Source organism: Anticarsia gemmatalis, chromosome 23 (assembly GCF_050436995.1).
Source record: "Anticarsia gemmatalis isolate Benzon Research Colony breed Stoneville strain chromosome 23, ilAntGemm2 primary, whole genome shotgun sequence".
NCBI classification, from domain to species: domain Eukaryota; kingdom Metazoa; phylum Arthropoda; class Insecta; order Lepidoptera; family Erebidae; genus Anticarsia; species Anticarsia gemmatalis.
Genome location: NC_134767.1, coordinates 3,799,368 through 3,921,358, shown reverse-complemented (window position 1 = coordinate 3,921,358; position 121,991 = coordinate 3,799,368). Strand labels below are relative to the sequence as shown.

General features: G+C 34.6%; 6 protein-coding genes across 16 annotated transcripts; 4 read left to right on the top strand and 2 right to left on the bottom strand.

Moving 5' to 3' along the window:
* Positions 1–18,032: 18,032 nt before the first annotated feature.
* On the top strand, positions 18,033–32,438 carry LOC142983145 (uncharacterized). 4 transcript variants are annotated; one of them, XM_076130012.1, is made up of 5 exons: positions 18,033–18,834; positions 19,796–19,906; positions 22,873–22,960; positions 31,583–31,685; positions 32,168–32,438. In XM_076130012.1, exons 1-5 carry the CDS (start codon positions 18,119–18,121, stop codon positions 32,374–32,376), a joined length of 1,227 nt encoding a protein of 408 aa, XP_075986127.1. In that variant the 5' UTR covers positions 18,033–18,118; the 3' UTR covers positions 32,377–32,438. The 4 variants fall into 4 exon arrangements, with proteins under 4 accessions (XP_075986127.1, XP_075986126.1, XP_075986125.1 ...); XM_076130011.1 differs by having other exon boundaries at positions 32,153–32,438; XM_076130010.1 differs by having other exon boundaries at positions 31,583–31,718.
* Positions 32,439–33,408: 970 nt separating this feature from the next.
* On the top strand, positions 33,409–40,718 carry LOC142983118 (uncharacterized). 3 transcript variants are annotated; one of them, XM_076129957.1, is made up of 13 exons: positions 33,409–33,629; positions 34,443–34,529; positions 34,804–34,931; positions 35,270–35,348; positions 35,600–35,736; positions 36,137–36,299; positions 36,620–36,826; positions 37,089–37,652; positions 38,129–38,207; positions 38,620–38,791; positions 39,197–39,372; positions 39,685–39,796; positions 40,066–40,718. In XM_076129957.1, the coding sequence occupies exons 1-13, from the start codon at positions 33,566–33,568 to the stop codon at positions 40,222–40,224; spliced, it is 2,127 nt and encodes a 708-aa protein (XP_075986072.1). In that variant the 5' UTR covers positions 33,409–33,565; the 3' UTR covers positions 40,225–40,718. The 3 variants fall into 3 exon arrangements, with proteins under 3 accessions (XP_075986072.1, XP_075986071.1, XP_075986073.1); XM_076129956.1 differs by having other exon boundaries at positions 37,086–37,652; XM_076129958.1 differs by lacking the exon at positions 34,443–34,529 and adding an exon at positions 33,927–33,980 and having other exon boundaries at positions 37,086–37,652.
* An 83-nt stretch (positions 40,719–40,801) lies between these two features.
* On the bottom strand, positions 40,802–43,512 carry Hus1-like (Hus1-like checkpoint clamp component). The gene is made up of 6 exons (XM_076129959.1): positions 43,362–43,512; positions 43,069–43,275; positions 42,755–42,855; positions 42,370–42,480; positions 41,899–42,076; positions 40,802–41,417 (listed from the first exon to the last, which is right to left on the bottom strand). Exons 1-6 carry the CDS (start codon positions 43,411–43,413, stop codon positions 41,188–41,190), a joined length of 879 nt encoding a protein of 292 aa, XP_075986074.1. The 5' UTR covers positions 43,414–43,512; the 3' UTR covers positions 40,802–41,187.
* Positions 43,513–44,899: 1,387 nt separating this feature from the next.
* LOC142983051 (myb protein-like) lies at positions 44,900–100,570 on the top strand. 6 transcript variants are annotated; one of them, XM_076129865.1, is made up of 17 exons: positions 44,901–45,113; positions 49,942–50,061; positions 80,715–80,844; positions 81,166–81,315; positions 88,093–88,190; positions 89,137–89,271; positions 89,724–89,898; positions 91,014–91,216; positions 91,671–91,762; positions 92,312–92,463; positions 92,950–93,102; positions 93,547–93,638; positions 93,935–94,127; positions 94,610–94,816; positions 95,208–95,381; positions 98,171–98,287; positions 98,748–100,570. In XM_076129865.1, exons 1-17 carry the CDS (start codon positions 45,091–45,093, stop codon positions 98,868–98,870), a joined length of 2,337 nt encoding a protein of 778 aa, XP_075985980.1. In that variant the 5' UTR covers positions 44,901–45,090; the 3' UTR covers positions 98,871–100,570. The 6 variants fall into 6 exon arrangements, with proteins under 6 accessions (XP_075985978.1, XP_075985974.1, XP_075985980.1 ...); XM_076129863.1 differs by lacking the exons at positions 98,171–98,287; positions 98,748–100,570 and having other exon boundaries at positions 44,900–45,113; positions 89,724–89,832; positions 91,017–91,216; positions 95,208–97,674; XM_076129859.1 differs by lacking the exons at positions 98,171–98,287; positions 98,748–100,570 and having other exon boundaries at positions 44,900–45,113; positions 95,208–97,674.
* Positions 100,571–105,851: 5,281 nt separating this feature from the next.
* LOC142983085 (attacin-A-like) lies at positions 105,852–107,039 on the bottom strand. Its single transcript, XM_076129908.1, has 3 exons — positions 106,641–107,039; positions 106,329–106,529; positions 105,852–106,216 (listed from the first exon to the last, which is right to left on the bottom strand). Exons 1-3 carry the CDS (start codon positions 106,985–106,987, stop codon positions 106,015–106,017), a joined length of 750 nt encoding a protein of 249 aa, XP_075986023.1. The 5' UTR covers positions 106,988–107,039; the 3' UTR covers positions 105,852–106,014.
* Positions 107,040–115,596: 8,557 nt separating this feature from the next.
* On the top strand, positions 115,597–117,478 carry LOC142983237 (attacin-A-like). The gene is made up of 3 exons (XM_076130147.1): positions 115,597–115,986; positions 116,390–116,590; positions 116,951–117,478. The coding sequence occupies exons 1-3, from the start codon at positions 115,634–115,636 to the stop codon at positions 117,159–117,161; spliced, it is 765 nt and encodes a 254-aa protein (XP_075986262.1). The 5' UTR covers positions 115,597–115,633; the 3' UTR covers positions 117,162–117,478.
* The last annotated feature ends 4,513 nt before the right edge of the window (positions 117,479–121,991 follow it).

The window sequence follows — 121,991 nt, the reverse complement described above, 5'->3', positions numbered from 1 at the left end:
AGAGTGCACCTGAATTTCATTCCAAAATATACTATAATATCTTTCGAAAAGTATTTGAATTTTAATCTTGAATAATTCAAGTTTTACAAGAAAACAGAGTAAAGATAACAAAAATTATCGAAATTCGATTACGACATTATTTATGGCTCAAGTTTGCCGTTGAAAAAAAACTTCACTTTTTTATTCGAACTTTTGACAGCTACAAGTTTTAAAATTAGAGGCAAAGGCATTCGTTGTTATGCCTCATGTAGAATTTTTTTCACGTGCCTTCAGTAATTCTGTTAAAAGACTAATTACAGAGCTCTACAATTCTTTTTGTTAGGTCTTGTATAAAAACTAAGTAAAAATTAAGTAAATTTTGCGTTCTTTCTTACATAATTGTCAAAGCTTCATGCGAACACAGATTATGCTGATTGATTGTGAACTGGCTAGACTTCAAAAATCAGTCAGTAAATTGCCGACAAAACACTCTTACAAGTTGTTACAACCAAAATAGACGATAATAGCAGTTCATTCATTTTATCGTATTGTTAGTGATCAAGCTAGTGTCAAAGTAGTTTAAGCCAGGCTTTTGATAAGACTTAACGACTGTTTCTAAATTGACAATAACCGGGATCGACTTTTTACGTGCCCTTCGATGCTCGGAGACGCTAAGGTCAAATACTACTATGCGGTAACCCATCCGTCGAACATACCAATAGTACCGCGCTAAGGTTGCTTAACCCACTAGATCGTTTACCGACCAGTAAGCTTTGAGCGCCACAACTAACTACCAGCACTTATGAACGCCACTGTATCTGATTATTGTCTTCTAGAACACGCATTACACTTATTCCTATCACCTTTCTCTTTCTCTCCAAGCAAAAACAAAAGTGACATAAGTAAAATCACAACAAAGTCAAAGTCAGGGCCATAAGGTTCGTAACAGCGGGTGATAAATCTAGCGTTGTGACGTCATCGCTACAAATCAAACATCGTGACGTAACGGCTCTCGCCATTCAATTTATGATGTTTCCGTAACAATATGGTTGGTATTTGAATATAAATAGCGATTTGTGGGATGGTTTTTATTGGGCGGTTGGGATATCGTAATGCGATGTTATTTTTGGTTTCACACTGATGGTGCTGTAGGTATTCCACGGACTTTAGTCGCAGTTTCCTTTTGAATTTTTCTACCAGGGCCCTCAAACAAATAAAAAAGTGCATGCGTCGTAAACTCCTGTCGTACTATAATTAGTAGGTACAAACAAAACGAACGTTTTTTTTTTATTCTTATGGTTATTCAAGCATTGCATGAAAAAAACCGAGAAATCGACCCCGAGTCTTCTTGATTAGTAGATTCAGTGTAGACTGTAGACCTATTAGAAAAGGTAGATGATTATATGTACGTATGACATTAATGTATGTATTACAAGACTTGATTAAAAGATATATTAAATTAATATTTATTAGACGACGTTTGTATTATATTAGACGTTGTAAGTCTTAATAACTTGTTTTTACTAATCCAGCTCAAAGCCTACTCAATAAAATAACGTATGTGCGAAGAATATATACCTCTCATTCACTTCCACTGATCTCTTACACTTACTGTATTAACATCTAACAAACTTTTCGACTCACTAATCTTCATTACTTCGATTTATAGGGGTCAAGGCGCACGCACACTACCCAACTCACGGTGTAACTCGTGTTCGGGTAACTTCGGCAAAACTCGGCGTATCCGCGACGGGAATTCGGGATTAGTTGCGAATTGATTTGGTGGGAACAAAGTTTTATATTATGATGTGAGCGATTTTCAATCCGTTTGTTGGATTTTTGAGGCTTCATTGTCGAGATCATTTGTCAAGAATTGAATGTTCTATAAGTTTGAGTTTTCTTTATTTTGAAAGCTCTTAGCGGGATAGCATGTTGTTCATATTACGGTACTTCAGTACTTTAACAAATGTTTTATTTGCAACTGATATGAAGAGTTTTGAGGCCTCAAGGCAATAGTGTATGATACTAGTCAACACGGAGTCAAGATTCGAATTCCATGTAGAATTATTTAAACTGGCATAATATGTTTGAAATTCTGTAATAGTTGCTCTAATGAAAAAGCCTTCCTAGTACATTGCAGTACATCATATTTTATTTAATGGGTCCAAAAATACACTAGGCAATTCTTACAAAGATATCTCTAGTATCGTCTTCAAAATAAACAATCGTAATAACGGACTCATACACATAATATTCAAGAGATTCGTCATCTCAAAACAAACAGAAAGCTCCAGGTACACCAATGATCTATTCATAAATAACGTTCATATTACATAAGGAATCGCTACGTCCATCGCGAATGTCCCTACATTTGAATACGTCCCGTGTAATGGGCGATCAGAACCATTTCTCAAATAAATCCTTCATAACATCTACGTGGGTAGTGCTCGGTGAAATGGGTCCAGTAGGGCCACCATATGGCGCTGTGATGGATTTTGGATATGTGTATTTTAAATCAGCATAGGAATCTACATATACCGAGAAGCAGTTCATCATACAGTTAAAGAGTACTATGTATAAGTCACAATATCACAAATTGTTATAAACCCTCACCTAGTCAATACTACTCTTATTATTTAAACACAAGTCGTTTGTTTAATCTCTTTTGAGTTTGATGCTAATTAGAACAGTTGAGGTCGTAGCAAACAACTGCGACGTAGCAAACAAGACTATAGTCTACGCGCTACGCCGTAGTCTATATGGCACGATGAGCGTAGCTTCAAAATGTAGCCCTACTAAAACAGTATCGACAATTTTCTTTGGGAAAAAAGGCTAAATGTTTGTCGAAATCTCCTTCCAATAAATCAAATGTGAGTTTGTAGATCACTTACTATAATAGGAATAATTTTAATAATTATAGCGACATATCTATATTGGTTTTAAAATAATGTAATTATATTTAAAGACACAAAAAAGAGCATCTTTAGAAGAACATTTTTACGGTAATAATATTGAGCCTTATGTGTGCTATCAATTGTCACAGCCTTTAACCACAACTTTTGTAAATAGCCACTAAAATTCCAAAACCTAATTTCACTCCTATTTCCATTCAAACAAGCCTTACCAAATCCATACAAGATCAATATAACAGTGAAAGCACATCAAACACATTCTGATTAAAATTCAGTGTAATTGATGGGCGTCCTACAGCCGTCCGTTGTAAAACGACGTCTGAAACGATTACATTTCGTAACAGCTACTGATGCGAACGTGCTTCGAAATTTTATGCTCTATGCATGTGTTGTTGGGTTATTGAGATGTTAGGATTAAGGGGAATTAACTAGGTTTTATTAATTTATTGCTTTACGATGAGTAGTTTAACCCCGGTCACTTTTATGTCGGCTGCTAAAATATCACCAGCTATTATGAGATGCAACCAACCCAACCCGCACTTGGCCAGCGTGGTGGACTCAAGGCCTAACCCCTCCCTCATTACGGGAGGAGACCCTTGCCCAGCAGTGGGACATTAATGGGTTAAATTTATTATTATATTATTATTATGAGATGAGCCTGTTACGGTTTAAAACAAAATAAAAATATTAGTTTGTAGGTTAAAACAGGATTTCCCAAATAGCAAAACAGGTTAAGGTAAGGCGCGTTCTCTCCAGTCCGGAAGAAAAGTTCTGTTTAGTAGAATTTATTAACATTAATAATAATATTTTGCGTATGCCACATAACGTATGTTTGTGCGACTACTTCGAGACCAATTGATGTGATAGTAATATAGTGATATGATAGTATTGAAAGAAAAAAGAAGAAGAAAAATACCGATAGCATCGCGATGAAAAGCTAATATTATACGGCCATCCGAAAACCTTCATATTAAATTATAATCACGTTAATTGAACCACAATTACATCCTGAAACCGGTAACATAACATATTAAATTCTGTTTGAACAATTCACGTCAATATTTATTACCTTAATCCTACAATGAGTTCAAAATATTATAATTGTTGTTCAAAGCCTCTGTTAAATTCACAAAGGCATATTCGTAACGTGTTTGATAAACGCTAACCACATAATGTGACCACTAATCGGACAAAACTGTGCTAATTCTAGGTATTTGAACAAAATACTAATTTATTTAACGCCTGCTACATGTAATGTTTAAATTGATGGAGTTCATACGACGAATGGATTGAAAAATTCGAATGTTCTTTGCAATTTTTGCTTAGTCGATTTCCCTTTTTAATTTTGACGAATTTTGTGTTATTTATCAACGATTTCTTTAGTTTTTTTATTGGTACATATCTGGTACATGACTTAGCAACAGCCACGCAATAATATGAGTTAAAAGTAAAGTCAAAAATAGTGATAATATTTTTGACTTTAATTTTTTGTTTTCTCTTTAGCTCCACTGCCTGAGATCTCGTAAATAAATTGTGATGAGCAGTTAGCAGACACATACCTATGGGTGCTATTGATGACAGTCATGACCTAAATTATTTCACATTAAAAAAAACGTACTAAACGGTGTACAATCTTATAACAATAATTGTATGCTTATCAATTTGATTTTGATTATGATCTTAGACTTGCAATTCTCAAGTTTATGAAAATACCAATTTACTGAGATGACATCACGACTTCCACTATTTTTTGGTGGAATTTTTTATGTTTGTAAAGTTTTGGTGGCGATCAAAATTATATTTAAAACAATTTAACTACGAAATTTATCTTTCAATTCCAGTTTAAACTATACAAATACTCAGGTAACTTAACAACGTATCACGCGAAGATATATGGAAGCGATAACAGTGGCAATTGTGTAGATGGGCTTGTTAATAGCGTCACTACTTCGTGGTCGTTTCATACGATGGATTGTACAAACTTACTGCTATTGTCGTTTTAGTAAACGCTTCCAACAATTCTGGTCCCCTTTCGTATGACAGATCAAAGTGATGATCGCTGTTGATGTTGTTGAAACTGTTGTACAGTTGTCTTACTACAGTAGTGTAATTTTCTACATTCAGAAGGGCAATTTCGTACTACTATAAATTATCGACAGCCGTTTAGCTAAGGACTGATTATTTAAGAAAAATTTAATAGCTCGAGCGCCTCTTGCGGGCACTAATACGTTGTACATTTTATTGAATCGCACTACTTTATTATCATCAGCCAGCTAGCTTTCAAAAAATTTTACATTAAAAACTGATGAGCGCCCCTGGCATATGTTGCAAGAACTACTTTTCTAAAGCAATTTAAAATTTCAAACGCTCGCTAGTCAAGAATATTACCTACCGACTTTAGAAAATAGCACTACTGATGGACTACAAAATGTAAATAGATTCATTTTTATTCACATCGTGGATTGACACTCGGAACCAAGTAACCTAGGCAAAACGTCATAAAATCAAAGTAATTACTGTATAATACCTATGTATAATACCTATGTATTATACAGTAATTACTTTGATTTTATGACGTACGATAATTAGTACTTAGCTATCTAAGTACTAATTATTCTACTTAACAAATCTCGACACTTCTCACTAATACGCTGATGTATAAAGCTTTCATCTAAAAAGTCTGTGAGTGCATCACCACGTGAATATATTACGCTAATAACACATCACTTCAGAAGTTAGTGTCAAACATAAATATTAATGGCAATATGTTTTGCATTCTGAAATACGTGTCTCGTAGGTGGATTATCTTTTATATATTTAGTTGATTCCAACGTGGTATTTTTGCCTGTATTATGTATAGAGAAGAGTAGAAGAGATTGTCTCAGCAAAGTATTTTTTTTTAACTTCTTGTTACTTCAATCTATTACTAGTTTATTTTAGATCACAACAGCAGTCTTATGTATTCAATTTGAAAAGAGCAATTACATGGCAGTTATATAATAAATAAATATTCATACTTTTTTATTAGAACCCAATAACTTTGACCTAAGTATATAAGAACAGAACTCGACACACAGCAATTAGAAGTCGTAAGCTTTATTGAACACCCGACGCGAAAAGACTACAAAACCAATTGTTTGTGTTATTTATTTTTCTGATTAGAGCCCAATAACTTAGCCCAACCTAGGCGTCAAACCCGAGACTCATTTAGTTCTAGGCCATATTGGTCACCTGAGCCTAAAGTAAGATTAATCCCAAATTATTTTTATATCTCTCCAAATTCAGCATCAAGAAACCACCCATGTGGTAATAAAAATAACATAAAAAGTATCAAAAACATTCCAAATATAGTAAGGTGTAAAGTAGCTATACATACATAGTTCACATTTGATACCTATACGATATTATCTCAATTTCTTGGCTCACAGCCCACGTTATAGGCTTGCTATAGGGTTTAGACTTTACGCCTTTAAAGACTGTCGACTAGACGAAAATACTCTGAAGTAGATTTTTTACAAACTTACTGTTTATAAAACAACACACCTGTTATAATAATACCATAAGTGTAAAAAGAAGTGTATCTATGAAATACACCAACATTTTGTCGTTGTTAATGTTAGTCTCATGTCATAAAGCTTCAGGGGTCGCTTGGTGCCATATACCAACGTTGCCAAACCCTGGACAACTATTGTTCATAGTTTAATATAAATTAAGAAAGAGAATAATGAATCGGACCCCAGACCTGAAGATCAGCAGTCAGGTATACATATACTATCTACCAACCACAGGGATATTTATGACTAATTACATATAATTATTATAGTTGCAAAGTCTACATTCTTCGGGCAGCCTAAACATGTCCAAATTGCGGTCAGGGCATATAACAGGAATGTTCAGACATACTTTATACTACCTACATCTTTAATACTTTTAGCCGACCCTAGTTACAAGGTTATGACCTAAGAATATATTACCTATATTTTTTCATTCACTCTCGCCTTATTATGGCCGTGATATAAAGCTGTGTTTATTTTTATATCCTTCCAAAATTATGTTGAGAATGAAGATGCTCTTACTCAGGTATAAATGGGTATAAATCTTCTGAAAAGTATAGTAGAGGAGATATATTACGTGTTGGTTTTACTACTTATGGTTAGGCTATCCGATGGATAAAATGGCAGTAGGCTTTAATAATGTCACTTCTGAATAAGTATCAATTAGCTAATAAGGTGGAATTTTAACAAGGTTTCCAGGATCAATGGGTTGGGATAGGTTCATAATGTAGTACATGTTGCATGACATGATTTTGCATTGTTAAAGCTAAGCTTTGCTCAATGAGGGGAAACATGTTGAAATGTCGTTGGTAAAATCATACGATTATTAAATCTGTTGTCTAAACAAAAAGTGGAAACCTTAATATCTAATATACTTGTTAATATAGTAATGATTGCAGACTCTGGCACAGACTTTGAATCCTGAAAAAGTAAAATAATCCTTTAAAGCCGTTAAATGTAGCGTAATTTCAACTCGCAAGGAAGCACAGTACCAAAAATTTAAAACCCGTAGTCACGAGTACAGCATACGTCAATTTTAAGTACGTACATTGAACAAAGGAATATTGGTAGCAAGTATGTGATCTGAAAACTACCGTATTATACGCATAGGCAATTGGGGCGATTCTCTTTTATGCGCCCCGAGCGAATATAGGCGAATATTCGGTTGCGCATGACTTCAAATGCGATGGGACAATTCCGAGTTTGAATGCCGATTCTAACGGTCTAACGGTTTGAACGTGGCGTTTGTGGTATAGGAGGCTGGTTTCATTCCGTAAGTGTAGTTCTGTATTTGGGAGTTAAATGGCCTTTTGCAGTTACGATTTAGATACGTGCGTAATGTTCAATAAGTTACATTTTTGATGAACCTGTTTGTGGATGATTTGTTAAAGTGACTCATTCTTTTTAATTAAACCAGAGCTGTCGAACTCATCTTCAAGACACGTGCAAACACGCTCTAGCAGGTTTGTCGCGTATCTCAGTTGACAACTAATGTACTATCGAACAAACTGAATCATGACCCACCATGTGCTCATTTTCTAAAACACGTCTATATACACGTAGGTCGAAATTGGCTTGATCCTACGTTTCCTTGGTAATGAATTTGTTATCTGTCATTATTGCGACAAATCTTTGTGCACCAATACAATAATGCTTTGTTACCGTTTTCAACAGGCTCCGTGGCGTAGTGGATTGATGTTACGACTGCAACGCGTCAGGAGTGGGTTCGATACCCACTCAGGACATGGTTTATTCGGCCATTAAAGGAAATAATGTAACTATAAAAATTAAAATAATATAGGGTAACCAGCATAGTTATTACCCGGTTAAGGAATTGATACACAATTTTGGTCAATAGTATCTTTATTTAGTAAAACATTGACTTAAACTCTATTATAAACGCAATTTAAATATTCATTCTAAAATAACATCAGTCGTTTGTTTCAAGAACTTTATACTAATTCAATGTAAAACACTTAAAAACAATAAATACTAGCGAATACTGTTAAATCAAAAGTGTTATCCTTAACAAATATTGCAACAAACTTACTTTTTTTTTCCAACTACACACCTGTCGCACAAACGTCGGACATGAGTTCTATAAATTAAAAATGTTACCAATATTCTAAAAGTGACATATATCGCAATACACTTGAACTGGTTACTTTAGAAATTAAAATAAACGTATTATTCCTTAACATTGGCAATCACTGTATGATGGGCAATGACTATAGTGGTTACCCTAATCGTTTCACAGATTTCTAAATGACGAGCTATTTGATATTTGACACAAATAGGTTTTTTCGTAGTGAAAAGAGTTTAGACTATTTACATTCTAGATTCAAATTAAGAGTGATTTATCGAAAACGAATCTACGTACTGTAATAACAAAGGTCAAAGTTGTCTGTAGTCGTAATACGTCATAACACAGTCGTATGCATGTTTAAAATGTCCTAAGTGCAACTTTGACGTTAGAGATGAAATTCTTACTGTTTTGACGGTGTCAAGCGAATTATCGGCAAAATGGGTCATGATTCAGTTGGTTCGATAGTACGTCAAATTGATGGTCACTATTCAGTACACTGCTGTTTTGATGTAACGTTTTAATCACTGTCATCTTAGGGACAAAAAAATGTATAGCATAGTGATTTTCAAATAGTTGTCAACTGAAATACGTGATACCCCCCGGGTCGTACTTAATTAGGAACAGAGTTCTACCTACACTTAGTTAAGTCTAACTCCAATAATGTAAAGAAAATTATTTATAAGATTTTTATTATACCAAAATTTCCTATGTAATAATTAATTAAATTAGACAACATTAAGTAACTTAAAGAACTATATTTACTTTGTAAAACACTATAGCCTTTTAAATATTCAAGAAAAATCTCTTTTATACAAAATGTATACTCTCCCTACACCAGTCGGTGTTGCCGTCCAGTCATGTCGAAGGACTTCAATAAATATTTATGTAACGTTCCACGACGGCGTCTAATACATATGTCTATGTCTATAGTGTTTTGCATACGCTACACTTTTGATACAGCTCTTTTGAGAGACAATTAATACACGCATTTGTTCTTACTAGCAGAAAACTGCAGATTCAGCTGCGAAAAATATGGCTCTATGCCTTTTGTGGATGATATAAAACAAAGTCCCTGTCGTCCCCTCGCCGTGTCTGTCTGTCTGCTCGCTATGTGCCAAACGGATTTACCGATAGATGAGTGATTCCTAAGGACTTAATGTATAATCTGTTAGAATACAAAACAGGCCAAGTCAGAGTACGCTGCTAGTTCAAGCATCATTTCAAAACGCGACAGGTATAACAGTAAATTGAAGTAGTGTTTCAAAAAGATTTTATAAATACGACATTAATACAAAATTAGACGGAGACTTTCGTTTATTAGCTTTGATAAAATTAAATGTTCTAATTTATATTAGCTTCTTGTTTCTGAGGAATCATATTGTTTTAAACAGGTACAATTTTAATGTCAAATCTGTATTTAAGGACTTCTTTAATTTGAAACACGTGTAACGTTACTTAATTTTAAATAATTAGATTAAGAAAAACTTTACACTGATCATAATACAAAGTGTTACGACTGACGCTCTTTGTATTATAAAATCAGAGTCTATTTGTGAAAGACTCAGAAACTATTAAAAAAGACATGCGGCGTTGTAATGATTCAAATCTATACTAATATTATAAAGCTGAAGAGTTTGTTTCTTATGTGCGGCAGCGAAGTTGCGCGGGTCAGCTAGTGGATTATAAGTCATTACATTATTTCGCGTTTCGCATAAAGAGCTTATTCTTAAATTTATATATTTCATTATTATCATTACTACTATAACCTTAACTTTAAATTCACAATAGTACCTACAATAAAATCAATCACAATTTAAACCTCCAATTACGTTCAGATTTTATATTTTTACCGTGTAACAAGCCCATCAAGGCATTACGTTGCCTCCAAGACAATTGGACGTATTAGCCCTGGACTCAAGTCCTTGTTAGCTTGGCTACCTTCCAATTTGCCAAGTTAAATTGCCAGTCTCGGAGTACGGGACTAGTTGAACATTTTGTAATAGTAAACTTGAAAGAAATTAGATATTTTGCGGTGGGTAATGATGTTGGCAAAAATATATTAGAAGAATAAGTATTGCAAAAATGATTGCTTTAGTCCAACAATTTAGTAGAGAGACTTGGCATCAAGATATATCTAGATTTTAATTTTAAAGTTTTGTGTTTTTCTAAAATAAAGTGGCATTACTTAACAGGCCACCGCCAATTGCATAAGCCTACGGGTCACTGATGTTCAACATTTTTAATTTAGTATACTTCTAACGGACTTGAACTTTGCATACCTGGCTGTCCACTAAGTTGTTGGACTATATCCCTACTGGATTATAAGTGTGAAGTTAGGTAGTCGTCCATTAAATGCGAATTGTGAGCGATACTAAGTGCTTGTTCACGTTGGAACTCGCGGGCGCGGTGGCGGTCGCGAGCGCGGGGACGTGGCGATTTGTGTTCACCTTGGCCGCCAGGCGGGCGTTTGGCTCAAACTGGCTCAAACTGGTTGATCTTACTTGACATCGCGAGTGGATCGCGCCCGCCACCGCTAGTTCGACGTGAACACACACGAACATCTTCACTTGTTTGATATTGGCGCGAGCGCGCCAGGCGGGCCGCGCACGACGCCGCTAGCTCGCCCGCGACTAAGACCGCGCGAACGGTTTGTACGTGTACACTTCGGTAGTACATCGCCATATGTTTGATATTTCGCGACCACGCCCGCCACCGCGCCCGCGAGTCAACGTGAATGAGCACTTACACCCGATAGCTTTCGGTACTCATATTATACATAATAATCACCTGTATACATCAATGTGTTGCGTGAATATAGGTATTTGACAAAAATATGGATTTTGGTTAAATGTAATTTAATAAAAACGAACGTTGCTCATTAGAGTAGTCGGTAAGATTATAAAAACAAAATAATTTTAAGTACAAACAAATATTTACCGCTTTTCAAAACCCAACCTTCAGCAACACAAGCTTCCCACAAACAAAAACACCGAATGCAGTTTCCAGAACCTTCAATTTTCCGTGGAATATCCAGTAAAAGAATCCAATTGTACGAAGCGTCGGTGCCGGACTAGTTTTTATTTATCAAACGTTGGTTATGGATGTTTTTCCACGGTCTGTAGCTGAAGTGTGGATTTAGCGGTGACAAAACACGTTGTGTTGAATACTTTACTAGTTTGTCACTCTTTTAGATACTTTTGGAGTCTTTTTTGTTCTGTATCAATTGATAATAAATATGTGTATGGTCAGATTTACTGGAAATACTAACATCTGAATAGGCGAAAGTGAAGGGCCTTGAATCAACGCTCAAGAATACAGGTTAAGGATTTTGCTTTAATTTAGAAACTGATTAAAAAATTACAGCAAACGTCTTCGAGGATGTAAAAAAACAAAAGGTTAAGAAGAGAAGAGTAAACTCTGATATCACTTTTCAATTTTCAACGAGAGTCAGTTAAGATTTTGGAAAAATATACACTTAACTCGTTTATGCACACAGATTATCTGCACGTGTAAATGCATAACACATTTGAGTTAATACCGTAATAAAGCCGTACCAATTCAAATATTAGCACCTAACAAATATTTATTGAGTATTAATTAATTAAACTACACAACAATATAGGAAGCTAATCAAAGTCAATTATGCGGTAACGGATACGAACGTTTTGAAAACGCATTTATATTATTATTGAACAATAGAATTTAGATGTAATGTTGATTATTAATTGGTGAGAAATTAATTTTGCTCTTTTGTATGCATTGTCAACATATAAACAGACAAAATATTACAAAAAATATTTCTAAATTAATTTGTATCTTCCTTTGAATAGTTTAATGATAAAGTAATTTTTACTTAAAATTTCAGCGTTGTTTTGGAATATTTTTTAAAACTTTATAAACTTACTAGCAACTTTCCGAAGTACAAAGTGTAGTAAAAAACATTACTATTACGTCTGCTTAGTACGGGGCTCCTCTCGCAACCTTGAGTCAAATCAATGTTCAAAACATATTAAAAATACAATCAAAAAAATAACCCATTAATGTCCCACTGCTGGACAAGGGTCTCCTCCCGTAATGAGGAAGCGACCACTTGTGTGGTAGGTACCAAGTTATACCACTCAGCTATCACAGTCGGACCAAAACATATTAGTTAAAGACTATTACAATATGTACGATTACCCAAATATTTTAAGCTTATCTGAATAAAACTTCTAAACAATCTGATACAATTACACCGAACGTTAATAAATTCGAAACAATACAACAAACAGAAGTAAGAACTATAAAACTTTGATACCAAAACTATCTCATTTTCTCCCATGAAGTTTAACGTTTGAAAATCATTAAGAAACTGTAAGTTCCACTACAAAGTTGGTAGTGGTTTTCACAGAAATCTGAAACTGAGATAGCGAAGTTATAATCCTTTAGAAATGTGGATAATCTACGTTTTAAATGGATTTTGTGAATGCAAGTGAATTGGAGTGCGGTTTGTTTGTCTTGGTCATTTAATAATAATCAGACTCACCTACTTTTGGAAAGAAAAAGAAGAATCAAAATCTCTTCACATATTTTATATACATATGTATATGAATTCACGTCTAGTTCCCATGAAAGCGTGCAAAAACTAATCGATGGCTCTCGATTAGTTTTTCTCGATCTCTGAAATTTATATCAAAACTCCAGTCAATATATAATCGCGCCTAAACATATACACATACATACAAGTCAAACTTGTAGGAGGTTCTCACTCCTTTTTTGGCGTCTGTTAAATCTTTACAGTCTTATAACATAAAAGCTGAAGATAGAGCTAAAAAGCTTCAGAAATAATTTACTGATCTCAAGATCCTAATAATACCAAACCATGTAATTTTTAAACCACCACTTGCTTACTAAACTATCACACTCACTTTATGATAGTTACCAATACGTGCACTAGTAACCACGTATATAATTACAATGCCTAATACAAAATTCTAAACAAACAAATACTCTAACATTTAATAAATCGCACCTTTGCAAACTAAATGAAGTAAATTATATATGAAAAGGAAATTAGGCCGCCACAAACTCGAGATTAGTCGTAAAAAAGTTGTAAAGAATTCAGCCGTCGCCTATTGGCTTTATATATCCATTTTATATGCTAATTTATATTTAGGTGCGTACGTATTTACAAGTTTAGTAGGCACGTTATTTCATGAGTATGTTAGATATTTGCATATGTTTAAAACATACATATCATTGCGCCTCATTCTAATGGAAGGTTATAGAGTCTTTAAAACGTCTAAGGTACAGAACAAAGTAGTTTTTCATTTTAAAAATTTGATGATATGAAACAATTTTCATGTACAACAGTGGTTTTTAGCTACATATTGATGTACACAGAGAGATTTGCGTGTCTCATAGCTATTTTTTTTTTATATTTACTCCAACGCAGTAGCAGTTATACCGAGCCAATGAAACCTGGCACAAATATAGAGAAAAGGTAAGAAAATAAAGATTTACTTACCTCCACATCGACACTAAAATCTGGAAATGCTTATACGCACTTAAGAAGATTACATCAAAAGTATAAAAACCACTTTAAATATTGTTTTGACAATGTTTCAAGTTCAAAATGACCAACACTCGTAAGCAGAATCACCAGCAAAGCTAATTTCATAATTGCCAAACTCCATTTTCCCTTCACAAATCAAGTCTAATATAATGAATGTAATTAATCTCCATTGTCCGGTTAGCCTAAACATCGTTTGTGTCGCGTACTCGCAAGTGTACAGTAATTACAAATTAGTGCACGCCGCTACGTGGCCTATCAAAAGTGCAGCCGACTGTGACGGGGACTGCTTTATGTGTTAAAGAAGCAAGAAGGTATGATTAGAAGGTCTTGATTTTCTGTATACCAGTAGCGCGATATTCCACACTCTTTATCGAGACTTTGATATTTCAAAATCGACTTGAATTGTTCCTTTAAAGACTGCGTATTGGGTGATTTGTCTTTCATGTAAAACTACTCAAACACCACACGGTAGTCACTTGCGGTAGAAAATCGTTTGTCCGCTTCTAATTGTGGGTTTGTTTTGTGAAAGAAAAGCTTAGTTAATGTTGTTCCTCGAGAATTGAGATGTCTCGTACAATATAAACTACGAAAAAAAATTACATACAATAACTAACTAAGTTTTATCCAAATCGATTCTATTCTTTAGGCTAAGCTAATGAACGTGCCAAACATGCTCTATAATGCAGGTAGTAATTTCGTTATAAGTTTTCTATCTTGATATTTTGCAACCACAGCCAACTGCAATTAAAAATATTGTCGATTTTCGAAACAAGTCAAATAAACAACATTGTGCAAATAACATTTCTCTTTAAAGAATAAATAATAATTCTTGATTGGTGTTTACCACATAACCACAGCCAGACGTCCATACATCGGTGCGCCGCGGCAGTCGTTTCGGACAACCTAATTAAAATATTTCGCTTACTTCATAGAAGAAAACCGAAGTGGGCCTTAATTATTGCCCGAAAATTTTCATATGAAATATACGTAAAATAATAATTTTTCGGTATTAAATAATTTACGAAAATTCCAACGGCCGATGTCATACAAAACCCGTTGGCTGGAAGAAAATAATTAATGGGTTTTATAATTGAAATAATTAATACCCCGATTCTTGGTGAACAGAATCAACGTGATTTCAAGTTGGCCAGTGTTTGAAACGTTTAATTATAAAGTTTTTGGTTTAATGCTTTCTATTTTTGATTATGACTCAATCGTCGCTAATTATAAATGTTATGGAATTAAAGCTGGGCTTTCAGGCGTTTCATATTGCTTAAAGCAGTTGATTTAAACTTTTGAACTCAAGCCTTGACATTGCCTTCAGTGACTTTGCAATAATAATATTGAAAACTTAAATATTTATTAACGTTGAGTTAGTAGTTTATTATATTTTTTTATACTTATGAAAAAATAGTAGGTATGTAAAACATTTAAAAACAAATACGTTCTTAGTCGAATCAGGTAAGATCTTCACGCTACACAAAACAGATTACAGATACAAAGAACAGATTTTCTTGAATTTTCCAGTTTATTATATACATTTTAGTCAGTCGATTTTGGAGAATATCCACATTATCCCTAAAACATCGCAATTAAGATGAACAACCCTATTCCTTAAAAAACCTTAAATGACTGAAATATTTAACTAATTAGTAATACTTACTATTTTATTCGATAAAAAAATAATTTCTCAGCATTTGTCTTCACATGATAAAACCAAATTAGAATTTTCTTTTACTACTTTAAGACTATTTATATTAACACTCCTTGACTCACTTACCAATATTAATATCAAATATTGATTACATTTATAATTCGTACCCAGAAACCTCGTTCATATTAAATTACTAGCACCGTTCATTCCTCGTTTAGTTATCAATTAAGCCTACACTCACGTTATCCTATTATATGTCATTTTCTATGTTATAAATTATAAATCTATGAATATAAATTGGTGTTATAATTAAACGTTGGTGACGAGGGGATGTGGCCTAGTTTCTTAGTAATCAAATTTTAATGTAAGGTGATATTTTGGTTTTTGGGTCGTGTTATCAATTTTCGTGTTAAGATTATTTTGTCTCTGTAGAACACAATTAAATACGTAGAATAAAACGTCTATTGTAAACTGATAGCCACACAAGATATCTCTTATTGTAGAATTACCCATATACACAATATGGTATAGGAAAATACTGAAATTTTTTGTTGCACTGTGAAAATTTGCTCTATCAAGATGTTTTGTATCCATTGTACCTACATATCTAGTTAGTAATTGTTTTGTGAACCTGCAATAGGCTTGCGCTAACAGAAAGTCACAATTTGATTGCCATAAAAACAGACAGTATTGTGCTTGTCTATCATTCGCATTTCGATCAATTTTGCAACATCAACTGCGACCAAAGTATTAAAAAAATAATCAACTTTCAATTTAATCTCCAAAACGTGGTAAAAATAAAACTCTATAAAATTAATCTCCATAATGCAGCAATTTGCTTCGCTGTTTTATAAATGAATTTTTAAGTTTCAAAACTTTACTTATTACTAGACTAGACGACAAATAAGTATTTTATAGCACTTTTGGAATTTCAATGTCCAAATAAGTACATCAGAAAAGCACTTAAAATTCGTTACAGAGTAAATTACGACAAGCTATAAAACCTTTTTCAACTTTTATGCCTTAATTTTTATTAAAGCAACAATTTTACGATTGCAACACAATGAAAATATAAGTTAGCAATTTTTCAAATGCAGTTATGGAAACCAACTATTACTAAACAAAAATGAAACTACACCCTATGTTTAAAGAAATAAGGTTGAGAATCCAATGATGGTGATTTAAGAACGGTAAATTTAAATTGGTCTAAAATAGATTTTATCAAAGCAACACTGTTTGGAGAAGTAACGCTGAATAGTAAGCAATTAATTAGAGTCGATTTGATTACGGGCTAGTTTTACAAGTGCCTCGTCGATTCAATTATGAAGGACTAATACAGAGTGTGAACTCAACTTTATACAAAGTTAAATGGAGAAATTGGTGAAACCTCTTGCTGTTTGTATTTAGTTGGGGTATTGGTAGTTTTTGGTCGATTGGCTATACATTTGCCTTCATAAAAATAATCAAGCTAGCCTAGTAATAAAACTTACATATGGTATTGTAATAAGAATCAAACGGTTTATTTTTATCAAAGATTTTCGACTTTATCTGTCCCCGAAAATCATTATCAAATCTTTACAAAAAATTATATCGGGATTATTTTGGGAATTAAAAAACATTTCGCAAACACTATAACTTGTTCTATATATCATGATTTATATCCAAATATACATAAAAAAATTAAATAATGCTACCGTAAACTTAATCAGTAAATGCTTAAGAACTTGCTTGATATCTCAATGATAGCGAAACTACTTCTGAATATTTTGTTATTTTACATTGAGTATATAAACCTCTTCACAAAATACACTAATAATAACTAACGCGATTACACGCAGCGACGAGCAAAGCAAAACATTTTGCATTTCATTCCCGTTTACGTACAAATTCTACCAAATACAAGTCGCAATAAACGTGCAATGTATATTAGAAATATACTAGAATGTTCCGGATAAACCAATGCACTAGGATTAGGCTGACCACAAACTGTGGGGACCGGTGTCTCGACCGTAACCTCTGCGAAACTACTGCCTTCTGAATTGTTTAAGGATTTTATTTAGATCCTAGTTCTGGTTTAGTGCGGTTTCTGAATTAAAATAAAGTTGCAGAAATTTCTCAACAACGTTATATGGAACTACAGTAATTAAATCTCAATGTATGGTATTTTCTAACACTTGCTGTAAATGCAACGATATCGTATGATTAAATTAATAAGAAAATTAGAGCTATGAAACTTTTTCAAATAAATTTCAAATACTTTGACAGTAAAATAAAAACAAACTAATACAAAACGTCAAACTGTCAAACACTGCATCATTCGTACAGGATTTATTTTAAATATATTTTGTTTTAAATATTACAAATGGTACGCAAGTATTAATGGAAGACAAGGAAAAAAATAGCAGTACAGATGAAGATAAAACTACGTCCGATGATAATACTGAAGCGAGTGAAGTAAGAGGTCATGGAAATGAAGATGCAGGTCCTTCGGGTTCACTAGCTTTGCCAGGGGCTGTACTAACAAAGAACACATACATAGCAAAACCTGGCATATCCAAATCAGAACATAGCATAAGACACATCATAACAAGCAAAGATGTAACCAACGCACTAAAATCCTTAAGTTTCGGTCCACCCTCGCAAGCAGTCAAAAATTTAAACCTAAAAGAACTCAAAATACCAATCCTCGATGATGAAAATTGCAGCAAAGATGATTCCACTACTCTTATTGACTTGAAAAAGTTTATGGCGTCGTGTTTCAAATTGAACAAGGAGCCGACGAATGCGCTTGTAATGAGCGAATTGCCGAGGCAGAACTTGCAAGCAGTGATAAGTTCTATGACAACTGAAGCCTCTGAGCCTCCGACTGTTAGTTGCATGAATAACACTATTCAGACGGAGATTATTCCAGTCAAACCAAATGAAGTAATAGTAACAAATTCTGTTGAGCCAAAAGTATCAAAAGTTGGTACTGAGAAAAAGAAGACTTCGGGAACGTTGTCTGAAAGGTCCGACTTGGGTGTAGCCCAGAGAGATTCACTCTCAAGCATCGGATCAAATGTTTGTCGTATATGTATGACGCGAGGAAGGGAAAGGTTGGTTCAAGCAAAGATATAGTACCCAAATGTTTATTTACTCCCGAAATGTTCGTTGTAGTGTTACATAAGATGTTTTTCTTTGGCAAACGTGTAGAATTGAGTTCGTTTTTTATTATACTTGGGAGATTGGACATTGAATATTATCAAGATGTATAAATCATTCTTGTACATACATTATTACGTAGACCGTAACTCTTAGAAACAATTTTATGTGTCGGCTGAATTATAGACAGAAATATGTTTTTATTATTTACAGATAATTTCCTACTTGACATAGAAACCCGAAAGGTCTTTATTTTATTTTTTGCTGCTCTTAAAACTATCTTAAAAACTACTGATTAGAGACTTCGAAAAATAAAACAATTGCTAGGTCGTTACATCAATATTTTCCAAGAATTCTAAAGCAGAACGAAAACTAAGTTATAGCTTGGATTTCCACAAACCCTCTGGGTGTAATTAGATTTATCGTGAGGCTGCAATCAATCTTGTATGGCCGGGTCGAGTGTGTTCTCTGACGGAGACTCCTAATTACTTATCATTATCCAATTATATGAACCATTTGTATGACGTAAACGGGTCACAACAATATGTGTTGTACTTTTTATTTGAAACATTTATTTCATTAAGCAATTTGTAGAATTTCTTACTTAGTCTTCCAATAAAGTTTTTTAATCGCTCTGAACCGGTTTAAGTTGATTTATCAAAGTTTTATGGAGTGTAATTTTAGGTTTATGGAAAAAAATAGGTTTTTGTTATCACATAATACCTTAAATTTTGAATACAAATCGATTCTTCACTTCTCACTGCCCTCACACAATCTGCCCAATGGAAGCTCATCAAAATATTTCAATAAACTTTTCATTTCATTTCAATCTTTCCAGACAGAGTTCTTAAAGTTTACTCAGTTTTCAACTATCGTCAAACATCTTTCTAGTGTTTCAAATAGTTTTTCTTACAGATTGATATCGCCGTGCAACTGCAAGGGGTCGTTAGCAAACGTGCACCTGAGCTGTCTCGAGAGATGGCTCAACCAAGTCGGGAGGAACCACTGTGAGCTGTGTGGATTCAGGTATGTGTTACTCACATTTATATTACATACTTTTATAATTAAAAAATATCAAGTGGCCACATTTAATTACTTCCTATATCCTAATTTTTCTTAGGTCATATTCCTTCAAATTTTTAAACACTTGGCATATCATGTGGCATATGAAGTGTATTGTGACTGATAATGGTTCGAAAATAGGTCAATGTCAATAGTTCTCGTCATGTGTATTATAGTTGATAGACAGTTATTTGCTGACAAAACGTAATGCAAGCAAATGGTAGTAAATTTTGATTTTGATCATATTTTCTGTAAATTGTAGAAAGAAGAAAAACGTTTTAAATCGTTGCAGAAGTTCATGATAAAAATCAATAGGCAATAAAATTACCCACTTCTTAAACTTTTATTTACATAACGGCAAATATCTTTAGAAAATCGTATAGCGACAAAAACGTCGGACGCGAAGTTGTCGATATTCGATTGTTAAAACTTTATGAACGGTTTCAAATCGAGTGGAACAGTTGGGCAACTCGCCCCGGGCTCATTCCCTCCACAGACAGGTAGGGCTGTTTGTTTCATACTTATCTTTGGACTAGGAATTGCCCCCGGTATTGTTCAATTCAGTCTCAAAGCAAGTGAGGTTTTCAAATATTATTGAAGTTTCATTATCGCCATGCATCACTCAGTCTATAGAAATCCGTTTTAGTAGTGGTAACAACAATGTTTTGAGAAGATTTCGTTACCTTATCGAAACACTAACCACCGGTTTCTGAGGTACATTTAGCAGTAGTTTATCTATTCAATAGCGTCTAAACTCATATAAAAAAACACTATTGAATAAATAAACTACCGCTAAATGTACTTAGAAACCGGGCATAAAACATTGTAATGATTGGGACCGTTCTTTCAATTTCTTCAGTGATTATCTTTTGTATTTTTAACGTAATCTTGGAACAAAAATGTCACTTGGACTTATCTCAAGCATACATTCGAAAAGTAACATATTCATATTCCAAGGGACATTTCTGAAATGTTAAACATTATTTTTATTTATTGTCCTACCAGCCCTGCCCAGGTGGACTAGTTACAGTTTAAATTTAATTCCATCAGCCGCAATATTGTGAACTAAATTACGCCTTCGGTTTCATTCTGTTATTAAACTGGACCGATCAAATGGTGTAATAGATGACGATTTTTTTTTATTATTTTATTAATAGATGACGAAATATAAAAAAAATGCATGGATCTATTCGTGAATATTGTGCGTGACTTTCGTTTGTTATTGAAACTTTTCTTGTATCCTTTCTGCAGGATATTTCTTCGTAAACTAAGGAAATGAATACGTAAGGCCACCACATACATTTTGCTAAGCATACAAGTCTTGAACAAATATAAAGCAATCTACGTTTGTTTATTGCAAAACAAATAATCTGTACCGAATACAAGCCATTACAAATGTATACAATTCACATTTGCTAGCTTTGGATTTTTACCCGAATCTTCATAAGAAGCTAATGGTTCCAGCCAAATATCCTCAAATCAAATAACTAATCGAATTAATATTAATCCCAATTATTCATCCTTCATAATTCCATCGGTTTTTAAAAAAGTTGATTTCAATAATGACAGAGATTATGTCTGTCCAAGATAAAGATTTCATTCATCCCGGCACGGATTCGACGAATTTGTCAAAGAATTTAATACCGTGCCCGATTTCATTGGGATCTTCTAATTAAATGCAGCTGAGTTTCAGAGAGGGGTTGCCATCTATTATTACGTTTTTGATCGAACAATTTTTCAAATACTGCGGTTTATCACTACGCGATCGCTTTATTGAAATGTTTAGATCTTTCGAAGTATTTATATAGTATTTTTTTATAAACTGCATTTTGCATTTTGTACCTCTGTGATGCGGGCGGTAGTGTATCCGTCTGCTGATCATGAGGTATTGGGTTCGATTTTGGACAAAGCGCTATTGGTATTTTCAAATTGTTGTTAAAATATTTCGCAATAGTTGAGTTTGGTAACGTGCGCGGCATATAGCAATAAGCTCACCCCCTTTTATTTAGTACTTACATTGTGAATGGCGAAACGTAAATGTATTTAATGCACCTCTGCCTACACCATCGGGCATAAAAGGCATGATATTATGTATGTAGGTTATACACTAAATATTTGTGTGCTTTCATGCTAGAGACTTTGATAAGTCTTATTGTGATTTCAAAACAGTTATAGTGAATTGTATTTATCGCTGCTAATTTTATGATGTCTGACAAATAATAAGTCACGAATAAATGAACTGTTGAAGCGCAAAACGACTTGACCTATCACGGAGTCTTGTCATAACAAAGCCAGGACAGTTGGCAATTGGCACGTGTTGTCCCAAGACATTTTAATACTTGATGAAATGCTAAATTCTATTCTTGAATCATAATACGGTTAGATAATAACTCTAATAATCGTTTTTAAGAGTTCTACTCTAAGTTGTCAAGAATCGGCAATACGGTTGATTGCAATGTCTCTCAGTTTTTGGAAAAAACTAGAATTGATGTTTCAATTCTTCTGTTCAAACAGTTTTTCAACTGTATGTTATGAATTTAGCATGTTTCTAGTGACGTTATCTAATTCAGAAAAGAAATTCAAAAAATGTATTCTTGATTTTTACTGTAAACCAGTTTACATGATCTCCCATACCACGAATCCCATACAATAAAATTTTATTTCGACTCCAATACAACGATCAACTTAATAAAATTTAATAAATGTGGCTGCATTTTCATCAACTTTTCTCTAAACCTGTTGCTGTCTAATAAACATTACAACATTAATATACTGATCAACTACAACGAAATACAACACGTCACGCAGATCATCCGTCAATTCCAAAGACCCATTCACCTAACCGATTCATTGGCCACGTCAGAGGCAGACCAATCAATTCCATCTCCATTCTCGATACTGTCCACTGAAATGCCTTTATTTTTTTCCAGTTATCCGGCTATTCGCACACCCCGTTACACAGTACTGCAAGCGCTTAGGCTGTGGTTCGGCAATCCGCGGAACAGGAGCCATTTACAGGTGAAACGATAGTTTTATGTACTAGTCAATCGAATTTGAATAGTTCGTGGATTGGATTCTTTATGGCCAACTGTTTTATTAAGTTCCAATGGGGTGTAGAAACTGTTGGGTTGTGTTTGTTTACGCAACTAAAAAGTTACATACAAAAGCTGAAAAGGATTTTTGGGAAGTATGTCAGTTCCAAAATTGATGGATTTTCGTTTCTTTCGGATTAAAATGAAAAAAAAGTCTTGATCTTTCACATATTTAAGGTTAACTTATTAGTACTTTTGCTTTGGCTGCCATTCATTTCTATTAGAAAATTGGACTTAATTAATAAGACGTTTCTATTTAAACTAGAAACTATTATTACAGTATCAATAGATACTATTTATGAACCCGTCTTACTTAAAACATAGTTTACGAAAGTTCTATTGATAACTACTCACCGACAGACCATCTAAAGTCTAAACTTAGAAGACATAGACATTTATCGACGTTTGTAAAGTGAGATCGGTAACACCTCTACCCGGCTATCTGTACCTGCCCGGATATAACGTCCGTCCGGACATTGCTAAGCCGGTCATACGTCCGGATTTCACCGGCCGTTCGATTTTAAGACACCGTTCCGGCTTCTGTCCGGATTAGAAAAATTGCACGGCTTATGGTATATTGAAAGCAGTTTGGTTCTTCTTTAACCTATTTTCCTATCTAATATTGTATAAAAATGAATCGCCAAACGTTAGCAACTTATAAACGCAATTTAGCGCTAAACTCAAGAACGGCTGAACCGATTTTGCTAATTCTTTTTGTATAATATTCCTTAAAGTAAGGCTTACAGAGAGAAAATTGAAAAATACAAAGTCCGCTGGGTCGACTAAAAGTTAGATAATTTCATTCAAAGATTATCCCTCGAAATTAATTTTGACTACTGAATCTCATACCTATGTCACACAATCGATAAAAATACAACATTATTCCTAATAAAAAAATATACCTAAAAAACCGAAAAAATCGGTTATTTACAGAGTATTGAAAACAGTTTCGTTCTCTTTTTTTATATCAACAAAAATACGCCATGATATTGTTTTTCCTTATGCCTATTTTATACTCCCATAGCGTGTGTTCGAGTGATAAAAAGTTTAATGTTTGCTTTTATTCTACAAGTCAAATTCAAGTTTTTTGTTATTTTTTACTAGGGCAACTACAAAGATTTGTGATGTTTCGTCACGCGACAATAGTTTTTTAAGTTTATTTTTTCATAAATACACCTATCGGAAGTATGAACCTTATCTTATAAATCCAGTCTTTATTCAGCGAAAAAAATTGATTTCTATTTATAGTCATTATTTCGTAGACAAAATAAAGTTTGAACAATTAAAGACAAATATGGCGGTCAAAATGTTTCCTTGCATCAATGCCGTTACACAAACTGTCATAGACTCAACCTAACCATTAATTACTGAAGTAAATCTACTCGTACATAGTACACACGTAATAAAACCCCTACATATTACACCAGTCTGAATATTACTGAGTATGTAGAAACTACAAACACAATTAGTGTTAGCACCAGACCAGATGCTCTTTACTACAAAGCTTGAAATATGCTCCGTAAACGAATTTCGTTGGAATGGAGACCGAATTCGCTGTTAGCATTTTATTTTAGCGTTCATCATACAAAATGCTGGTCGATTTTTAAAACGTTTGTAATTCAGGTGTGTGATTACTCCATGATTTATAAATTGCCAGTATTATTTTTAAAGGTCATAAAATAAATTAAAAAAAAATGCGGGTGCTGTTGAAGTCTATTTTTTGTAATTTATGATGTTGGCTGTACATATTGCAATTGTTTTTTTTTTATTCTGTTTCTATGCGCCAAAAGTTTACTGCATCGTTAAAATTTGTCAAGAGAAGTACCTCTTATTTGTAAGAATAAATATGTTTAGGAATGTCACAGGTTCAAATAAAAACCAGCTATGGGTTTTTTTTATTTTATAATGGTTTAAAACGCATAACAAAACTTTTGATATTTTCGATAGTCTCTCAGAACTTTCCCAAATAAAATCACTATTAATTTTTACCTACCCAACCATCAAGATTTCTATTTAATTTCTAATTAGGCAATCAAATTGCTTGACATACAGATATTTCAGTTAACAAACACGCCTAATAATTTGGTAGGAAACGTACAATTTGTGCAAAACAAGCGCGCCTATTTCCTTTCGCTTTCATCAGCAGTTCTGCTTGGCAATGAAACGTTGGTGCTGACAACAGAATTACAGCTACTACTTAGAGAGAATTAATGACGACGCAGTACCAGACGTTTGATACCACTTGCTCTTGCTGTTTTGATAGCGAAGTCATTGATTTTGTTTTATAAGGTTGACTTAGAAATGAGTTTGTGGGTTATCTTTATGGAAGCCGGTACCAATATGCTATCGACTGTAGTCACATTCTAGGGTTTGAGATGGAAAAGTAATTAAAATCAGAATGGACTAGTAAGTAATAAAAAAATCATTATCAATTCACAGTGGTTCAAACGTATGCCACAGCCGATAACAAAGTCTGGGTTTGATTCCTGTGTCAGAAACAATGCTACTGGGCTTTTTCTAATTTCTTTTAATATTATATTTAATTAACGTGCGAGAGAAGTCAGAGTTAGCCGTGCCATATTTATAGTAGAAGGCTCATAATTTATCATATCAGAACTATTCAGTTAATTAACGGCAAAACGTGGTTCAATTTCATACTTCTATGCCTACTTCTTCGGGGATAACAGGCTTAAACGGACAATTAAACGCAAAGTTTTATGTATCATTAAACCTAGATAGGCCGGTTACAATACATTACACGTCGTAAAACGACATCCCAAACATAAAATCGATACACTCTGTGACCACGAAACATCGTGAACACCAATGTACCCTGATTGGTGTAATCGTGTAATTTCAATGTAAATCTCAATAGGCCTGTCACTAGGCATGTTTGCAGAGATCAGTTACGATTAACACTAAGTTATTTGATTGGTAAGGGTTTTCCTCGAGCGATTTCGAACTGTGGTCATTGTAAAGGTCGCTTAGTTTTGTTTGGGATAGAAGAAGCTGTTACTATCCGCCGGTTTCTGAATGGGTTCATTTAACGGTAGTTTATCTATTCAATAGCGTTTTTTATATGAGCTTTAACGCTATTGAATAGGTAAACTACCGCTAAATGTACCTAAGAAACCTAAAAGGGTAAGATAATTAGTATATGTTTCTTTTTACGTTTTATTGTGTTATAGATACTTTATGTACTGCTAAGTTTACAAGCATTCCATTTAATAGATACATATAGCAGGCGTTAGATTGTCAGCATTTATGTTAACAGGCACATCGATGTTTAAACGGTTAAGTATCTAAATGTGGAGTGATTCTCTCTTCTTTGTTCCTATAAAAATAGTCAGTGAAATCACCACTTAAGACCGCTCTTGCTGTTTTTTTATACAAGTGCTTTTTTGAATATTCGTTGAGTAAAAGGAAATCATGGAATTTTAATAGTCAATTTATTTAGACTAAAACAAAAAATCTTTAGACCATATACCAAGGGCACCGAAAGTTGCAAAACTTCACTTACGACTAACATTATGTTATCACTGGCACTTCAGTTCCTTTCATTCCCACCTAATTGTTGTTCTTTTTTCCCTTCAACTCCCTCTAACCTAAAGAATAGGTGAATCCCAATCTCGAGTACGATTGACAAACGAGGCAAATGCGACTCAAGTCTCAATATGTCCTTGTGACGTCAATCCACGTCATAACCAGATCGTAATCGTTTGTTGGAGGCGTTGAAAAATATTGATGTGGAATTCTGGGTGGCAAATATTGAGCAGTTTCAAGAAGACTAATATATTTCTATTCTATTCTATTAGAAAAAGACAACTCCCGCTCATAGAATTACTCTTTTATCGCGGGGACTTTTGCAAACATATACAAGTACAGCGAGACCCGAAACGACTAATTGTGGATCGTGGCCGTCAATTTAATGTTTGGTCGTTTTAAAATATTTAGGGTCAGTTGCACAGTTTAGAAATAAGTGTCAGATTAATCATCTGCTAAATAAAATGACAGCAAATGTATGCAAGGAGCTGTCAAAGTTCCATCTGATAAGCTATCTAATAGATATTTAGAAGTGGTGGTAATGTATCAATAGTATACAAAGTAAACATTCGATTCAAGGAAACGGTAAGTAAGTAAGTAAGTGTTCGTAAACGCGTCTTAATTACGAATGTTTGAGCTCGTGTAATTAAGCTAGCTATTGATTAATGACGTCATAGTTTGATGACGTATGTGTTTTACTATCGTCGTAACGTCAGCATTGACAGCCAGTACTAAGAACAGTACAGTACCGAGAACACCAATGATAGTTAATATGCGAGTTTTCTACTCGTAGCAAACCTCGTAGCTTGTAGCCGGTGATAGAAACTAAAATATACTCGGTCAAAATATACCCAAATGTTGCTACGGTTGTAGCAACTTGCGTAGCACCTGGCTACGACAAACGACTTGCATCGTTCAAAAGCAGAGGTACGGGAAGAAAGGAATGAGAATTTACACATTTGAACAACCTTTACTACTTACTTACATAAAAGGTTTGGTTTGTGTCTTACAATTGCTTTATTTTTAAACAATTTGTCACCAAATATACTAAAGACCTTGGTTTCATTATGGTTCCACAAGATCCAAATTCTCTACACCTATTGATTAATAACCTTACCGTTTCGAAAACCATGACGTCACTATATTAAATTCTGTCGTGTGACGTAATTTGAAAATTAACCGTCGCTTCGTCCCAATGTTTCTCAAACGTGACAATATTTCATACGCAACCGTTGACCGCAAGATGGCGTTGTCTTGTTAATGTCTTTACCCACTAAAGTGGACTAAGACGCGCGGTTTTTGCTATCTTAGAGCAGAAATATTAAAGTTTATTATGTGGCGAATGAATAGAATAAAAACTTAGGTAACTGATAATACTATTGGTAGTATTTGGTAGCCTTGATACGAAGCCGTTAAACAAAACACAACCTTATATTGTCTTGCGTCAATATGTTGTCATAAAGTAACTTTGAATGCAATATTAGATACAAAACTAAGTTATCAAGGCGTAATCTACAAGTCAAACTACTTCTTTCGTTTCTGACGGTTGTTGCATTTAGTTGCCGGGCTTCATTTCCTTTGTATTCGCGTTTTAAGCCGTTAGAAAAGTCGTCGCGTTTAAAAACTCGCGTCAACTAGCGTCCGATACAGTGTGGTGTTGTCCTAAACACGCTTGAAGCGACTTGACGTGACAAGACACGCACATATTGGATTTCTGTCGACTCTCTGTCACTTATTGAATTACGTTAGCGTCGCTTCGGTTTTACTTTGTTGTGTTCGTTCTGAAATATATTTATGAATGTGTCGATTTAAATTTCATATTCTGTTTCCGCGTGTGGAAAATGAGGTTGTATATTCTTGACATCTAATATACGGCGACAGTATTCTAAACAGGCGATGGGAGTTTTGTTTTCGATGTATTTTGCTAATGTAATCCACAAATTTTGTTTGGGATTCTCTGAACTATAAGCCAGGAAACAAATTTATTCATCCCCTTATATACCCGTAAGGCCTATTATAAGTCTAAATGGATAAAATGCAAGGTGACAGTTTTGAGAATCATTGGTATAGTTTGAACTTAGATTTTGAGCTTTCTTATTTAAATGACGTCTGACCTTCTTGAGGTTATCTAAACTTCAAAATCATTGGATATAGGTTTTTCTAAAACTAATGTTACCATCTAAAATTAATTATTCTAGCATAGGTACTTACCTATTGTTGTAAATAGTAATCAATTGATCGCTTAAGTACACCAATTTTGTAAGGACTAATAACAGAAAAATACAATGGCGCTGATTTGATTTTCATTTTTATTTTTAATTTATTCAATGAACACTACATTATTTATTCAAAATTTTAAGACTAAAGCAGTAAACCTATAACAAATTCACACTTTGGCACTGTTTGGCAGTATCGTGATTGTCTGTGCCGATGCGAAAAGCGCAACCGTTTTACTGAACACAATGCACGCACGTCATTTGATGGTACTACTATATTGTAAACTGTACAAAGACAAAGCTTCTTTGTTTAATAGTTTAGGGCCAGCTTTCAGCTTCTGGATAAATGTTGAATAAGCTACCTGAAAGAAAAAGTGTACACATTTCATACATTGCCATGCATGAAAGAAAGAAAATTTCAAAAATATCATACTGATTCAAAATTAGGGATACCGCTATAAAATCTCTTTCAGTCTTTTTTTAAACTAACTTCGCGTTAAGAACAGCGAATCTTATGTTTATGAGTCTTTTAATAGACAGGCAATGTACACGAAATACAATGGCTGGTACTAAACTATTATCAATTTGCAAGCCTCATAAATGTTAAATTGGTTTCTTTTGCGAATCGAACCTACTACACTTGGCAAGAATTTTGGCATTTGCTAATCCCTAGTTACTTATCAAAACAATTGCTTGGGCGGTTCAGTAAGTAAAGGTTACAAGCTTGGTCTTGGTCTACTTATTATGATGCTTATTCGTGTCGTTTCGTACTGCGTGTTACTAACCTGCTTAGTTGATTGACTGTTCAATATGAACGCTCATACAGTCATGGAAAGTAAACAGCACTTATCGTATTATTTCATGAATCAATAAGTTCTATGTATGAACTGATTAAACACTTCTTTTTTTAGGTTTTCAAAAGTTACTACCAAAAAAATACTATGAAAAATACTAATACAATTACTATAAAAGACATACTACTTGGTTTAGTTTTGTTTCAGATACCTGAAAATTGTCTATGTAAGCATCTTAAAACAAACTTGTCATTTACAAACAATAGCAAATGTCCGTCTCTTTACGTGCCTTCCAAAACACGGAGAAGAACAATTCTAATACTATTAAGCGGTCACAAAAATTATAAAACAAATAAGTTTAGGAATACTGTAGTTAGTCGAGCTAGTGTAATAGTCAAGAAATTAGACCACAATTTTCAAAACAAACTTTAAAATCGATTCACAGAACCAAGTCTTTAGGAAATCTCGCTGTGACGGCGATGATGATGAAATATTCGAGCGATATAACAATGTCACGACAAATCTACGGGTTCGCCCAGTGTTCCGGCATTATGTACCACTTTTGACAAATACCCTTTAGACGGGGAACCCCCCTTGTTAGTTACAGCCATATTTCATCTAGCAAAAACGTCTTCAAGGACGGAGTTCTGGTTTATTTTTAGAATTAGTTTTAGTTAACGATTGATAGATATAGGCGAAGAAGTTGCCGAGAGTTTCTTGATAGGTCGCGTAGGCTTTACCCTGCGGCAGTAAAATACTTTGATAATCATAATATTTAGGGACTATTACAAACATACAATCAATGGACACAAAGTACTACCAGGCCTGAAACCACTATTTGAGGATCGCACAAATAATTGTCGCGTAAGTATAGGAATTGAACCCATGACCTCTCCACGATTGGTAGTGGCGTGGCTGCCACTTCAACCACTGCGCAACGGAGGCGGTCGATATGAAAAAGTGATCCTCTGAAATCGCTGAAAAATATTTGTCTATAAATATTATTTGAGTTTAGGTTGCATTTCTTTAGTTTATATGAAGCTTGTCCTTTACTCAAATCGTTTGTGTGTATCATAATGCGTTACTCTATATCATTTTAATAAACGATTCCCTTGAGCAGATGTTGCAATCTCTACACTTGGTACTTAAAATCAAATTATTGTTAAAGAAAATTGCTTTTTATATAACTGGCCTATTATTATTTGGTTTAATATCATCAAAATTGAAATTAAAATACGTTATTACAGTAGAATATTGCTTACAGTAATATTTTGATATATTATACCATCTTATTCTGTTCTATATCTAAGTCTGTTCAGATTTTTCGGTTAACAATTCCATAGAAAGCCCAGAGTTAGGAAATGAAGTGGTAGAATGTATCTACAAAACACATTGCAATGACAAAACAACAGTAATACGTTAAAAATATTACGTTAAATACTAGATAGATTCCGTATTGATATTATTCGAATCCGTACTAGACCACATCCAAAATTATGTAACTTTAGCCCAATATCCCTTAGAGCTCTGCCTCACTAGGACGCCATAGACCACAGCCAAAATTATGTAACTTTAGCCCAATATCCCTTAGAGCTCTGCCTCACTAGGACGCCATAGACCACAGCCAAAATTATGTAACTTTAGCCCAATATCCCTTAGAGCTCTGCCTCACTAGGACGCCATAGACCACAGCCAAAATTATGTAACTTTAGCCCAATATCCATTAGAGCTCTGCCTCACTAGGACGCCATAGCGGCGTCGCTGACTCGCTGGCTACGTATCCAATAGGTTAATATTGGAATATCACGTTGCCACACCGTCGCCACGTGAGTTAGGTGACATACATTTCAATATTAACTGCTTGGATACGTAGCAGCGACGCCGCCATGGCGTCCTAGTGAGGCAAGGCTTTTAGAAAAGAAAACCCAGCATCCCTTCAAAAAAAGGGCAGAATTTTCCCGTACCAACTAATACATAAATGGTTTTATTTCACAGTCTGACTGCCTGATATTCTGGCTCCTATCGACCGTGACGGCAGGGCTGCTGGCAGTATGCATCGTTGGCACACAATACTTTGTGATTGAGGGCAGTAATTTTGGTAAGCTTGATGCAGGCGTTAGAAAAGAGGAAGGTGTGTTTTGTTCTTTTTTTGTTTTATTGTTTTTGAATTCAATGTTTTTTTTTAATATATAATTACGAATTAAAATAGCTTAATCTAGAGCTGTGGTAACGTCTAAGATACTTTTTTTCTCGTTACTTTTGCAAGTTGGATTCAACAAAGTCGAGGGGTTCGATTCCTAAGTTGAATTAAAAATATACTTAGAATTATTTTACTTGATGAATGGAAATAAAAATATGGCACCATTAAATTGTTCGGCCTGCTAGTTTTCCAAAAATTGAAGAATCATTGTAGTGAAAATCGCTAAATAATGTCATCAGATATTTAGTTACATGCTGTTCCCTACTTAGAATATTTCTATTAAAAAAAACAATTTTCAAACACATTTCTGAAATACTCCAGGAGATTCTATTCGGTAAATAACAGACTTAAAAAATATACTGCAGTTAATGTAATTTCAGGTATATCCCATCGTATCACAGAGACTGCTATGGACTTCTTCATGGCTATAGTTCTTTGTGGGTACTCTGTGACGGTATACCTTCTTTGGAAAGACCATTACGTGATGTGGAACCGATGGAGAAGGGCTAATGTGAATGTAAGACTGCTACTTAGCCCAGACGCCAACCCAGTACCTTTCGTACCAAGGACGAGGTACAATGTCGTGTAATATTTTTATTTTGTTCTGTTCAAATCAGTTTAATAAATGGAATGATTTTTAGTTTGATTTCGCATTTTTGTTTTTTCTTGTAATTTAATTAATGGCCGACGTTCTATCGGCGGATAATTCTTTTTGACGAATCACTTTACTGGTTTGATGATTATAATCTGAAACGCCAAAGTTATTCCTCGAATAAAGTTATTTGATAATTGAAAAACTTTATCTAAAAGCAGCTAGATGCATGGCAAACTATTTTGAAGGTAGCAAATTCTGCTACTCACATCCACCTGATTAAAATCTACTGGTAAACAAATAAATTACCCATCCAAACATCCTGTGTCATGAATTTTCCGATACACCTAAACAAAAACTAGATTTTTGACAAAGGAGGTTGTTTACAAGTAGTTCACAACGGCAGTAAGCGCCTATGATTTGCAGGCGCCGAGGTTTGGCACAACGCCAGACCTAGATACCCTTTAAAAGGTAGGTGTTGAGTGGCTTTGTAAATTCGTCGAATGAAAAGATTAGATAGAGGAATTTATGCAAAATCAGGTGTTCGCGAATTGGCGGGCTGCCATGGAAAATTAGCACAGGAAATACTGCTTGCAGGCCTATCTAAGCGGTAAAAAAAGTGTTTTAATTTTAATTTGAAGTTTAAGATTTTTTTTGTAAAGTTCTCTTATTTTTAACTTCTTTTAACAAAAAGAGCTTTTTTATTGTTATCGTTACAAGTAATATTTTTTGTAAAATGGTCCTCTTTTTTATTATATTTTTACCGTACCATTAAACTATTGTTTTATCAAGATATGTCGTCAATTTTATTTTTTACGACGAATAAAACTATTACTTCATTAATTACTATGTAACGCGAGAATAGAAAGTATTATAGGTATTCAAACACATAGAAAAAATGACAGTTTTAGGAATTTGAATATATTTTATTGTGAGAAGCATTTATATTATATAATTGACGATTCAATTATTTTCAAAATTCTAAACTTTGAACGCATGAAAACTGACATTTGTTTAGATTTCCGAACGCAGCTAAATAATATAAATGGCGGGCAGCGTTTATTGACTTTTGTTTGTTATTATAACGGAAAACACGATTTTTAATTGAAAATAGACTACACAGCTAGAAAGTAATTACACTACATTGTTTCTGTATAGTTTTTACGAAGTTTAACACGGCAGAAAGATGAGTTTCAACTTCAACACTGCAACTACGACGGCTGGAGGGATGTTCAAAAGTCCGACTACAGGTGAATATACAGCTATTTAACATAAATAATATAAATACCATATATTTCCCAGTTATATTAAATAGTTATTACAATTCAGAAACATATTAGTGCAAAATTATGAAGTTATTTTACAAACTCATGACATAACCTCTTCAACCGTTATGACTGCCAAAAATTACAGAGATCTCAGTATTTATAAATAAACAAATGTATGTAACGGCAATTATATACTCAACTTTATCTATTAGTCAGTTTAATATCAAAATTATGCGCTTGAATTATAAACAACCTTGAAAAATATACTTTCGCCTTTAGGATTTGTTCCTTTTGGTGATTCGCAACTTGGAGTCAATCCAGCCAGCAATATAGGTAACTGTGTATTGTGTGCAATTTAAGAGATGTTGATGGCGTGATAATAATAAACTAATAGTTGTATACAAAACTACATATCTATAGAAAGTAACACAACATTGTGAACTATTATTATTTTGCTATGATTCATGTCAATAACCTTTCATCTACAACTTGACTTTGTATTTAGTAAATACATAATAATATTATTATATTGACACCTCAGTTTATATGAATATAATATTCCATCATGTTTAAGAATCTAATTTGAACGATATACCTTAATAAGATATTCAAAATAATTTATTCTCTTCTCAACAACGAAAAGAGAACAATACTTTTTTAAATAGGCATGGTTTTAAGCTTTATATCATTAAAAAAATAATCTGTTTTTCCCTTACTATGTGGCCAGTAGGACAATAGAACTTAACCATCATACCATATCATTTGTTTTTAATAACACTAACATTTCATTTGTAGATACCAAGCCTGCCTTTAACTTCCAAAGTCCGGGAAGTACATTTTCATTTGGCGGTGCAAAAACTACAGCTCCTACATCTTCACTGTGTAAGTAGTCTAGTTGTAATTTTTTGTCTGTTAGTTTCTGCAGCTCTGGTTCAGTAATTTAGTAAGATTCAAAGTTATAGTTAAGTATTCAAAGTTCACATATGCAGGTAATATACAAAATATGTAAAGGTAATATGAAACCTTCCAATGGGCACATGTAATACACCAACCTGCAATTAACTAATTACTAGGCCACAATTTGAAAATATGTCCTTACATAAACAGCAAGTAAAATATATCGTCATCACATTTGAATATTTAATATTCTTTTCAGTTTCAACACCGGCCACAACAAACACAGCAGGTTCAGCGTTTGGTGCAGCCAAGCCTGCCTTTGGTGGTTTCACCTCCCCACCTAATCAAACTGTTGGTAGCCCAGGGTTTGGGCAGCCGGCAACACAGGTAAATAAGTCCTTTCCATTGTTAAAATCTTCTTCAAAAGGGGCGGATTCTCATTTTAGAACTCTTGAAAGAATATTATCACGTTGAGATATCCCATCAGGCTTTTCTTTGTCAAAGTAGAAAATAAATCAAATTGTTTTATGTAAAACATATTGTGTTGTCTTCAACATATTACACATGTGTAACAACTCTTAACTCTAATCGAGTTTATTAAGTTTAGAAGAGACCTGGATATCACAACTTAACTATTTATAAAAGATGTATTTGTAGAACGCAATATGAGTGGCGCTTCTAAAATGGCTATAGTACTAATTAATTAACTTTTTTGTTTCTTTCAGAATGCAGCTAACCTGTCATTCGGTGGTGCGCAACAACAGCAACAGCCAGCCCCAGCATTTGGCACTCCTGCCACACAAGGTGAATCATGAATAAATAATAGTCTGACTATATGTGTGTCTCCTTCTATAGTAAGAGTATAGGATTAGGATTTGAGGCTACCATACAAGCTAACTGCGGATCGAGCACGTTGTATCCCATTAATCTAACATGAAAATTTGTTATGCTCTTACTGCTAGTTGACAGTGTTTCTTACTAAAAAGGACACATATCAAAAGATGTCCGAAGTACTTGTTACCCATTCTAATAGATCTTTGTTTTTATATTTCTAGCTGCCGGTACAACAGCTTTCGGCGCGTCGCCCAGCGGTGGTGGGTTCTCGTTCGGCAAGCCGGCGGGCGAAGCTACACCCACCGGCTTTGGTTTCGCCACGCCGGCTTCCGGCTTCGGTGCACCGCAACCTACTGCTGTAAGTTAATTTAATAATTTTGGTTAAATTAAATAATTTTGGTCACATGTTTACACTTATGATTGTCAATATAATATATTATTATGATTGACAATCTGTTTCGCTGGGTTATTAGGGCTTTTTGCATGGAAAAGAACACCTTAAGAAATATTTTCTAAAAAGCGTGCTGTCTTTGCTGTAATAGAAAAAAATTGTTCAGTGTCGCTACCCAACTAGCCTGGGGGTCGTTTGATTCCCAAATAGAATCAAATAAATATGTGGTTTGGAAATACTTTGAATTTTAGGCTGTCATGTCGTGAGCGATTAGTTTTGCCGTTAGGGAAAAATAAATAATAATATAAAACGAATGTGGTAGATGTCTTTTCAAAATAAAATTACAACATCTCTCTTTATATTTCAGGCGACAACTACAGCGACCCCACAAACAACACAAGCCGGTTTCCTCGGTTCTACCACGGGCGCTGGCTTTGGACAGAGCGCGTTCGGCGCTAAGCCCGGATCTGCCTTCAGTTTTAGCTCCGGTACCGCTCAAACCCCGGCTTTCGGTGCCACTAGTACTGCAGGTATAATAATAAAACTTTATTTTGTTTAGAAACTACCATTTACATGTTCTGCGCTCCGATTAAAGAATTAAACGTCGGGTAAACAAATAAGGTATCCTAACCTTTAATATTCAGTCTCGTTTAAGACCCGTTACTTTTTAATGTAATTATTTGTAAAAGTCGCGAAAGTTTAAAATCAAGAATTAAAGATATTTGTGTAATCAAACAAGTATTAGTACTTCACACTATTCGTCTAACAATACCCGCGATATTAAATTAGCTTTTAGTGCTAAAATGAACAAAAAGTATTTACAAAAAATGTCTCTTATCTTATCTTCCAGCGCCAACATCATCAACGGGCTTCGCTCTACAACAGCCACAACAGCAACAACAACAACAGCCAACAACAACACAAACTGGGCTTAATTTCGGCGGCGGTACCACTGGCCTCGGCTTCGCTCAACCGACTGCGTCTACCCCGGCGTTAGGATCCGGCTTTCAAATGCCTACTGCGACTAACTTTTCTAGTCCTACAGGCGCTGCTGCACGTGAGTTAATTATTCAGTGTTTTTGATTTAATACGATTAAAGATATACAAAACAGTCTTATAAATAAATATAGTAAAAACCATCGTAAAATCATTCCATAATGGGAAGGGTAAGAAATTGAAGTGTTTTTGGGAAGTAAGGGTATCAAAACCGTAGAATTTTATAATGAACTAATGGTAGCGTATTTGATATAATTATTTTAAAAATGTAGCTGATGTGAGGCGAATAATGATGCTGACAAGTACAATTTTATCATTAGCAGCAGGAGGAATCGGTGGTTTCGGCAAACCGACCACAACCGCCCAGCCAGCAACCGGACTACCTAATTTCGGCGCAACCCCAGCATCATCAGCTCAACCAACAACTGGGCTTAGTTTTGGCACTACCCCTGCTTCAAGTGCCACACTTAATTTTGGCACTACCAGTACCGCTCCAACATTAGGCGGTGCTACCACATCGCAACCATCTACCGGGCTTAATTTCGGCACAACAACAGCCCCGACTGCGCTTAGTTTTGCAAAAACATCGGCGAGTATACAACCACCAAGTTTCGGAGCAGCAACTTCGGCTCCAACAACCGGGCTTAGTTTTGGAACAACGACTACAGCTCAAGCCACAACTGGGCTTAGTTTTGGCACTACTGCGCCAACAACTGGGCTTAGTTTCGGCACTTCGACGACTGCGCCTACAACTGGGCTTAATTTTGGCACGACAGCGACTTCTGCCGCTACGACAAGCTCTGGGTTCGGCTTTACAGGGACCAGTACAGCTACTGGGCTTGGTTTTGGCATCAAACCTACTACAACTTTGGCTACTTCATCTGCAGGTAAATAAAAAGTATTGATTTTGCTTTAATTTGTATAAACTTTTTAAAGCAGTCTAGTATTAAATAGAATTATTTGAAATTAGAATATAACTATGTCGTTTATTCTTTTTAACTTGAATCATGTTTGGAATTTAATTTAAATATTTATTGTGACCAAAATTTTTTCGTATAACTTTTTAACTATTTTACTTAACAGTAAATGCTATTATATAATGCTATATTGTAAAAAAATGCGATTTTAATACGTTAACTTAAACGCCTATTTAGTTTTTTTCTTTACCTTAATCTTAAAATCGTTTGTATTCAAAAAAATTCAATTTGATCAGAACGAGATTGACTTTATTTGCACGGACCTTTTCTTCAAACTTAAGTTCATACTAGACAAGTCCAAGTATGGGACTTTGCACCAAAAACAATTCTACCGTGTCCCGTATACAAATATAATATAACTTAACAATTATTTCTTTTTATTACAGCATCGACAGCAGCGCCGTCTGGTATTACAGCTTTGGGTAAAACTACGACCACAATGGCATCACTCACCACCGCTACCACGTAAGTTAAATTATTCTCAACTTTGTAATTTTTTTTAAACATTCATGATTCATTATTGGGCACGTGGTTTTTTTAAAAGGTCAATATTTTTGGTTCTTCTCTAGGTTTTAATTTTATCGCATTTCTAAATCCTATTTTAATTATTGCAGTAGTTAAACTCAAAAAAAGTTACTGTTCTATTCTAATACTACGCGAGCGGTGATATAGCCAAAAGATACCTATTGGCTATAGCCCTGTCCGCTTAATATACACTACTATAAAAATACAAAAGAGTTTACGGTTTCCTGGAAACGAATCCTGATCGAATTAAATATGAATTCATAAAGATCAAAAAGCGTAACGTAGTTCTATATTTTTTTAACACTAAATGAGAAATAGATGATTCTATACATCATGTGTTTTTTTTTTGTAGTACAACAACAGCGGCGGCGCCTCCACAGATAATAAGCAACATATCGTTTGCACAACTGGAAGAGAGTATCAACAAATGGACGCTAGAACTGGAAGAACAAGAGAAGACGTTCATCAATCAAGCCACGCAGATTAATGCGTGGGATAGACTGCTTATTAGTAATGGAGAGAAGGTATGTTAAGCTATACATAGGTTTAAAATGTTGTTTAATGTTTCGTTTGGTCAGTGGCGTGTCGAAAAATATAAAATTGTGTTAAAACAAGCATATACAGTAAATAGATAGAGATGCTAAGGGAGAAAAAGGAGCTTGAACACTGAACTATCCTGAGTAGCAGCTCTGAACTGTTTGTTTTACACAATTGTAGCAGTCTTAATAAGCTCTCTAGTTGCACTTGTATGCTTGAATAGTACGCGCCAATCAACTTTGTGTGCCTGAATATAGCACCCAGCCGCTGTGAGAAAGTTATGAAATAAAAATAGGAGATTAGTAAACGGCTGTAGATGATGGAGGAAAAAGGGTCGACAAGCCATCTATAATATTGTACCAGCTATGTTATAGTCATTTCAATTATTTCAGATCGTAGAACTAAACGACGCGGTTCAAACAGTGAAGAACGAGCAACAAAGTTTAGAACACGAGTTGGACTTCGTACTCGCACAACAGAAAGAGTTGGAAGATTTGCTTACACCCATGGAGAAGCAAATGTTAGATGAAACTACGGACCGACTCAAGGATCCTGAGAGAGAACACTTGTAAGTATAGAAACATTTCTCTAAATACGAATTTTTATTTATTCTCAGTAGCCCAGGGTTAAGAAGGAAGTTAAAGTTCAGACCTCAGTGCCTTGGAGAGAATGTAAAACTGTCGGTCCTATGCCTGCCCTCTCGTCAGTCGTGTCGTGAATGAAATAGATTGATGTATTGATGGTAATAGAATGGAAAACTTGAACACTAAACAAACTCCTACACAAGATAGCTAGTTTTAATTAAACTGGCCGCAGTAGCCACTAGGAATTATACCCTATTTTATAACTATGTACATTGCAACTATCTATCCATTTACAGGTACACCTTAGCAGAAAATTTGGACACGCAACTGCGTCAAATGTCTGAAGATTTGAAAGAAGTCATTGAACACCTCAACGAGACCAATAGAAGTCAAGATAGTAATGATCCAGTAAGTTTTATATTCACAATTTTACTTCAGATGATATAGATCAAGGTTTTTTAATTAATATACAATCAGATTATTATAGCAATGCAATGAATGATATGTCAAAAGTTTGAGGCTTTAGTAATGAAGTCTCACCGTCATATAGTTTTATTGGTTTTGTTATATGGGTTGAAGCAGTAAAAGTATACATTGGTGTAAAACCTACCCTAATGTGTTTTTATATTTCAAACCACATAACCATAATCTAACTGTATGAATATTCTCTCTTACAGATCGTACAAATAGGCCGCATTCTCAACGCGCATATGTCATCAATGCAATGGATAGACAACTCCATAGCGCAAATATCTACGAAACTAGACCAACTCAAGGCGACCCACGATACACTGAGACGAGACAACGAAAGATCATTCCAGCTTACGTACAATTGAATAGTGATAGGCTTTTTGTAAGAAATAAACTAGGTATTTTCATATTTTCCAATAGAATTAACGCATGTTATTCCGAAATCTCATCCTCTGATAAAATAAGTATTGGTTTTTGAAAACAATTTCAACCCACAGTAGATTTTTAGCTTGTCGGGAAAAGTTTTTGACAGAAATTGGCAGTCATTTCATAAATTAAGCTATGATTATCCAAAAGTTGTGATACTGTGTCTTTTGTATTCATAAAGATAATGCCGCTTTAACTAAAGGACAGGCACTGACACACATTTTTTTTTTGACAGTCCTATTCAGTTTCTATTCAGTCCAATGTGATCAAACCTGTCTCAATATTCTGTTGCATTCCTTAGTATTTTTCTATTAAAGAATGAAAACTAGAATTTGTAATTTGTATACCTAAAATATTTCTAATAATATAATTTGTTAATTCATGTAAAAAGTCGGAAGTAAAACTGATTATTGAATAAAAGATATTGTTTTATTATATTTGGTTTAACTTACTAAAACTTATAACATTATAATTAATAACAAAATTAACGTTACTATTAAAATTTATAAATACATAGTTTAGTCTTTACTTGTACATACATAAAATCACACCTTTTTATAGGGGTAGACAGAGACCAGAGAACACCACTTGGTATGATCCTTACAAACTTCCTTTGCTTCATTCACATTCATACACCATAGAATAGTGAGCAAGCAAGAGAGTTCAATAAAATGACATAAATTGTTCACAAATTCACAGGTTTGTAATGGCCCAATCAGTCATTATTTTTTGTATGGGCTAATATGGCTAAGGCCCCTTGCAGACACTTGAATAAAGATACAGTTCATAACTGTATCATAAATACATAAAATCGCGCCTTCTCCCTTAGGGATAGGCAGAGACCAGGGAATGGTTGCTTTGCTTCATTTAGACCCAACAACATTCAAATTATATTTCAGTCTTTAATACACAATACCACTTATAAAACACTGTAACTTCACATTCTCATCAGTCTGTAGACACAGTACTACTAGTTTCTTATTCACGATACTACACACTGTCCTATTGTTTGATATTTGATCTGCACTTAGGAACATTGATAACTTCTTAGCGTCCACTCGGCAATAGCAGATACGGGACATATCTTCGTTCACTTGTGTTTCAGTTTCAGAGTCAGAATGGTCTACTGGCCCTGAAAATAATAATAAAAATACTTAGCAAATCACTTAAGGTATTTTAAAGTAGTAAAAAGCCTGGATTATTATGGAATTAAATTCCAAGGTTTGCTATACTCATATTCGGTTCGGCATCAATCGGCCTAGCCGGGCGGTAATACCGAATACGTGTAGATGAACCCAATCGGCACAAGCCGAACAAGTGAGTCAAGTCGTTTTTGTTGTTCATTTTCAATAAATATAATAAATATTTCGGGACCGAATTCGTGTGTAGAAGAATGTGAAGTGTAGAAGAATTTCTGTCTGGGCACCATTTTGACATGTTTTTTAACTCTCTATTAGTCTATCTCATGTTTCTTTAGGAACATCAGAATAAGAAAAAAAGTTTTACTGTTTCAATCATATTAATTAAATTTCTTTCATTCCTGGAACAAAATCTTGTTTGGCAATAATTCAATAATAAGTTAGAATGAAAAGTGAGCTTTAATTTACACTTACCCCCAAAAGCCTCCACCCTCAAGTCTTTAAACCGAGTGGACACTTTAGCCATGTCAGTCTTGATCTGCAGCGTCAGGCGGCCCTCTGCCGACGCCCTGATCACTACCTCTGGCGACATGGTCTTCATTCTATCTATTGTAGTACGCAGTTGTTTCAGAGATGGGAGTTCTATTGAAATCTGAAAACATTTATAAAGAAGTTAAAAATAGTAGGATCAGTGGCATATATTATTATGGCAAGTATTAATTAGTAGGAAAGAGTTAGTCAATTGAATCAGCTACAAATCGATTGTTTTGGTGTTTATCGCAATACAGATGTGGGCTTGACCAAGGTATTTTACATACAAAATTATGCATTTACAGAGAAATTATATGTATACTTATGGTAGGAAATAAATTAAGTGCTAAACCAGACACAAATTCTTGCCAAGTACAGAATTTTACCCCATTAAGTTATGTACATGAAACTTACATCTGGATCAGGTATTTGAGGTTCTTGAAAGTCAGACCACAGCTTCCTTGGTATTACAGTTACAGGAATATCATGTGTCACTTGTCGAGTTTGTTGAGATGTTAGTGATGGCTGAAAAAATGTAAGTAACAAAAATGGACTAAACTGCATCAAGATAAGAATGATGTGGTAATGTTGCTTTTGGACTCTAGTTAGTGGTGGAGTGCTCTGCCCCCAGATTAAGGTTACGTTAAATATATTTTACCTCAAATTGCTTAGCATTATAATACACTGTCATGTCATGAGTTACTCTATAAGGTAGTGTTGGTCAAACTAGTTATTAAAGCCAAAGATTTTAGATAAACAGACCTATTACTAACCATTACTACAAAATTATACTTCTTACCATTTCTATTTCCAGTGTGAGGCATGGACACTGTTTCTTAGTGAGCTTCATTTTCAATGATTTTGCTGTTTTCAATGTGACTAGTGATCTTGCTAAGTTGCCTGAAAGTAAGATAAATACAGTAACATCTTTCTTTCACTGATTATAACTCATTATTTATATTGGACCTCGTTATTTAACATACTTATATTACATTCAATTTGTTTAGAGTAAATTGTAAATATAGATAACTTCATGGGACTAAAAATTGCAACACAATTTGCACAATACCATAATAACTCTAAATACTGAATTCTACTGATGCAAATGCATACCTGAGCTTACAGCTAGATAGATATCTTTGTGTTCATCATCAATACCGATCATTTGATATTCAGAGAAGAACATAGCATGAGGAATTTCACACCAAAGTATAGGAGGTGTTGGTCCACTGTTCTCCTCACTCACAATAAAATATAACTGATCATCAGCCAGCCTCAGCACACATTCCTTTGATAACTTTGAAATTATTGTCACTACATCTGAAACATTCAACAAAAGTTTATCAAACTCAACAGTATTACCACGAATTATTCACTATTATTGACACTAAGTAATGTAACATTACTTGAAAACTCCCTCATGGGCCCCGCATCTATCATTACCGCGCGAAATTTCATTGCCTTATAAAGAATTAGCGATTATAAAGTGAAAAAACTAATTTCGCGGGCTACAAGAACACGATATTTTGTTTTGATAGAAAATGACAGTTCGGTAAAGCATAGACAATATTTCACATTTCTTAATTATTTTAGGGCTACCATTTAATCACATAATAGTAAACTAGGTATATCGTTTCCAATAACTTACTTACTACATTACTATTGTAAACTAGTGTTTTATAATTAGACTAGCTGACCCGGCAAACGTTGTCTTGCCATGTAAATTAAAAAAATATTGTAATATATTGTCACTTAGGGGTATGAAAAATAGATGTTGGCCGATTCTCAGACCTACTCAATATGCTCACAAAATTTCATGAGAATCGGTCAAGCCGTTTCGGAGGAGTATGGCAACGAAAACTGTGACGCGAGAATTTTTTTTTTGTGAATCTAAACCATTCTCAGGTTCCCTTGAACACACACAAAAAATTTCATCAAAATCGGTCCAGTCGTTTAAAAGAAGTTCAGTGACATACACACTTACAGAAGAATTATATATATAAAGATTGCTTATAGATTTAATTATTTTTTTATAAAAATGTAGTGAAGTATTTTATTTTTCGTCTGAAGCAGCTTGTTGCTGTATTAAGTCACAATATTAAGTGGTCCATAGTCATACGACTGATAGTCAATAGATATTTTGGAGTCAAGACTCTTAGCTAGCAGAATCAGACAAAAGTACTTTTGTCTGAACAGGCTGGTCAACTTGGGTAAGGTTTAGGTTATGATTTAAAACCACCCAGAAGGAGAAGCTCCGCGAAGTAGGGCTCCGGCGACATGATGTAATATCAAAAGAGACGAAAATTTAATTAACAATAGATCGAAGATGTTGCCGGAGGCCCGCTTCAAAAGTATTATAGAATATAATTTAATTTACTAGGGTCTAAAGTAGGTACTTTTGACTGGTACAGAATTTAGACGGCAACAGATATTTTTTTAAAGATAGAGATGAAAATCTTGATCAAAGGAGTAAAAAAATATGTCAAGCATTTTTTGTAAAGAAGATTAATGTTCTATGCAAGATTTTGACGCATAATAACTTATGCGAGTCCTTCGTGGCGGCTGTAACATAAACATGTAACAACCGTCTTAAATCTAAATAAATTACATTTCTACATTTTGCTAAACTTTAGACGATTGTTATTTATGCGGTATTTTGCTTTCTAATATCAAACTTTGCGTAAAGCGCATCCTATTATATCCTAGTTTACTTCAAAATATAATATAGCAACCATTTATAATACCGAGTCCAGTAGATTAAGAATCTTTCTATTCAATATTTAGTCGATTTAACAAATGGCAACACTTACATCATAGACTACTTCCCTATTTATGCTTCCTCCAAAGATGGCGCTGAACGGCGCTGTCGTGTTGATAAAGTTCTATTTACGGGACATCTATGCTCTCTTTCCGTCTTGAATGATTGTCCAATAGAATGAATGAGAAAGGCGATGTTCCCTTTTGATTGTAACGAATACTAACGAATTGTGGTTATATGATTTGGAAAAGTTTTTATTTATTTTACTTAATTATTGTGCAATCCAAAGTAATTATATCATTGTAACAGCTTATTTATATTATACAATTTTAATTGATGCCTATATTTTGCTTATAAAGTTTTAAAAAGAAGACTAAATGGAGAAAAATGAACGGTCAAGGTATGTGTACGATCAATAATGTCATCATTACGGATGTGTTATAACCACAAAAAGACTTTTCCCTCACTCAATTTCACGTCTACCTCACATGTTTCACTTTAGTCGAGATACTATTACTGTATACGAAGGTAATATGAGAATATTTATGACAGTAGCTGTTTATTTTGGTGTATTTTGGCACTCCGTTGGCCATAACGTTTTTACTTCGAATTCGATCTTCGAATATTTAACGGATTCTTATTTGAAAGGGAATCGTTATTTTGTACTTCATAATAGTAAACATAGAGACTGTCAACTGTTTAGGGTATTATCAGCGAGAAATATATGTGTATTTCTAAGTTGAAAATATGCTTAAACGCCATGTACAACGACGTAATACGGTTCAATGTCGTCGCCTGTGATTAGGTTCACGATTATGCAACGTAACGTTAGTTCAGACGTTTTACTTGGCCGTAATACTTAAGTCTTCGAAATTCAAACCTTAATTTTATCATCTATTGCTGTTTTCAATTTAAAAATGTATCTACTTGAGAAATGAGGTTGAATGAACACGTTTCATTGACAGGGTAGCTATGTTTCGAGTGCTTTACGTACTTATATCTACTTTCCTTGTATGTTTATCAAGATAGGCAACTCAACTCCACATGTTTGATAGCGCCCGTGTTTACTTCTCACCGAATGCGGGACAAAGCTGTTAGTTGGCTGTTTTTAAACAGTACCTGCGTACTTTTAGTACTTTGACCTGTTTAAAAGTCAATTTACATTAACCTAAGGGACATTAATAAACTGATGAGAATAAAATTAGGTTAGGTCAAGGACACAGATGCCGACTTATTTTGACTCTTATGATTAAAATATTTTTATAAAAGTACTAAGGTGGTTTTATGCTGTTTACAGCTTCCGACGTTACCTTGTATTATGTCCGCTCGTTTAAGAGACCGACTTATGAGGTTTTCCGTAGCTCTGTGATCGATTGTATTCCCCTCTCAATTCTCTTGTTGCCATGGTGCCCTTGGTATCTTTGCGTCACTTACTCTTTACCATCTTCTGTAGTAGTTTGAGTAGGTTCTACTAGATACTTCTTATAAATGTATCCTGTATTTATCCAGGATATTACCCTGTGTCCTGGGCTCCAGATGTAATATTTCAGAAATGATAAACATCCATTCTCACAAACTTTGGCATACACAATAATAATACCTAGGTAGTTTACCTACTTAGTTTCCCGTTTCCACCATATTAGGTCCATATTGTCTTATTTTTCCTTCGCTTTCCATAATTAGTACCTATTTGTTATGAAAATGCTTAACTTTTCAAGCACTGAACCGTAAAGTTTCCTGTAGTGATCCCGTTTTGATTGGAGTAGTCGTAGCGTGTTCTGCCAGTTTTCGTTTTACGCTACATTGAATACCCGTTAGCTGCTTAAAAGAACTAGAAAGGGATAATAAATTTTCGAATAGAGGTCTTCAACGTAATTCCGATTATCATTAATTTCTTCGAAATTGCTATTTTATGTACTTTGTCTCCTTAGACTAGCCAGTGGTCAACTGGCTAGTCTTAATGGCTTCCAGAGGAAGATCCCTGGTTTTCCCGAAATTTGCGACTTATCCTGTATCCGGTACTAAGCCTTTGCTCTTCTGACCAGTATAATAATCAGGAACTTTCTAGGAAATACTTCTTGTAGCTCAGAATTCAATCATCGAAATGATTAACAAATTTTATTAGACTCTAAGTATGGAGCGAGCTATGCGCTTTAACAGAAAGCAAACGATTGCACGCTCAAGTAGAACCTATCTAAGCGTAAGAATTTCCGGCTAAAATTAATGTAAACAAATTTTATTATTCGCAAAAGGTGTTATGATACCGCAATAAAGCTTTAAGCCTTCGCCAATCCACATAAAAAAAGTCATTACTATCGCTGCATTACCCGAAGGTCCATTTGCAATATTCCTTGCAAACGTCTTCAGCAATTCATAAGATAGGAACAGGTTCTTCGATCGATCAAAATTACAGGGGCCGAAACAGGTCAGTAAAGTCAGTAAAAGTCAGTATTTTTGGACCTGGTCAGTAAAAGTCAGTATTTTAGAAAATCGGTCAGTATTGTCAGTATTTTTCCAAACTCACACATGTTTTTTTTTGGTTTTCCTTTGCTGTTGGCCAATCTTACATTCTCGATTTGCCCAGTAATCATATCAGAGGGCTGCTTTGGATGCTCGATATTATGTTGATGATCTACGTAATATATATGTTACTGTAAAAGCCCGAACAGTGGTAAATCCTAAGATTTTAAGGTAAAACCTAAGATTTACCAACTCTCAATGGTAAAAGTCCGAACAAGTCGGAGTTTAAAAACTGTAACATATACAGTATATACAAAACTCCTTCTTCATAACTATGGAACGGTATAATTATATACCGTAACATAGTTATAAAGAAGGAGTTTTGGGCAAAGCGACATGGGTAAGTTAGGTTAGAAGGAAGAAAAAAAATAACGACAAAGAAAAAAAATAAGAAAAAAAATAACGAAAAAAAATAACGAAATAACGACAAAGGCTGAGGTGGGAGCTTCGCTTCGCTCGCTCCCACCTCAGCCTTTGTCGTTATTTTTTTTTTAAACTACCCAGCAGGAATGCAATGCAATGCAGAAAAGCACCCCGCGAAGCGGGGCTCCGGCGACATCTCGACATCATCAAGTGAATAGAGGTAAAAGTTCGAAATAAAATAATTGTTCGGACTTTTACCATTGAGTTGGCAAATCTTAGGTTATACTGGAAAATCTTAGGATTTACCACAGTTCGGGCTTTTACAGTAACATATACATGTATTGAAGCATCACATGACTTCAATAGAACAGCAAATTAAAATTTACTATTTTTTTTAAATCAATATTTTTGAAGTGAAAATTCTTCAGCGCCGTTGCGCACTTTTGCGAAACTTCGTAAGACCTGATTGAAAATTCGTAAGACCTGATTGAAAATTCTTAAGACCTGATTGAAAACTCGTAAGAGCTGATTGAAAACTCGTAAGACCTGATTGAAAATTCTTAAGACCTGATTGAAAACTCGTAAGAGCTGATTGAAAACTCGTAAGACCTGATTGAAATATCGTAAGACCTGATTGAAAATTCTTAAGACCTGATTGAAAATTCGTAAGACCTGATTGAAAATTCTTAAGACCTGATTGAAAACTCGTAAGAGCTGATTGAAAACTCGTAAGAGCTGATTGAAAACTCGTAAGACCTGATTGAAATATCGTAAGACCTGATTGAAAATTCTTAAGACCTGATTGAAAATTCGTAAGACCTGATTGAAAATTCTTAAGACCTGATTGAAAACTCGTAAGAGCTGATTGAAAACTCGTAAGACCTGATTGAAATATCGTAAGACCTGATTGAAAATTCTTAAGACCTGATTGAAAACTTTATTAACAAAACTTTTTAACACACTAAAAAGGCGATGCTGGTTGACTACGGGGATGGTGGAGACCAATAACCGAAAATAAGCTTTTTAACAGTCTTAAAAAAAGGATTTTGACTTCTCAATTCGACTGTATTTTTTGTTATTTCACACCATTCACCTGAAAAACGGTTTAGAAATGGTCTGTATTTGGTCAGTATTTTTGAATTTTTGGTCAGTAAAATCAGTATTTTCGACCTCGGAACTTGTTTCGGCCCCTGAAATTACTTGACAGTACTGCAATTTATTTCTATTTCAAGATTGCTAAGGCATCTTGATGACACGTTCAGCTGTAACGAAATAAAAAATCTGTGGACGGCGCGTTTGATGAACTAATATAGGTGGTATCTTTGCTATTTTGAATATAATTGAATTACTCCAGAATATAAATATTATGATGAATAACTTTAACCCATTAATATCCCGCTGCCTGGCAAGGGAGTAGGCCTTGAGTCCACCACGGCCAATTAATATGGGTTGAGTTAATGTTATGATTAGCAGAAAGTAATTACTTGTGTAGGTCTCGAATGTGTTAACGATTCGTATGTCTACTGCTTGGTTTCCTTCGCATATACAGATTGGAGATAGCTTACGGAGAACTGTATTTCAAAACAAATATGCAAATCAGTATAAGAAAAATTTCGGCGAGTCTCTATGAAAAAAAGAGTGGGTACTATACGTCCTGTGTGTACAAAAGTACAGTCCTTCGCTGTAAAAAAATAATCTTAGTGCGGCAGTTCTCAAAAACGAATAGGACAAGAGGAAAGATCACGAAGAATGATCCAAAGTATCTGTATTATGTTTTCCGAAAACTATGAATCATCACAGCCCGAGGTGTCGTTTGGGTGGTTGTTGTTATTCATTTGTAAAGGCACCTTAGAAGTTTGTTTCGTTCGCCCGGAGCTATCTCTTTGGTTCGGATACAAGCAATCGCAATTTTTGATGATATTTCGCAAAATAAGGTTTTTAGGGAAAGAAATATTGAGTACTTTACCAAAGTTCACAACTGTTATGTCACTCATACATGACTGTAATATTATTTTGAATATTTTGTATCTCTAAGCTGGGTAAAACCCTCGTTGATAATAATATGTTTATCGAATTTGACCTTGCTAAATCATTACTATAGTTAATCGCTGTTTAGAGTTTTAGTGAACTGAGATTCCTTTTGCAAAACCACTTCCACTCATGTTGGTCAGGTGAATGCAATGAAGTTTAAAATACTAAAATTAGCTTAAGTTATCCTTTCCCTATTAAATTTATTTATTTAACATATTATATTACTTTAATTTATTATTGTTCGTTACGTTTTTACTTTCTGATATTCGTTATATAAATAATCAATATCTAAGCAAATATTCTTTTTTCATCAGCATGGAAGAAGAAAAAGGAACAAAGTCGTACCTACAGTTCCAGATAGAACGCCTAAAAGTGCTACAAGCGAAGCTATCGACAGAGGCCGATGAAGATTACGTTATTATAAAAGAAGAGCCGTAAGTATCAACTTTATTTTTGCTTTGATAGTATCAAAGAAACTATAAAGTATCGCCTATTTCATTTGAATGTTCCGTCTGCTGCGTGGATGCGTGTATTTTAGCGGTTGGCAAATTTCGAGAGGCCAAAGTTAAGCTGAAAGAAAACTTTAAAGAGAAGATCGGTTTATTATTTATTCTTGGTACTTATTTTTGGTTTTACTGTGGTGGTTGTATACCCAGATCGATTATTTTAAACACATTTGATACCTTAGTTATGAGTAGTCTACGGCAGAAAAGTATGGTTAACAACATTTTTAATAACATTCCATCGCACGGGAAATATGACAACGAGATCTAGGTTAGTTCTTATAGTCCACTACTTTCCTTCAGAAACAAATTACGTATTCGCCCTTCGTCCTTATCAGTTAACTTTACTCACTGAAACTACCATTAATAAATTAGCGTTATCTGCTGTTCTCGTATAAATCTATCCATTTATCTAGCTGCGTAGGAGCGGTTTATCCTGTTGTATACTCCGGGCATTCCCGACGTCGTTCACCGTCGTTGTATGGGTTCTTAGGAGCTTATTAAATAATATCGTGGGAAACAATTGCACCTTTAAGCGACCACCCGTAGTATATAGAATAATCTAGATTGTTATTAGCTCTTTTTGTATGGACGGTGACAATTTTTGAATAATTAAGTTTATGTTCATTGATACGATAGAACAACGGTACGAAATTAAATATATTTTTTGTTCTAATTTCCAAAGAGAGGAAATTCTTATATTGTGATCATCAAATAGAGCTAGAGCTTTGGTTTTATTATGCTAAAGTCCAAAGGTTGACTAAGGTGGTTTAACAACCATGGTCGTAATTGCATATTAACTGGCCGAAAGTAGTAGGAAGTTACTTAATCCACTTTTCATCATAAGGAACTAGTTTTTGAAAAAAAAAGCAACTTTTTCCTGGTTATGGATATTTTTATTAGGGGCAACCCCCATGCTTAACATTTGAACTTAGTATTTATGTTTATTTTTCGGTAAATTAAGAAAACAACTTCCCCAAGCCCTATTGCCTGCCAAACATTGATACCGTATAAAAAAGTTTCAAGTACCTACCTAATAACGTCCGAAACGAGAATTGAATTTGCAATTCGGACAAACGTAGCAATTGAGGCTCTCAGTCTAGACATGTCAGTACACCCCTTACATTAAAAATAAAAGGGTGATACAATGAAACATGTTTTTTTTTCAATAGACTCCCACAGCTGGGCGTGCCCGGCTTTTTGCCACCCTTTCCTGTCCCGTGCCCGTACCAGCCAGTTATTTGTATGTACATACAATGTGTACTAAACATTCTTAAAACTACCGGTCTAACTGGAAAATCAGTATCCTGTGAGGTAAATCGTTGAAATGGCCGTTTAACAGATCTTACGAATGCTACTTGAAGTCTTGAAAGAAGAATGTAACTCATTACTGGCCCACTACAGACAGTGCAGGCAGGATTTTCTACTACGAAAATTATCAGTTTAGGCTTAAATCGATCAAGTGGAAGTATAGAGACGTTGCCTTTCATCAGGCAGTTTAAAGAAACTGCCTGAAGGGTTTCATTACGATGTGCACGAAGAAACTGTTGTTAGTGATTATATTATTGGTGCTTTGTACCTGTGAAACGAGCAAACTAATAAAAATCCTTAGTTTTCACTAAAGAAGAAGTGGAGTTAATATTTTTAAGTTTTTAAAAGGATTTCATAAGTTTTTTTTTTTTTTCATATAAATCCCGCATCTTAATTTTTTGTGGGTACTTGGTTCTTGAGGCATATTTGTGTCAACACTTGTGCCTGCAATAAAAAAAATAATTAAGTTATGCCCAGTTACAGTTAAAATATAACAATGTTTTTGATAATTTCAATTAAATATTTACCTCGTTTAACTAAAAATGTGATGTAACTATTTATTATGTGTATGCCAAATCATTAACTTAAGCAAAGAACCCGTTTGCGAAGGTCGGATTTGCGTTGTCATGTAGACTTTAAGGCAGACATTTTACGTACACGCAAAGCTGAATGGATGTTGAAAAGCTGCTTACAATTTTCTAAAATTATAAGGTGTTCTTCAAAAAGAAGAAATTAAAATCTTCACTATTAAAAAGATTTCGCGTCTTCACTATTAAGAAGAAGCGTGACATAATTTGACCATATAATTTAAAGTACGAAATATATTTTTTAATAGCAAAAGCTATTTTTCTAATTTTATGTAGTTTTCACGTTGAATTTGTTGCTGGTCTCCTTCACTGATGTGGTTATGTTCGGACCATATAAAAAAATAGAATGAAAATTCCTTACAAAAAGTTAATTCAGTTAAGTTACATGCATTTGAATTATATTATGCTACATTTAGCTTATTTTTTGTTTGTTTTGTTGTCTTAATAAAGGTAATGTAAATCGGTAGGTACTTTTTAGACCGTCAATATTGCAATTTTATGGTGCCATGGACGATTTATTAAATTACAAATATTCCCAATAAATTGATACACCTGCTTTTACAACTCAGAATCCCGCATCTCTACAATAAATTGAACTATTAAGTATGGAATTCCATGGCCATTATAGCACGGCCCCAGGCATATGGAGACAGCAAGACGATGTTGCCAGGTAAAATATTTTAATTTACCTTAAAGCATTGAGCTTAAAAGGTCGTATCAGGACAACTACTTAGTGGCTATCATTAAAATATAATGGCATAACCGCGGCAATATTTTTTAAGAGTAATCAATAGGCGGGTATCTTTTATGATTAATATCATGTATATAATGAGCATGGGGTGTTAGTAATATGTTATTGTCGAAAATAGCACAATTTAATGAATACAGAAATAGCTTCTTAAGAGATCTAACCGTGGTTATTAAATGGAAATTATATAAATATTCAATATACTTGCAATCTCTTAAAGCTCGTTGTTCTCGTTAGCTGAGTAATTAAATCTATTATTCATTAATTGAATTCTCCTTGCACTAAAATGTTTAGAACGTAAAATAATCAATAATGTTATAAAGTAAATACGAAAAAACAACCTGCACAATCGTCGTATGCAAATTGAAAGTACCCTATAGAAGTGGAGAATCCCCATAATGGCAACACAGGCCGAAGGGATAGCTCGGCGGCTCCCGCGTCCGCTCGTGTTCAGTCAGTCCGGCTTCGCGCGCGTTACAGCCGAGATTCATCGCGTCCTTTGCCTAAAAAAAAAACAAAAATTGTCTTTCGTTAATCTGTATCATTATTGGCGGTATATCGAAACCCGCATTATGTTCGCGTTTTTACTAAATTATGAAGTGTAAAATGTTTTGTAACGATGATTCTAAGATCAAATAGTGATAAGGGTGTATTATTTAGTCGAAAAGTCGCAAATTGTGTGTAAGAGATGCAATATCAAAGTAATGACGACGATCTGCAATATCGGATTTTTGGCGAATCCTTCAACTTCCCAATTGAGAATAAAACAAATGCCGGTCGGCGTAGAAAGTGAGTCTGTTTATTTTACTTTTATTTTGCTCGCCAACAAGGACAATGTATTGTATTTATTGTTAACTTAAATAAATGTATTTAATTTGTGGTTGAGTAAAGTACTCCTACTTACCTAAATGTACCTATGTAGTTAGGTTAATATTGTTCCGTGTTGCGTGAGTAAGATTAATTTTAATTGTTATTATTACGATAAGTCAATATATTATTAGTATTATTTAATACTAAGGTTACGGATAGTAGGTATGGTCCTACAGGTAAGTAATAAAAAAATGGAATAGAGATGGGCAAAGGACAGAAAAATATCGACAGTTTTAGTTTTTATGTTTTATATTTCTAAATTAAGTTTATATTAATATGTAGGCTAAGGTAAATGCTGAATTAAATACCTGTTTAGATTACCTACATCGACCCGAGTAAGACTAAGTTGTTATAAATACATAGGTAGGTAGGTACTTTGAATGTTAATAGCTCAAAAGTCACTAAATGCGAATACAAAATTCCGGCTCAAAATATAACTCACATTAATAGAGATCTACTCAGCTGATTTTCCCCAAGTCAGGGAGGTCAAAATACATAAATAAATACTTATCAAGAATATGATAACTTGTTTTACTTATCGCGCTTTATTTCAGCGGGGGTAGACGGAAAGTGTAGCCAGAACGTGTAGCCAGAACTCATATCTACTCTCGAAATGGTACCTATCTTTCTTAAAAAAACTTTTCTGAAGAATACTGTAACTATTATAACTTATCATGAGGATAAGTAGGTACCTATATAGTCGCTTTGTGTACATTTTATCTACCCCTTTATCCGTCGGATAGCCTTTAAGCCTCAAGTTCTTACCTAGGGTACTTAAATAAAGGCTTTAACAATAAACCTATTCGTATCGAATTAGTTCATACAAATATAACAATCAGGTGCTAGGAACGCATGGCCCTTGTCTACAAAGCCTATTCACAAGGCCACATATTCCATAGGCCATTGCCTAGGTCATTCGATATGCTTTAACTCTTTAAACAGCTTTTATTGTTTAAAAGCTATTTCTAGATATTTCATCGGGCACATTTCAACGTATTAATAGCTTTCGCTAACATAGCTGAGAGTTGGCTGTTGTAAATCATGAAAGCCATATTTGGTAGCATGTGAAGTGCTATTGAGAATTGAGGATTTATGTGGGAATCTTAGCTTTAAGAGTACTGAGGTTTTTTGTCCCATAGGTCGTCGATTTTCTCTTATGGTGTATCTTTCTACTTTTGTTTTGCCAAATCAATAACTACACTTTACTGCATGAAATACATTAAACAAGTAACAATTGAGTAAAGGAAGAAATTGTCGCGAAAAAAACAATGAAAATGAAGCTTTTAAAGTTTCAAATAATATGCATATGTAGGTAGGTACCTACTACGAATTACCATTTGAACAGCTTTTTTCGCAATGTCAATGAAAACATCCGGTAAAATCTTAAAGGAATATTTAAATTTTATCCCGGATGCTGTAAGACGGCGAAAATAAAAGGCAGAATGTCAAATCAAATAGTCGAGAATGGAATTCTTCGTCACATGTGGGTGTCAGGACACCTCATTGAGATTTAATACCGTCACTGGAACCAGTGGGTGTACAATAGCACACCTTTAACTATCTCTTCTCGGAATGACGAGGGTAATGTGTAAAAAACATTCTCTTAGCACTGCATATTATTGTTATTCTCTCTCAAAGACTTGCTTTGGTAATCAGTGCCTGTTTTACTACCTTCTGATACCGAAGTAGACTTGAAATGTGAAATTAATACCTGTTTGCTATACAGCTAGACTCTAGCTGCTAGAGTCTTAATAAATTAATGTAGAATTCATGACTATTCATCTCATTATTCTATGGATCGGGGAAACAATCTAGACGAGCTTTAGTCGGTTCTTTTTTTAAGTTTTCTGGCCTTTACATTATTCATACACGTGTGTTTAAAGATTATCTCGGTTTATAAATATCCATTTCCCATTACGCAATCTCCGTTCTCACCAATTAACAAAAATCTACGAAAATTGGAAACTCGTTTTCGTAATATTTTTATTAACCTCCGTTGCGAATAACAATTTTATAAATGGCTCGAGTTATTGTTAATGTAATGAACATGTCTTTTACGTGACGTTGTTAAATAAACCAGAAAATCTTGAATCGATACGTGTCACTTATATCTTTATGGCAGCTTAAAACAATTCTTTATTGATTAATGTTTTCTTTTATACCGCCAGTCGTATTTTATCGATTTTTAATAAAAACCAAATTTTGTGTAAAGCATTATTATTTACTAGTATTATTAGTCATCTTTATAAGTCTTCTTTTTGGTGTCTATATGACGGCGAACAATAGTTCCAATAATTTTGAGGGACTTTATATAAGCTTCTGCTTTAAATTATATTCGGAAGCACAGGATAATAATGAACATCCGTTTATGTACTAGTAGAGAGGCCTTGATTACAAAGGATTATAGCGAGGTGTATGTGCGGTAAGCCGGTCACTAAGAGGAAGCGAGAGCTTGTTTTAAACATAGTTTCCTTGAACCTATTGACCTCGCGAAAACTTCGAGGCTGTTTGCCTAGAGGCCCGAGACTTCTTTGGAACCCAATTAGGGATTAAACAAAAAGTAACTTAAGCTGTCAAAGCTATCTTAGCTTGAGAAGACACCGAACATTTCCTAAAAATTAACTTTAAATGGGTTGCAAGAAAAGTTTGTGCTCTTTATGTTTGAAGAATCATGTCAAAAATGTTTTGTATTCGATTAGATCTGTACCATTTTTTAGAAAACAAACAACTACGTATTAACATGGAAATTACTAGTTCCTCTTAGAAAGATACTAGCTGACCCGCGCAACTTCGCTTGCGTCGCATAAGAGAATCATAATTTTCCATGTTTTTGTAACATTTTTCACTGATACTCTGCTCCTATTGGTCGTAGCGTGATGATATATAGCCTATAGCCTTCCTCAATCAATGGGCTATCTAACACTGAAAGAATTTTTCAAATCGGACCAGTAGTTCCCGAGATTAGCGCGTTCAAGCAAACAAACAAACAAACTCTTCAGCTTTATAATATTAGTATAGATTATCTAAACGATTTTAAAACGACCAAGGACATTTTTTGTTACAACCAGTTTTAATCAGCTGTAACATTTGCTTTAGTATTATCTAAGGAAATTGCGGCACATTACAGTACCGTCCACCATATAATAGAGAAGGAAGCAATCATTTACATGGCACATTTGAATATTTAAATTCGAAACGACTTGACTAACAAATCGCCCGGATTATCCTGCGTGCTTTCGGAGGCCTTGACGTACGGACAAGGTCTCACGTACTGTTTGCGAGATGCCTACAGTTTATAGTGGGCGGGCAAGAGTAACTAGTTGCCGTGACATGTTCTGAATGAAGTCATAGGCGGTTTCATTCAAAGCTTTGAGCACCCTAGTGACCTTGGTGTGTTCGCTGAAGAAACGTTGATTTTGGTACGCAAGTACCAAAACTAGTGTTTCCTTTGAACACGTGTCCCTTATTATAGTAGACAGATACTAAAAAACGCAACTGGCTACAATTTACCTACTTCGAACATTTCGTCATAATAATATATAACTGAGATTAATATAAAAATTCATCATAATAATATTGTATCTTTGAGTTTCTCTTATCGACAATATTTGTTGAACCTCCTCGCCCAGGGCCTCTCGATGGCCATGAGACCTCGGTACAGGATTTACTGGGTCACGACACAAACATAGTCCCTTACATTTTCTGACGTAATCGTGTCTTCAAGCTGGCATAGCTTAAGGATGTTAAGTTTTGAAAATTGAATGAGCATAATATTTTGAATAAAAATGATATTCATTTCATTTCTATCAATTTCCTTCTGAAACATTCATGAAGTAGGGTGGAAAACGGATGACGATTATGATGGCGGCCTCAGAAAATTAAAAGATTTTATCTTAAATTAATGTTGGCAATAAGTAGAAATTAACATAATAACAGACTGGCAAGTAATTGGATGAAATTTACATAACATTATACGACACATGTAGAATTTAATAAAAACCTCTATCTCAAAGCTACGGTCGATCTATCCAAATGTTGTATGCAATGTCGGGGTCAACAGTTTCTTTCAACACATTGCAATTTGCTTAGAAATAAGTGTTTTTAGTCAACGTTTGCCTGAAGTTAAATAATATTTTTCAGCCTATAGGTACAAGCTCTGTATACGTCTGTAAAGTACGGTGACATTTCCATAAGCGTGCATGCACATTTCATCCCTCTTCAAAACGCCATGACAAGCTTTCTTTGTCTGCCGTGGGAGTCTAAACATCAAACAATAAATGGTGCATTGACCATGTTCAACCCCTCTGTACTGAGGTAAACGACCACTGCAAAGAGGGTGCCACCCCCGAAGTGAGCCGATGGCCTTAATTGCTTCACGTGCATCGCGGCAGATGGCAGGCAAGGTGCGAATAAGTGATGTTCCTAGTTATCGATAAAATGTTCGACTGTACTTTTGATCTTTGCGCGCGAGTCATACATTTCTGTTATTTTAATGCTTTGATATTTACTTCTGGTATTTTTATGTTTTGTTATGTTCGTAAATAGTGGTGTAAAGTTATTTTATTATGACTGCAATTTTACGGTTTTTATTACTTGCTCTATTGTTATTAATTAAGACAGTTGTGTACAAAAGACTGACCGGGTTTTGTTGTGTATTAGTACGATTTCAGCTTGCTTTATGATGATCTCACGCTAAGTATACTACATAGAAATAATCATCTGTATAACTCAAACTACACCAGACGTCAGTTACGTATAACATATATTTCATTCAAATCTCTTGTATTTCTTAAAACATTTGATAAACTTAGATGGCTTTTGAACTTTATCGATAAAACATCGATAAGCAGAGTAGTCCCGGCCTTATCGAACGTGGCTTTTCTATGAATACCGAAGTAATTGGGGTGAGTGTAGGACTTGACTTTCACACGATTGCAACTGCACCTAATGTACTAACACACCACAATGCGTATTCTTTATGAGTTTATTAAACATGACAGTCAACTTTTTATCATCGCTTGCCTAGTTGACATTTTAAGAAGTAGTTTTTTCACGTAATAACACACCAATAAATTGCTACAAGGAACTCTTATAATGAATAATTTATTACCGTAGTCGTGACAAAATGAGTTTTGAGTCACCATTGAAGCGTTTTAATAATATCTTGAGTGAAACCAGTCGAATTTCCGACCACGTGGAGACAGGCTTATTTTTTTTAAACATTCAATAGACCAGCTGGTTTGATGTCAGAAGAAATATTGTATACACTTATTTTTAAAAAGGGGAGCTAAGAAATTGAGGGAGCCCCTAATAATTTTTTGGGACCGTCTTAACAAAAGTTTGTACGAGCCTTTTCTTTGTTACTGACGAGACAGATTCGCAATGGTTGACGGAGTAGGTACAGTTTTTTTTTCACCATGAATACGTAACATGGGTCGGTCTTGTATTTGTGTCAAAGTTCATCAAGGTCCCTTTAAAGTTTACGTATAACTTCCCGAGTTCCGGAACGAGATCAGAATTGTCAGTCCCCTAATTTTTACGACTCGCTAAATCTTGAAATACAAATTTCCATCTGGATCTTCTTGTTCAATCAATACTATTGTATTTTGTAAGAGTATCCCATGGCCTAATTCAGTTTTTTTTTACTAAAGTAATAATAATGTTAAGTTTCTGTATTAAAATTGCGCAAGAAATCGGAAAAAAGATTTAGACTTGTCAGTCGGACAATGGTGTGTTCAGCAAAAACAGCGATTGTATAGCGGATGAATGAGTCGATTTATGCCGGTGATGCGTAGGTGTTTCGATAAGCTGCGCCCGCGTCGGCGCGTGCTATGCCTTAAGCCGGGTGCGTTCGAAATTACTTATGCACCGAAGATGTTTTACATCGTGAGTTTATTCAAATGAGGTTTTTGCTACCCTCACGGTGCGTCAGACTATTTCTTGGTAGCTTGTGCGAGGAATGATGGCAGCAAGCAAAGGGTCATAATATGCATTACGTCAATTTCTTTGAATCAAACAACAAACAACAGACCGACTGTTTTGATAATCTGAAAATCTTACAACATTTTATTCAGAATATTCTTACATTATTCAAGACATCTCAAGTAATTTGATTACGTAGTTTTGATATTACCCTGAGTGAGCGTAGTCGTTGCCTTCGCTTGTGTTATCGGTTGCTGCGCGGCCAGTGCGCAATAAACAAAATGACTAGTACAGTGAAGTGTATATCGTGTAACATCGTTATAGATGAGCTTTTAGCTTATGTACAAAACAAAGTGTCAATCGCCGATGAGGCTAGCTTGGTACAAATATGTGCTTCGACTTTTTCAAGCGAACAAATTCAAAAGTCAAAGTCGTTACTGATTGAATCGCTATCGTCTGAGGTGCGTAGTACTGCTCGTAAAGGGAAAGGTAAAGAGAATCGGGTGTTATACGACATCATAGCGATTTTCAAGACCACCGATCCGGATGTGCTTCCGGTGTTTGTAGCCCGTGATCTTGAAAAACTGCCACCCATCACCTTCGATCACTTGGATGTCTCAAAGCTTCTGAAGGACATAATTTTAGTGCAGACCGAAATTAATAACGTCAAATCCTCGTATGTGACGCAAAATGAGTTACAAAGTTTTAAGGAGGAGCTTGAGCTTAAGTATTTATCGCTGTCAACTACAAATACGAATGTAAACACAAAAGGACAGGCAGAAAGTGATCACGTGAAGGATTGCTGTAGAGGTGAAGAATTAGAGGTTGGCTCTAAATTCGCATTCATAGCAGAACCACAAAATCAGAGTTCAAATATTTCTATGAATGTTGATGAGGGTACTTTCGAAAATCATACGCAAACAACAGCGAGCCGTTGTGTTTCGAATGAAACAGGCCGGGCCGATGCGTCATCGGTACCGTTATCGGCGGCAGCGAGTGCGTCGAGCGAACAGCTGAGTGTAACGATGAGTCACGCGTTGCAGTCGTATGCAAGTGTAGCGGCGGCGAAGGCGAAGGTGAATGATGGTTTTACACTGTTAAAGAATAGAAGCCAGGCGAGAAAAGAAAGATTTAAAGGACTATGTGGTAGTTCTGTAATGGAATCTGACGATAAGTTCAGGTCGGCAGACCGAAAAACACCCATTTTCATCACGAATATCCACAAAGACACATTGGAATCAGATATTACCAGTTATATACGCAAAAAAACTGGCGAAAAAGTTAGTCTTGAGAAGATCATAATTAAGAGGGAATGTGAATACAAGGCGTACAAATTCTTTGTGTCTCAAAGTAAGCTGAACATTTTCTTGGACTCCAATTTGTGGCCACAGGGAATTATATTTCGACGCTTTTTTAATTACAAGAGAAGACATATTACGTCTGTTGAAACAAACAACGGCCTACAAAACACAAATAATGTCTAGTTCCGACAAAAGTTACAAATTTGTGAGTTTTAATTGTAAGGGTGTCAAGCGTTCTATACAAAGTATACGTGAGTTATGTAATAAATACGACATAATTGCACTACAAGAAACATGGCTTCAGCCTGAAGAAATATCGTTTCTAAATACTATAAGTGACGAGTTTAGCTGTACGGGAGTATCGGCTATGGACATCTCAGAGGGTATGATACGAGGTAGACCGTATGGTGGAGTGGCACTGCTGTGGAGAAGACAGGTTTTTCATAACGTCGTTGTAATTCAGTGCGGTAACCCACGTATATGTGCAATAAAAATAGTGATGAAAAAAAAATGTTGTTTAGTGTTAAGTGTCTATATGCCTACGGATTCTGTGTCAAATTTGGTGGACTTTACGGACACGCTAAGCTCGGTGAGTGCCATTATTGACTATAACAGTATAAATGATGTGTACATGTTAGGAGATTATAATGCACACCCATCTGAACCATTCTTTAGAGAACTTGTTGCGTTTTGTAGTGAAGAGAAATGGTCGTGTATTGATACGGACATCTTAGGCGTATCAACGAACGCTTACACTTTTATAAGTGAGGTGTACGGGTCAAAAAGATGGCTAGACCACTGTTTGGTAACTGAATCAGCTGTCAAGTCTATAACAAATGTATATATTTTATATAACGTATTGTGGTCTGACCACTTTCCGTTGGTAGTGGAATGTAATCTTGAGTCTATTATGCCTAAGATATGTATACCAGGCGCTAACGCAAGTAAGGTTGTGTGGGGGGAGAGAAGTCAAAAACAGATAGAATGTTATCAAAAAGAATGTCACGACAAATTGAGACTTATCGACTTCCCACGAGAACTTGAGGCCTGTTGTGATAGAATGTGTTGCGATGATGGTCACAAAATTGTTATTGACAAATTATACTCGGACGTCGTACATGCAATAAAAAGTTCAGCTATGATGGGTCGAGGAAGTGGCAATAAGCGTTCTAGGAGGGTGGTTGTAGGCTGGAACAGACACGTTGCTGAGGCGCATAGGTTGGCGAAGGAAAAATTTTTTCTATGGACATGGAGTGGTAAACCTACTGACGGGCGTGCGTATGAGGAAATGAGTGAGACCAGGAAGGTCTTTAAATCCAGACTTAAATGGTGTCAGGATCATGAGGATCAAATCAAAATGGACATTCTGGCCTCATATCATTCCTCAAATGATTTTCGTAATTTCTGGAAGCACACCAATAAAATGCAAACGAAACCGGGACTCCCGGTGAGCGTCAGCGGCGTGTCTGAACCAGGAGAGATCGCCAATATATTTAGGGATCTCTTTATTGTAAAATCCCCTCTAGGACAATCAACGTTGGTGATCGATGTTGAGACCGGTAAAGAGTTGGGGATCAAATTTAATGCAAAAGATGTTGCTCTCACTATTAATCGCATGACTAAAGGCAAATCTCCAGGTCATGATGGACTCAGCATCGAGCACCTCCGATACGCTGGCCCGCACTTACCAAGAGTTCTCGCCATGTTGTACAGCTTCTGTGTGAGCCATAGTTACCTGCCGGCAGAGATGATACGAACGGTAGTTGTACCCATAACTAAAAATAAGACGGGTGACCTCTCGGACCCGGGTAACTATAGGCCCATATCACTGGCTACGGTAGTGTCGAAAGTGTTTGACGGCATGCTTAATACACAACTGAACAAGTCAGTAAAACTACATGACAACCAGTTCGGGTTTAGACCTGGCCTGTCAACGGAGAGTGCAGTGTTGTGTCTTAAGCAGGCTGTCACGTACTACACACAGCGCGGTACGCCTATTTATGCTTGCTTCCTCGACCTATCAAGGGCTTTTGATCTGGTTTCCTATGACAGGTTATGGAGAAAATTAGAGGAATCTAAGTTACCTAAAGAGCTAATTAACACCTTTAAGTTCTGGTATAGAAATCAGATCAATCATGTACGGTGGGCTGGAGCCTTGTCTCATCCGTATGGGTTGGAGTGCGGGGTAAGGCAGGGAGGATTGAGCTCGCCTACGCTCTTCAACCTATACGTGAATGAGCTGATTGACGAGCTCAGTAGCACTAGGGTCGGCTGTTATATTGATGATGTCTGCCTCAACAATATTAGTTATGCAGATGACATGGTGCTGCTTAGTGCGTCTGTCTGTGGTTTACGAAAACTTATTAAGAAATGTGAGGAATACGCGAAGTCACATGGATTGACCTATAATTGTAAGAAGTCAGAGTTAATGGTTTTTGAGTCTGGAGGTAAAAGTCCGAATGTGGTACCGCCTGTAACCCTTAACGGGATGCTATTACAGAGAGTACGTATGTTTAAATATCTAGGTCATATATTGACCCCTGATCTTAAAGACGATTCTGACATCGAGCGGGAGCGGAGGGCGCTGTCGGTCAGAGCGAATATGCTGGCTCGTAGGTTCGCACGCTGTTCGCTAGAAGTTAAGATCACGCTTTTCCGCGCTTACTGTACAACCTTTTACACGTGCAGCCTATGGGCTAGATATACTCAAAGGGCGTACAGCGCTCTCCGTGTTCAGTTCAACAACGCGTTTAGGGTTCTGATGGGGCTGCCTCGCTTCTGTAGCGCATCAGGGATGTTTGCGGATGCGCAGGTTCATTGTTTCTTTGCAACGATGCGTAGAAGATGCGAGTCTCTGATGCGCAGGGTGCGGACCAGCTCCAACAGCATTCTAAGCATGATTGCAAAAAGGATGGACTGTCCTTACCTGGTTCATTGTAGTGCCATTTCACATGGAATGAAGCGACAGTGAGCCAGCCATGTACTTTAATTATGGTATGTACTAATATAGATATTAAGTTTTACTAAAAAAAAAAATGAGTCATTGTTACTTGTAATAAATAATATTCTATTCTATTCTATTCTATTCTATTTATCAACATTATTATGTGTAGGATGTTATAGTTATTGTAATGGGTTATCGGCATTTTACAGGAAACCATTACAAAGTGCATGTTGTAATTTTATTAATAAAACGTTAATTCTGTTGAATTATTTACTATGTAGTATATCTGTAATTATTTTATGGTAAGCCGAGATATTTTACCCAACCTAAACACTATTTCGAATACACAAAAATGAATCATTGCAACGTTATTTAATTAAATGCATACTTAGTTTCCTTTTGTTTCTGAACTCTTGAATAACACAACTGCACCTCTATACACCCTTGTCTAAACCACGAATATAAAATAGAGCAGTAAAACATTGTACTGCAAAATGCGGGTTTTAAGTTCAAGGGAAAATATATTCTCAAGGGCCCCTATGTTTTAGATAATTTCACTGTTTTATGGAAAGTATTTGTAAGTTCCCATTATCATGCATGAGGGTTTTTAAATAGTTATCAATTCTGTTGTTTCCGTCTACCATATGTCGATCAAATCGATTTTATGGATCTTCTGCCGTTTGTTATATAAGTTTAAATTTAAAGCTCTGATATCATTTGTGAGTTAAATTTTTTGGACCGGTTTCTCGTCGGGTTATTTCTTTAGTAGCCATTTCTTTATCGTTTTTACAACAACGGAATGAAGTTTCTACGTTTAAGGCGTGTTAGTTAGCATCTCTCTTAAAAACATGTGAACCAATTTTGATGATTTTGTAAATGATTTGCGAAACGGCAGAACTGGTTCTTCAGTTCAGGTTCCGCCCGAAACTCAAGCACGAGTGTGCGGTTTTTTGTCTTTGAGTTTTTAAAATATTTATCTTCAATTATCTCAAGTTCTTTTTTTGGACTTTAGTTAGGCTTTCGAACCTGTTGATCACAAGCAAAGTGCTTGCATGCAAAAAGCACTTCGTTATGTTTATCTAAAAACAAAATCATCCTTTCGTATTTAAAACATGGATAAATAAAAGCTGTACTATACACGTCGGTAACACAAAGACTGGTTTATTGAAAGGAATAGCCAAGGACCCTACATGGCCTCAGATTTGTTTCACAACGCATTTAATTAAGATCTGCTCACTTGACCATATAAACAGTTGCTCATTTATTTATACAGCCCTCATTAATTACTAATGGTATCGTTTAGCCATCAACAAGCGTGAACGCCATATTGTTCATGAGTCATGGTCATGACATGCTCTGATGATTTGCGAAGATGTAACCATGTGGGAACCAGAATATATTGAGATACTTGGACTAATTCTGGTTTTGTACAAGTTTTTTTTGTATTCAAGTCTATTGATAGTATCTAGACGTCGTCATTAAATGGTTTTGTTGACCTTTGTCCTTTCAAATTGTGACTATTATCTTGTTTAAGATTTAGAGCGGTCTTGAGTCTGCGTGTACTCTTACTTGTTTTCAAAGTCGTAATATAATACCTACGTGTCTTACGCGTTAACTTTGGTATACGATTTATGTATACTACTCCAGATCCATAATTCAAATTATATTCAATCGACTATAGTTTGATTTATTCACTTTTTAATACCTGCATCGAATTACCTAATCACGCGTGAATGGAATCAAAATACTGATTGTAATTTATTGCACTTATAATTAATGTAAGGGTATGTACACCCCATTTTACAGGTAACATTCCCACGATTCAAAAAACAGGGGGAGTTTTGGGCTTCGGGGCTTGCATCGGACAAGGGGCCAAGTTATTGGTGCATGTCCTTCGGATCTTTTTATCTTTAAATGTGTAAACGATTCACCAGCAGATGGTTTTGTTTATCATTTTCATGTTCCCAGGCCGGATTTTAACCCCGAATTCGATTTTAATTTGATATAGGTATATTATGTTCTAAGTTTGAGAGGGACCTAATTTTGATTCTGTTTGAATATTACTTAATTTTCATTGCTCTTAACGTTTACCAGCAACCATTTTTGTACGAGTGAATGTCATAGTATTATTTGTACAAGTTTACACTTCTACCGCATAATAAAGTTAGTATTGACTTACAATCCCTGTTGTTTTTAGCTCGGGTTGTATTTTAAACATCACAACAGAACTGTCTTATAAAAAGTGATCTCTCATCAACATCTCCCAAGCAATACAAAAGCTCCACATATCCATTAGCTGGGACTCACGATTCTTACGAGATTATCCATAACAAATGTTGTTCCAAAACCTGTTTTGGTTCAAGAAAAAGATTTTTTAAAGCACCCCTTTAGTTTAAAGAGAGTCTATTGTGGAGATTTTTAAAGTGCATTGCCCTTTAAATGGGTCATTATGCGTGAGGATTTTTAATTCATTTCAGCTCATTGTTAATGAAAGTTGAACCGGTGATGCAAACTTTTTTACACTCCAAATTGAGACTGGCAGCCCAGACTATAGCCGCGCGTGTTTTACCTTTATTCCACATTTCAATTATTATGATATAGCCCTAATTTCAATGGCTGGTTTTTTGTTTTACTCACCAATCAATTTTATTTCTTTACAAAGATAAAAGTTATATTATCTAGCTGGTAAACAACTTGCCTTTCCACTATAATTCTAACAACAATAGGAAATGATAACATTATAAAATAAACATTCACCCTACTTTAATCACTCGTATTCATGGTTGCAGTTCTAAAAGGTATTATGTTGGGCGCATCCCTAGCGCAGCTGCTTCCATGGCGGCAATCAACTTAGTGCGTGGGGGGCGCAAGCGCAGATGGCGCGGTACACGCGATAAATCGATATTTGTATGAATGTTTTTTTGGTGCTTTTCGTATTTTGATGTACTTTTAGTTAGGTCATGACGAGTGTATTAAGAATGTTGAATATTTTACATTCGATATTGGTATGTAAGAAGGCCGGAAACGACTCCCTCGACTCCTCCGCCGACAAATATGAATTTTGTTATAGGACGTACGTTATTTCGTATATGACTTAAACGTTATGTACTAGGTGTTGTATTTAATCAATATAGCATACGATCAACTACTCAGAAACACTAGGTTATTTCTAAAGTAGGTACAGATACGTTTTCACTCATGTAGGTGTTTTTTATGTATTAGGTATAAGTATCAATCAAAAGGTTTGAGGACCTCTGATTATTTCTCAGCTTCTGTTCTGAAGGAGTAATACATCTAAAATCAGATAACTATTTTAAGTAACGCCTTCGAGGAGGTCCTGCATTGCCGAACAAATGTTTTGATAAACAGCTTTATAATTAGCAACTGTGAACGAACCCATAAACCGATCACTTCATTCCAAAATCGATAAAACAATTATCGAATTAGTTCCCAAAAAAATATTCGAACTACCGTTCCGGGTTCTTGCGGGAATCTTTGCGAATCGATATTCGCCGTTCGTTGACACGTGGTAAGCCAGATGGTGTATCACCTGCCGATTGACTAAAGAGGTGTGCAGTCCCGGGTAGGCTGTATGAGTTTGCGGAACTCGAACGGGACCGCATTCTTTTGTAAAACGAATTCCCAGCACTACAAGTTCGTTGACTTATTCGATTTCTTTATTAATTCCATTAATTATTGTACGATCAGAGCAGTTCTTCATTTTTTATGATCGTCGAATACAGTAGATACCTAATACTGTGGTAGTGAACTGAATGAAATTGCCAGTCGTCTGTATGCATCGATCGAGAAAATAGAAAGAAGTGAAATTTTCGTAAAGCATTATCCACTTTGGCCTCAAACATTACATATAAAAGCACCGCACATTATTCACAGGCTAGAACAAAATATAAAGAGGCCAATTCATCCAACCACGGTCCATAACTCGTTGCAATAATGTAATAAAGTGTGGCAATTTAGTCGCTGGCGCTAGGAACAATGACCTCATACAATAATACCGTCTTCCCGAGAGGCCGCTGGACGCAATCTGTTTCTCATTCATTGTCGCGTTCTACTATTAACTGGTATGTTTCCTGGGGTGTGAACTACCTATGATGTCATCCGAAATAGGGATAGATCCAATACGATCACTCCTTAGCTTCTTACATATAAACTCGCTGCGTGTCGAACTGATTCTTAAATACCACCAGGGATTATAAACGTTAACCCTTAAATCAGTTTCGTTGATGGAAACTAAAAAACACATATGACATTTTTTAACAATATATGCAAAATCCTGCTCAAAAATACTCGACAACTTCAGATGATATCTGCAACGACCTTGCAATAAAACCGAATCAGATGTGTTTTGACCAAAAATTAAGCGATAAAAGAAGTTAACAGCATTAGAAGATATTAAATAACTTTATATTTTATGGAGATGATGCGAAATGTCTTATTTATAACCGCTTATTCCAGTTTTTAAATTTCGGAATGCATTTTTTGTCACTGGTTTGGCGTAATATTGTATCTTATTAATTTACTAAACTTGAAGTGGATTGCATGTTGAACATAATAATATATTTTATTTTTTGAAATCATTAATAATATTAATTACCACTATCAGCTGGTTCTAATAAATTGAATTTTATCAAAATGCAATAATTCATCTGCAGGCACGCGACATTTCCTGGTCTTAATAAAAAGGTCAATATTGTTAAAAATATAATAAAAATGGTTCATTAACGCTTTCTCTAAACACCTTTCGAGGCGCGTGCTACGTAATTGTAAGACGGTATAATAAGGGAGGAAGTGAAAAAAAACGAGTCGGGGTAGAAATGTCAGGCCATGTGCGCGGGGGCGAGCTATTGTGCCGTCTTGAGACATTAATCTTAGGGGTAGCCTGGCCAGGTGAACACCCTTGGACCTTTGTACTTTCAACAATAAGCAGTTATAGCCCGAAAATTTTAATGTTTTTTCTTCCATGAAATCATAACTTATTTCTGTCTTTAACTTAACAATTCATGTAAACGTCTAGTAGTATCCGGTTGCGTGTTATTTTAGGTATTAGCTTTGCAGCTTTAGTTCTAAATTATGAATTCTCTTTTTTCTAACAAGGTTTATTTGAACAGCTGGACCTATTCCGTATTAAAATTAATCCTTTACCGTCCTTAGATTAGTTACACTGACAATTTCAAAGACAGGAAACTTAGAACAGGTGTCTATTTTAGCTTTTTATATTGGCATATGGCATATTTACATCACCTATTAACTCTATCATTGCACTAAGGAATTCAATTTGTACATATTTAATAATATTCAGAGTCAACATGTCTATTTCTACGGATGTATAAATTGCAACATTGTTACATGTCTTGACTAATATGCATAAGCGTATTCCAGGTTTCCAGGTTTGGTTTCATGCATCATTAGCCCACACAAAGATTGTATCGGTATCTTAAGGGCTATGCACAACTGTAACTTCCTTACGCGTGCCTTGATCGTCTTGCAGAAGTGTTTCGTGGGGTTGCTAGTCCGTTTCCACCTTTACATCGTCTTCTACGATGTAATTTCATTCAAGTTGCAACATGTATTGATGCTAATCGTTATTCTTAGGGGAGCAGCTGCCGTCCCTTTGTGCGCACACCCCTCGTTCGTCCTAATGTCATCTATGTACTTAACTGAATATAATTATGTTAGTTCACTTTGTTTTTTGTTAGTTTTTCAGTTTTGGTGGTTCTTTTCTGGTTTAAGATTTATATTTGTTTACTTATAACCAACTTGTTTTAGTGAAAGAAACCTTAACCTTCTTAAAACGATTTTTTAAAGAAAATTGTTTTCCTATAAGGTTTCAACAATACATTATTAAGTAATCGCTGTCTTCAAAGAACAATATTGCTTTACAGAAAAATTACATTTCTAAAAAACTTCCTCTTCTCAAACTTAATCTCATAAGAAACTTGATAAAGAATCCCCGCTGTATTCTCGAACGTCTAAGTAATTACGCTTATCAAATTGCTGATAAAATTGAGACAATCGACAAACAGACGCTAAATGGTGTGGCCGAGTTCAGCAAAAAGTTCACATATGTTTTAAATGTGTCATCAGCATATGGCTGTACGGCTGTTGCCTTTGACACGTCGCGATCTACGAAGAAAAAAAACTTCCCTTTATTTGACAAGCAAGTCGGAAGTCGCTCCCAGATTCCGTTCGAAAAATGTTTTTGTTTCTACAAACAAACAGCTTACCTATGTAATTATTGTTTTTTTTCCCTACGTCTATAACTATTTCATGTCCTGTATTAATTGAAACTAGGAATTTCCTGCTATTTTTAATTAGACTTTTTATGAGCATATCTTATCCACTAATTACATAAATAGGAACCTTTGAATAAAGGCCTGCTGACACATGTTCATTGTGATGAATTGCACATGACCACGCAAGACCTTTATCCATTGCGTGAGAAAGTGGATTTAAACGAATAGACAAGGGTTTTCGCATCCCTTTAATACCCCATGGTCTATGTTCTATTGTCCGATTATAATTCACAGGGCCATCCTTTCATCTAATGTGTATTTTTCTATTTTGAATGGCTAGAGAACCTGTTTCTAACCCCTGCTTGAAGATTACTTTGGGAATTTATCCTAGAACAGCTCAGGTGTTTTAAACATTGTGTGAATTTGAGAGGTTTCAAGGGTGAGACGAATATTATGTGGTTGATGGTTGCTAAGTGGATATATATCTAATAGATTTTACATAAGTGCCTGTGTAAGGTGAAAATTGAAAAAAAAAAATTATACGTTGTGTAAAATGTACGTAATACTCATAGTATCTTAAAGGATTCGGCTAACTAAGTAGAATAAGATAAATATATAGTTGTGTACATATGTTTTGCAATATCTATCTTTAAGTCAAAAGTAGCTGTAGGCACAATGTACCTTTATTAATTAGTATGACGTTTTCCTTGTAGGTACCACTGAGTAATTTCCTCGTATGGTGCATTTAAAGTATTTAATTCTACAGTCATGCATAAACTCTTGATTACCTTATACAGTTCGCTTTCAAAACATAAATTCAGTAAGAACATATTTTGTTACTCGACATTGCACGCACTAATAAAATTGCACTACGTTACGATCCACACTCGTAAGCAGACCAATTTGCCACGAAGACAACGTGAGAACAAACATTAATTTAAAGGGGTGTTTAAATAATAGAAGTGCCATTTATCTTTAAGACTTTAAATAGAAAATAGCGACAGAATAGGCAATCATTCATTTAGGTCATCGCCTTTGTTCGCTTCAGACAAAAACACTTGAGTGTTTAGGTCTATTTTTTTGTCAATTTTATGATCCATTGAAAGATTTAATTAGATGTATGACATCAGATTCTTTGTAGAAACATATGGGCTACTCCGAATTAATGTATGATTATCTACTAAAAGAGTTGTTTCCACAGAACTATAAGTTTCATACTAATATGTATGGTATGCCCATCTGTTTCCTCTATAGCTAGAGAATCTATTTTACTAGTTCCGTGATTTGATTGAGCGCGATATAGGGACACTGGGTACCCACCCAATTTCGGTATTAAGTGCATTCAGAATCAATTTGTTTATGTTTTTATTGCTTTATTGTTACAAAATCTATACTATCTATACTAATATTATAATACTAATATTATAAAGCTGAAGAGTTTGTTTGTTTGTTTGATTGTTTGTTTGTTTGTTTGTTTGAACGCGCTAATCTCAGGAACTACTGGTGCGAATTGAAAAATTGTTTCAGTGTTAGATAGCCCATTTATCGAGGAAGGTTATAGACTATATATCATCACGCTACAACCAATAGGAGCATAGCAGCAGTAAAAAATATTACAAAAACGGGGGAAATTTTGACGCATTCTCTCTTATGACGCAAGTGAAGTTGCGCGGGTCAGCTAGTTGATCATAAACTCCAATTGTACGGATTAAAACTTTGTCAGTCTTCAGATTTTTTTTCGCCATATATCTGAAAGGACGACAAAATTAATTCTGCTTGATTGGTTTGTATTAAATTACTTGGCCCACCACATTGAATCAACTTTCTCGGTTCTCATCGGCACAGATTCCGGTGTCATATTGCTTGGCAAAAACATTGTGGCCATTTGAGAGTTTGAAGGACTTTTTTGTGGCCCCTGTGTGCTATATCAATTGACTGTAACTGCATTATGTGATAACATGTTATGACGTTGTTTTAATCCCGGCACAAATTTATAATTTTAATGGCATAAATACGTTTTCCTGCACACATCGCTTAAAATTTTTGAGGTAATAGGAAATATTCACCAAGGCCATTATTATTTGATTAAATATTTCAGGTACGTAAAATATGTACAAGCAATAATTGTACTGTAGAGAGTGTCTGTAGGTGTATCATGAATGTAAGCCGATATTTATCTTGTTCTCTGGTCGAAGAGATCAATTTATACTATAATGTAACCTGTTTGATGCAGATGAACATAGGACATTATCAACATACCACGCGAAGCCGCAGACGCTATTAGCATTACTTTTTGTCACTTGGACAACGTTGTCAGCACATTGTCTTTAATAAACATTCCACTTTTATCATCAAATTGATTCGCGCATGACTCACCCATTCATACGAACGTGCACATGTCAACAAGGCATCCAATTCACCCCGTAACAAGACACCAACTTATGCTTATCTTAATTGTTTCTACAGCAAACTTGACTCCATAAGAGCTATGCTTTAATTGTGGGATACTTACCATTACTAGCTAACTAAACCTGATAGACTTCGAAGAAACTAGCCAGTGTATAAATCTGATATGGAAAAAATAGTTGTTTTAATTCTACCATGGGAAAACTATGGCACTTTGGAATTCTCATCATAGCACACGTAGGAAATACGAAGTACATTATGTCCTGACAGACTTTACGTACTCGGTTTTTACAATAACTTTGAACAAAGGCCATGAGGGATACCTACCTGTGTTATATTGCTATTTATCTTAGGTAGGTTATCTTACCTATATGAGGCGGACAGTAGTTGTTGTTTGTTATTCTAAATGTACTTTTAACTTAGTTCTCGGTTTGCAACTGTAGACTTATTAGGACATGGCGTTTTTTAATGTGTGATATTTCAAAAATACTGCATTGTTAGTATGTGCAGCATGTTCATAACAAATACAGATAAATATTAGTACACTACATTTCATACAATTCGAGATCGGTGAAGCTGATTATGTTTCATTTGTTTTCTATACAACGTTATCGTGTGACCTAAATGAACGCGTATTATGAAACGCCACAGAGCTTTCTGATAAGTTTTAATTGAATCAAATGTATTTGTGTTATTTCCTGTGGATTATTTTGTATTCTGTTTTGCGCGTTGGCATTATTGTATGATGACATCTCTGCCAATGGCTACGAATCCTTATGACCTCATGGAAGGTAATTTAACAGAGCTTTACAAATTCAAGAGGTATAAGGTACCTAGCCAACCCTATTTGTTGATAGCAAACAAATAAGATAGTTTTAGATGCGACATGATGTATGCAATTCAATGTCATTAAAGGGGTTTATTAGCTACTAAAACTATAGCTGACGGATACTGCATTTTTACGATATGGTAATGGGCAAGAAAATATATCTTGTAATCAGGAATGACTTGTAAAATTCTTCCATAAATGTATATTAAATAAGCCAAAATATTTAAGCAACGCAACTTTGTTAAGTAATTTTCAGCTTCAAAAGTGCTCGTCATAACATATGAACAGTGAAACCAAAATATCCTCATTACACGAAGCAATGTTTAATGTTTTTCCAAGTATCGGCGGCTGTTGTTAATTTGTCACGAAGGCTACTTAAAAATATTTCGACTTTACGCACCTTCGGTTGCGTGTGGTCCCGGCAAGAATAGACCACCCCCATCACTTCCAGTAATTGTCGTAAAAGGTGACAAAAGAACTGGATTGGACAGTCTTCGACTGTGGTCAGTAAACATTGAATTTCAATCAACCGGTTTCCTAATCGATGACGTTTGGAAACTTAACTAAATTGCTCTTGTTCGGAAATCTGGACTTGTAGAATAGAAATAGTTAAATATGCTGTTCGAGCAAGGTTCAATGATCGGCATAGATTCGAGACGTGTTCTATCTTCTTTCATAAAAATGTGCTAAGAACATTGTAAACATGACCATGCATTATGTAATCCCTGTGCACCACCCATCTAACCAAACAAGTCATCGACCACGCAAATGAAGTCGTAAATTTCTAACGGGAAGAAGCAAACCGAGAATGTTTTGAGTAAACCCAAAGTGCTAATAAGCAGGTCATAAGAGGGGACACAGGACAGGAAATACGGACGATGCGTGAGTTAACAGGACGCTTCCTTAGGGAACCCCTTGACAATTTTTTTCTTTACTTTGTTCCCCTTAGGAAATTGGCGATTGCTACTTTTGTTTTAAATGACAAAGGAAGTAGACTCGTTCTGGGTTGTTAATAATTGTAGACTGATTGCTGGTCCGTGATTGTGAATGGAAGTGGGTGGGCTGATAAAATACTGATATCAGTAATCAAATTGTTCGCACTAGTGGGGTCAAGGAATTCGTGCGTAAAATTTTAATAATGAAGTGCGATTACCCATTTTATCCAATTTTTTTTCTTCGTTTTCAAAACTATTTAATCGCAGTTAAAAGGAACATTTTCGAATTCGTTAACTTTAAGACAGCTTGAGTTACGGTGAATCTACACGCATTTTGATAGATATCAGAGAAAATAATTTACTTTTAACAAGGTTTGGCCCCGTTTTTGTAACACTTCCCCAAAAATAATCGCTCGTGAAATCAAAAGTACATACATCAGGGCACGTTTTCGTTAGAACAGGTGAAATGACGATACAAAAGTGACCCTTCCTTCCTTATTTTAATTAGATATGCCACGTATGTGATTAAAATGTGATCTAAGATTATGGTTATTAATTTTTTTATGGTTTTCAAGTGTCCATGTTGTACTTTGACATCGGTTTCCGTGACAAATTCTTGAGTATAGGACTTCCGTCTTGTCTTCCACTTAACTTGACTTTCAAGCGTTACATTATTATCATTATAAAGTTAATTTATTGCTACTGGTAAATGTACACAATGCTGCCTTTTATACCTACCTAAATAATTCCTCAGATTTGATACTCGGTATTGTAACATGTCAATCATCTTGACGAATGTCACGAATGAGCACTTTCCTTGATGAATGGGTATTGAAAACGAAACTCGACGATTCAAGAGGACTTTACTATATCAATGTGAAAAAGTTTTGCTTATCAAGCATATCTGATTACAAGGCGGTATCTGACATTGCCCTTACATGATCACAGAATATTCACAGTATTCTTATCATTGTGTGGCTGCAGGAAGTAATGTGTGATATCGCTTATTAATTTAAACTAATATTTGGTGACTCCCCAGACGTCTGGCTGAACAAACAGTTGTGTAATTGCCGAAGCTTGTCGGAAATGATTAGGTTCTGTAAAAGTCTGGAAGATAGCTTACACGAGTTGTTTACGTTTAAGGTTTATATTTATCATTTTCCCTAATCGGATTTGCTTTCAGTTCTTTGTATTGCTATCGATCGATCGTGGTTAAAATATTTGAAGATGGTTCTTTAACGTATTAAATAGCTTAAAAAATGCGGAATACCCACAAGTTTATATGATAGGTTACTGAATACTGATTAACTTGAAATAAACTTTAAGTGCTTCAAGATCTATCAAGTTGTATGTAGTGAGAATTAAAAAGTTAAACGGTACTTACTCAGCGAACAGTAATTACGCCAGAAGCAAGTAATTACTAGTAGTCCAGTTTAAAACTGGCTTTTATGAATGAAAAGAAAATATCCATGTTAAATACAAGTTCAACATTCGCGAAAGCATCCCTGCGTCGCAAAAACTGAATCCCCGTTATCCAAAATTAGTTTAGCATCCGGCAAACGTCCTACCCTCCTGTTTTTGTAAAGTTTTTACTGCAATCGAAAGTGCCGTTGATCCAAAACATGTGTTAGTCTGACTATAGACTGTATTTGTGCAATATCGGTATATTTTTGTGTTCTACCCACATTACCATCAGTCTCATTTCGGTGCAAAGTTGTCATTGAATATTATGGGCATTTTTGTGGGGTAAGTATAAATATTTTTATGAAATTCAAAGGATAAAATTTGGATTATAAATACAATTCCATGTTGCCCGTTTCGAAATGGTTTATTTATGTCGACCACTTCTTTGATTAATCGTACTTAAGGCGTGTAATTTTGAAATATCACTCCACATCCCCTGCATTGATAATTTTAATACCATGTTATTATTTTCTTTCATAGCTGCAACGCTGACCTATCCAATAAAAAAGATCGATTTTCTTTGTACCTTTCTATTACCAACCTACACCTGCTTACCTTTGCCTGCTTGTTGCGTCACATTCCCACTGCAGGGTAATGATTTCTATACCTGATTCTTTATCCTTGTCTCCCTGAGTATGTTTTATATCCTTCGTCCTTTTCATCGGAATTGCTGCGTCCCTTACAGGGTTTTTGTTGTTCCCCACACCCTTATTACGAGTTGCGTATGCGAGCCGTGTGGGTGTGTTAGTGAATATTCTTGTGTGAGTGTGGGAACGTGTACGAATAGAAATTTTACTTTGGCAGTGTGGTTTTCGGTGCGCGTGAGTCGGGTCCATGGAGATGTGATTTTGGAACTGTTTTGGCGGGAACATAGGGGGTTATAACCTAAAAATATATTATTTAAACAAATACTTTACCTAAAATAATGTTTTGGTGTTTAAATATGTCGTGTAGGAATATGTGCTGTGTCTTATCTAAGTGAATAATGGGGTTTTGGACAAAGCTTGGTTTTGTGAATTCGTCGTGATGAATGTGAGATATGCGTGAGTATAGGATTAACATTTTATACAAATTGCGTGTCATAAATACATGTATGCAGATTAACTTGTTTGGTTCGTATAATATGAATTGCGAAAATATTTTAAGATCCTGTTCAGTTTTTGCGCAGGACCATTGAGCTCTTTGCGCTAGCAACAATGTTGAAATCCAAATTCCATATAGGCGGAATGTCAGTCAAGTCGACCATCATTGCATTTTTAAGCCACAAAAGTTGTCAATAAAATGTTGGAATATAGAATTCCTTAAAATAATTCCATAAACATTAAACTTAAAGCGTCAAGTTTCCTTATTCCACGTCGATGTATTTGCAATGAATGAGAACTAAAACTGGTTTCCATATCAGCTGATGTCTCGACCGCGGTATGCATAAATAAGTTCGCGGTTTTTTTACCTCGCCCGAAACATGCCGATTCGAGAATTATTAGTCTTTACATAGGTTATTTTTCTATAGCAGTACGAAACTCGTTCGGTGCAAAAGAAATGTACCACACCTTTCATTTGAAATTCATCTTTATATTGTTTCGTATTAGGTCGAATTTAGTTTTGTAGCAGTCATAGGGGCTGGTTACTTCGTCGAATTGTATTGTCTGTCTACGGGAGATTCTGGCGCCAGTATAATTTTTTTTTCAGAGTACACGTCACAAGGGAATGTGCATAGCGAATCATAAATGAAAGGTATCGGTTTGCTTTATACGGGCTTTTATTTCCTGGCTGACTTCTAAGAACGTGAATACTTAGCTTATACTATATTGGTTAGGTTCCAAACGTTAGGGCACCTTGAACGTCTTTGATAGAAGCTGCGATCAATATGTCTTTGTACGAACTCCCTATTGTATAGGTATGTATTGATCAGAAACGGGCTTTTGTGGACAAGAAATTTTTTAGTTTTTACTGGGATACTTAGCTTTTTATCCAGTATATAAATAACCTTATTATCGATTTGTGGTAAAAGCAACAATGTAATGTATAACAAAAAATTGCACTTCGTCGCAATTCATCTTCGGAAACTTATTACAATTTTTATTCGCTCTTGGGTGGCAAATGTCCGTATTTATAAAGATGATGGAAAAAACTTTTGAAGCTTCGTATTATTTATCATCTGTCAATACAATGTTGCGATGAGTTTTCAATTTACATAGTGAATTCAGTTTAAAATAAGTCTATAAATTGAAGTTACCAAGAAGCAGTTTACTAGCATTGTATTATAGTTATTGACCCATATTTATATTACTTACTGGAGTCAATGTAAAATCCTACGCAGGTTAATAATTTCGTGATCGTACGTTAAGGAAGCCTACTCGATTATTAAACAGTCATATCGTATTCGCGTTAATTCCCGTATTCTATTATACATTAAACATGCAACGCGAGAGTTTAAAAGTTATTAAACAGTCATTATCTAAAGCTAAAAGTGAAACAATGATAAATATTAGTGGCTTTCGATTTACAAAGGTTACTTATGGCAAAATTATTTGATAACTCGTATTAAATTAATTTTTAAAGTAATTTATACTAGTCATATCTAAATATAGTCCGGTATCACGAGTTTTGTGCATTTATATTTTAACACAATTTATACAGATGTCCATAGTTTATAATAATATATGGTTGTTTTTATCCCCATTTTAATAATATAGATTAGATAATGTGTGTGTGTGAATCGTAAAAAACTACACATAATTATTTTAAAATAAATGCCACTTATCTTTAGACTTACATTTAAATTTCATTTTGCTATTGTATTTGTAACACGAACACAGCCTATAAAGGTAAAATTTGAAATAAATTACAGTAGTAATGAATTAATAATTAAGTTTTAGTGTATTGTAAACATTTATATAGAAGTGTCGAATTGGCGATTTATCATGTAACTTACTGAAACTCTTTTCACTACCCCTTTTTTATTCCGTACTTATGAAAAGCAGTTACGCAATTGTCCGAAATATTATACAATCATATATTTCTTTATCGCATTTAAAATATATCCTCATATTCCTTATAACGTAGTTTTTATGCAATCGGGTAGGCTATTGCAAATACTATTCACTGGAACAAGAATTTTACTAGCGTTTTATACATTTTTCATGAACAGCTGCGAAAATCTAATAACTTGGCTTTTAATGTCAACTGCAATTCTATTTTAGTATATTTTTTTGTATTCATTCTTAGAATAATAAAGTTTTTAACTATTTTCTTTCTATAAAGTACACCATGGTAATAAACAATTTTCATATTAATAGAAGTATAGAAATTATGAAACGCGGAAAAAGTGTCGCATGCGAAGCATGTATTAATGAATAACATCATTTTTATGTTAGTTTATCCTTTATTCTAAATATCACCAACTAAAAAAATTGCAGCCATTTGATTCATGTTGGCTTATTCTTTCTTCAAATATAATATTCTAAATACAGCTTAACCATTAATTGATCAGTATATTTAATTAGTACAAGTACTTAAACTTAGACCAATCTTTCATCACCTTAGAAACTACGGCAAAAAACATGACAACACCCAAGTTATTTACGAAGCAGAATGTTATTTATTCCATCCATCATAATACATTCTGAACACGTGTCTGTCTAACAAGGCCTCTGGACGACTTAGTGATTACGTAATACTGATATTATTATCTGAGCGGGGTAAGAACAGGATTTGTTGATAAAAGCTCACTGATAATTTTGGACGTGAGCTAATAATAGGCTTGTTTGGTAGTTTCTTTAAAGTAGGTTGTTATTTTAGCAAGCTCCAAAGCATAAAGATCGCTGGGGTCTATGGGCATGAAATAGAACCTGGTATTAGGTTGACAAATACCTTTTTCACGGAGGAAATTTAACCCTAAAGTACTCTGTGAATTTATTTACTTGCGGTACGATTAAATTAGAAGCAGTATAAAGCTAAAGAAAAGCATGTACATAAAATAAAAAAACCTGAACTTCGAGAACAAGAACAATAAACTAAGTAATAAAACAAAAAAAAATGTTTTGAGCGCTTGCACTGAGTTTAGATTTAATTATCACGCAAATATATCAATGCTCCACCGCCTAATGACTAATGAGATGCTAATCTTATTCTAGTTTAGATAAAATCTTTTGAACTGATATTTCTTTGTGTTTTCAGCTATGTATTAAAATAATAATTCATTCTATCTGAAATTACTTACTTTGTATATCCATACATTGTCTAGCTTACGTGACTACAACAAAATTCATGAACACTGAAAGGCCAAAGCCCTTAATTATTCTATCCATCTATGTTAGCACCGAACGGTACTTTGTATACTCAAGCCAGGTTGAGAGTAAACAGGGACATCCTTCGATAAACACTCACAAGAATTTTAAGAAAAAATACCACGTCTGTGCTCTTAACAGGGATTATGAATTATGTAGCTAAGATAATGTTCTTGGAAATATATTTTATCAAGTAATTTGAGGGTTTTAAGTCCTCTACGTCCTTTAAAAACAAGGCGCCATATTCCTTTGAAATATTTCTATAGACTTAGCTACTTTATCGTCCAACTAAAAGTAATGTTCGTGTCTTGAAGTCGCGTTTATTTAATTGCTAGTGTCTGCATAGTTCTTGCGTGATTCGACATCGTAAACAGAACTATGAAGCATAATAACTTACAGTTTTAAATAGTCTTGAAACACTATTTCGCAGCGGTATGACAGTCAATGACAAATGGGAGTAATTGGCAAACCAACTAATAATATATACACATACTGCCAGCCAAATAAGAAAACAATACTACCACAGTGCATCATGAGATTGATGGAATAGAGAGTTGTACTTGTGTTGAGGCCATATTTGGCCACTGTTGATAAGTTGGTTAGTTTCAACATAACACTCAGAAGTACGAAATTACCTGTATGTTTATTTTGATAATTTGTCATAAACTGTATGATACCTTGGCTTAATTATTTTTTACTAAGTGTTCATTACGGTTGTCCACAGACGTAGCGGCTATGAGTCAGAGACGAGCGAATACTCAGAGGACTCGACGGTATACGAGGATGTGCCGGCTGCAACCAAAAGTATTGGGCCGCGGAAGAATATTAACAGAGGAAGGTGGACGAAAGAGGAGGTAAATATTTAGAATTTTAGAGTTCCCTTTTTTCAGAATACTTACTTTTTAAACAAGACTGATCTATTTAGCCAATTCTATAGTTAACTATTGACTTGTACATTTTTTGTACCGCAAATACTAAGTAGTAATACCCAATACTCACTTAAAACGAAACAAGAAGTTCAAATTGAAGTTAACGATATTTCGCTCCACAAATGTACACATTTCGATACCTAGTCAAGAGCTTAAACAAAAACAAAAGCTGCACTATAACTATTAACTGTCCCGAAGTACTATACGTTCTTTCACTATTTTCATCTAAAAATCTGCTGTTTCCAGGACAAAAAGTTGAAAACATTTGTAAAGATGTACAACGAGAACTGGGAGCTGATAGCTGCCGAGTTCGCCGACAGATCGGACGTACAGTGCCAGCAGCGCTGGACTAAAGTCGTCAACCCTGAACTAGTCAAAGGCCCATGGACCAAGGAGGTAAGAATAAGAAAAAACACATATTATTTTTTTTTTTCTATAAGCTTGTAAAAAGTTGTCTTCATAGGTCTGTTCTGTTTTCTTCTTCGACTTGCAACATGCTTATTTCGGTATACATACTTAACTTCATCGGTGGCTTAGGGCTACCTTAAGTTTAGAAATTGTACTGCATTGATAGATACACTAAATATAAGTAAAATCTGAATAGACGGACAACAATTAGAGTATATCGCGATATTGTTCTTAAGTGATTAACATAACCAACGGCAACTTTTTATCCCTATACGTAGATAGGTATAATAAATATTCATTTATAATAACATATACAATGTTATATGCTTATAGTTTCCCAGGCTTTTAGATTGAATGAATAGGTTACGTCATGTTTTATTAGTGTTCTGAGTGGTGATAAGCTTGCACGTGTAAACTTTGAGAACTTAAACAATATAGAAACTTTAAATAATATGTTATTGATAAACTATCGACACATTGCAGCGATACGTATAGACTTCATTGATTGTGTAGTGAAGAAAGAAAACCACGAGCTTCATATACAATTTACTCGCACTGTAAAAAAATATAGGCACATTTGCAGCTATTACCTGTAGCCCTCAGCCATACAAGTTATGATCAATCGCTTCATACGCTATCATGTATAGAACCCAGTAATAACACTTCCGTCCGGCCACTTTGTGGTCGCATCGCTCCTTGACCACACTAAAGCGAAATTACGCGTTTATGTTCAAGAAATACATGTAATTGGGTGTTTTGAAGCTATTTATGGGAAGATTCCCTACTTTGTAGTGTAATTGTATAGAAGAAAGTTGTTTCTTTATTACTAAGATAGCAGGTGGTCAGTTTTAATGTTTTTACATGTAAGGGATTCTATTTGATTATAAAGTTATCCTTCACTATCATCATCCTATAATCTGTCTAGCATTAAATTGAAAAGTTAAGTCTGCCTTTGCTAGGAACGTGGGTTCGCCGATTAAGGGATTGAATCAGACTCTACGGGCTGTTGGTAAGAAATTAGTTCTATATGCATCGCTTAATATTTTATTAGGTCTACCATTGAATCATCAAAAATCGTATAATCTTTAAGGACTGTAACTAAGCATCATAGGAAAATATTTTTGATAAATAACTATGTAACTACTTCAGGAGGTTTTATAAACATAAAAAGATATAACAGGATAGATTCTGATATCTCTTCTGACAATTCCTAAAATAGCCTTATTACTCACATAAAATATGCTAAAACATAATTCGCATATCATCCTACATTCTCCCATCAGAATACACTGAGTAATAAAGGCCAGTTCTCGCCAATCAGTCTATGAATGCAAGGAAGCGGCCATGAGTCACGGGTCATTGTTACTGCATGTGAGCGCATAGAATGTCAATATAATTAGTTTGTGCGAATGTTGTGATGGGTCTGCTTTGTCCGGGTTACTTACCCCCGGTTTCTGAGGTACATTTAGCGGTAGTTTATCTATTCAATAGCGCTTAAACTCAAACAAAAAAACGTTCATACGCTATCGAAAAGATAAACTACCGCTAAATGTACTCAGAACCGGTTAGTGATCTTTGAGAGCAGAAAATTTTGATGAAAGTGAGTGTAAACGTTTGAACATTGGAAAATACTGTTAGAGCGGTAAATAATAACTTAATAGCAATAAACAAAGGTTGATGACACTACTCGAAGCAATGTCTTCCAAGATATTATATCAAGAAATTATAAATGGTTTACAGCTTGAAGTATAATTAGTTAGTTCAGCAGTTCAGTCATATTTATTGTTAAGGATTTGCACGTTGGGTGGAATACTTTGGGTGTTAGAATTATTAAGAAAAATTGGCAAATAAACTCAAAAAAGTGGACTTGTAGTTATAATAATGCTTAAATTTATTGGGGCAGAATATTATTCATGAAATCTCAGTTTCATGACATACTTATTATGAAAAAGTAGCATAATAAGTATTGTGTTACAAGGTAAAAGATAAAGTACAACACCGTTCCATTTTTCCCTTATAAGTAGCTTCTATTTACTTACTAGTTCCCTAACAATAAACTTCTTGTTATACAAACCTCTCCAGAAATATCCCAACGAAATGACGGCACGAATTCTTAGATTTTATGAATGAATCCATTGTTTGTACGAGTTTGGCATACTAATGTGTTATCTGTTGTGGTCTTGTGGTAGATACTAATCTTTATTGGCGTCCTATGATTGCGTGGTATGCAATTATTTTTATTGCTACGTTTGTTTTGTTCTTTTTTAGTTAAAGTAGGAACTAAACCCCTTAGGAAATAAAGTTAATCATTGGTTTGGCTGTATAGGCTAGGTTTACAGTAGCCATGACAAACAAATTTTTTGGATTCGATTTCCTCGTGTTCTAGCTGTTACTCAGTATAAAATGAGACTTTAAATGAGTAATTTTTTGACTAAAGAAAAAAATATTATGACCGTTTATTTGGCCCACGGTCAATGTACTAAAACAAAGTCATTCTAGATTCATTCATGACCTACTAATAATTTATCAATATTTTACTACCTACGTCACAAGAATATAGAACTAACCAACAATAGCCAATAAACCTCCCGTCATTTCTTAGAAGGTAACCCTAAAACGTTTTCACACATTTTATTACACGAACTTCCAATGCGTAAGCCCATGGCCACCACATCTTTTATATTATGCAAATTGAATCTTGGTATTTTATTGTAACGATAAACTCTGAGCGCTTCGATCTTTAATATTAGGTCGGGGAAAAAGTCTTTTCGCATTATAGTATGTATGAACTTGTAATAAAGTTCTTTCTCTAAACAAAAAAGCTCGATATTTGGGTACCTCACAAGCTCACTGAAAGAAACCTAATGAACCGTGTACTCATTTGAGATTCTTGAAGCCAAAGAGATTATTCATACATACTATAATGCGAAGATACTTTTTCCCCAACCTAATATTTTATTTATTTATATCTTTCTAAGTTAAGCTTAAGCTCCTCATAACAACTGGTAAAGTAAGTTAAGCACTTGATATACAAATCTTTTTGCATTGGTTTGCTTACTTAATACCTTGGCCACCACTTGGCGCCTTATTCAAATATATTAGAAAATGACTTTGGTATTATGTCCCTAAGCGTCTAGTTGATCCGGAGCTATACATCCATTCTATAATATCCTTATATAAATATTTTATATCCATGCATTTTAACTGCACGTTTGGCGCAGTGGTTTAAGCGGTCACCTCGCCGCAATAACCGTAGCGCCGCGTGTGGCGGGTTCGAATCCCACCCGGAACAAATATTTGTGTGATGAGCACGAGTATTAGTTCTGAGCCTGGATGTGATTTTATCTATATAAGTATGTATTTAGAAGTATATAAGTATGTTTATTAGTTGTCTGGTTACCATAGTACAAGCTCTGCTTAGTTTGGAATCAGATGACCGTGTGTGAGTTGTCCAAAAATATTTATTTATTTTATGCCAATTTATTCATGAACTTCGTCATATACTATATGCATTATGAATGAGATATTTCAAATATTAGATCATAGTTTTGGCTACATATAAGGACAGGCATTTTTATGTTTAAATGCTTTAGTTTTTGATATATTATGCGGAACTAAAAGCATTGCTATTAGGCCAAATTCCAAATATGGATCAATATATGTTTAGTATAGGATTAAGCCATATAATAACACCTTTTATGGTAAGCTGTAAACTATTTTTAATCAAATTGCTGTGTTATTGGATAATATATAGCAATGTTTACAGCTTTTTTATGAGTTGTATGATGAAAACTAGATTTTTTTACTGATATCATTTGTTTGTAATTTTTATTACGATGGGTAGTAAACTAGACAGTTATAAGGGGTAGAATTGTGAACAATATTTGACCTTGAATTGCTAAGTGTACATTATTTTTATGGTATAATATAGGATGGCGATTTTATCACCAATCAGCTATAAAAACCATACGAATACTAGAATTCGTGAACACTTATGCTACAGGTACTTAAAGATTATATATTACAACGTGCAAGAAATTCATATGGTTTTTTATTAGACAGAAAATCTAATAAAAAACCATATGAATTTTGTCACCAAAAATCACTAGATTATAAGTTCCCAACTACCCCTTAGTAGACTGGAAGTTTTCCTAGCTTAACAAAAGACAAATAAAAAAGTATAAACTAAGATATGTATTGTGTAAAGATGTACCTACGCTGTAATTTTTAGCATTGTTCAAGTTGTCTTTAAAAGGTTGGGAACTTATGCACTAGATGACCAGACAAATACTCTCTATAAACTTTTAAAACGTATTCAAAAATAAGACCTAGTTCCATCCTTATCTAACATATCCTCGTCTGATCCTTGCCCTTGACTTAACTTTTTGTATGTTTGTTCATACAAAGACATAAGCTGTTATTATGAACATGACTTGTTGATAATGGGTGATGTCATTCCTAATTGGGAGCGCCGAAAGCGTCCCAGATGTTGATTAAAGTTTTGAACTAGATATTTTTATATCTACTTGTGTTGTGTGATGTATGGATCAAATTTATGAGATAAGTAGTTTTATAAAAACTTTTTATTTTATTTTTTTATCAGTGCAGTGGTTTTTTAAGCACTAAGTGTATAGGTAAACAAAATAAATAGTCGTTTTAAAATGCTAATAAGGTTTGAATAACCAAAAAAATAACACATACCATGGTATTTTGATGTTTTGGGTGTCTGTCAAGAATAATAAGTTCCATTGTAGCATTTATTTTGATAAAAAAATTACAGAAGAATTGCATATTATACAATTTGTTTAAATACACTTAACATTTGTGTTTTTTCCGATAACACATTGGCTCACTTACCTACTGATTACATAAATAATGACGTGGCCTTTTTTTTTTTTAATCATTGAGATCAAAAACCCGAGCCTCAACTAGTTTCAAATAATAGTCATTGAATTATCGAAGGTTACCAATCAATGTAGGTACTTATTCTAAGTGTTTTTGTAACCCATTGAAATCATAGCATGTCCAATTAACAGTAATGTACAAAAACTCCAATTATTTCAACAATCAAAGGGCGTTAGAATTGGAATCATCGTGAGTTTGAATTTGTTATACATACAAGTACTTTGTTCATTAGTTCCAGAATTTTCTATGATGTAATGAATGCTATAGAAAATGTTTAAGTATTACATAGGCTTAATTTTAAGGGAAAAATATTGTCTAAAACGTGTTATTTGTATCTACAGAGGTAATAAAAAGTAGGTCTATACTTATTTTAATTAGTTGAACTTTGTATTATGAGTAAGTACTTGAACAATTTCAAGTTTACTCTGCCTAGAAGTGATTGATACTCAAGTGTATGTGGTATAAAAGATCTTCAAATTAATTTAAGCATACATTTTCAGTCGTATTGTGATTAGAGATCCTACCATATAAGGACTATCCTGACAGACCTACTTTACTAGAGCTTTAGAAGTGCCTCTATTGATTCTCAAAGTTAAGTTTTGTGTAGTTTTCCTAATACTTTGCATAGATATCCAATACATAAGGTCACACATTCAGTGTTTACCTATTATGTCATCATTAAACTACACAATCAAGTTATACACGAAGCCTATCCCAAAATGTAGAAACAAGTATTAAATAACAATATCAGCTGATACGTTTGAATTCATATTTTTTTGGCGCCCACGCACTCGTTCACCTTGCTGTGTAACGTATTTTCGCACGCTTCGATCAGATGATTTTTCATTGTAGTTTTTTTTACGTTTACTATACCTATCTGTATGGTAGGGTTGGTAGTGCAATTTCTAAACTTGTTTCTAGTACCGCGATGCTAATGCCAATGTTATGCTTTTTTTATAATTACTTAGTATGTATATTTGCACAGTTAATGTATTGAATGAGGTACAATCCGACAACTTAATAGAGAGCCTTGGAACGCACAATTTAAGTAGGGTACAAATATTCTGGACTAAATGTCCAAAATAAGAGTAGCAAAGACTGTGGGTGAAATATGTTCATAACTCAAAACTTTGTTGGCCTCTGTCAACCGTGCAGCTATCACTCAGTTTTCAGACTATACTAGATAAGGCTATTAAGGCTTGTTATTGGTGAATTATTATATTATTTTCTGATTAGAAGACTTGTTTGACTTATGTAACTACTGCCACTTAGGTAGTCTTATAATTTTGTAACAAATTTACTCTACAGTTTTGTTTAGATTGTGTGGCAACCATACTATAGTTTTTACCTACTTACTTTTTGTGAGATATCAATGTATAATATCTCTATGACGCGCCTTTTAAGTCGTTTCGGTGATTGTTTGAAGTTTTTTTGCAGTGAAGAGTAAATTGATGAGGTGTGGTTTCTTTTATTAATATTTGTGGTTTAATGAAGACATAGAATAGGTAAATAGACGCCTCTTTGGGCGTAATTGGTCTAGGTATGATTGAATTTCTTTTTTAACTATAACTCTCCCTTTCTGTTAATCAATATTAATAACCACTAGCATTGGTCGACTGCTTAATAGTATTACTTTGTGTTATATCAAAATGATATGTATCCAGGTGATATCTAAGAAATCAATTATTTATGTAGCTACACTATCACAGTTATACCGTTAATGGTTGAATATAAAACCGATTTCAATTATTGAGACTGTGATAGAATGAATTCCTACGATGCTTAAGCCGAATCTTTACAACTAGTGTAGTCATTGTATTATCCTAATATTAATTTGTCTATGTTTTCTTTGTATTCCAGGAGGATGAGAAAGTAATGGACCTGGTTGCCAAATACGGGCCCAAGAAATGGACGCTCATAGCGCGTCATCTGAAAGGAAGGATAGGGAAACAGTGCAGGTAAACAATACATTATTTAATTCTAGTACATTTCGGTAAAAATGCTGGATAATTAAAGTTAGGGTGAAATTCTATCAAGTAAACTGTTTCGCTGCTGTTTTCGAACTAAAACTATATATATATATATGTCTAAAAAGATGTATTGAAATGTTTTGTTTGAATTGAATTCAAAGGCTTGTCTTTAGGCTCCATAAGTTGATTAATTTTTTATTCTTTAAATTTTAGGGACTAAAATACTAATATTACTTCATTTCTTAACATCATGCCGGTAATACTTCTAGGTGTAATTAGAAATATCACATACAGTAAAGTGCGTTCTAGCGTATTGTTTTGATCATGAATGATGAGTATAATAATAGTCAGACTAAAACATTGTTTAGATACGACTGGCGGCTTGAAGTATGTATTTAGGTCAATGTCTAGAGATTATTCAATATAAGATGTACTCATTCGTCTGGGACAATCAATGAATATTACAATTGCTTGTTAGAATTTACAATTGAAACTGAGTGTATTCAAATACACGTAGATTTGAATATTTGTATTTAAATACACTATTTGTGCTTAGAATTGTTGTTAATAGTAATTTCATATGTAATTACGATAAGGAGTTCTTTTCAAAATAGCATATTCTATTAAACTGGATAGACGTGAATTATACTCAGGTTAATCAAGTTAAGATGACTGATTCTTTGGCGACATTGTTTTATGATTTGTAACCTAGTTATTTGTACCTTGTGTTCAAAATCCTTAGTTTGGCTTCAGCTTGCTTTGAAATTCATCAACTCTGAAAGTAGTTTATGTCGTCTACCACACACAGAATCTATTCATCTTTTATAATTATCTGGTTAAATGTTTACGTTATCACACCTGTTATATTTACTCGAAGGTGTAGGCAGAACAATAAACTGTTTACTTGTTTTAATTAAGTTATTGTATATTACAGAGAACGATGGCACAACCACTTGAACCCGTCTATCAAAAAGACGGCGTGGACGGAACACGAAGACAGAGTCATATATCAAGCGCACAAACAACTCGGTAACCAGTGGGCGAAGATCGCTAAGTTATTGCCTGGCAGGTAAGTAATACGTACATTGTACAAGTAGATCATCATTATATTTAGTGTCGAAAAAGAAATTATATTGTGCCGATAATTGTTGCCCTAGTTATAATAATAGAATAGATTTCCTAGCAGTAGGTCTAGGTACTTTAGTATATACAATCGTCTCTTTTGCTTTGTTAGTGGGATTTTATTATTGTGTAAATAATAATGTAAACATACTTTTTGAAATGTCAATTTGATACGTTTGTAAAATCAATTCTTTAGAAGCTTCAGCTGCTTGTAGAAACTTTTAAAAAATATTTTCCATTAAAGCCAATCGACCATACATATTACAGCCTGAGTAGAAAGACGAGCAAAAAACAGTTTGTACTAAAGTAACGCACATGGTTCGTGGATAAGAAAAAAATCTCTTAGAGTAGGATTCTTCTTAGAGTTAAGATTGTGACCATTATTTTTTCTTTCCACAGAACTGACAACGCAATAAAGAACCACTGGAACTCGACAATGCGACGTAAATACGAGCCGGAGCTGATGGACAGCTTCGAGTCGCTGCGCCGCAAGCAGCCGCGGCTCAAGGTGCGCGAGTACAGCGAGCCCGCCGCGCTCGAACCCCACGAGAAAGTCACTGTGCACTACAATGATGTTAGTTTGTGCTTTTTGTGTTTGTTTTATGTTATCTGGTTGGTGAGAAACGGTGGTAGGGGCAAATGATTAAAAAAATAGACGAGATGTCTAACTACCACCTTTAGTAAATAACTGAGACTGGCATTTGGCTTATAATGCATATTTCAGTTTTAAAACTATAACAGCCAAAAGAAAATCTTCGCAATGAGCGAAAAAGCTAGCTCTGAGAACATTTAAAACTAAGATTGGTGACTACCTAAATACCTAATTAAGATTGCTCTAGAGAATTTACTGAAATCGGCAGTATAATTGCTTTGAGTTAATGATTTTTATAGAAATTCATGTAAAGGATCAAAAGATAAAAAAAAAATATAATTGAACATTAACTTAATCTGATACAACTAAAAAAGTATTTTTAGAATACCAACCAGATAATCACATTTTATTAATTTGCAATGTATTTTTGTGTTGACACTATTATTTTGTTGGTTTTTCATTATTTTGCATTTCATGTTTAATGTGCTTGGTATTTGGTTAAGCTTTAAGAGCACAGTAAATGTAGTTACATTTATTTAGTTATGCTTTGGAAGCAGAGTAGTTCCACTCATTTTGTAAGAACATAACCTCTTCATTACCGTCATGCTTTTAATCATCACACTCTGAAATTGGACATTTTTTAAACTAGCTACGACACTACGAAAACGCCTTTAATAAGGTCATACGCCTTATTATAGGCGTTTTTATACTTTAGCGTCTACGCGACGCGATGCGAAGGTGCAAAACAAACGGCTTACCTAACGTCTGTTTTATGACTACATATAACAGAAGTTAGGTAAGTCGTTTCTTGACAAGATAAAAGTTAATTTCTTAATAATATAATAACAATGCCTCTAAGAACTTACTGTAGGTCCCAAACTAGGCTAGGCCTGTATCTTGGGAACCTATAAAATCTTCATACAGTCAAACTACCAGCCAAATGGACTTTGCGTTGCATTGACCACTACCGTAATATGACGGTCTAAAATTGACTGGATATTATAACATTCCTCTTTACAAATCAAAGGCCGTGTCTACACAATCATACTCTGAACCACACAACACAAAACAACAGCTAAACAAAGTCTTTATTCCAGCAGAATTGGCCAGTAGATCCATTTAACGAGTCGACACAAAGCAACTCGTCCAACACGAGCCAGCCTTCGAAGCACGTGTTACACTTCAGACAGTTACTGAAGGACCAACTCAATAATATACAGCAACAGCCTGTGAGGGCCAAGTCGCCGGACCGAGGGGGATTGGTGGCTGCCGATGTGGAGATTGTTGATTCGCCTTTTAAGTAAGTATTGATATTACATGAGAGATGTATTTAACAAATTATAACTATATATTCAAAAATTAGGGGCTACTTTTAATGACTATATGAAGAAACGTTTGTCTTTGAGTATTTAATGGGTAACAGATACCTTTAATGGCCTGGGATTTGTTGAGACGAAACCATTCCTTTTATGAAATGTAGAAAGTAAACAGTGTAAGTATATTTTCAATAGAAACACTACTTATGTTTATTTGTGGCTAGATTAGATAAAGGACGATTTAGGTAAAGATGGGCAATTAGAATATTTCATTGGAATTGTTTTTTAAAACTTTAACAAATATGTAACAAACATCACTACCCGGCTAGAGTCAATAGTTTAGTTTCAGAATTTCAAAGAAAGTATGCATGTTTTCATCTCTAAAAAACTAAAACTTACGTAGGCATATATTACAACTTTGTTTCATTTCACTTTCAGATTCGTGAACATCGAAACCTTACCAACAGACTCTCCACTCAGGAACTATTTAGCTCAATCTTCAACAAGCAATGACAACAATCAGGATGCAGGTAATTTTAACTCTTATAACAAGACGAGGATGTGCGGTGTAATATTTCTCTATCACTCATTGAGTTATGTACTACATGCTATAAACACAATGTTATTATTTAATTTAGTTAGTGCTTGTTTTATTAACTATCTTATGGCTGTAATCTTTGTGGTATGCTAAGCGGTGTAATCTTTCTATATGAGTGAATGTGACAAAGCTCATACAAGGAAAGTTTATGATGTATTTGGAGTAGAACCATTCATTTCAATTTTGATTTACTTTGAAACTAATAATACATTTGAAACTTAAGTATAGGCTAGCAAATCAAAATATTGCTCTAAATTTTTTGCATAATTATGAATGACAAACTCCAGTTCATTTCTGAAAATTAACTACTTAAACAAAATATACTCGGCCTATTTTTGCCTTAAATTTTTTTTCTGATTACATTTTTGGCATAACTGTATAGGCTACTAAAGTTAATAATAAAGTTGATAATTAGTTACATTTCTCCATTATCAAGTAAAATATTTTTCCCATACCTAAACATAAATTATTTCTATTCCAGTAACATACGCAATCCAATCAGAATCACCCAAGGAGATCGTAGTGCCGTCAGTATACACATCGCCTAAGAAACGCCAGCTTGAAACGAGCAGTCCACCTCCGATACTGAGGCGAAAGACTAAGAAAATACAAGTGCTTACACCTACAGCTAATGTGAGTTAATGTATTGTATCGAACTGGTTGTTATGTTCGTATGCAGTTTTGGTATTCAATTATTTCTTTAATAAGGTAACTTTTTTACGGGTAATTGACTGTAGTTAGAATCTAATTAGATTTCTAACAATGTTGTAGTATGAAATATTAAAGGATATTCTTGTGATAAACTTTTTTGAGTATTATTTGATTGTGAACTTTTAGATGCCAGATTTTTTCGCTTTTTATTTTAGTAGATTTAATAGAAAATGAAAGCAATTGAAAATGTTAATAGCATATTGTAAGTAAATATTTAAATGAAGACATCTAGTGCTGTTTACAGCTACTATGTGGTAGCATCAGTGGGCTTTATAAATATTTACCACTAACAAAGGTATTAAATGATTTCAATCACCTTGCTAATTAGATCTAACTACAACATACTATAAAACTAATATTTAAGTATCTAAACGGTCAAAACTAATATACCATTTATCTAATTTCCAGGCATGGACAGACACGCTGACCAAAGCGTTGGAATCCCGCGAGTGTGGAGTGACTCCCATCAAGGCGCTACCGTTCAGTCCGTCGCAGTTCCTCAACTCTCCCGCCGCGCTCTCCTTTCCGCTGGACTCTACACCGCTCAGACATGCTACTAAGGTAATACTACTAAATTCATACTAATAATATAAATTTGAATGTACCTTTGATTAAGGTGTTAATTTTAAAATGCATTGGTCGTTATATATAAAATTTCCATGTCACAGTGTTAGTTACCGTACTCCTCCGAAAGGGCTTGACCGATTCTCATGAAATTTTGTGTGAGCATATTAAGTAGGTCTGAGAATCGGTCAACATCTATTTTTATACCCCATAAGTGACACTATTTTATTATAATTTATTATAATTTATGTGGTAAAAATAAAAACCTTCGGCCGGGTCAGCTATAAATACCGGGAGTCGCCGGTATAAAGATTTAAAAAGTTATTTTTTTTGTTATAACGTATCTTACGCGATTTAGCAAAGCAGTTGAAGCAGTTTGTAGCAGTGAGACTGTGATTTAACTTGAAAAACACATGACTAACACAAGATGGTATTTTTCAGGAATGGAGCGCGAGTCCACTGCTACAAACCCCGACTCCTGTTAACCATGTTACGCCTGGCGGTCCTAGTGCAATCAAGAGCAACACCCCAAAGTAAGTTTTACTTATATTCTAAATACATTTACGCATAGCAGCAACTGTCGTTGTCTAGTGTCTGAGTATTTATAACTGTCCTAATACATTTCGTAATAAAGGAAGTAAACAAAGTGTAGGCCCTTAATCACTTTAATTAATTGATGGTCAGAAGAGTTAAGACATTCAAAATCAAACATTTATTCAATTAGGTCAAATATTGACACTTATGATAGCCATTACATTGTGCTGCAAAATCAATACACATTTTTTATTATTTTGCACATCTTACTTATTACTATAAATATTTTCCACAGAACTCCAACACCCTTCAAGATTGCGATGGCAGAGATCGGCAAGAAGTCAGGCTTGAAGTACGAGCCGTCCAGCCCAGGGTTGTTAGTGGAAGACATCACTATGATGATGAAGCGAGAGAACTCTGATAGTACTGTGCAACTGAACGATTCTATGCTGTCGTCTACAGCCGATCAGGATAATGTTAGTGTGCAGGTATGTATTGGTATTATGAGTGATGTGTTATTGTTAGTTAATGGGTGTTATTTAAATAAGGCAAAACCTAAATTAAGTTAAAAGAATTTTAAAGTATAAAAAGTAAGTTTTTGATGTTGATATGAATATCTTAGCCACGAATATGTCATCTGATGATTGGTAGGTACAGGGTTAGTTCGAGTCGTCACGATGTTTCAGTAGTTAAATTTAAAAGAAGTGATCTTTACACCAGAATAGTACTTGTGTATGTGAGCTCATGCCATATTCCATGTGCGACAGTGATGAATTTAGTTAACCGGTTTCGTAATGAACTATATTAAGAATTTAAACAAAAAATGGCTTTATGTAAAAAGCCACATGAATACGAAACAAGCAACTCTCAGATCAAAAAATCTAGTATTCCCACAGTTGCATCAACTTCTACTCGATGAAAGTCTAGTAGGCACATATAACATTAGCGCTAACCATGGCTCCTGTCGCAGGTGAACGACTCAGGCATCGGCAGCGGGTCCCGGCGCGACAGTTCAGGCGGCAAGGAGAACGTGCCGGGCGCCAGCAGCACGGGCGGCGCGCCGCACAAGCGCGCGCGCAAGGCGCTGGCGGCCAGCTGGGCCGCCGTCACGTCCACGCCGCACAGCCACGCGCCCGCCGTGCGTGTACCCGACGTGTCCTACATCGTCGAGACTCCCGTGAGCACCTACTGCTTTATATTCACCTATAATAACATAGACCAAACACTTCATGCTAGTTGATACAGTTCGTAAAGACGAAGAAAATAACTACACCTTTGCATGGGATATTAAATTTAATATGGCTCCTTGTATCATTTGTTATGTTTGTTTCAAATGTCACTTAAAAGGACGATATTATAAAGTAAAAAAAATCTAATAATATTGAGCCGCCAAAAATCCATTTGATGCTTCGCCTTAGAGATCAAAACACATAATTAAAAACTTTGATTTGTGATTTTATAAAAATAGACAAAATTCTTCCTCCTTCTTTCACTACACTATAAACCAAACCATACAATTGATGCGAGCCACAAACATCACACTAACGAAACATTATCAATTGTTACAGAGCAAAACCCTAGCGGGCGACAGTTCAGTAATGTTCTCACCGCCATCCATCGTCAAGCACTCGCTTCTAGAAGAGTCCACGAGCTTACACAGCCTCATAAGTGCCGACAACACGCCCGACACCAGCAAATACGACGACATTGATATCGAAGCCGTCATCACTGAAAAAACTAAGGTACAACACAGGTCTTTAGTCCCTACTAATCCTGTACCTAACCCTGAAATCTACCCCGAATATACTAGCGAAATCATGCCCTTTAGGGACCTAACTAACGTCGAATCGCCTAGAAGTTTCGCGAGACTAAACGCTGATAGACTACGTACTATAACTTCTAGCAACGATCTCGCGTGCGATACTTTAATAGCTCCGAAAGAAGTGTTAGCAAAAACGCTCGCTGACCATATTTATAAAGTGACCAATCAAAAGCCTTCTACGTCGCGTATAGATGAGATTCTAACCAATAAGATTATGCACAAAAGTGATTATACGCAAAAAGAGAACCAATGGTGGGGAGTTGAGAAGGATACGGGACAAACGGACGAACTGTTCAATAGTGATTATTATATGTTCGCTAATTTGTGAGGGAATACGCTTATTTGAATGGAGTTATTGTGGTATTATCGTTAGTATCGGTAGCTTAAAAACAAACTTTATTTCGTATTTAGAAAGAAAGTCAATTACTTATTCTAATTCCTTCCAATAAAGTGCTGTTGAAAACAAAATTATGTTCTTGCATTGCTACTTACTGTATCTATAAAACTTTCGGTCACAATACGAAATAAAAGTTTTGATCAGTTTGGGCTATCAAGTTTGGTCTCTGGATCTTAAATTAAACTAGGCAAGCGAATACAACGAAATACCACATGCCTTTCATATTGGACTGTGAAACAATTAGTGATTAATACGTAAGAATTAAGTGTACTAAACTAAGTCATAAGCTTAACGATTAATTTCGAATTGCGGATGAAACAGTACCAAAATGGTTTTGACGAAACACGTCCAATCGGTTTAGAAATGATAAAATTTCTACCTTATTTTCGTTAAAAGTAAAAATGTTTACCGTTTTGGTACATAGATTACTGTTTTACTAATAATCGTACGCGTGTGAACGGATACGCGATAAACGTGGTTAATCCACAAAAATAATTCGTTTAATTTGATAAACTTTTCGTATAAAGTTACGGAATCATTGCGGTTTCCCACGGGAATTTGATTATCGACTAATCTGAAGTAAATGGATTGCTGCATGAAATAACTATCGATTTTAAAAATCATGACTAACTGTATTTTCTAATTGAAAATTTGACTAACTTTGCATCGTGGAAATCTACTATTAATTAAAATTATTGTTTGAATCATCTCGAATATACATGATTCTTATTTCGGTTGTATTTTTTTATCTCGATTCTTATAGGTAGGCTTCGCACCAAACTTATTATAACGTTTAACGAGATTAGGACATAAGGTACCAAAGATGAGGTTTTCATCAAATGAACTATTCGTTTTTTTTTCTATTAATTTAATATATTCTTAATTCTCTAGTTAAAAAAGTAGTTGTAATTCAAAAGTATACCTCAAGATTACCATGCACCAAATTGTTTAAGTGTTACTAGTTGTAATAATTTCAAGTATTAATTTGTAGGTTTAAAATGCTTGTTCTTAGTAACAAAAAACAAATAAGTACAAAAAAACTGAGTACTCAGTATTTAACGATAGCTTCGCGTTGTTCGAATAATTACGGTGAATTGTAAAAATATCGATTTTATAAAGGTTTTTCTTTGGATACGGATTTTAAAAGAAAAATTCTCGAATGATAGGCGTTGAAATTTTTGTACTATTTCGATTCTATTGCGAAAGTCAGGGCTAACTAACTTACCCCGAGTAGGTGACCTGTCCTTTCCTTGTATTTATTTATTAGAAATTCTATTATTATTAGTATTTTGCTTTGTATTTTGCCTTAAAATTATTAACATTTTTATACTTTTTTAATTTAACTTCTCGGATAACGACTAAATGCTGTCGCATAGGTTGTGGAATTTTGTATTTATTACAGTCACTTTTTTTTTGTTAAATTTATAACAATTTTAATATCGGCAGCTACTTAAGAGTACTTTATTTGAAATAAATAAATGACATTACCCTTTACCCTATCCTACCATATTGCTTCTCCAACCCCATTCCCGCCACAATATTGACAGGCCAGTGTTGAATCTTCTAAAAAATACTTATTTATTTATATCTTGTTATAGCAATTGTTTTTTTGTTACTATTTATGTTTTTTAAAAATGTTTTAATTTATTCTGTAGCGGTAGTTTGTATTATGGCACATTTTTTGTATTATCGATGTGTTTTTTTTCTTTTTTTTATGAGTAGTTTAGTGTTTCTGTCAATATTGTTTGTGTTCCAATCCAATCCAAAAGAGATCCGATGTCATTTTTTATTTCAATAAATGTATTGTCAACATTTATTTTTTGTTTGTTTTTGTTTTCACCCTAAACATGCTTCATCATCTTTTGTTTACTTATTATTGTTTTAGAATGTTGCTGTAGATATTTGCTTTATACAATGGTTTAGTTAAAGTTAAGTATTTGTCAGTTAAGGATTAAAATGATTATAGTTTAGAACTATATTTTTTGTAGTGCAGTTGATAGATTAAGTAGTTATTGCTTGTATTTTTTTTAGTTTGACTAAGTTTAAGTTCATATCTTTTACATAAAGTAACAGCAATGTAAATGCCAAATAAAAACATCAAATTTTTATTTCATGGGTTATCCGATATTTATTCAGATGTATTGATATCGACCATAAATTTATCTTGAAGAATGATAAAGTAAAATATTAGAATAATAGTAGTTGATACAAAGATATGAGAATCAACAGATTACTTCAAAGTTTACTAAGAATAGTTTAGATAGGACTTATTTATTGTAAAAGTATTGCACCCTAACAATTTCCTATTATAGATATCTCGTGGTAACGGAGACTCGGTAGTCGTGAAGAAATCAGCGGTGCGCTCCATCAAGTTTGACCAGGACCCAATGGAAGAGATTAAAGAGGAGAAACCAACCTCGTTCTTACTGGTTAGTATGATATTTACATTTTAGTGGTAAAAATCTCTATTAGAAATAATTATCACTTCTCGCCTTCTCCGCTCTAACGGTGAAGGAAAACATCTTGGTGAAACCAATGTCTTAAATTTGTTCAATACATTTCTTGAGGGCATGCAAAGCCGCACTTGGCAAGCGTGGTGGACTCAAGGCCTAACTCCTTCCTCGTTCGGGAGGAGACACAAAAGTAATAGAAGGCTTAGTTAATTGATTCATTAATTAGGTTATAATATGTATGAGTTGGCGTTAAGTGCATTTCATTACTCTTCATTCTTCACTTCAGTACGAATGAAAATATATTTGTTTAAGTCATGAACTTAACCCTTATATGTTATAGAATTTTATGGGCTAGTCCATGCAGTCGAGAAATAATATACCAGTATAATTACGATGAAATCAACGTAATCATGTAATGTATTTTTATTCCTTACAGAGCGACTACAAATGGCAGACCTTTGCGTGCGGTAAGACTCAAGACCAACTGGACCTCACGATGCTAGCTCATCAATATCTTAGGAAAACAGCTTTGAAGCCACGGTCATTGAACTTTTTATAGAACGTTGAACAACTGAGTTCCTTGGGTATAACAATGAAATATCAAGAAATTATTTTGACAAAATAAAAGTCAATCAACCTTTAATAGAAAATGAAGACTAAGACGATACGCACCATACATTCTTTTGTCAATCGCTAAGGCTTTATATGATAGCCGTAAAGTTATTGTAATAATCAGTTAAATACATCTAATGGTACTGGTATCCATGACTGGTTAGCTCAATCAATATTAAATTTAATAGTGGCCTTAAATATAATTAAGAAAGCAGTAAGCAAGTAGTGACTTCACCAGGCATATGATCAAGGGTAAATCTAGATTTAGTTTTTCTGGTGTACAGAAGAAAATGTAGAGAGTTTTTATTAGTCTGTAGGGACTGGTATATATGGGATAGGTTGATATGGATATAGTTCATTCACGTATGCTGCGTATGGCAGACTGTATTGGTAATGGTATCAATTCAAAATGGAGTTTTACCTCAATTAGATCAAGATTTTATTTTGTCTACGAACCATGCTGATTGTGTTAGTATTGTCAAATATATGAGGTGAAAATTCTTGGGTAAAACCTGCATTTTAAATTGAATTTACATTGCCTATTGTTGAATAGACTTAGAAGGCAATGCCACTAAAATGTGTCGTTAGCAAACTTCAATTAAGTTCTATACGCTTATTAAACTAGTTAGAAAGTTTAGTTAATATAATTCTAGCATAACTTTGTATATAAACAACAAGTGTGATTCTAGTTTTAGGACTTAAATGAATGATTTAGTTTAAAATTTCAATGTAATAGTTTAGTATAAAGTTTTAAGCTATTTATAGTTTAATTTTTAAGTTACTTTTTCTATGTAATTTGAATTTTCTACTGCATTATTTTATAAATTCATTATGTCGATGTTAGTTTTTTAGAATATATTTTTAAGTGGCGTTTTTGTGTGTGATTTTGTGTCAGCACTTTTTAAGATTTTTAGCACTGTTTGTCGAACAAAATATTTATACGTATCGAGGTGTTGGGGCGTAAAATTTATTTATAAATTTCAGTGAATTTTTTATCATGGATTCAGACTAAATTCATTATAGTACACCACGACCACCATTAACAACCTTTTGGCATTCGAGAATACATTTTTTATTATAAGTGGGTACTTATAGACTCGGTAATCCAACAATTAATCCAATAAATATCTGCATTTTGCTTTTAACCCTTACAGTTTTTATTCAACACATATAAATAAGTTTAAAAGAGTACAAAATAGAGCTAAGATTAATTGAAAGCAATTGTAAAAATAGCATAAGTTAAGTGTGACTTGTTATGTCATTTGGGTTAGAAATATGAGAGATATCGCATAGAATTACTCAAAATTGTTTTATACTACATACATTTTTAATAAAATATTGATTTAGGGACTATATTTGTGGTTCTTTTTTACCCGGCTGCGCGAAACAAACGGAGGGTAATGTTTCAGATTGTACAAAACCGCTGGGCGGAACAAGTATGCAGTCATTTCTAGAGTGATTCGTGTGATCATGATTCATTTTTTTATTAATTGATTTGATATAATTCCCCTAATGTTTGTGCTCGTTTAATTCTTAGTGGTCAGTCACATCTACCCACATTTTTTTAATAAGTTTTGTATAAAATATAAATGTTAAGAGGCAATATTTATACGAATTATGTTAAAATATTATATTGTATGTTTTTAATTGTGATGTCTATTCTATTAATTTACACCTTCCCCTTAGAAGATTTTCTTATACTTTTTAAACGGGTATGCGATAACTTTTGATAATTTTCCGATTTATAAACTCCAATATGATTATTGCAATTAGTTATCTTGTTTCCTTTTCAAGGGCTTGCAACTGTAGGACCAACATTTTGGTTTCGTGAAAATTAAAAAAATATTTTAACTTTATATTAGTTGTCTCGAAGGAATAAACTTAACTTATTAAACAGCATCCTAATCTCATAAAATTGATAGAGAAATTCCAACACAACATAAAATTAAATTAAAGTCATCATTATATCCATTGTTTTCTAACATATCCTTATACAATGGTTTTTTAATAAAATAGAGAAGAATGAGAAGAAAATACCTGAATAAAAAGGCCTATCAAACCCCTTAATTTTTTAATTACGTAACCTAAAATATACACAGCTATCTAAATTATAGCACATCTATTAACAGAGTAAGTAATTTTCAGCATGTTTTTGATACTTTTTACTTGATTGTAATAGCATTCTTAGCATTTCAACCTCTTTCAAAGGTGTAATATTAATTTAAATTGTGTGTTAAGATTTAGTCTGTAGTTTAAGCAATTGCCATGTTTTATTTTATACAAAGATTTTAAACGTTTTTATTTTGTGACAACAATATATTGTTTTAGCGTGTAAATATAATTTAAGTAGGTTTATGGATGTCTAAGTAAGAAAATAAATGGTTTAATAGTACATTTGTAGTATTATTTTTGAGTTATGATACTTGAATCTAGGCATAGATTAAACTCTCTATACCTACTATGCTATCATACCCGGTGCGAAGTACTAAGTCGGGTGCGACTGTGTAGCTGTGAGAGATTCGACGGTTACCGTATCTTTACTAATATTATAAAGCTGAAGAGTTTGTTTGTTTGAACGCGCTAATCTCGGGAACTACTGGTCCAATTTGAAAAATTATTTCAGTGTTAGATAGCCCATTTATCGAGGAAGGCTACAGGCTATATATCATCACGCTACGACCAATAGGAGCAGAGTACCAGTGAGAAATGTTATAAAAACGGGGAAAATTATGATTCTCTTATGTTATAATATATTTGAAATTTGTTTGCCAGACACAATTTCACGGCTAAACCACTAAACTAATTAACATGCAATTTAGCGTGGACTTATTGGAAAGCCATCGAACATTGGTTTGTATTTTTCCAAAATATGTTTTTGTTTTACCCATATTAGGAGCGGAACCGCGCATGTTGATAAGAATAACGCCATAATAATATGAGATACTTACGTTCTCAGTAAGTTTTATACAAGCGACTATATTCCATCTAAATAACATTAGTTTATCATTATATACAAGCATATATTTCGTATAACGAGTCCAGAGGTAGTTCCACGGTCCCCGATGTACGCTTTAATTAATGGATGGTGACCAAAACTGCAATTTATGTACGTAAACGCTAAATGCATCTAAATTACGATAAACAGTGAAATGCACAATATAAATGGAATAACGGTGTTTATCGCTACACCACACGTACCTACTCTATTAGTAGGTACTAGGCAGGGGCAGGTAGGGTAGAGGGGTTGACTCCCACTTCAAATTTAAAACAAATACGTTCCACAACCTCGATAGTTCTTTACTGCTACAATTTGTCGCCGTGTTTATGGATATGATTAGTGTAAAAGTTTTTATTTCATAACCTTTATTTATTGAGCGACATACTTAATTGAAAAAAGTTCAGGCTTTGCAAAATTGATACTTACGAATAGGTTCTAATTAAGTTTAATGTTTAGCTACCAGTTTTCGCTGCTTATTAAGTTTCATCTTCACTTATTCAATCCGATTTTAAATATCATAAAGTTTTAAGAAATCGCCGCATTAGCATTCTTTTATCTTTGCATACTGTCAGTGCGACCTTTTTTTGTATTAACGAGGGGGAAATCTTCTAAAGATTTGTCTGTTTAGAGTTACTACTCGGCTTATGTCGGATTCCTACCGACTAAAACCGCCCTCGACCAACCAATAACACTCTTCAGAGAAATTCTGGTATTGCGATTTGCTATCCAGAGAACCGTCAATGCGACCTAGGTGATTTTATGTATGTGTGTACGTAAGATAACACCTTAGTACTAAAGTTAATGGAATATAGTACACTAAACTATTAATATTTAGATGAACAAGGTCAGCATTTACAATCTTTATCTTGCCTCCCAACTCTAGGTAGTAAATTCCACCCCTCATAACCGTATCTCAACTCTAACTTTATGTAAATAAGTTGTGAGCTAGTGTCACGATACTGTCCCGTAATATCATCAGTAACTGAAACGTCTTGCGAAATTGCCTTCTGGCTTCAAACCGAGACTATTAGCATGGGCTGAATTAAATTGTCGGGGTACTACGCGGTCTGTACCGGGCGGAAGCGGGTTGCTAATGAAGTAATTGGATATTGGCTGCGTGTATTTATTAACGAAGTTTGTTTAGAAGTATAATGGTTTTTATTTTTTGGAGGTTTTCTGCTTCTAATTTCGTTATATGATGTTGAAGAAAGGTAACCAAATTTAACGTTTTGAAAAAACGACAAACTATAACTCTAAAGAGTAAATTGGTAAATTGAAAACATTGTTTTGAGCTATTTGTCTCTTAATTTAGTGTTTAGATAATATAACTGCGACATTTTGGTTGAAATTCTTCTTTCCTTATTTCATTTTCGTACTCTCACCAGCGTACCTAAAAGGCTTTTATATTTGAAGCGTCTATTTTTAAAAATCATAACACCCTCGGTTACTGTAAGTACCTATCTGCATTAAAGGAACTTCTTCAAGATTTACTAGAATCAATTTATAATTTAAGCAAATGGAAATCGCAGCATCAATTACAAACACAGACGAACAAAAATCAGCACCGCTTCATTACCACCAAAGCCTCACCCGTAACATGGTACTCTGCAAGCAAAATTGAACGGTGTACAACATCGATTAAGGTCTTAATTACTTTGACCTGCCCCCGGGCCCAGTCGAACGGTTGTAAATTGGAGTAACATGGCCCAAAGCAATTAAGATTGCATGTCACTGGTCTAAATTTAGTTAAAGTCCTCCGACAATTTATCGGTCCGTTTGCGTCACGGTTATCTATCTTATTTACAGCATTATAGTGCTTTTGAACGCTAATTGATCGTTGCATCGAAATTATTATAAGCGCGGGACCTGAGAGTAGAAACTTTTGTTTAAAGGAAGGAACTGAGTTATTGGAAAATTGATACGTAGTAGGGAAGCAAGATTCTCTTGCTAATGAGCGTCAGGCTGGGTATGATTATGATGATGTTCTTTTTACGATTACCTACCTAATAAATTCTTAGATTTCTTCGTATTAAATTGACTAGAAAATCAAGCAATTTTTTTTTGCCCTGACGGTTTCTTACTAGTAAAGCTTTGATTGGTGACGGCAAAGAGAAAACAAGCAGTGAAATAATATGTTTACTCCAATGAAATATAAATACGGCATTAGTTTCGTTGCAATTCAATCTTCCATCAGGATTGAATCAAATGGAAAATTGGTTAAAGACTTTCCGGTTTGAGTGAACTAAAGTTAAGATTATAACTATCACGGAGCAGTGCCGCGGGCGTCAAAGTTACTTGCTAACTATATTAAGTTACTAGGGATACTGACTTTCCGAGTTGACAGATTTTATGAGATATTTCAATTATTTCCTGAAGGAAAAGTGGTATACGCGAGATAGGGATAGAAGCGCTTTCTATTTAATTTTGTGTTTTTTTAATTAGTTAGAAAGTTGTTTTATGTTAGTTACTTCCTACAAATAATCTGAGAAAAAATCACTGACTTCAAAAAGGAGGATTACTATGCTCGAATGACTATTTTTTTCCGATTTATAGGATTCAGTCTGGAATGTCTGCTTATGTTATCTGTTACACGAAGTAGACAGCAACTGATTATGAGCCGCTGGGTTTGCATTTTTGACCAGTGCAGTGATCGTACCAGAAAATGAAATACTTTTTAAAATACCACCTACCTACTAGTAATATTTTTTCAGATCTTTAGGTTGTTTAAACAAGCACTCTTTAATATTATAAGTACCTATATAAATCTCCGACAGAATAGCACCTTAGCGGATTGTAATATTGATTGAATTCACCGTATCCGCTTTCAAAATTACAAACTAAAATGTGATTACTTCCTCAAAATTTGCTAAAGCTGCGAAACTTACTAACGCTGTACTTAAGCTTAATAATAACGCAAATAGTGTTATTATGCTCATATGAGCTTATACACTTAATTATTTCGTATACCAACTGACATATCCATTTAAGTTAAGTAAGCCTTTAACATAAACGGCAACTTATAGACGCAAATTAAGCAATATGTTGCTGTGTAATGCCAAAAGAACGCAATGACAACTATAGCGCGATTCTCTACAATCAGTAGGTACTGTCAAGTATTGAAAGTTTTATAGTTAAAATGTGCTGGCAAAATAGTTCCTGTGATACCCGCTAGAGGCGCTGATCAGATTTTCATACAATTGAATGTAGTCGATGGTCGTCAGTGGTAGAAAAGTAGGTATTTATCCTTATTGATGATAAACATTACAAATTATTAAAATACTATTTTTTATAACTTATACCATTGATAAATTCTGAAACAATTAATAATACTCCTATCTTTTCCATAATAATCGAGCAGTATTCTTAATGGGTAAATTCAATGTTCTTATAAACGGACAAAATATTTAAACCAATGGGATGTTCTAACAATAAAAGTTCCAAAAAGACGAGAAAGGCGAAAATCAATTTTGTACTCGACTCGAATACTTGCACCTTTGTTAAAGCAATTTTCTTGGTAATCACCCCACATGCCAAGTTGCGCAACGGAAAGTTTCCGTCAATACGCCTCATGTTCGCGAGCCTTTATAATTAAGTAGAAGTTAGTAAACGGTAGCTGAGTATGATTGAGAATGCAATATCCGTTAACGTGTTGCCACGCACAAGGCGCCAATTAATACATGCCCTCCGTGTTACTGTGTACTGCATATATTCCGCTGATGGTTTGATATTAAAGTGTAACAGTTGTGGGAATATTGGGGTTTTTCATTGTGGTTTGTTTTACACTAGATGATAAGTAATAATTTTCCTTATAGAAGTTGAAGTGTGTGACGTATTATTAAAGAAATATACCCAGTCAGGTTAACTTTTAGCAACTCGATAGGCAGTGTTTCCTTGTTTAGTTTTATATAAAAGTTTCATTAAAACAAGATATTATTATCTTTGTGAAAATATGTTTATCGAAAATAACAAATATTTACATATTATATACACGGAGAGATGGCACATTTACAATACTGGTGCAAAATCATGTTTACCTAAAATATCTGTAAACTGAAACTTATTTACTTTTTACAAATTTACGAATAATTTTATCTTAAAAAGATCTGCCAAAAGTAATTCCGAAGTTTGGTTTCCAGCCGCTGTCAAAGCGCGGCATTTCGAACCTCTTGTAGCCGGCGGTGAAGTCAACCGTGCTGGTGGGAGAGCGGAACAAGTTGAGGTTCCCCATCGCTGAGTAGTCCTTACGTTCTAAGAACGGAGTGTTCGCCATGCCCAGAGACGCGCCCACCTTGTTCCTGAACACAGAGAACATAGAACGTTGGTACAAGTGATATCAGATAGAAGATCAAGAGTAGATTAAATCAAACGGTTTCATATCAATAGACACCAAAGGCACAATATACTTACTTGAACATATAGTCGACTCCTGCACCGACAGTGTTGAAGTTGGGCACGCCGGGGTAGTTGGTGGGCATGTTCCTGGAGACGAAGGCATTAGCGCCGACGTTGTGGTTGTCATTGTGGAACAGAGTGGCGTGACCAGCGCCTGTGAGCTTGGAGCCGAACCCGGGCAGAGTTTCCTTCATCACAGATACTCCGTGACCGTTGCTGGAATACACAAAGTTAATTAATGAAAGTTTAAGAAACAGCTCTCTCTGATGTAGTCATAGAGAGTCAATCAGAGTCATTATGGAAAAAACAAATTCTGAAAATACTTACACATTATCGAGAGCCAACCCAAAGCCTTTAGAAGCCAATTTATTCTTGTCGTCGTAGCCTGCGCTGCCGAGTGCACTCAGAACATTCTGACCATTACCAACGAGCGGTATTTTAGCGTTAGCTCCAGAAGTGCCGTCACCATTGAGCGTGTAGCTGGCTTGTGCCTGACGCCTGACCCTGGCGCTCGCCAAGTGTCCCGGGTGCTGGTACTCAAAGTCCTCGTCTACGTCGTACACCGGGTATCTATACTCTTCGTGTTCTCCATACGGCACGTCCTCGAACTGAATGTGTCGGGCGCTCACACACACTAGCAGAACTGCTGCCAGGAATAACTTTGTAGCGAACATTTTGTTTGTTGTTTTTGTCGTAAGACAATGTTGTTCTTAGCTGATGTGTTTGTAGAATGATATGCTCTCGGATTGTACGTCTTTATATATGACAAATTATCTTTGTAACAGGAATTCCCCTGTACCAATGAGATAAGAGATCACGTATGTAAAGAACCTACTATCGCGGATGCTCTCATTAAGAGGTTATCAAAGCAGAAGTGCCGCGTGGGTCACGGGCAATCACCGCGCACGAGACAAAAGCTTCTTATCTCATATGGCATAATGTAGCTATTAATAGCAACCATCTTAATGATATTTAATCTTTTTCAGATTGTTTTTCGTTTTTCTTACAACACACACGCTCTACAGAAGGTATTTTAAAAAAGAGTAATTATAATAATAAAAGAAAAGTTGATGGAGAGTTAAAGAATCTATTATCTGAGATAAGTCTAATACAAAAAATACAGGTACCCGCGGGTATTAAGGCCTAGCTAAGGGAGATTTGTAATAAAATGAAGAATATCCAATATAATCAACCAGTTTATATAATAATCAATCATGTACTTATATTACTACCGAGTTTAAACAAAAATTGGCTTCTAAAGCTTAAAACTAAAACATTATATCACTTTAAAAAAAACGCTGTCTTTAGGCCTTATTATAATAGGGTAGGGTAAAAAGGCCTATACTATAAACTATTCAAAAATCAACCTAAACTAAGTAAATTAGTATTCTTGACATCAATAATCATTAACATAAGGCAATAGAAAGCATAGTAGTCTTAATAAATGAAATAAATTGTCCTTATTCGCATCCATCAGGACATTGAAAATCATCAGTATATTCTGCAGTCAAACCGACACAATCTTCGTGGTACCACTTGGAGCATCGCGAACATTGCCTCATTGCATCATCCATTCTATATTCTCTGCAGGCATGACAGTAGCGATATTTTTTTTTTGTGATTAATTTTTGTCAGATCGCTTTCTGACCACAATGATCGTTTGGGAGGCATCGTGACTGTGAGCACTGAAAACAATAATAAATAATTTGAAAATATAAACCACGTATATACTACCCGCTAACAAACATTTTTAATACACGCTCCTACTTATATAGCAGTTAAAAAAGCAGGAGTATAATAAGGCCTATTGTAAAATTTTATAGGCCTTAATATCCGCCAACCACCTATTTACAGAAAATAATAATAATATAATTTTTATAAAGTACAAGTCGCTTAAAACGGTAATCTACGGACAAGCATACCTTAATTAATAAGCGGACAGTCAATACAGGTTTGTAAATATTATATTTTCTAAACAACTTACGTTTTACTGGAGTCAATTTTTATAATTCGTGCTGCTGAACCGCACTTCTGAATTACTTCGACGATATTTGCGGGGGGAGAAGTGCTAGAGTGCGTCCGCCACTTCGCAGCGACTCGTATACTCTCTGAGCTTGTGTGACAGTAATCTTGATCGTCAACTACTGTTTTAAGTACGTTTTTTGTTATTTAGGCCTTATTACCCGACAGGCCTTAATACCCGCAGGTACCTTAGGTAATGTTTACAAACCAGTATTCTAAAGTAGAATCAATCCAAGCAGTACTTTAACAAATTATAAGCTTAATTTCCTCCGACTTTGAAGTCTTATTTACTTATAGATAAAAAGTAATATAAAAACAAAGTTATAGTTAAGGCGCGTATTCTTTTTGTTAGAAGACGAAGTGCTAACAACTTGCTCGTCCCATTTCGCGCTTCACCGAAACGCGACGCGGCTACGATGTGAGTTGGAGGTACTACGAGAGGGAAAATATATGAAAAAATAGACCGACTGTTCGTTATTATGCGTTTCTGAGTCTTCACACTCCTACTTGAATTAAATAAAAAAAAAAAAAACATAATCAGCAATCAATGCTGGTTGTTAAGTAGATCATTCGGGCCATTACAAACACAAATATATCAAAAGGACGAACCGTTCAAAAATCCTGTTGCACGTGGGTCGCACGTTTGTAATGACGCGAGTAGAGTCAATTGCGTCACTTTCGAAATTTCATCAGATAGCTTTTCCAAACCTGCAAAAAATACATTGCTTTATAGTTTGTTTTATCTAACTTTAAGACAATTATTTACTCACACTGGTGCCTACACGCAATTAAGACTGACAATTACTGCTATTAAAATCTTGCGTTACCTCCTTGCAGGCACACTGTTTGATACCTACTCTTTATGATCTCTATTCTACTCCATATCTATTATTTCAGTATCAAACTGTTTATTTTCCCAACAAACCATAAATCAGAATCTCAAAAACGAAAAAATAAAATCAAAATCTTCCACTCAGTGTGCTACAAGTTGGTTTCCACTTATTTTCATAAACTTGGCTATCTCTGTCTATAACGAACTCTCGGGAGTGTCAGGGCGGCGAGCTGTTCAACCGACTATTTCATTATAAACTTTACGAATAAATATTATACACCTGCAACCTTAATATTTAAACTATTTTAAAGCTTACTATCTAATTATACACTGTTATAATTTATTTTATATAGCTATAATCATAATATCTGATCCGGGAATCGAATTCGGGACCTTGTGTTTAGCAGTCGGGTACACTAACGAATAATATTTTCTCTGGCGAAACGCGGGTGTAACTTATGAACATCTGCCTACGCCTTCGGTTATAACAGGCGTGAGCGTTGAGGCGTGAAATTGATAACGTGCATTTTACTGTTAATTGCTTGTTGTTTCAGCCTTCAATATTGATTGCTTCAAAATTGAGGTTTCATGACGTCTTAGGACTATTTATAATATGTTCGCTAAACATCCTATTAATTTCGGGTGTGATTGTGAGAGAAATTACAGATACAAAAAAACAGATCTGAGACATCTAGAACATTTTAGGTTTCAAAGAAATTGTTGCGAATGTAAAAGATTCAATACAATTATAGCAAGCAGCAGTTCGCATAAATCCAGCGAAAACTCCTTGCTACCATTCTTGGTGTGATTCGCTGAACTAAAATTTAGCTTTAAAATATCAAACAAATACAGAATAAATAAATCATACTGTCCAAATCCATACTCCATTTGGAACTCGCAGTTAATTACAATAACAAAACACCAGAGCACCGCAGAAAACGTTCGTGTATTAAACTTTTCAAAATGGTCCAAGTTTAATACACGAACATTCAACAAATCCATCTGCGAGTTTTATTGAGGAGAAACAATTGGAAATGAAACGTAAATTACCAAACGCTTTCGTTTTAAATGACCTTTTTAGACGATTAACTGGTAGGGTTGTACAATTTATACTAAAAATATAAAGCTGATGAGATTGTTTGTTTGTTTTAACGCACCAACCTAAGTAATTACTGGCTCCATTTGAATCAATATTTTTGTATTGTATAGTCTATTCATTAAGGAAGGTATATAACATCACGCTATGTAGAAAAGGGCTGGAGCAGTCGTCAAAATAATGTTGTAAAAACGGGAAACCGAAAGACCACCCGAAGGAAGTTGCGGGCGGCCACTTGTGTAAACCAAGTACCTATATATGTACCTACATATATGTAGCTACTAAGTATTATGGAGATAATTCTTTTGGGAAATGTCAGGGACGGGTTGTATTGCGTAAATTGATTAATCGGTTTAATGAAGGGATGAGTGCCTCTTTATATGTTAATGTAATTATTCCTGTTTTGAAGGTTATGTAAAGATTTATTTGGTAATTAGCAGGTTATTTTTAACTAACTCTACACGAAATGATGTGAAATATGTCGTCAAAATTACAATAATTGTTCATTACAGAATGCTCCATGCGACATGCGAAAATCATAATAACTACCTATATAGCTAATACCTTGTAAGTTGTAGCACTGGACTTCAAAATTCGATAGTAGGTAGTATTGCATTTTAGCCCCCTTAAAGCTTTGCCAAAGTACGTTTGCTTCTTATTCAATTAACTGCGTCTTAACGGTCAATATAACGGGAACACTTCATAAAATTTTTTCACGCATATCTATACCTTATCGAGTGTAATTTTAGCGGGTATTTCATACACTTACCGTTCACGTTATCTGTCGGATAGGCCATCGGCCTCTTATCCACAAGCCGTGAAACGGACCCTGACTCTTTAACATTTATGTTTAAGTACAAAAGTAACTCCGTTTTTTTTAAAAACAACTCCCGCACTAAGAATTGTTCTTGTGTCGCGGGGACTTTTACAAACATACAAACAACGGACATAAAGCACAACCAGAGCCGAAACAATTATTTGTGGATCGCACAATTAATTGCTCCGTGTGGAAATCGAACCTCCTGACGCAATGGTTTTCGGCGTGGCGACCTAAACCACTGCACCACGGCGACAGTCTTACAATAACAAACATACAAATATTTGTAATACAGAGCCCTAAATAAACATGGCTATGAGATTAGTGAAAACCTTTACTCCAGTAATGGACTCGTTTAAAAAGCTCTGTCGTTACTTCGCGAACAAGGATTAATGGAAAGTGGCCCAATACGAATTGAGAAAACGTTTTCGAGTATCGATGGGTTTATAGTATTCAAATGTTGATCGAAAATGGTTAGAAGTTGAGGTAAAATTCTAGTAAAATAAGTAAATATTTTAGGTTATTGATCAAGCACCGTGAGTTTTAATCGGAAGTAGCCAAGTTGTTAATGCTTTGAATTCAAAGTCAAGTCAATTCAAATCAAATCATTTATTCATATAGGTCAAGTACTGGCATTACATGATAGTCAATGATACAGAGAGTGAATTTACCGCCAATTCGGAAGGTCGGGTGAATGAGAAGAGCTGGCAAGAGGCTCCTGGCCACTCTTTTTGATCGCCGACTATACAAACTGCATACAAACCCACGATCAGTTACAAACACCATTTTCTTGGACCATACAGACAGTAATGACCATATTCTTTTAAAAAAAGTTAACGAACAATGGAAAAATCGACTGAAAATTATGTTGTATTTCAGAAAACTTTTAAAAATGCTAACAACATTGTATTAACAAGTGATTGTAGCAAAACATACTACATTTTCAGTTATATTTTGCTGAAGTCTGATTGCAGTTGGAAAACTTAATTAGGAAATTCGAGCAAATCCAGCAATTATAAGACTCTCCACCGCTAGGATCTGTTTCAATTTAACGAACCAATTTATCTTGTGTGGAGAGTATTTTTTAGAAATTTAAGATACTTTGAAACAATGAAAATTTTGTCTACTCGTATGTTTTAAGTGGCAATCAAGATATTTCAGGTTCAATTTTCAGGAGGGCTATCATGTATCTCAGTTGACAACCATTTTAAAACCACTGTACTGTCCATTGTTTTCTCCCTTAGGTCAAACTGATTAATACGTTACGTCAAAGCAGCAATGTACTGAATAGTGACAATATATTTGACGTATACTAACTGTCAACTGAGATACGTGATAGGCCCGCAGGTCAGGCACTAATTTTGAATTTCTAAATATTCTTAAAAATAGCACGAATTTTGGAGACGTGTTCTGAATAAGGGCACTTTAATGTAAAATGAACACTGTCAATGATAAAATGTCTATACACCTTTGATATTTAACATTAACGTACTACGATGACTCTTCATTGATCAGAAGATAATGTACTGTATCGAGATAAGCATCTTAAAATAATAAACCGAACCGCCACTCAAAGTAACTCATAGAAGTATAACAATATTATAATGAGACAGATAACAATATTTCACATAATGAGAGTAATATTAACATTGTAGCTTTTATTCAAGCGTAATAACGCCAAAACAAACCAAATAAAAGTCCCTAAACAAACGCAGAAGTATTAATCAATCTATACACCGAGGCGTCAACCCGAATTGTTTCGCAACCAACAATTTGAAACGATTTATATCAAAGGGGACGTCTAAAAAAAATTTCGCATTTCACGAACGATTTAGGGAATGTCACTTGAGATCAAAATAAATAGGTCTGTACTTTAGAACCTTTAGGCCCTTTGCCCGATTTCAATAGGGGACCGTTTTACGTACATGTCCTTATAGGATCGGAGCTCGGGTGTATATCTGCAACCTTATGATCGCGATGGCGGCTTAAATTTACATAGGGTGAGAGCTTGATTTTTATTAATATTTAAAAATTTATGTTAATCAATATAATCGTAATGGACCGTTGTCAAAATCTTTATTAAATACCATGAGAATAGTAACATTTTTTTCATTAACATCGTTGACATTAAATTCCTTTCTTTAAGTCAATAACGAACTAATATGGATAAAATTAATCAGATTAATAGACGTTGGAAAGGATATTCTATACATTTACACCGCCAAAAAATATTTTGATGATGTTATACGAGAAATTTTCAAATGATCTTTCAAGAAACTCCTCCATATTTCAGTGCAACATCACATTTATCAAACTACCAATAAAATTCAACTACAATTAGCCTTTTACCAAGTCTGTAAAGTTCAGAGATTAAAATTTTAAATCTTATTTCGCATAGCCAACTATAAAACTTAGTTTTGCATAAAAAACATTTACAGTTAGCGAGAAAGTTCTTAATTACTGCAGAGTTTTCGCTACAGTTTTAAAAAAAAACCACTGGCATGTTACTAAAGTACTGTTTACAGTTGTTTTGCATTATTTCATTGCGGAAAAGAAAAAGCCTATAGTTTAGAATCTTTTTACAGGTATTTAGAAAGATTAAAATCAAATATTTTTGGTTATGTTTAACTCGAGTTCATAATGTTCACGTCTTATAGTAACTAATGTTGTAAAGGAATTAATGCATTTTACCTTGCTATGCTTTTGGCAAAGACGACATTCATAGATATTGTAAACGTGTAAGCTGGATCAGAAAATTGATTTGGCATTGGTAGAAACCTAAGATTAGTATGGATATTAATAAATGAAAATCTGCATATAATTTTGTTTATATAAACATTACTTACGTACATAAGTACTTTTATTATTATACCTTCCAAACGATATAATTTAATTTGACCAAAATAAACCGAGAAAAAGAATACCAGGTGCCAATAACAATGGCTCAAGGCGTTTCAATATCGTTAATTTACTCCAATTCTCGCAGTTTCTCCTTCATTCTAAAATTGTCTACACAAAATATTCAATCCAGTTATTAAAACCTGAGTCAGCTCTTGCACTATCCTCTTATTTGGGGTTACGTAACTTTTTAGGTGATCCTTATATCTTCGTAATAGGGGTCACATTCGCGGCGTAAACGTTTGGAAAATCGCGGACCTTTTTGGCTTTGTTGCGGATTTTTATCGTGACGCTAAAGGTTTTTTTATTTAGTGCGATATCGAATCGTCCAGTGTAAGGAGAGCTTTGAATTCATGGGCCGCACGCAAAAACGTACTGAATATGTTTTGGAAAATGGATATATCGGGTCATATGAAGGCTCAAGTTATGTTGGTCTGTTGTAGCGATATTTTTATACGACCTTTTAGTCAAAGAAAAAGGCTTAGATGTTTCCTTTTGTGATAATGTGCGAAGATGGCGTTGATGGAAGGACGTAGGCATTAATTTGTTGCAAAATGGAGTTTGGCGCTATTGTAAGTTTGTAAGACGTTGGGATCACAGACAATTGATTTTGTATTTACGATTTGATTTGAGATTTGAAATGGATTTAATGAGTATTGAGATTTCGGTATTGAAACGATAATCGTTTAGTTAAGAATATGTTGCAGAAGAAGGAGTTCTAGTTAGTTGTAATTATAAAACACGCCAGTATTTAATTTCAGGAAAACAGAATAAAACAGTAGCGCAGTTCTCTACAGTCGGTACTGTCGAGTATCGAGCTAGAGTTTTACACACTCATAAATTCGATATAATGAAAACAAGCATTGTTGCACATCGAAATTTGATGATTTTATTCTGCTAATGGCACATATTAGCCATACACTTTATTGAAAAATTATTCTACTCGATTTTTTTGGTCTACATACGGTACAAAATAATTACTAAGTACTTACAATCTTAATTTACCATCATAATCTTTTTAGAAAATTCTTGTACTATACACATACGGGTCTTACACCACGTGGTTCCAGTATACTGTAGATTTTCTCTCTCTTCACAGACAAACGAACTCACAGGTCATGTCAATAAGCTATCTCTCAGGTCAATAAGATTGCAAGAAATCCCCCGTTCCTGAGCTAAAGTAGACTTAAGTAAAGTACCTCCTATCATGTAATTGCCAAAGGTTATCAATACCGCAATTTTCTACCACTATCGACAATTTTTTTTAAATCTTCAGTATTAGGCTCGCCTTACTATAAGTATACCAATATCAGAATTAGGTACTCGAACGATGCCTTAACCGAAGACCCGATTAAATACATATTTTTTTATAACATAATATGATTAATATGGTTGTAGGCAAGTAGAAAATAGTAAATAAACAAAGAGAACAAAAGCCTCTATAAATAGTAAGAGGCATAGTGACATTATACCTAGCTTTTAACAAAGCGGTCTTTAACAGGCCTTTGTTTACGAAAGCATACCGCGATAAGTACAATTCTATTCCTCTCTGGACAAGGGGAATTCCTCCTAATAAGATAATTTCTCATATATAAGGCCATCCGATTCTAAAGCACATCATTCTAGCAAAGAACAAGAGTTGAACAACAAACAAAATGTTCGCTACAAAGTTATTCCTGGCAGCAGTTCTGCTAGTGTGTGTGAGCGCACGACACATTCAGTTCGAGGACGTGCCGTATGGAGAACACGAAGAGTACAGATACCCGGTGTACGACGTAGACGAGGACTTTGAGTACCAGCACCCGGGACACTTGGCGAGCGCCAGGGTCAGGCGTGAAGTGCAAGGACAAGCAACTGTCAAGCTTGGAAACGATGGCAGTGTTGGCCTGAGCTCTAAGATACCGTTCGCAAGCAACGATAAGCATGCTCTCAGTGCCATTGGTAGTACAGGATTGGATGGCAATTTGAATTTAGGTTCCAAAGGCATTGGTTTGGCTTATGATCATGCGTAAGTATTTTTAATATTTTTGTTTTATCTCCTAAAATATTGCTGTAGTTGTATAATTGGTACAAGCCCTTTAAAGGAAAGTGGTTTAGGGTTTCATCCTAAGGCACATATTCTACCATATTAAATACTAATGAATACAAAGTTTAGTGTGTCTAAGAAATAATTAGCACTCGTTTTAATACTAAAGGGAAACAATGTGACGAAACTTTGTATGTCTGAGAGTTCTTTTAAAAGACAATCTTCGAGATATGTAGTCCTTAATCCGCAATGGGCTAGCTTAAGGACTCAACAATCTGTTCAAACCCTGAACAATCCTTCATTTGAGAAGGAGATTCTCGACCAGAAATGGGATATAATAGGATACAGTTATACATATTACTATAATGATTAATTATGATTTCAGTAACGGACACGGAGCAGCAGTAATGCATGAGACAGTGCCCGGATTCGGTTCTAAACTGACAGGTGCAGGACACGCTACATTGTTCCAAAATGAGAACCACAAGGTTGGCGCTAATGCCTTTGTTACCAAGAACATGCCCACCAACTACCCCGGCGTGCCCAACTTCAACACCGTCGGTGGAGGAGTCGATTACATGTACAAGTTAGTATAATTTTAACAGATGTTTTTACTTGTGCAGATATTAAAGCAGTATCTGTAATTTCAATTGTGTTTCGGAAGGCACGTTAAACTGTGAGTTCCGGCTGTAATTTTCAAAGATCCTTGACAGTCGTTAGAAGTTATAAAGTCGGACAACCTGTCTTATAAACCATATATAATTGACAACAGCCGGGACCGATACGAAGACCATACCCATCTTTGGAATGTCTACGTTATAAGTTGCTTAACTCACTAACCGAACAGTGAGCACAACCAATTAATGAGTTCCTACAAACGTTATAGACAAACAGACGTTTCTTTTCTAATATAAGTATGGATATTAAGCATGTTTTTTATGTGCAGAGAAAAGATCGGTGGGTCTCTGGGCATGGCAAGCACTCCGTTCCTGGATCGTAAGGACTACTCAGCGATGGGGAACCTCAACGTGTTCCGTTCTCCCACCAGCTCTTTGGACTTCAACGCTGGCTTCAAAAAGTTCGATATGCCGCGTTTCAACAGCGGCTGGGAACCAAACTTCGGTTTATCTTACACCAGATTCTTACCTAATTTTTGATGATTTTTTTTTTGCGTTACGTCCTTCTGTCAGGTTATAAAAAAGTAGTGAACGAAAAATTAATAATACTTTAAAACTCACAGATTAGAGGTGCTCAACGTGTAATAGTTTGGTATATTTTATACGAAATTGTGACGTCATCATCTGGCTAAAGGACTAATTATTTTTTTATTTTTATATACATTTAAAAAGCGTATTATGTTATTACACATATATAGTCGTAAGTTGTAATCGCATCAAAACAGTGTTTTATGTAATCGTGCCAAATTCATCTATGAACTTAACAATTAAATAAATTATACATTTTTTGGAGAACATTATGATTTTTTTTATTCCAACACTTAATCACAATCACAATAATCTGCTAAATCACAAACGAAGCTTAACTAACGCCCACCAACCCGCAGTAGACAAGCGTGGTGGGTTAATATGTCTAAACCCCTTCCCAAACATGAACAGAGAAAATAGAAAGAGGGAGGAGGCCTTTGCCCTGCAGTGGGACAATATAGGTTGATAATAATAATAACACTCAATGGCTTTAGCTTTAAAATAGGATAATGTAGATGGCCTTAGTTTTTAAAAGAGAAGAGAGAGAAGAAAGAGAGGGTTATGTCTTTCGTGCGTATTTTGTTCGTTTGCTAATAATTTTTAAAAAAGTTTCAAACCTAATACACATATTTTTATGATTTTAAAGATATAATTTGTTATTATTATAAGATGGTAAAATCAGTAAAAGTACACTAAGAGACAATTCCACCTTATGCATAATTTTTTTTCTCAAATATTTATATTTCCAAACGAAGCTCTATATCTTAATGATAAATAGGTTAAGTAAGTAAACGTAGGTACCTATACATTTGATTTCAATCCTTTGCCGAAGTATCAGAACAATAAGTAAGACAAACTTCTAGTACCTTCCATTTATTGCGTTCAATACAAAGTGTTACTTAAGTATAATTTCAGTACTTATCTGTGCATCAATATTGCTAAAGGCTGTAGTTATTTTCACAACAATTTTCCGTCGCTGAAAGCTTCAGATAATGTTCTGAAGATTTCTCTCGTTTGCGCTCACAAAGGTTTATGTTTGCTAGAAGTGATTATAATTAAGTATTTGTTTTGAAACAATATGATAATTTTGTAGTGTTAAGGTACATTTCTACGATTTTGATGGTTGATTCCGAAAATAACGCACAGTTCCCGTAATTTTTACATTTCTTCCTCATTGCCAGTCAATTTCCTTCGTTACATAATATGTTTCCTTTGAATTGTACTTAGACTTTGGTGTCAGGTTCTAGAACCGGGTTAGGCAAGAATTTGGTGATAAGGTTTTCTGTCAATTCTCATTGATTGTTATAAACGCATTTGTTATAAACTAGCATGGTCAAAGGGTTAGTTGTAATAAGTAAGAGAACGTGGCCAAATATAGTCTTTGGGAAATATTTAAAGATCTATCCATCCACGTAATAAGGAACGAGCCAACTGTAATATAATCGGCATTTTACTATACTCCAAGCAAGTAGTCTACGGACTTCAGAGTAGTATTAAAAGTCTACTTTAAAATCCACTCTTTCAGTGAACACTATATCAATGTTCAAACCGTCTGCTATGATTGTAACTTGCGGCCCATTGAGTCCCATAAACAAAAGATCTATTCAACCAGCCGTATTCTCCACAATGTCTAGCAGATAAATTAACGTAAGGTGTTTACTTTACAATGTATTTACATTTTATATTAAAGGACTTATTGACTGACTGATTGCAGTTGGAAAACTTAATTAGGAAATTCGAGCAAATCCAGCAATTATAAGACTCGCCACCGCTAGGATCTGTTTCAATTTAACGAACCAATTTATCTTGTGTGGAGAGTATTTTTCAGAAATTTAAGATACTTTTAGAAAATAAAAGTTTAGTCTATTCAAGTGACGATCACGAGATTTTGAGTTTGATTGTCGGGTCAGGCATTTATTTTGAAATTCCAAATATTCTTAAAAATAGCACCAGGTTCGGAGACGTGTTCTGTATATGGGTACTATAATGTGAAATTAACACTGTCAATGATAACATGTCCACACACCCTTGATATTTAACATTAACGTACTACGATGACTCTTCATTGATCAGAAGATAATGTACTGTATCGAGATAAGCATCTTAAAACAATAAACCGAAACGCCACTAAAAGTAATAGCCACGATATAACGCCACTAGAAGTATAACAATATAATGAGACAGATAACAATATTTCACATAATGAGAGTAATATTAACATTGTAGCTTTTATTCAAGCGTAATAACGCCAAAACAAACCAAATAAAAGTCCCTAAACAAACGCAGAAGTATTAATCAATCTATACACCGAGGCGTCAACCCGAATTGTTTCGCCACCAACAATTTGAAACGATTTATATCAAAGGGGACGTCTAAAAAAATTTCGGATTTCACGAACGATTTAGGGAATGTCACTTGAGATCAAAATAAATAGGTCTGTACTTTAGAACCTTTAGGCCCTTTGCCCGATTTCAATAGGGGACCGTTTTACGTACATGTCCTTATAGGATCGGAGCTTGGGTGTATATCTGCAACCTTATGATCGCGATGGCGGCTTAAATTTACATAGGGTGAGAGCTTGCTTTTTATTAATATTTATTTTTTTAATCGCTAATCAATAAGGATAGGATAAGGAAGAAACTGACCGTTATTATAATCTTAATTAAATACAATGAAAAGAATAACTTATTTTCCGTTAACTTTATCCACATCAAATTCTTTCGTTAACCTCAAAACGGCTGAACTAATGTGGATAAAATTTGTCAGAGTAATAGACGTTGTAGAAGAACATGCTACACATTTTACCGCCAAAAAACATTTTGATGTTGTTATACGAGAAATTTTCAAATGATCTTTCAAGAAACTCCTCCATATTTCAGTGCAACATCACATTTATCAAACTACCAATAAAATTCAACTACAATTAGCCTTTTACCAAGTCTGTAAAGTTCAGAGATTAAAATTTTAAATCTTATTTCGCATAGCCAACTATAAACCTTAGTTTTGCATAAAAAACATTTACAGTTAGCGAGAAAGTTCTTAATTACTGCAGAGTTTTCGCTACAGTTTAAAAAAAAACCACTGGCATGTTACTAAAGTACTGTTTACAGTTGTTTTGTGCAATTTTATTACGGAGTAGAAAAAGCCTATAGTTTAGAATCTTATTTACGGGTATTTAGAAAAATCTAATCAAATATTTTTGGTTATGTTTAAGTCAAGTTCATAATGTTCACGTCGTGTAGATGTAAAGTAATTTAACACAGGAATTTATGCCAGTTCGCATTTATCTTGCTTTGCTTTCGACAAAGACGACATTCATAGATATTGTAAACGTGGAAGCTGGATCAGAAAATTGATTTGGCATTGGTAGAAACCTAAGATTAGTTTTGATATTAATATATGAAAATCTGCATATAATTTTGTTTATATAAACATTACTTACGTACGTAAGTACTTTTATTATTATACCTTTCAAACAATATAATTTAATTTGACCAAAATAAACCGAGAAAAAGAATACCAGGTGCCAATAACAATGGCTCAAGGCGTTTCAATATCGTTAATTTACTCCAATTCTCGCAGTTTCTCCTTCATTCTAAAATTGTCTACACAAAATATTCAATCCAGTTATTAAAACCTGAGTCAGCTCTTGCACTATCCTCTTATTTGGGGTTACGTAACTTTTTAGGTGATCCTTATATCTTCGTAATAGGGGTCACATTCGCGGCGTAAACGTTTGGAAAATCGCGGACCTTTTTGGCTTTGTTGCGGATTTTTATCGTGACGCTAAAGGTTTTTTTATTTAGTGCGATATCGAATCGTCCAGTGTAAGGAGAGCTTTCAGTTCATGGGCCGCACGCGAAATTGTACTGAATATGGTTTAGAAAATGGGTATATCGGGTCATATGAAGGTTCAAGTTATGTTGGTCTGTTGTAGCGATATTTTTATACGACCTTTTAGTCAAAGAAAAAGGCTTAGATGTTTCCTTTTGTGATAACGTGCGGAGATGGCGTTGATGGAAGGACGTAGGCATTAATTTGTTGCCAAATGGAGTTTGACGCTATTGAAAGTTTGTAAGACGTTGGGATCACAGACAATTGATTTTGTATTTACGATTTGATTTGGGATTGGAAATGGATTTAATGAGAATTGAGAAAGTATATGTTGCATAAGAAGGAGTTCTAGTTAGTTGTTATTATAAAACACACCAGTATTTAATTTCAGGAAAACAGAATAAAACACTAGCGCAGTACCTCGATTCTCTACCACTATCGACTACCGACAACCGGCTAGCTATCGAAATTTTGACATTTAGAATGTACTGCCAAAACATTTCCTACGACTCCCGTCAGAGGCGCTGATCAGATTTTCATACAAAATTTCTCGATGACAGGTCGGTTGTCGATAGTCGATAGTAATAGAGAATTGAGCTACGGTTCTCTACAGTCGGTACTGTCGAGTATCGAGCTAGAGTTTTACACACTCAAAAATTCGATATTATGAAAACAAGTATTGTTGTACACAGAGTTTTTGATTATTTAATTTTGTTTTTGTCACACATTAACCGTTAAGTCATTAATTAAGAAATTATTCTTCAGGATTATTTTTGCCGACATACGGTACAAAATAATTACTAAGTACTTACAATCTTAATTTACCATCATAATCTATTAAGAAAATTCTTTTACTATTCACATACGGGCATTACACCACGTGGTTCCAGTATACTGTAGATTTTCTCTTGTCACAGATAAACGAACTCACAGGTAATGTCAATAAGC

What these genes read in the sequence shown, in the direction of transcription:
- LOC142983051 (XM_076129859.1), top strand. Translation starts at nt 45,091, where the DNA reads ATGGAGAAAAATGAACGGTCAAG. An exon ending in GTTATTATAAAAGAAGAGCC is followed by an intron (nt 50,062 to 80,714) that starts GTAAGTATCAAC and finishes GGTTGTCCACAG; the next exon opens with ACGTAGCGGCTATGAGTCAG. An exon ending in ATTGTTGATTCGCCTTTTAA is followed by an intron (nt 91,217 to 91,670) that starts GTAAGTATTGAT and finishes TTTCACTTTCAG; the next exon opens with ATTCGTGAACATCGAAACCT.
- LOC142983118 (XM_076129956.1), top strand. Translation starts at nt 33,566, where the DNA reads ATGAGTTTCAACTTCAACACTGCAACTACGACGGCTGGAGGGATGTTC. An exon ending in GTGCACCGCAACCTACTGCT is followed by an intron (nt 35,737 to 36,136) that starts GTAAGTTAATTT and finishes TTTATATTTCAG; the next exon opens with GCGACAACTACAGCGACCCC. An exon ending in TCACTCACCACCGCTACCAC is followed by an intron (nt 38,208 to 38,619) that starts GTAAGTTAAATT and finishes TTTTTTTTGTAG; the next exon opens with TACAACAACAGCGGCGGCGC.
- LOC142983145 (XM_076130009.1), top strand. Translation starts at nt 18,119, where the DNA reads ATGGAAGACAAGGAAAAAAATAGCAGTACAGATGAAGATAAAACTACG. An exon ending in TGTGAGCTGTGTGGATTCAG is followed by an intron (nt 19,907 to 22,872) that starts GTATGTGTTACT and finishes ATTTTTTTCCAG; the next exon opens with TTATCCGGCTATTCGCACAC. An exon ending in AGGCGTTAGAAAAGAGGAAG is followed by an intron (nt 31,719 to 32,152) that starts GTGTGTTTTGTT and finishes AATATACTGCAG; the next exon opens with TTAATGTAATTTCAGGTATA.
- LOC142983085 (XM_076129908.1), bottom strand. Translation starts at nt 106,987, where the DNA reads ATGTTCGCTACAAAGTTATTCCTGGCAGCAGTTCTGCTAGTGTGTGTG. An exon ending in GGGTTGGCTCTCGATAATGT is followed by an intron (nt 106,530 to 106,640) that starts GTAAGTATTTTC and finishes TGTGTATTCCAG; the next exon opens with CAACGGTCACGGAGTATCTG. An exon ending in GGAGTCGACTATATGTTCAA is followed by an intron (nt 106,217 to 106,328) that starts GTAAGTATATTG and finishes CTCTGTGTTCAG; the next exon opens with GAACAAGGTGGGCGCGTCTC.
- Hus1-like (XM_076129959.1), bottom strand. Translation starts at nt 43,413, where the DNA reads ATGAAATTTCGCGCGGTAATGATAGATGCGGGGCCCATGAGGGAGTTT. An exon ending in GCCCATGAGGGAGTTTTCAA is followed by an intron (nt 43,276 to 43,361) that starts GTAATGTTACAT and finishes TGAATGTTTCAG; the next exon opens with ATGTAGTGACAATAATTTCA. An exon ending in GAGGGTGGAGGCTTTTGGGG is followed by an intron (nt 41,418 to 41,898) that starts GTAAGTGTAAAT and finishes TATTATTTTCAG; the next exon opens with GGCCAGTAGACCATTCTGAC.
- LOC142983237 (XM_076130147.1), top strand. Translation starts at nt 115,634, where the DNA reads ATGTTCGCTACAAAGTTATTCCTGGCAGCAGTTCTGCTAGTGTGTGTG. An exon ending in GGTTTGGCTTATGATCATGC is followed by an intron (nt 115,987 to 116,389) that starts GTAAGTATTTTT and finishes TTATGATTTCAG; the next exon opens with TAACGGACACGGAGCAGCAG. An exon ending in GGAGTCGATTACATGTACAA is followed by an intron (nt 116,591 to 116,950) that starts GTTAGTATAATT and finishes TTTTATGTGCAG; the next exon opens with AGAAAAGATCGGTGGGTCTC.